General features: G+C 39.3%; 15 protein-coding genes and 3 non-coding genes across 36 annotated transcripts; 6 read left to right on the forward strand and 12 right to left on the reverse strand.

Annotated features, from left to right (window-relative positions):
- Positions 1 to 8,715: 8,715 nt before the first annotated feature.
- On the forward strand, positions 8,716 to 11,828 carry LOC116200580 (receptor-like protein EIX2). Its single transcript, XM_031531413.1, has one exon. It carries the CDS (start codon positions 8,716 to 8,718, stop codon positions 11,692 to 11,694), a length of 2,979 nt encoding a protein of 992 aa, XP_031387273.1. The 3' UTR covers positions 11,695 to 11,828.
- A 129-nt stretch (positions 11,829 to 11,957) lies between these two features.
- Positions 11,958 to 13,808, reverse strand: LOC116200989 (uncharacterized protein At3g27210-like). Its single transcript, XM_031532032.1, has 3 exons — positions 13,226 to 13,808; positions 12,648 to 12,725; positions 11,958 to 12,541 (listed from the first exon to the last, which is right to left on the reverse strand). Exons 1-3 carry the CDS (start codon positions 13,377 to 13,379, stop codon positions 12,129 to 12,131), a joined length of 645 nt encoding a protein of 214 aa, XP_031387892.1. The 5' UTR covers positions 13,380 to 13,808; the 3' UTR covers positions 11,958 to 12,128.
- Positions 13,809 to 17,188: 3,380 nt separating this feature from the next.
- On the reverse strand, positions 17,189 to 19,416 carry LOC116198657 (protein kish-like). 3 transcript variants are annotated; one of them, XM_031528857.1, is made up of 5 exons: positions 19,047 to 19,408; positions 18,836 to 18,942; positions 18,649 to 18,683; positions 18,406 to 18,481; positions 17,189 to 17,811 (listed from the first exon to the last, which is right to left on the reverse strand). In XM_031528857.1, exons 1-4 carry the CDS (start codon positions 19,047 to 19,049, stop codon positions 18,414 to 18,416), a joined length of 213 nt encoding a protein of 70 aa, XP_031384717.1. In that variant the 5' UTR covers positions 19,050 to 19,408; the 3' UTR covers positions 17,189 to 17,811; positions 18,406 to 18,413. The 3 variants fall into 3 exon arrangements, with proteins under 3 accessions (XP_031384717.1, XP_031384716.1, XP_031384715.1); XM_031528856.1 differs by lacking the exon at positions 17,189 to 17,811 and having other exon boundaries at positions 18,094 to 18,481; positions 19,047 to 19,106; positions 19,258 to 19,416; XM_031528855.1 differs by lacking the exon at positions 17,189 to 17,811 and having other exon boundaries at positions 18,094 to 18,481; positions 19,047 to 19,158; positions 19,258 to 19,416.
- Positions 19,417 to 23,245: 3,829 nt separating this feature from the next.
- LOC116198676 (OVARIAN TUMOR DOMAIN-containing deubiquitinating enzyme 4-like) lies at positions 23,246 to 26,222 on the forward strand. 2 transcript variants are annotated; one of them, XM_031528887.1, is made up of 6 exons: positions 23,246 to 23,380; positions 24,368 to 24,489; positions 24,759 to 24,799; positions 24,883 to 24,981; positions 25,284 to 25,439; positions 25,579 to 26,222. In XM_031528887.1, the coding sequence occupies exons 1-6, from the start codon at positions 23,356 to 23,358 to the stop codon at positions 25,604 to 25,606; spliced, it is 471 nt and encodes a 156-aa protein (XP_031384747.1). In that variant the 5' UTR covers positions 23,246 to 23,355; the 3' UTR covers positions 25,607 to 26,222. The 2 variants fall into 2 exon arrangements, with proteins under 2 accessions (XP_031384747.1, XP_031384749.1); XM_031528889.1 differs by lacking the exon at positions 23,246 to 23,380 and adding an exon at positions 23,418 to 23,765.
- Positions 25,899 to 26,013, reverse strand: LOC116202104. Its single transcript, XR_004155987.1, has one exon. It is a non-coding gene; the product is annotated as a U5 spliceosomal RNA (small nuclear RNA).
- A 1,454-nt stretch (positions 26,223 to 27,676) lies between the features above and the next one.
- On the reverse strand, positions 27,677 to 27,792 carry LOC116202103. The gene has a single exon (XR_004155986.1). It is a non-coding gene; the product is annotated as a U5 spliceosomal RNA (small nuclear RNA).
- A 1,129-nt stretch (positions 27,793 to 28,921) lies between these two features.
- Positions 28,922 to 29,039, reverse strand: LOC116202102. The gene has a single exon (XR_004155985.1). It is a non-coding gene; the product is annotated as a U5 spliceosomal RNA (small nuclear RNA).
- A 57-nt stretch (positions 29,040 to 29,096) lies between these two features.
- On the forward strand, positions 29,097 to 35,747 carry LOC116200730 (urease). Of its 7 annotated transcripts, none has more exons than XM_031531588.1 (20): positions 29,097 to 29,385; positions 29,717 to 30,041; positions 30,170 to 30,310; positions 30,429 to 30,502; positions 30,689 to 30,734; positions 30,855 to 30,960; positions 31,119 to 31,261; positions 31,640 to 31,750; positions 31,952 to 32,115; positions 32,200 to 32,584; positions 32,701 to 32,809; positions 33,152 to 33,291; positions 33,401 to 33,538; positions 33,629 to 33,720; positions 33,957 to 34,086; positions 34,169 to 34,327; positions 34,468 to 34,635; positions 34,776 to 34,910; positions 35,209 to 35,280; positions 35,367 to 35,747. In XM_031531588.1, exons 3-20 carry the CDS (start codon positions 30,185 to 30,187, stop codon positions 35,586 to 35,588), a joined length of 2,520 nt encoding a protein of 839 aa, XP_031387448.1. In that variant the 5' UTR covers positions 29,097 to 29,385; positions 29,717 to 30,041; positions 30,170 to 30,184; the 3' UTR covers positions 35,589 to 35,747. The 7 variants fall into 7 exon arrangements, with proteins under 7 accessions (XP_031387448.1, XP_031387452.1, XP_031387447.1 ...); XM_031531592.1 differs by having other exon boundaries at positions 29,738 to 30,041; positions 30,151 to 30,310; XM_031531587.1 differs by having other exon boundaries at positions 29,738 to 30,041.
- A 1,266-nt stretch (positions 35,748 to 37,013) lies between these two features.
- Positions 37,014 to 39,854, reverse strand: LOC116198866 (4-coumarate--CoA ligase-like 9). Its single transcript, XM_031529119.1, has 6 exons — positions 38,747 to 39,854; positions 38,179 to 38,368; positions 37,816 to 37,961; positions 37,614 to 37,681; positions 37,405 to 37,507; positions 37,014 to 37,313 (listed from the first exon to the last, which is right to left on the reverse strand). The coding sequence occupies exons 1-6, from the start codon at positions 39,770 to 39,772 to the stop codon at positions 37,188 to 37,190; spliced, it is 1,659 nt and encodes a 552-aa protein (XP_031384979.1). The 5' UTR covers positions 39,773 to 39,854; the 3' UTR covers positions 37,014 to 37,187.
- A 9,026-nt stretch (positions 39,855 to 48,880) lies between these two features.
- On the reverse strand, positions 48,881 to 50,574 carry LOC116198857 (aspartic proteinase CDR1-like). Its single transcript, XM_031529110.1, has one exon. The coding sequence runs from the start codon at positions 50,516 to 50,518 to the stop codon at positions 49,190 to 49,192; it is 1,329 nt and encodes a 442-aa protein (XP_031384970.1). The 5' UTR covers positions 50,519 to 50,574; the 3' UTR covers positions 48,881 to 49,189.
- Positions 50,575 to 61,637: 11,063 nt separating this feature from the next.
- LOC116198455 lies at positions 61,638 to 65,097 on the forward strand. The gene is made up of 4 exons (XM_031528602.1): positions 61,638 to 62,353; positions 62,724 to 63,155; positions 63,669 to 63,981; positions 64,340 to 65,097. The coding sequence occupies exons 1-4, from the start codon at positions 61,871 to 61,873 to the stop codon at positions 64,480 to 64,482; spliced, it is 1,371 nt and encodes a 456-aa protein (XP_031384462.1). The 5' UTR covers positions 61,638 to 61,870; the 3' UTR covers positions 64,483 to 65,097.
- A 6,641-nt stretch (positions 65,098 to 71,738) lies between these two features.
- On the forward strand, positions 71,739 to 74,900 carry LOC116201569. Its single transcript, XM_031532841.1, has 4 exons — positions 71,739 to 72,475; positions 72,829 to 73,260; positions 73,762 to 74,074; positions 74,439 to 74,900. The coding sequence occupies exons 1-4, from the start codon at positions 71,972 to 71,974 to the stop codon at positions 74,576 to 74,578; spliced, it is 1,389 nt and encodes a 462-aa protein (XP_031388701.1). The 5' UTR covers positions 71,739 to 71,971; the 3' UTR covers positions 74,579 to 74,900.
- A 1,079-nt stretch (positions 74,901 to 75,979) lies between these two features.
- Positions 75,980 to 83,686, reverse strand: LOC116201432 (cyclin-dependent kinase G-2). 6 transcript variants are annotated; one of them, XR_004155875.1, is made up of 10 exons: positions 81,160 to 83,680; positions 80,587 to 80,722; positions 80,391 to 80,479; positions 80,085 to 80,196; positions 79,889 to 79,995; positions 79,626 to 79,782; positions 79,424 to 79,555; positions 79,157 to 79,230; positions 76,960 to 78,361; positions 75,980 to 76,884 (listed from the first exon to the last, which is right to left on the reverse strand). XR_004155875.1 is itself a non-coding variant. In XM_031532672.1 (6 exons), exons 1-6 carry the CDS (start codon positions 82,917 to 82,919, stop codon positions 79,686 to 79,688), a joined length of 2,301 nt encoding a protein of 766 aa, XP_031388532.1. In that variant the 5' UTR covers positions 82,920 to 83,680; the 3' UTR covers positions 79,262 to 79,685. The 6 variants fall into 6 exon arrangements, 1 of the variants encoding a protein (XP_031388532.1); XR_004155873.1 differs by having other exon boundaries at positions 76,960 to 77,904; positions 78,277 to 78,361; positions 79,424 to 79,782; XR_004155874.1 differs by having other exon boundaries at positions 79,424 to 79,552; positions 81,160 to 83,679.
- A 3,257-nt stretch (positions 83,687 to 86,943) lies between these two features.
- Positions 86,944 to 90,072, reverse strand: LOC116201261 (remorin 1.4). 5 transcript variants are annotated; one of them, XM_031532425.1, is made up of 4 exons: positions 89,846 to 90,072; positions 88,494 to 89,298; positions 87,904 to 87,985; positions 86,944 to 87,345 (listed from the first exon to the last, which is right to left on the reverse strand). In XM_031532425.1, the coding sequence occupies exons 2-4, from the start codon at positions 89,249 to 89,251 to the stop codon at positions 87,136 to 87,138; spliced, it is 1,050 nt and encodes a 349-aa protein (XP_031388285.1). In that variant the 5' UTR covers positions 89,252 to 89,298; positions 89,846 to 90,072; the 3' UTR covers positions 86,944 to 87,135. The 5 variants fall into 5 exon arrangements, with proteins under 5 accessions (XP_031388285.1, XP_031388284.1, XP_031388282.1 ...); XM_031532424.1 differs by having other exon boundaries at positions 86,976 to 87,345; positions 88,494 to 89,280; positions 89,846 to 90,057; XM_031532422.1 differs by lacking the exon at positions 89,846 to 90,072 and adding an exon at positions 89,515 to 89,724 and having other exon boundaries at positions 86,976 to 87,345.
- A 3,213-nt stretch (positions 90,073 to 93,285) lies between these two features.
- LOC116198770 (uncharacterized membrane protein YuiD) lies at positions 93,286 to 95,630 on the reverse strand. Its single transcript, XM_031529001.1, is given in 5 exon segments — positions 93,286 to 93,777; positions 94,074 to 94,165; positions 94,378 to 94,415; positions 94,418 to 94,584; positions 95,364 to 95,630. Coding segments are annotated over 5 exon segments (471 nt in total). The 5' UTR covers positions 95,486 to 95,630; the 3' UTR covers positions 93,286 to 93,725.
- Positions 95,631 to 95,790: 160 nt separating this feature from the next.
- On the reverse strand, positions 95,791 to 103,206 carry LOC116198616 (ATP-dependent DNA helicase Q-like 5). Its single transcript, XM_031528807.1, has 19 exons — positions 101,943 to 103,206; positions 101,820 to 101,873; positions 101,491 to 101,603; positions 101,185 to 101,397; positions 101,008 to 101,086; positions 100,852 to 100,905; positions 100,679 to 100,753; positions 100,482 to 100,535; positions 99,926 to 99,970; positions 99,754 to 99,848; positions 99,516 to 99,639; positions 98,979 to 99,077; positions 98,537 to 98,592; positions 98,342 to 98,444; positions 97,540 to 97,668; positions 97,001 to 97,170; positions 96,878 to 96,902; positions 96,674 to 96,789; positions 95,791 to 96,394 (listed from the first exon to the last, which is right to left on the reverse strand). The coding sequence occupies exons 1-19, from the start codon at positions 103,059 to 103,061 to the stop codon at positions 96,307 to 96,309; spliced, it is 2,811 nt and encodes a 936-aa protein (XP_031384667.1). The 5' UTR covers positions 103,062 to 103,206; the 3' UTR covers positions 95,791 to 96,306.
- Positions 103,207 to 103,475: 269 nt separating this feature from the next.
- Positions 103,476 to 109,904, reverse strand: LOC116199973. The gene is made up of 6 exons (XM_031530591.1): positions 108,797 to 109,904; positions 108,582 to 108,690; positions 108,158 to 108,278; positions 107,286 to 108,029; positions 104,798 to 106,613; positions 103,476 to 104,245 (listed from the first exon to the last, which is right to left on the reverse strand). Exons 1-6 carry the CDS (start codon positions 108,990 to 108,992, stop codon positions 103,791 to 103,793), a joined length of 3,441 nt encoding a protein of 1,146 aa, XP_031386451.1. The 5' UTR covers positions 108,993 to 109,904; the 3' UTR covers positions 103,476 to 103,790.
- Positions 109,905 to 118,852: 8,948 nt separating this feature from the next.
- LOC116201991 (protein Iojap-related, mitochondrial) lies at positions 118,853 to 121,354 on the forward strand. The gene is made up of 4 exons (XM_031533490.1): positions 118,853 to 119,228; positions 119,748 to 119,835; positions 120,115 to 120,212; positions 120,930 to 121,354. The coding sequence occupies exons 1-4, from the start codon at positions 118,929 to 118,931 to the stop codon at positions 120,999 to 121,001; spliced, it is 558 nt and encodes a 185-aa protein (XP_031389350.1). The 5' UTR covers positions 118,853 to 118,928; the 3' UTR covers positions 121,002 to 121,354.
- Positions 121,355 to 122,862: the final 1,508 nt, after the last annotated feature.

Raw genomic sequence — 122,862 nt, forward strand, 5'->3', positions numbered from 1 at the left:
GAGCATGGCTTATATCGGCAGGTTATTAACCTTATTTCCTTCACATATGGAATCAGGGATATTCGAAATTGCTACTTCAAATCAGTACTGAAACCAAATTTCTAAAGAATAATTTCGTTTAAAATCATTACCGAACCAAATATGCCCTAGAAAAGTGGGTTCGTTTGGTTATGGAGTATGATTTTACTCGACCCATGTAGGACAAAAAGATAATAGTAGAGGGAGGAATTTATTATTAAAAAATTAATTATAATAATAATTGAAAAAATAAATATAAGAATTTCTTATTAAATGAGAAAAAAGTATATATATATAGTAAAAGTAGATAGAGAAATTATTATTAAAAAATTGGTTATAATAATGGTTAGAAAAGAGTGTGTGTGAAAATTTATTATTAAATGATAGAAAAAAATGATTATGTTGTCGAATTGAGAAAAGAATAAAGTGAAGTGAAGTAGTGGGGAAGGTTTATAGTGCAATCACTTTAAAGTAGTTGCACCGTACAATTGAAGTGAATTACTTTACAACCGAAGTAAATTATTTAGGTGTTTAGTAACTTACTAACAAATAGAGTAATTTACACTTGTTTCAAAGTAAATTACGTAAATTTCAAAATAAGTTACACAAATTTCAAAGCCATTTACATCATTTTCAAAGAGTTTTACTTTAACTTTTTAATAAAGTATCTACTTTTTATTTAATTTTTTTAGTAATTTTCTCAATCGTATGGTTTAATCATTTTGATTGATTGCACCTTAGAATCCCGAACTAGTATATATATTTTGAAACTAAAGGCAAACCAGATTTTGCCTCGACAGGGTGTCATCACCAACCTAGTTGTAGGGTTTGGCTGATTGTTTCAAGATGAGCACATGGTTGATAATACAAAAGAAAGTGCAAGGAAGTTTGCAGGTCTAATTTTACATTTGTTGACGTGACCTAGACATGACAATGTAGAAAATAAAATTAGTTTTCAAACAGTAATTCATGGGAATTAGGCCAGGATAATTTAGGAATAAACTATCCAATTTTTTAATTTTACGGGACAACTAAGTGAATTGCAACTGCTTATTCATTGTTTTGGGTCTGATTTATCAGACATAATATGTAGCAAGGATCTTAATTGATGATAGCAAGCCAGATATATATTGTCTCGAACATTTATGAATCACTTCTGGTGTCTTTGGCGTAAAATATTAATGAATGCACATAATATAACGCACCAAGATTAAACCTGTATAGACTAACACGAATTCGAGCTAAGAATGCATGGAAACGTGAGTTCTTGTGTACATAATATGAGATATCCACAACATCATATATATATGGGAGCTCCTACCACCTCGGAGCCAGACAGTCTAGCAGGCTGTCTCAAGAACCCGGAGTAGACCTAGGGGCAGTTGTTTCTCGTAAAATTATGACGTTTTAAAGAAATTTATGTATCGATCTTGCATCTGTCCTCGTTGAGGACCGCTTAGGGCCCCCGGATAGCCAAAGGTTGTTCCTCCATTCAATGATCACGGTCGCGGGTTCTCGTGAATGGCGTATGTGCATGGATATGCAACATGACTGAAGACAGTGGTTGAGCTTCCATGAAACTTCGCTTTTAGCAAATTCCAATAGGACAGCGACTGAGTGGAATCAAATTAAATCACCGTACTACGCGTCATCACCACTACAAATCAAAATCATCGTACGATGGGTCATCGCCACTACGAGTCTAAGGATGTGATCAAATAACCATCTATCTATCTATCTATCTATCTATCTAAAGAAGCTTTAACTCTTGTCTGAGTTGCTTTAACCATAGAAGGACACATGTTCTTTTTCTTTTCTTTTTCATTCGAGACTTTTTCTCCTTCTTTTTTAATTTTACCCATAAATTTTAATTTTTTTTTTGTTTTTGTCTCTTTGATTTCTCCTTACATCCTCAAAATAATTTTAAAATTAAGATAACTTCACTATCTATATAGTAATTAATTAAATTAGGTCACACCCTACAAAAGTGGAGTAGAATATCATTTATAAAATAACGACATGAATATATAAATATTATATTCAATATAAGAATATAAATATTATACTTAATCTAAACAAGTATATTTACGACTAGAAAAATTATAAATTATAATAGCATTACTATATGATAAGGCGCCACCCGGATACATATTTATACTTATAAACATGCATCTTATACTTTATTTTCCTTTTAAATTAGCAATTATATTTTCCTTTCAGTCCATATTATTTAATTTTATTTATAGACTTTCACTTTTTGTATTGTGTTCTATTTTTGTTAATTATACTTATAGGCTTACCTTTTGTATTACGAGTAATACTTTTTCTCCTTTTACCCATATATATACATATAAAGACTCAATCATTAAAAGTGATTTCATATTGTTTTATTTTTACAAATTTATAAAATGAAAATATTTTTATTTTCTTAAAATACATTATAATATTATTTGTCGATTTTAAAATCATTTGATGCAATTTTTAGGTGGCGAAGTGCGGGCTAAATGTCCAATTTGAATAAGGGGAATAGATTGAAAAATCAATTACTTTCATGAAATTCCTCCATATATCAATTTTTTAAATTTTGGCATGAAAAATCACAACATTTACTTTCGTTTCCCTGATCTAGTAATCTATCAATTAGGCCGTCAAAATTTCTGATGTGTCCATTAGCGGTGCTGATGTGACAGACTGTTGCTCACGCGGATAACTTGTCACAAACTTTTTTACCTAAAAAATCACATAGACAACTAAGTGAACTGCAACTGCTTATTCATTGTTTGGGATCTGATTTATCAACCATAGTATGTAGCAAGGATCTTAATTGATGATAGCAAGCTAGATATATATTATCGAGTCGAGCATTTATGAATCACTTCTGGTATCTTTGGCGTAAAAGATTAATGAATGCACATGATATAACGCATCAAGATTAAACCTACATATAGACTAACACGAATTCGAGCTAAGAATGCATGGAAACATGAGTTATTGTGTAAGTAATGTGAGATATCCTCGAGATCATATATATATGTGTGTGTGTGGGAGTTCCTACCACTTCGGAGCCAGACAGTTTAAGAGGTCGTCTCAGGGACAGGAAATAGACCTAGATGAGTAGTTGTCTCACCTAAAATTACGACATTGTAAAGAAATTTACATATTGATCTTGCATTTGTCCTCGTCAGTTAGCCAAAAGGTTGTTCCTCCATCCAATGATCCCGGTCATGGGTTCTCGTGAATGGCGTATGTGCATGTATATGCAACATGACCGAAGAAAGCGGTTGAACTTCCATGAAACTTTGATTTTAGCAAATTCCAATAGGACAATGACCGAGTGGAATCAAATTAAATCATCGTACTACGCGTCATCGCCACTACGAGTCAAAATCATCGTACTATGGGTCATCGCCACTACGAGTTAAAGGACGCGTCTAAGTTTCTGTAACCATGGAAGGACACATGTTCTTTTTCTTTTCTTCTTCATTTGAGACTTTTTCTCCTTTTTAAATTTTACCCATAATTTTTTTTATCTCTTTGATTTCTCCTTATATCCTCAAAATAATTTTAAAATTAAGATAACTTCACTATCTATATATTAATTAATTAAATTAGGTCACACCCTACAAAAAGGGGAGTAGAATATCATTTATAAAATAACGACATGAATATATAAATATTATGTTCAATATTAGAATATAAATATTATACTTAATCTAAATAAGTATATTGACGACTAGAAAAATTATAAATTATAATAGCACTACTATATGATAAGGCGCCACCCGGATACATATTTATACTTATAAACATGCATCTTATACTTTATTTTCCTTTTAAATTAGCAATTATATTTTCCTTTCAGTCCGTATTATTTAATTTTATTTATAGACTTTCACTTTCTGTATTGTGTTCTATTTTTGTTAATTATACTTATAGGCTTACCTTTTGTATTGCGAGTAATACTTTTTCTCCTTTTACTCATATATATATATATGTATATATATATATAAAGACTCAATCATTAAAATTGATTTCATATTGTTTTATTTTTACAAATTTATAAAATGAAAATATTTTTATTTTCTTAAAATACATTATAATATTATTTGTTGATTTTAAAATCATTTGATGCAATTTTTAGGCCCGTGGCGAAGTGCGGGCTAAATGTCCAATTTGAATAAGGGGAATAAACTGAAAAATCAATTACTTTCATGAAATTTCTCCATCTATCAATTTTTTAAATTTTGGCCTGAAAAATCACAACATTTACCTTCGTTTCCCTGATCTAGTAATCTATCAATTAGGCCGTTAAAATTTCTGATGTGTCCATTAGCGGTGCTGATGTGGCAGACTATTGCTCACGCGGATAACTTGCCACAAACTTTTTGATCTAAAAAATCACATAGACAACTAAGTGAACTGCAACTGCTTATTCATTGTTTGGGATTTGATTTATCAACCATAATATGTAGCAAGGATCTTAATTGATGATAGCAAGCTAGATATATATCGTCAAGTCGAGCATTTATGAATCACTTCTGGTGTCTTTGGCGTAAAAGATTAATGAATGCACATGATATAACGCACCGAGATTAAACCTACATATAGACTAACACGAATTCGAGCTAAGAATGCATGGAAACATGAGTTCTTGTGTAAGTAACGTGAGATATCCTCGAGATCATATATGTGTGTGTGTGGGGGGGAGTTCCTACCACTTTGGAGCCAGACAGTTTAGGAGGTCGTCTCAAGGACAGGAAATAGACCTAGATGAGCAGTTGTCTCACCTAAAATTACGACATTGTAAAGAAATTTACGTATTGATCTTGCGTTTGTCCTCGTCAGTTAGCCAAAAGGTTGTTCCTCCATCCAATAATCCTGGTCACGGGTTCTCGTGAATGGCGTATGTGCATGTATATGCAACATGACTGAAGAAAGCGGTTGAGCTTTCATGAAACTTTGCTTTTAGTAAATTCCAATAGGACAGCGACTGAGTGGAATCAAATTAAATCATCGTACTACGCGTCATCGCCACTACGAGTCAAAATCATCGTACTATGGGTCATCGCCACTACGAGTCAAAATCATCGTACTATGGGTCATCGTCATTACGAGTTAAAGGACACGTCTATGTTGCTTTAACCATAGAAGGACACATGTTCTTTTTCTTTTCTTCTTCGTTTGAGACTTTTTCTCCTTTTTAAATTTTACCCATAATTTTTTTTATCTCTTTGATTTCTCCTTACATCCTCAAAATAATTTTAAAATTAAGATAACTTCACTATCTATATATTAATTAATTAAATTAGATCACACCCTACAAAAGTGGAGTAGAATATCATTTATAAAATAACGACATGAATATATAAATATTATATTCAATATCAGAATATAAATATTATACTTAATCTAAACAAGTATATTTACTACTAGAAAAATTATAAATTATAATAACACTACTATATGATAAGGCGCCACCCGGATACATATTTATACTTATAAACATGCATCTTATACTTTATTTTCCTTTTAAATTAGCAATTATATTTTCCTTTCAGTCCATATTATTTAATTTTATTTATAGACTTTCAAGGGCCGTTTGGATTCATAATTAAAGTTACTTTGATTTTGATTTTAATTTTGATTATGGAAAAGGATAAATGAGATGTGATTATAAATTTGACTTAGGAAACGTGTGTTTTTGTTTTATAGTGTGTTGAGTTTAAGTTAAAGTTAAAATTTTTGAATTGGGAAATGTATATTTTTGTTGTGTAGTGTGTTGAGTTAAAGTTAAAGTTAAAATTAATTAACTTTGAATCCAAACGGGGTATCACTTTCTGTATTGTGTCCTATTTTTATTAATTATACTTATAAGCTTACCTTTTGTATTAAAAGTAATACTTTTTTTCCCTGAATTAAAAATAAAAAATTCGTTTTTAATTTTAATTAAAATAAAATAAAATATAATAACTTTTATCTCTCCTCTCTGTCTCTCTCTCTCTCTCTCCCATCTCTCACCCTCTCTCTCTCTCTCTCTCTCTCCCCTTCCCTCTCTCTCTCCTTCTTCCATCTTTCTCTCTATCGTCTCTCTCCGATCTTCAACTGGATCGATTGAGAAGCCTCCGTTCCGGGCAGTTCCGCTTATTGACTTGCAGCAACAGGCGAAGGTTGGGCTGGGGTTGGGAGTTCGAAGGAGGGGGCTTCGTCGTCGTCAGGGTCGCGGTTAGGGTCATAGAGGTTCATGGCGGTGCAGGCCCTATCGAGGAGTGGATTGAAGGCCATCTCGATGGCCAGCCACTCGAAGGCTGAGGCTCTGAAGACCATCACCGCCTGCTTCCTCTTCCCAATTTCTCTCCTATCTTCTTCTTCGCTGCTCTTCTCTCTATCATTTTCGACTCTGATGAAGGTGTCCTCGGAGATGAGGGGAGGAAGAAGAAGATAAGATGGAACAGGAGGAAGGGATGGGCTACAAGTCCGTGAGCGGATGCTATTGCACCTTCTATTGTGTGAATTGATTGTGGGTATGTTGAATTTTATGAAATGGGAATGTAAGTAATAGAACTGGATGCGTTCATCCATGGCTGTGGAGAGAGAAGAGAGAGAGAGACGGAGAGAGGGGATAGAGACAAAGTGAGGAGAGAGGGGGGAGAGAAAGAAAGTTTTTTTTTTAATTATTTTTTTGATTTTATTTGTTTTATTATTTATTTTTATTAAAATTAGAAACGATTTTTTTATTTTTAATTCATCATCACGTCGAATGCATTTGAAATGTCATTAGCCACGTCAATGGAAGCTAACGACGTCAAAGGATTAGCTAATGGAGTGCATTTGATTACAACAAATTCGAACATTTTATATCAAATTCTAACAAAAAAAATTCATTTTGTATCAAAGTGTTACATTTATCAAATCTTTTGTACTCCTGGTGTAATTAAATTAAAAAATTATGTACTAATTCTTCATAATTTAACCTTCATCATTCTTTGTAACCTTCCATCCAAAAAAAAGGTTTTCATAACGAAATTAAAGAAAGAACGAGATTCATGTTACAATAAATAGAAATGATGGCTTCATATAATTAAGTAAATTACTAAAAATTTAAATAAAAATCAAGTACTATTCTAAAAGCTTAAATGAAATTGTTTGAAATTTTTTGTAGGATTTTCATTGGAATTATAAACAGATAGACCCATGTCAAATCCAAAAATTTGAGTTGATAACACCCTCTCTTACTAGCTAATCACAAGCCTTGCTCTCTTTTTTCCATGCTTGGGCGACAAAAGACTAATATGTGATGCACATTGATTGCAATCAACATTAAGTTTGACGCGGTGTGACTCCACATGAGTGTTTTATCTCTTATGTGCTCGGGTGAGGAGAGAATAGAGACTAGTATGAGGCACACTTTGACTACAATCCTTGGGCTTGGCGTAGTTTGACACCACATGGGTGTGTAACTTGTTTTGATGTCATCTTAAATTTCCAATACGCATATGTGGGTTTGGCTCATTTCCAACAAAAAAAGTTCAAACTAATAGGTGGTGAAATCCAAACCTCCTACAAATCCTAGGAATTTGTCATAAGAGGCTAGTGTGAGATTAAATTCCCTCACAAGTCTCTTAACAAATTTTACTAAAATTCCAAGAAATAATTTACTTTGATTGTATGATACAATTATTCTAAAGTGTTTGCACCATAACAATTTACAAAAAATTATTAACTTTAATTGTACAGTGCAATTATTTTAAAGTGGTTATATCATAAACCTTCCCCTTACACTAAAGAATTAAACGGAGAAAATATCAAATAATACCTTAGCACAAGTGAGCCCATGGACGGATTTAGGAATTTTGTTAAGGGGGTCTCGAGAATTCTACTCCCACAAGGCTCGTATATATATATTATTAGCCTTCCAGCCTATTATTATTATTGTTGTTGTTGTTATTCTTACTATTATTTTGACCACCTTATTATTCGCTCTAAGCATGACGATTCTCACCACCAGAACGGTGGTTTAGTGATTAAGCATCAAATACTCCACTTGAACATCACAAGTTCGAACCTCACTGAGGACGTAGAGCTTGTTACTATATGGGTGTATTATGGGATGGCGGTTGCTGACCCATAATGCTTGATCTGGTGGGCCTTAAACTTAATTCACTAGTGTGTTGGTGGGGTTGCGATGACCAAGTTAGGTTAAATTCTCAGCGAGTTATGGCGAAGGGAATATTTCGTGGCGGTTAGGTTTCCTTAGGTGGTGCAGCTACAGCGGGCTAATAACCCGACCTAACCTTTTATTCAACGAAAAAAAAAAGCATGACGATTCTCTTGCCTACCTTTTCCACAAGGTAATACCTTGAAAAATAAACTAAGCCATAAATAAGAATAAAAAAATTTAGGCTATGAACAACTTATTAAAAATCATTTTTTTTTAAAATTAAATAACATGTATTTTTAAATTATCGAGTGAAACTAATTTTATAGCTTTGCTACGAGTTGCTTTCGGTTTAAATGGATTTCGAATTCTTATAAATATATCAACTGAAAGCTCAGTTTGTTGTTAAATCATATCCTTATAATTTATGAGAAATAGTATTTGATGCACTTTTTATTTTTATTTTTTTAAGTCTTTAATCTCATTTATGATCCCTCTGTATATAAACACCAAAACTAAAACCACCTATTATGGGATTCCAAATGGCTTCAGCTTCTAAAAAAGCAACCTTTCTCCTAACTCCAGTCCTTTTCCTCTCACTGATTCTATGCCCTGAAGCCACTGGCAACTTTCCCAGCAGCAACATCACCACCTGCTATCCAAAGGAAAGGGAAGCCCTATTGAGATTCAAAAATGGCCTGATAGACTCCTCCCGTTGGCTTTCTTCCTGGAGGGGCCTGGACTGCTGCGAGTGGCCCGGGGTGGCCTGCGACGGCTCCACTGGCCATGTCAGGAGGCTCGATCTTAAAAGTCCCGATTTCTGCACCGACTACATGGTCAGGGAAGACGGTGATCCAGAGTCTTATATGCTGCAGTGCCTGAGCGGGGAGTTGAGTCCCGCTCTGCTCGATTTGAAGTACCTGAGGTACTTGGACTTGAGCAGCAATAATTTCCAGGGAATCCCGATTCCTGATTTTATTGGCTCGATGAAGAGCCTGAGGCATCTCGACCTCTCCCTTGCTTCCTTTGGAGGGTTGGTACCTTCTAGCCTTGGAAACCTTTCGAAGTTGCAGTACCTTGATCTGACAGTTGACTTTTATTCGAGTTGGGGCCTCTGGGTGTCTGACCTCGGTTGGCTGTCTGGTCTCTCATCCTTGAACAACCTCAGACTTGTTGGGGTGAACCTAAGCGCAGCATCGGATCACTGGTTGAAGAACGTTGCCGAGCTCTCTTCGCTCGTAGAGCTGAGCTTGGTAGGATGTGGGCTATCTATCTTCCCTACCCATTCTGTACCATGGAACTTCACCTCCCTCTCGACTCTTGATCTATCTGATAACAACTTCAATTCCTCGATTCCTAAATGGATTTTCGAAATTGGCTCTCTTGTCGAGCTTCGAATGAGCACCACTTACCTCGTGGGCGCTCTTCCAGCAATGGAAGAAGCCAGTCTATGCAACTTGCAGAAGCTCGACTTGTCGTTCAATAACTTAACCGGCGATGTAAAAGGCCTTGCTTTGGGCTTGTCTGGATGCTCGAATAGCAGCTTGGAGAAGCTAGATTTGATGGAAAACAAGTTCCATGGAGATTTGCCTGATTCCCTAGGATCCCACGGATACCTGAGAGTTCTCCTACTGAATCAGAACTCATTTTCTGGATCAATTCCAAGCTCCCTAGGAAACTTGTCCCGCTTGGAAGAGCTCAACCTTTCCGAAAATGAGTTGAACGGAACCATCCCTGAGAACATCGGCGGTCTCTCGGAGTTGACTATATTGGGCCTCCTCTCCAATTCCTGGGAGGGAACCGTGTCCGAAGATCACTTCTGGAACCTGACAAAGCTGACAGATCTTTCTTTATCATCTGCGAAGTTGGGAAGGATGAGGTTCAGGGTAAGACGGGATTGGGTTCCGGTTTTCGATCTCAAGTCCATCTGGATCAGTAACTGTCCAATGGGTCCAGGATTCCCAGAATGGCTCAAATCTCAGAAGAAACTATCCACCATAGTCCTTTCCAATGCTGAGATTTCGGACACGGTACCTCATTGGTTGTGGGGAATATCTCAACAGATTGGGCAGCTCGATCTGTCAAGAAATCATATACTGGGTACGCTTCCCTCGAGTTTGTCCTTCGACTTCCCTGCTACCGTGAATTTAGCCTCAAACCATTTCGAGGGCCCATTCCCACTTTGGTTGGGGATCAACAAGCTCTCCCTTAGGTATAATCTCATCTCAGGAGAAATTCCTTCCCATATTGATCTCTACATGTCGAGATTGAAGTACCTAGACGTGGCCAACAACTCACTTATGGGTAAGATACCTGCTTCCATAAGCAAAGTGAAAAATCTGGCATATCTCGATTTATCCCAAAATTTTCTATCCGGGCATATATTCTCCGGGTGGACTGAAATGCCAAACCTGAAGATCTTAGATCTTTCCTGGAACAATCTCTCCGGCGCCATCCCAAGGAAAATGTGCTCACTGTTCCCTTTGCTCGAGTGGTTAAAATTAAGCACCAATAATATCTCCGGGAAACTCTTTTCATCCTCGCTCAACTGCTCTCGCCTATTCACGCTCGATCTTGGGGAAAATAGACTCCACGGTCCCATACCTAATTGGACCCTCACAAGTCTGAATTCAGTATCAGAGTTGATCCTCCGGGCCAACAATTTCACAGGAAACTTTCCGGAACAACTCTGCTGTTCCCCCATTCTCCATGTTCTAGACCTCGCAAATAATGGACTCTCAGGATCAATTCCTCGATGTCTTGCAGATATGGATGGGATGAAATCTTACCAGCCATACTATCAGTTACCCCCTGAGTTCCATTCATTTTACTCCGGAAATATCGAGCTGAATATGAAGGACAGGCCAATGAAGTACTATGAATTGATCCCGCTAGTGAATTTGATTGACCTCTCGAGAAACAATCTCTCTGGAGAGATCCCAGAAGAGATAACGAGCCTCTCCTTCTTGGGTGCTTTGCGTTTATCAGAAAACCATTTGACTGGCAAAATTCCACAGAATATTTCTCTCCTGACAAAGTTGGAGACCCTCGACCTCTCGTCGAACCATATTTCAGGGGCAATTCCTGCTAGCATGTCTTCCATGACCTTACTGGTTCATCTCAACTTATCTTTCAACAACTTGTCAGGCCCTATTCCATTTGAGAACCAGTTTCAAACTTTCGATGTGCCTCTGTTCGAGGGAAACCCAGGTCTCTGTGGCCCACCACTGACGACCAGCTGCTCAACCCCTGCTGATCAGGATCGAAAACATGGGGATAATGGAGGGGAGGGAGGTGACAAAGGTGATCTCGAAGATTTGTGGTTATACATTTGGACAGGGTCGGGATTTCTACTGGGGTTTTGGTCTGTTTGTGGCTCGTTGGCCATAAAGAAATCATGGAGGCATGCTTACTTCCAGTTTGTAGGTAGGGTCATGGACAGGCTATATGTGTTTGTTGTAGTACACATAGCTCGTTTGCGCAGGAAGCTGACGGAAAGAAGAGGTCAATCCGAAAATTAGAACTTGTCTTTTCATTGTTCGCTTCATAGTCATCTCCTAAGATACCAGCTAGGAATTAGAACTCGAATAATCTGTAGACTATTGTAGCGCAAGCAAACATTACAAGATATTATATATGACTCGTTTTCCTACTAGGGAAGATAAGGAATTTCCATTTCTGTGTTCAACTGACTAGATATCAAAAACTCGACCACGTAGACAACAAGGTTTCTTTGTTCCCATCTCATCGGGCAAAAATTATGAGGACATGAAAGTCTATCCGCTGAGTGAAAACATAGTGTTAGACATCATATATAACACATCATATACAGAGGTCACGAATCTGCTTGGCAATCGATCCAAACTCAGGAACAAAAGGGATATGAAGTTTCGGCTTTTTACGGTTATTCTGACTTACAGAAAAATTGCTTGCTTAGTATATTGCGCAAGTAAAGCTAAGCCTTACCTTCCATTACACTAGACTGAACTACAGTACCATTTGCGGGCTTCATCCTCTTCTTCCTCTCTCCGAAGCTGAGGCTTCGGACCAGACTCGGGATGCAGCACTGAGGCGATTGGGCAGACTTTGCTTTCTTCACGGAACCGGGAGCTTGATCTGAGATCACAATAGGGCTGTATGGGCTGTTACTTGGCGAATTTGGAGGTAACTCAATATCACCGAGCTTGTTTTCAACTTGGTTGGCTCGAAAACTCTCCTGGAATAGCTCATGGAGTTGCTTCTTTAATTCGGTCACGGGGGGCTCGGTTACGGAATCGACAGCAGCTTCCGTAGAGAGAGACTTTACTGGAAGCGGCTGTTCTCTCAACTTCTTTGGGTGGACTGGAGAATTGCCGTAGGACGGAGTCTCTGGGTGAACCCAAAAAAAAAACAGCTTCACTAGTACACGTTTATATCGACTGAAAATCTGAGGAGACTTTGCAGGAAAAATTATGTCGAACTAAGATGATCTTACCATCACAGACACTGAAATAGTCCTCACAATCCGATTCGAGCCATGGCTGGGAATCAAAGAACATTTCCTCCTTGCTGTCTGCATATTGAAAAATTAATTTCACTAAATGCAGAGAAACAATAGGTTTCCATACAAAAAATTGCAGATGCCGAAAATCCAAGGATCCTGAAACCGTGTCAGCCCCATTTCCATGTCGTGTTGAGCACGAGCATCTAATCTAAGGCCCCTTTGAGTAGGAAAGTAATGGAAACACTCGGAATGTAATCAGTAATCACTGCCTAAAGCAAAACAAAATTACATGACGAATGCATAGTTTTCCCTTCCCGGCCAGGAAGCACAGCGTGAACAGTGTTCGGGAATATCAGTTAACTGACTGTTTCAACATATTTCTCATTCAGCATCCTCCTAGGACAAAAGAGCTCAAGTCCAAGTCCTTGTCCAACCATCCAAACCAAAACACTGAAAACTGCGAATTCTTCGGTGAAAAGGCATACGGAGCCCAATTTTGATGCAAGAAGATCAAAGCATTAACGAAATCAATCTACTAACAACTCTTGAAGTTCCAGGAGGAATCATACTCAGCTCAAACCCCGAACTCCGAATGCCGCCCTCGCTTCCCTTGACGGGCAACTCGACCAACACGGGAGCCTGATCACCGGCCTTGGGATCATCCGACCAATCGATCTTCAGGCCCGAGTCATGCCGTCTCGAGGCAGCAACGCAATTGCCCATCAACGACCAATAACAGATAGACCTTATGCGGCTCCCGCCGTGTCCCCCGGATCACAAATCACTACCCATTTGCAGAGAAGAGGAAAGTGAGCTTGAAGAGACAGAGAGAGGGGGAGGAATGATTTGGCTTTTGGACTACTGATGGAAGGAATGCTTGGAGGGGATAAAAGGAGGTGAATGCCCACTTGCACTTACTTCTTCCCTCTCAACTACAAGTCGGGGCAGAGGAGTTGATCGGTCTAGAAAGCGAAATAAATGGCGTCTGACAGGGGTGGGCCCACTTGGCTTCGCCATCAAAATCCCCCAAATTGTTGGCTTATCATCATCATCTTCAGATTCAGCCCTCGCTCTGGTTTGGAGATCCCGAACTTCTTTAGCCATTACAGGCAACTGTCGTTGGGAACAACAAAGGTCTCTCTCTCTCTCTCTCTCTCTCTCTGTCTCTGTTTTTCTTAAATTTTCGATAGCTTCCATGGTTTTGTCTCCAACCGAAGAGGAAAATATCCTGATTTGGCTTTATTCTTGCCGGATAAAATGAATCCCGTCATTTCCAATTTTCGGCATCCACGTATATAGGAAAATCCTAAGTCGCAACCCCGGACCGTCTTGGGGCCCTCGATTTTATTAGATAGAGTGATAATTTCCAATGTTAAGTAGGCTACTAGCGTAGTGACACAGACTCTCTTTGACGTGCCAATGTGTATCTTTATTAATTATTAAAATTTCTAAAATATTATACTAAATTCACGTATACCAAAAAAAAAAAAAGAATGGCTCCTCCTCCAAAGGTATTGAAACCTTCTAGACGGTCCAAACCATAGGGGCTCCCTTAAAGATGCGGTTTACTACTTGTTAGGGACATTCTACACGGCTTTGCTTAAAAATGATAATAACTTTATTACTACTACTATGGAAAGGTGGAAGTACTGAATGCCCTATATATAAGAAAAGTTTGTAATATCAAAAGATTTTATCTCGTTCAATTCCGTAGCCCAAGAAGAAGTGGATTTAGTCGAGATGCTATCAAACTGATCTTAACTTCATTGGATAGCCAAACCAAAACCAAAGAGTAAAAGAACGACCAGGACTCTATATGTTCTTTTTCTATAAGGTGATAAGCGTAAAATTCACGTGAATAACAATTTGATTGAAAATGTGGTGTGTTTGATTTTAGAGTTGAGTTGAGTTGAGTTTTGATTTTAATTGGTTTGTAATGATTGTTTTATTGAATTATGAGAAAAAATGTGAAAAAGTAATCAATAGTTGAGAGAATTTAATATTAAAAATTGAATTGAATATAATTGAGGTGTATGTGAATTTATGTATGGGCCTCATCTTTTTTACTTTAAAGAGTTGATTTTTTTTGTAGTGAGTAAAGTTAGAATTAATGTTAAAATTTTAAAATTCGATTGCGAAATCAAACGGATTAAATCACATAAGTATAATGCGTAAAACACATCTTGGTTAATATTGATACACGTCGCGTATTAATATATATACAAAAATCGCGAAATTAACGCCAAGGATTCCGTTAAATTGGTCCAATCCCACCTGTATTCGTATTAAATTCCCACCAATGAGCATCCAAATGGACGATCGAATTCTCGTAATTTCATTATCAGTCTACAGAGCATCGTCTGCTCCCTTTGACTTGTAAATATCACACGTGTCACGCCTTTTGTGGTTTCCTTTGGATGGAAAAAAAATTGATGAAAGCAGTGTTTGCGCTGAATATGTAGTTGATTTAATATGTTCGTGATTAAAGATAAGAGTCCATATATTACGTAGCGACGAGGAGCAACATCGCCATAACGCTATCTACCATTTTATTCATAAAAAAAAGTGATTAGCAATCAATTGCTGTCTAAAACAGTAAAAACTGTTTCCTGGTTTGATTATCAGTTCCATGCTTCCCTTTCTAATAATGCGTGTTAAGGGCTTTGCTTTCAAGATTGCTGGATTTTTTTTAATGATGTTTAAGTGATAACAAGTAATGACGAACTACTATGATTGATTTAAACGATTTGATACTTATTTCTTTAAAAAAGATTTGGAGATTGACTTTTGTGATGAACAAAAATCACGATTGTGAAAATTTTACTCCTTAATATGTTAACTCAGCTCGAATTAAATTAGTTAAATTTCGTTGAATTTTCGAATATCATGATACATACAGAAAAAGAAAACGAGTAACAGCGAGTTTATATTGTCAACAACTGCATCAACTATACAACAGACTCAATTGCTAATCATTTGGGGAATTTGAGCTTTATCTTCAATTCTGTTTCCCATTCAGCCAGCCCAGCAAAATACGACAGCCGTTCACTGGATTAGATACTTGACTCCAAAAAAGTCCCTTTTTGCTAACAAACAGGTAAGCAATAATTTGAAGATAGACTAATCATACCATTACCAGCTAATGCCGTGATTATGATCTGACTTATCAGAAGGATTTCGAGTGAAAGCCGGGAGCATGCAACCTTCACATCCATTAAATACTCGAGCAAAGTATCTATATTCGATGAGGATTAGACCAGACTGGATTTAATTGAGTTTCAGTGTTACTGAAACATACCGAACCCGTCCTCCAGTATAATGTCGTACGAGAGCTAACCAATGAATCCCGATTCAGGTTACCGTCTCCAATCACATCCTATAGCGTTCAAGAGAGTCTCCAGGAATCAAACCAATTTGAAATCATCCATGTGCATAGTGAGTCGGAAGAGGTTTAAGTGCGTACATACATGAATATCCAATCATCATCGTAACTTCGTAAGGCAGATTGAAGATGGTGTCTAAGTATGTCACTTCACTGATAAAATTTTAAATGATCATAAGATGATTTCAATTGAGAAGACTTATCACAATTAATCGAGTGATTAACACTTATTATTTAATTTATTACAATTTAATTGGTTATCTCTCATGTCACATGACGAAATAAGATTATCGAATAATTTCTCCGCATCACTAGCTTGCTTAGTAATTAACGAGACATGGTCGTTTTTGTAATTAGCGGTTGCAACTTGGAACCACCTTTGTTTTGTTTGATTTTTCTAAGCAACTCGATTGGGTTACTTGTCAAATCAAATTATCTGACACAGTATTCAAAATGAATACGACGTCGTCTAACTTCAGCATCATCGTTTTCAACGTACCTTGCCCTGTGGGTTGGGGCTCTTCCTTATTTCCCCAGGCGGAAAAATAAATAAACCATTGAAGCGACCAATGCAACAAAAGGAACGGCAAGCTACTTACGTTGTTTTGTCCTTTATCCTCGTATAATATTAAAGGTCTCTTCACGAATCAGCAAACGAGAAAGAATGCTGCAACGTATCTTCTCTAGGGGAGCTTCTGCCGATACCTGATGCCCCGTAACCGTATAGTAAAAATTATCCCTTCTTTAGAGATTAGAAAGTTTAGCTCCATTATGAAGAAGCAACTCGCCCGAAACTTGGAGTAAGAGCTCCTTTTTTCTCGATGAAAATGAAAGCCGTAATGTTTGATAAAATCAATCAAGATACAGACATCAGGCATGTGCAGCACTTGAGAAGTAGACATTAATTTGCCCTTAAAAGGGCATTCACGATTCACATACCGAAAAAATAACAAGTCAAAAAACAAGGAGAAGACACCTAGCAAGTACTTAGAATCACGGTAGCAGTTCAGAACATAACGTTAAAACGAACAGTTCCAAACAAAAGGCCATAATGAACTGCAAGTCCAATCCAAAAAAATCGAAACAAAAAGGTAAAATGAACTGCAAGTCCAATCCAAAAACATTGAATTTAGTGAACCACTTAACGGAATGAGCAAGAGAACATGGTAACCTTAGGATTGACATAACCAACAAGAAGAATTATTAAGTTATTAACAAATCAAAGCACGTCCTTGCAGAACACTCAAGCCAAACACAAGATTTAGACATCCTTTTCATATCGAACAGATCATCACTCTTCTTTCATTTTCTAAGTCCCTAAGCTCCCTTTCTTTTAAAAAATAAATCCTGCCTCTATCACTCTATCATCCACTTCCCCCCCATATAACACTCGAGAAAGGTGGGCAAAATTAAGCAGTGATTGCAATGGGCATGGAGCCAAGTGAACTGAAAACGAGGAGTTTCCGCTATGAAGACTATAACAACAGAAGGACTTTCTTAAGGAGCTATCCCCTTCACTGGGACGGAGAAGAAGATGAAGAAGAGAGCGAAGAAGATGCAGAGAAGGCAGAAGAGGAGAGCAAGGAGAAGAGACCGATCAAGAGGATAATCTTATCTGTTATTACTTGGGGCGAAGAAAAGGTTCTGGTGCTGAGGAGAGTGAAGATCAAGCTCACAGTATATGTCATTGCCTGTGTCCCTGTTGGGTCTAAGCCATCCACTGCACTCATTTCGGCTTAATCATACTCCTCACCGGTTGCATCAGGTAATATTCTACATGTCATATCCATAGAGAGTCAGCAAATATGTCACGTAAGAGCACACAATATCCTGTCCTGTAAATACCCAATGTTCCACAGGAATGAGTAATGACCGGAATGTTTTGTAATTTCATAACGAGAGGTCTTGCTGTCTGACACATGCCCCCATAGCATTACATACTGCATATAAGAACTTTCACAGGAAAAAGAAGATTGAAGGCAACATCCAGTTTGAGTAATGAGATGCCGTTGTTGCCTCAAAAAGCAGAACTTTGGTTGCAGAGAGACACAAAGACAACAAAAGGGCACCAAGAATTCAGTATTACCGTAATAAGTTATATCATCATCTCCGAGAATTCAACCAACAATTTTTAACACGTTGAAAATTGTGAATCTGACGCTCATATACAAAGACTAGACATGCCTTGTCCATGGGGAATATTTCCAATAAATAAACTACTAGTTTTAAAATTATGCTTACACCTGATTATACTAGAGGTCCCAAAATGCATCTGAGGATGTTATATCAGCGGCTCAACTATTGCAAATCTGGTCTGCAAATAGCCAAATACAACCTATCTTGCTCAGAAGAAGATCATCGACGTACAGAATTTGTCAGAAGAAGATCACTGACACGCCCATCGAAAAGCATCCTACTGCAATCCATGGGCTGAGGCGCTCACCTTCATGATAAACCAAAGAAAGAAGGAGTCAGACCTCGTAAATCAATCAATTGTACAGAAGGAGAGTCTCGTACAGGACGCAGAAGTTTAAAATGCGTCTATGAAGTCGCCCATAATCACAAGTCTTGAATGCCAAGCATGTTACAGTAAAGATGAAACCAACTTACCTATCCTAGCTGCCTTCCAAAAGAAACCACGAAACCTGAAATTTACGAGACAAATTAAGGAGCGAACCGAAATGCTATAAGCTATCTTTGGCTGATGATCTTACTCTGACATAGAACAATCAACAATTCCAAATTGCTCAATGTTCATCAATTGCAAGATCAAATTCGATATATGAAGAGAATATACCCCGTTCTTTGCGCAAGAATAGACGGAAATTGCATCTTCACGTAGGCACATGTACAGATTCCGAGGAACACCACGGTTAAAAACGAATGGAAGTTGAAGAGAGCCGACTGGAACTCACATTAACAACCAACACAGAAATTATCAGCTCTTGACTGATGATTAGGCAGTGAGAACAAACCGACATGTTCATAGAAGAGAGAAATCCGCTTACCATGTCAGAAGCTCCAAAGCTCGGTTATGCACTTTCTACCTTCCTCCTTCCACCTGACCCCTAACTCAGACACACAATAATGGCGTAAACACAGAGCTTCCAAGCCCAATTGCTGGCAGCAGAATGAATGTCACCCAATTATTAGCTGTGGTTGGATCACAACTTTCAGCAGAAATCTTGGGATAAGCATTCTGAGAGATCGCAGAGGTACCCTTTTGACGGAAAAGCGACGCGCTCGCCGGAGATGAATCGATCGAGGAAAGCAGCAATCAGCGCAAGGAAGAGCAAGTGCAAATCAAACAATTCTACCACCGAGGAGGATGCAACTGGGAACAGGAAAACCATTCTGATCTGAGTTGGGCCGCATGGCTTTTGGCCGCAAGATTGGGGAAATTTATTTTCACACCCCAAAGTTTGACATTTGGAGCATACGCAACCATGAGTTTTGCTTTTGTCCCACTTTTGTTGTTAGAAAGGAGGTTGAAAGGCCTATTAAAAAAAAAAAGAAATGAGCACAGGTAGTTTCAACGATGCAAACCTAATATAGAAGTTTAGAACCTCTTGGTTGTTAGTTTAAGACATGTTTCAATGTGAATTCAGGCCATATCTATGGAAATTTGTGTACTAACTTAAAAGTTACGATTGATATGTTACCTGAAAAAGAAAGTTACGATTGATACCAACATGAGTTGGTTCAAATGGTTCGGCGCTCGTTCCGTTTAAATAAAGTCTTGGATTCGAGTCATTGTGAATGCAAAAAATCCACGTTAAGAGAGCATTACCCTTTAGTGGGCCGACCAGGTTCGACTAGGTAATAAATTTCACACCGAAAAAGTTATGATTGATGAAAGATGACATTGAACAAATCATCCAGCCAACGAACATTATCAATCAAATTTGTAGCGGTAATGGGACTAAAAATTGAACTTCATGGTGCATTTCTGACACTCTGTAAACTTCAGTGTTAGATTAAATTCATAGGCCATCCGGCCACATACCGGTTCATCCATGGCCTTTGGCAGCCAAATCCTGGTTCGAGCGCTAGAAAGGGAACACAAATAGTTTGCACACGGTTTGGATATCGAACTTCGATGCTTTTTTTTTCTTTCCCGGATCACATATATAGGACTAATCTATAAGGCTGCTGTTGGAACTTCCAAGTCCAATGTATTATTTTCCAATACAACGAGGACATGAACAATGGAATTGTCGGTTAAAGCAACTGATGACTGAATCCAAGGGGAAAGACAAGTTTATTTCGATACGCATCATTACATGTTCGGCAACTCAAGATATCACACGAGGACTCGCTACTTCAAGCAGAGGCCCGAGCTGTACTCCTTGCACTCTCAATAGCTACAGAAAGAGGATTCACGAAGATCTGGCTTCGTTGTGATGCACTAATGCTTGTAAATGCCATTTTGCACCCACACTCCTCCCCGTGAGAAATTAGGAGCTTAGTATCGGATATCATTTTTATTCTGAACTCCCTTTTAGACTGGAAATGTTCATAGATTCCAAGGTCGGATAACACCCTAGCCCATGATCTGGGCCATTTCGACTCATAGTCAAACTATAACGCTCTTTATATTTTCTAGGGATATCCGAACCTTGGTAACTATGTAACTTCTTCTTCGTTTTGATTTATGAAACTATGCATTATTCAGCGAAAAAAAAACTCCACCCTACTGGGATCTCTTTCAGTAGTCCTTTTCTTCTCGGCTTCCTCCTCGAAATCTTCTCCATCTCCTTCGACTTCCAGTTTCTGCACCTCGATCTCAATCCCATCTAGAAGATTACAATAAAGATTATATTACAAAGTGTATCCCGAGATATTCTCTAGTTATCTAGAAGATTCAATGCATCTCGGATGTATCTCTCAATACTCCCCCTTAAGTTGGAGCATGAGACTATCGAATGCCCAATTTGTCGAGGAGAAATGCAAATCGATCTCAACCCAATGCCTTTGTGAATACATCCGCATGCTGCAACCTGGTGGAAACATGTGCAGTAGCAATGATTCGAGACTGAATGTGATCACGAACAAAGTGACATTTATCTCTACATGTTTGGTCTGATTGTCACAGAATAAGCATGTAGGATGAGGAGTTCAAACTCCAAGAGAACTCAATAACCTACGTAGCCAAAGTGTCTCTCTCATAGTGGCCACTGTAGCCCTACACTCAGCCTCTACAGATGAACGAGACTAGTCTGCTTCTTGGTCTTCCAAGAGACTGATGATCCTCCAAGTGTGATGAAATATCCTGTAACTGATCGTTTGGTCATAGGGCAGCTAGCCCAATCTGAATAACAATAAGCCACAAGATCTTGAGAATCATTCTATACAAAAATTCTTTGCCTTGGAGATTGCTTTAGAGAGCGCACAACCCTCATGGCCGCATCCCAATGAGGTTGACGTGGATTCTGCATAAATTGTGTCAATATGTGCACCGAATAACTCAAATCCGGTCTGGTAATAGTCAAATAAATTAATCCCGGTAATGGTCAGATAAATTAATCCTGCGGACGCTGAGGCGGATGGATCTGATTTTGGATTTGTCCCTTTAGAGGGGCTTGGAATTTGGTTTCGCCGTCTGAGTCTCCGTGCAAACGAATTCCCATGTAAGTGTGATGCCCTCGTAAATATTGACTATCTTGTCCCATTTATCGACGGTGATTGTGATGCTCTTCTCTTCTGATAGTTTTGAGACATTAAGCTGCTGAATCGATAGACTAATCCTCGTGCCTAGATAAGCTTCAGAAGTCTGGCAAATCTCATCGATGGACAGCCCCTTGTACTCATCAAAGATCAGGGTCATATGAGCCGAACGATTCCCGAACATGCCATCGAGTCCGGACAAGACTCTATCCCGGAGCTTCTGGGGTATGAATTGTCTACTGATGTTATGGACTTCGTTGAGCATGGTCCTCATCAGCATCGCTGATGCAGCAAAGGTAGTATAAGTGGACAACACTGAGGTTGTTGAAGGCATGTTTTTAAGCATTGCCATGGTTTTTCGGCTGTGGTAGATGACAAATCACAGGAAAATCAGTGGGAGTGGCTTCTTTTCTTGTAAGGTAAGGGAGTTCCCGTGGTGGATGTAGGATCAAGGTTGGGTTACAAGGTTCTCATATCAGGGCATCGGTTCGGGTTGTCAGGCATTTGTCAAAACTTTGGCTAGAAGCTATTTGATGTCATGCAAAGAGCTACGTTTGGTTGGTTAGTATGGAAACACAGAAGCTTCCCACGAAATTCTAAACCCAAGTCACGCTCAGCTAGCAGATGACCCTTTTGGGACATTCGGGCTTGCAATTTGCAAACCATTAGGACACTTGGGTCAAAATTGAGAATCTCATCGAGCAAATTTTCTACATAGTAACAGAATATTCGGGATGGATTCGGTCTAAAAATTTTGATATATTCTCCCAAATATTATTGTAAAACTCTTCATTTATATCCTCTAAACTCAATAATTCAATTGTAATCTTCGTTGCATTCTGGATTTTGCCGTCCTTTTAGTCCTTATACGCGTCTCTTGTAACAGGTAAACTAAATTGGAAAGAAAAAAAAAATGTTCACTATTGAAGTGTGACTTGTTGATACGAGACCGTTGTCCTCTGGGTGGCCCAAAGGCTAGAATCTTCAAAGAACCCGAAGGGGTCCTGGGGCTGACGGTAGCATGGCCACTTAAATGGCCAAAGACAGAGCTAAAGGACCCCTTGCTCCTGTGACAATGGTCCCTTGGCCACTTGCTAGGCAGGGGACGATATCCCGAAGTCAGTCCTAGGAAGGACCAGGGGAAGCAACCCCGACGGGTGTACCAGGTACTGCAGGAAACCAAGAACCATATACCTCGATAATAAGCGGAGTAGAAGAATGCTGAAACGTCAATTATAAATAAGAACTTCATCACAAGAAGCAGAAGTTCAAAGATCCCATGATCGAATAACCCGACCGTTCAATCAGTCTGTGATACGTTGAACTTTGTTTGTGAAACAATGACGGAAATGAAAAGAAAGAAGAAGAAGCAAAGATCCAGAGTTTGAAAGTGCTGAGTTACGTGCCTCCACTCTCTCTCTCCCTCTCTCTGTGTCCTGTGGAGCATAGAATTGGATTCCCTGATAGTCACCACAACTCAACCCAGAAAAAAGCAGACATAAAGGTTCTCATCTCACAGCTGTTCTCTCGTCATGTCCACTTCCCCAGCTCGAAGACAAAAAGCTCTCCGACATTCCCATATCTGTCAATAGTTTGAATTTAAATGCTCGTACCTTGTGGCCCGGATCATGAGGTCCGAGGCCCTTTAATATGCCTAAACCCGAAAACTTGCTTGGTAACGATCTGGCACAGTTTCAAACCATTCGTATGTTTTGTGTTTTTCTGCGCCCCTATCCTCCTCTACTTCGTTGCCCTATGGGCATGGGAAAGGAACTGATGCCTGCCCGGTTTAGTTGTCATGACTTACATGTCGTTCTTTGTTTCCTTAATGTGGAAAAGGAACTGATGCCTGCCCAGTTTAGTTGCCCTATGGGCATGGAAAAGGAAGAATTTGATACTTTGCTTTGGTGATTTGTCGAAAGTTTTCTTATTGCTTTGTTTAAGCTGTGATAGCTCTTCTATCTCTATATGATCTATTAATTTGTTGAGCAGACACATTTGTCTTGCCTCTCCTCTTTCCCGATCTAAACTCTTGATCTGTTCTATGGATGACGGGCATGGTCTCTCTCTGTCTCTCTCGATCTGGCTGTGCTTCTTGCTTGTGTCTTTGTATATAAATCTTGAGTTCTCTTTTGGAATTCCGAGGATATATATATATATATGACTCACTCTAAGATTATGCCAAAGCATAGGGTTTTATTGCCCGAATTCTTTATCGGGTTAGTGGAAATCTATCATGAGCTGGCTCTACCTTATGCGACATCACCCTGTTGGATCCATGTCAATGATTTCCATGCGTTTGTTATTTCGCTTGGCGCTTGTCTAAGGACAGAGTCCAACAGGGTCGAAAAAGCTCAGGCAGAGCTTTCCATTGACTCAACCGTCTTTGTTCTTACATAATCTGCGACATTGCAAGATATTTAGGCCTCTATTCATATACGGCACACATTGAATTGTATCTAGGAAGTATGAGGACTTCATCTTCATCTTACTTGTGCTGTAAATAGAACGGTAGATGAGAATCATAAGACATAATTTCTTTTTCTTTTTCTTTTTTATCGGTAAAAGGGTAATAACTTCTATTCAAAAGATACAAAATTTACGTGAACTATATTGAATTTTCGAAGCTAAAGAACATGCTGTGTTTTCTGTTTGGGTTCAGGAATTCCAGGAGATGGAAGATGTTTGTTCCGTTCGGTGGCTCATGGGGTATATATTAGAGCCGGGAAGCAGTCTCCATCTGAAAGCCTACAAAAGGAACTGGCAGATGAGCTCAGAGCTAAAGTACGAACAGAGTTCTTTATAGTTTATCCGACCCATAATGATGTTCGCGCTTTCGACTTCCTTGTGTCTGGATTAGTTATATTGTGCATGAACTCTGAGCTCATAGAAGTTAATAAACGTCGAAAAGACATAGCCTAAAGCTCCTAATTATATCGACTGTCGGGTGAAATGATCTGTAATGTCTGATCAGTTTTGCTTTATCTACGTCCATTTTCGGGCACGGGCCTGTTCATCTTCAAACCTATTGAAATCTTCAATGGGTTTGACAGGTGGCCGATGAATTTATCAAGAGGAGGTCGGAAACTGAATGGTATGTACCGATCCCTTCAGATTTCGGCATGAAAACCTGGCTGTTCCAGAACCTGAGCTGACCAAACACTCTTTCATTGTCAGGTTTCTCGAAGAAGATTTTGACACATACGTAGGACAAATGCGACAGCCTCACATCTGGGGAGGAGAACCCGAACTTCTTATGTGCTCCCACGTCCTACAGTAAGTCCTTTGAACTTAATTCAGCATTACGCTCATCTATGTCCAAGTTCTATTCAATCTGATCCTAAGTAATATAATTGTATCGTGCACATTGTGAATGCGATTTTCCAGACTTTTTCTGATCCATGATCTACTCATGTATCTTCTTCTCCATGCTGAACCTGTATAACAGCTCTTTGGCAAAACCTTCCGAAAAGTGCACCCACTTCTTTTTATCCGATATTGAGCGTATTTGAAATAAATGATGTTATCTATATGTATATGTGTTCGTGTTCAATCTTTTCAGTACTTTCTGTTCCTAGAATGCCTATCACAGTCTACATGAAGGAGAGAAATGCCGGTACCCTCAAGGTTATTGCTGAATACGGTCAAGAATACAGTGCAGAAAACCCAATACGAGTCCTCTACCATGGATACGGACATTACGATGCATTGCTCAATCCGACTGGTGGCGAACTGTAAGTAATTCCGCTTCTCGTGATTCCTTTATGGAGATGCTCCACCTTCTTAATATTGGCTCTGAATCTTATCCTAGAAACTGTACTGTGGAAATACCACGATTTGTAAAATAGCATTCTCTTTATTTTCGATTGACAGAGGCACGAAGAGATGCATAGTGGCCTAATCTCTCATATACAGACAGGTTCACATCCACGCCCACGTAGAACATCTAACAGTCGGGTTCCCATCCGTGCCCATGAAGAACACATATCGAAATTGACTTCCCTATAATGATCGTACAACACCAATGCATTCTTCCGTTCAATCGTAATGGATCCATCGTTAACCCTGTCGTAACTTGATATTTGGTTGTACATTGTACTTTCCACTGCTAGACATTCTGCTATTATGTAATAGAATAAGTTAACATTATTGATATAGAGGCCTAAATGCTTTGGACTAGGGCTTGTTCGGGCCTCCGCTAGAAGCAGGGGATCCTCCAAAAATAGGCTTATGCCACTTAATGCAACGAGCACTGTATTCTTTAGTAAAAGGCGAAAGAATAGTTCGCTTGTAGCTTACTGCGTGGCTGCGTGATTTGGAACAGCTTGACGGGCTTCCCGTTTTATGATGGCTTTGAGGAGCTCTGCTTTCTTAAACTAATCGATCGATGTGGGAGAAAGAGGGGCTCCCAATTGCACGTGGAAGTCACGTGCCATCTGGACCAACAACAAGAGAAGAACATTCCTTCCTTTTGATTTTGGCTTTCATACACGAGCACTCATTCCTTGTTCATTTCATATCCTTTCTGGTTTCGAACTTTTCCTTCCAACTTTGGTGGTAATTGACGGGACGATACTTCCCGAAATATTCTCACGTTAGGACCTAATTGATCAGGTGCATGAAATTCGATTCAGTCTCACGCGCCATGAAAATGGCTATACTTCATCATGACTCGTCGAACTCAGTCTCGTTATTGATGATACGGTAAAAGGATTAGCATCGCTGATCACAATTTGTATATTTTGAAGTTAAAACTGGCACAATTTATTTGCGAGTCTTCATATATACTTCCGAGCCTTCGATACACTAAACATTTCATATTATAGTTCACCGATCTGGCTCAATATGGTAGTCCATCGATTTTCATGCAACGTCGATGCACAGTTCACTAAACTTCTATGAATACTCATCAATGATGTATCAAATATTGTTAGGATTGCGATTCTACCTAGGATCGGAAGGGACTCGTGGGATTGAGGATCGTAGAATCGAACCAAGGATCGCAAGATTCTATCTATAATTTTAAAAATATATACAAATAAAATGTATGTTTTTATGTCCATCACAACTCCTATTTACCATCACACGACTCTTATTTACCATAAAAAATTTATGTTTATATGATATCAAATTCTGAAAAGACCAATCACTAACAATAAGTCATTAGAAAAACACAAGGCATCATTCACAAGTTACCAAAAAATAAAATGACATTATCGAATAGAAGTAACAAGCAACAACAAAGAAAGAAAAGCATATCACACGTCATCGAAGTCATAATGAAAATCATCGCCATTAACACCGAACTCATCATCATCATTAGGATCAAATTTATCTTCTTGGGGAGCTACAAGTCATCAACTATAGCATTTGGGGCTTGACATATGAGCTTAACATGCATTGGCTTGGGAAAATTTATTAAAAATTACGTATAGTGTAAGATTACTAGAAGTCAGATAGAGATCTCACTAAGATCCTAGAATTTAGATCGTCGGAATAAGATCGGGATCGGAAGCTTGCCCATAGATCGTAAGATCCTAGGAGTCGACTCGAGATCTTGATAACCTTGGTCTCTTCTATTCGATAAGATTTTACATTAGATGGAGCATTATACTATAAATGATCAAGAGCATACGGTCAATCGCAAAATGTTAAAAAATCAGAATTGCAAATTTCTTTTATAGAATTAATGAAAAAAATGAAGGGTTTGGCGAGGTGGGCAGTCACACCCCCTAAAACTCCAGCGATGTTGGCAAATCCAGCAAGCAACCCTCAAGGCTTACTTGAAGCTCCCTCCCACGGGCCAATCAGCCTCAACAAACATTTCTGGCAATATACGAGACTTTTGCCTTCGAAGGACCACTACTACACGTAATTAAATAATGCGTTCAATGGACTCCACCTTAGATTAGGTCCAAACATTGGGCAATGACGCATTATTGCATTACAAATCTTGAACTTGGTCTTGTTTGGGCCTCCTACAAAGAAGGCCCTCCAAAAATTGGCGTATACCATTATATACGGCGAGCACACGGTATTCTTTAGTAAAAGGCGAAAGAATAGTTCGCTCTGTGTCACCGCATGGCTGCGTGAATAAAATAGGGTGATGGCCTTCGCTTTTATAGTCATGTCGACGAGCTCCACCTTCTCAACAGAGCGGTGTGGGATGAAAGGAAAATGATGAAACAATTTCCTTGCTTCTTTCTCCCACCTCACAAAAGTTCCTTCTTTATTGTCTCCTGCACCATTTTCTTCTTCGCGTCAGCATGTTATTAGCAAAAATTCCACTTTTTGGCCTCAATTTTCGATCTTCACCACCGGACCTGCCTGGCGAGATGAATAAAGTTCGTACATAGGCTCGTACATTACACCTATCGCAGCTGGATTCTAACTTATATGCACACACTTTTTTTAGATCAATGTCAGTATTGTACTGTCAACATTGTTGACAGTGTGCATATATGATCAAGACATTGTAGAACTGTTATGTTAATCGAAGGTAACGTTCTGTAAACAATAGTTTATGATCATAAAACATGCAATTTCTTCCTACATCAACTTTAAAAAATTTTACATTATAACAAGAAATATATTGTGAAATCACATAAATTGAGAAATATGTCATGACACGAACCGTGACTCAGTGCTAATTGTAAAATGGAACCCTTCTTCAACCGTAAGTAACAGACCGTAGTATCGATCGTTAACTAGTCCCTAGCTGGCGAGCCGATTCCAACATTGTACCACATGCTCCCACGCATATTACCTCTAAAATTTCTCAGGAAGAAACCTCAGCTAAGATCAACATTGCTAGATAGAGCATTCACGACTGAGCTAATAATACCATCCGATACAAGATCGACCAGCAAAATCTCAAAAATTCCATGCCCTACGAACCAATTTTGCAGCTTTCATGCAATTGCCTGGATTATTTACTTTTATTGTAGCCCATCTTTACTCGACGATAGAGACGGATGCCGAACAATGAAACTCCCCACAGTAATAAACACGCAGTTAATCCATCTTTTTCTGTATGGAGTAACATCATCGCACTTAAAATTCGGAATCCAGGACCAATCCCATTTCTACTTCAGACTCATTAAATAGAATTTATCCACAGCTAGGGCCCCCGTCAAATGGGCCGCCGAATATCATAAAAATGAAAAATGAAATGAGCCCAAATCCGGAAAAATATTTTCTACTGAGGTTTGTTGGGACTCTGCTAAGAGCAGAGGGCCCTCCAAAAATTGGCGTATGCCACTATATGCGGCGAGCACACGGTATTCTTTAGTAAAAGGCGAAAGAATAGTTCGCTCTGTGCTCACCGCGTGACTGCGTGGTTTGAAAAGAATGATGGGCCTCCCTTTTATAGGCTTTTGTCCGAGCTCTACCTCTTCAGCTGGCCGATGTGGGACAAATGGAAAACTCGCATTCTCTCTAACCTACCCCCCCGGGGCGGCACGCGGAAGTTACGTGCTTCTTGGCCCCCAATCAGTCCACGAACTTCTCCGTAGCTCACTGTCGGATTGATTCGCCTTTTCTTCCTCCTCCTCCCTCGAGCTGCCGTCTGCCGTCAATGCACTGCTTAGCAACGGTATTTCTCCATCAGTCTTCTCGAGCATTTCGGGGCTGTGTCGTGTCTTACTGAGATGAACTGGAGCTCGTACTCGAAGCATCGTCGTACGTCCTCATCCGGAATTCCCCAGCTGATTGTTCATTGTTTTGCTTTTTCACATTTTTCATTGAGTCTATGATCCAGTAAGATTCTTTGGATGGAGTGGGGGAGGTGTTGAGTGGGAGGACGCATGTTCTCGAATATTATGGGGCCGGACCATTTCGATTCCCCAGTCGCTGACTAATTTTAAGCATTAAACTATTCGGGGAAAATCTTGAATGTTGAGCTCGATAATCTAAAAATATTCGCTGATGACGTACTTGATAGTTCATACATTGTATGTATAATTCTCGTATTCTGGTCATTGACGTTTTGTGCGGCTGGTTACTGTCTCAGTGCTACTTGTCATGTATACAGCGGAACTGCTTGCGTGATGGGCAGGCCTGTCTGGCTCTAATCAATTCATGCCGTCTGCAAAGTTTTGATTTTTCTGATGCTATTTGCCGGTTTGCGTGGAGGAACGATAGTGTGAAAGATGCAATAGGAATTCCCTTTTGCGTAGATAATCACGAGAGGCGGAGGGGTGCTACTGCTGCTTGTGCTATCCTTTGAGATGCTGACGATTCACAGTCACTGATCACCTGGAAGGTTCACCAGTTCCAACTCTGTGTGTTTCATCATCATCTTGGAAACATCTCTAAGGCACAGTTCCAATTTCAGGGTACTGATTTGTACTGCTTGCGGAATTGATACTGAGGCTGTTTAATTTCCTTTCAAGAACTCGTATCCACTCCCTTTCTGTGTTCTTGGTTTGGGTGGCTATCAACCAGGGTTGACTTGACTTTGCAGAGAGGAGCCTGAAGGATGAAGCTCACACCAAGGGAGATTGACAAATTGGGCTTGCACAACGCTGGGTTCCTTGCACAGAAGCGGCTCGCCCGGGGCCTCAGGCTGAACTACACTGAAGCTGTAGCATTAATTGCTGCCCAGGTTTGTGGTCATTTGATAACCTTACTGATTACGGTTGCTGAAAGTAGATGAAAGGGTTGTTTGATTTTCTTCAGTGAATTCATGTGGTCTTGCTGATTTAGTCTGTTTTCTCTTATAGATATTGGAATTTGTTCGTGATGGTGAGAAAACTGTGGCGGAGCTGATGGATATAGGGAAACAACTTCTAGGAAGGTAGGACACATTCTATAATACCGGTGTTCTCATGTATGCAACTTTCAGGAGGGTATTGTCCATCGCTCTTGAGTATAATCATCATAATCAAGCTATGGTTGTCCATTCTGCTTCACATTGAATAAATGATGAATGCAACAGCACTGTTGAAAAGGTTGCTAATTTCTACTGTATTAATTTTAACAGGAGACAGGTTCTTCCAGCTGTTCCACATCTTTTGCATACAGTACAGGTGTTATTACCTCCATTTGTAAACTGTAACTTCTTAATTTTACGCTATTCTTGAAATTGTGTGGACAAATTCTTAAATTTTATTTTGCCAGTGGTCTTAGTTCTGATACTCTTGGTACAGATAGAAGGGACATTTCGTGACGGTACTAAGTTGATTACCGTTCATGATCCGATTGCCATGGAAGATGGAAATCTTGAGTTTGCTTTACATGGTTCTTTTCTTCCTGGTATGAATAAACATTTTCAGATATCACTGACTTTAAGTTTTCAACATGAGGTTTTAGCATATGAAATCTACTCAATTAACCTACCGACTTTGACTTAGTCCTTTTAACTTCCAGCATGGTTTTGGCCATGTACTGATGTTGTGAAGTTTCCTTTGCAGTTCCCTCAGTAGACAAATTTCCTCCAATAGAGGACAATAAAATACCGGGTGAAATCATCTTTGGCAGTGGAAATATTGCAATTAACCAAGGACGAAAGGCAATAATTCTCAAAGTCACAAACACAGGGGACAGGCCAATTCAGGTGTTTAATCCAGTTTCTTTTTTAGCTTTTGAACTCATGAACAGTGTGGTAACCTACAATTATTCCTCTCCTGTTTCATGTGATCAATTTCAGGACTGAATTGATCTTGCAAAATTTTTTTCCCTAAAAAAAAAAAAGCTGATGCCTATGATGAACAGATTGTCAATGCTTGTATCAGATCTGCAAACCTAATTCTTTTAAGGGTTTAAATTTTTCCCCCTTTCTTTGAGTGAATGACATTTTATATCGAGAAGGTTCAGGATTACCTCACAGAAAAAGTTAACAATGCTTTTTAGATGTGAAATTTATTATCTAATAGTTCCACTATTTGCACTTCTTTCTCTTAGTGAAGTTGCGGTGATTTTATTTATTTTTCAGGTGGGCAGCCACTATCAATTCATTGAGGTGAACCCCTTCTTGGTTTTTGATAGGAGAAAGGCGTATGGTATGCGCTTGAATATTCCAGCCGGAACAGCTACAAGATTCGAGGTTGATTTTTCTTTTCAACTTCTAATTGGTGCATTCAGTGTGTATTTCATGACATTTACCTTTCCCTGTCTATGAATTTAACTTAAGACTGGAACTTTGTATAAATATGATGTGATAATGTAGCATCTCATATTAAACTGCTAAGTTTTGAGAAAAAGGTTCTTTTGAACACTTGAAATGAAACTTGTTTTACTTTTGCAGCCGGGAGAAACTAAAAGTGTCATACTTGTAAGCATTGGTGGCAAAAGGGTGATCAGAGGAGGACATGGCATCGTTGATGGTCCTGTTCATGTTTCTAAATGCCCGGGAATAATGGATACTTTAACTCATAGAGGAATCAGGAGTCCAGAAGAAGCGAGTGCAAGGTTTTTAAATTCTGTCCCAGCGCGTTTATAGTGTTCAACTTCATTGATGAAAACAACTTAACATTTCTCAAAATGATTTTGCAGTGAAGGTTTCACTGAAGTATCCTCTACTTTCACCAAATTTATATCTCGTGAGGCATATGCTAACATGTATGGCCCGACTACTGGTGACAAAGTATTACTTAGTGATACGAATTTATATGCCGAAATTGAAAAGGATTGTGCTGCTTATGGGGATGAATGTGTGTTTGGAGGTGGAAAAGTTATAAGAGATGGAATGGGACAACACCAGTGTTGTGGGCACCAAGCAGCTGATGCTCTTGATACGGTCATAACCAATGCTGTAATCATCGACTACACTGGAATATTCAAGTCAGACATTGGAATTAAAGGCGGTCGTATTACTGCCCTTGGGAAGGCAGGAAACCCAGATATCATGGATGGCATCTCTCCTAATATGACTGTTGGGGTAAGATCATGAATGAGCAGACAAGCATGTCTAGCAAGACTGCTACTACTCTTTCAACCTGTTTGTCTTTAGTATGAGGCCGACACTGAATTTTCTTTTGCCCATATATGATTAAGGCTAACACCGAGGTTATTGCTGGAGAAGGGATGATTGTAACTGCAGGAGGGATAGACTGTCACGTACATTTCATATGCCCTCAACTGGCATATGAGGCAATTTCAAGTGGTGAGATTTCTTAGCAAAAAGTAATAAAGTTTCTTCAGTTAGCCATCCTTTGGCTGGAAAATTATTCATTTCCAATGCATGTAGAGTGAAATAATGTTAGTAGCAGGGCATGCTATTTATGAATCTTTGGAGCTAATGATTGTAAACTTCCACAAGCGATGGTCATTACATTTAGTTACACTTCCTGGGCAATTGATGATTGTCAATTTCTGGAAGTTGCGGTCATCGAAATTTACATAATATTTCTGGGCTCATCTACCTTGACATATTAGTTTGGGTAATAGAGAATGAAACAGAACAATGTCTATAAATTGATTCTCTCGGAGTTTGTAATGCCTTCAGGCATCACAACGCTAATTGGAGGTGGAACTGGACCGGCTGATGGGACTCGTGCAACAACCTGTACACCTGCACCATCACAAATGAAATTGATGTTGCAATCAACAGATGACTTGCCCCTGAATTTTGGTTTCACAGGCAAGGTACGCCGAGGTTTTCCTCTGCATATAACCTGATGTTTCAAATTAAGCAAGCGATTCTGTATGTGGGTAAGCATGTTTGCCTAGTTATTGGTACTGGTTTATATTTCAGGGTAATACTTCCAAACACGAGGAACTGGATGAAATAATCAGGGCTGGGGCAATGGGACTGAAGCTCCATGAGGACTGGGGAACTACTCCAGCAGCCATAGACAATTGTTTGACTGTTGCAGATAGGTATGATATACAGGTGAGTATCACTTTGTGTTACGCTTTTATGCTTCTCAGATCTTCATCGAGCATTTCTTTAGTAATTTTTACTTGTATCTGGATACGACAGGTTAATATCCACACTGACACATTGAATGAATCTGGATTTGTGGAACATACCATTGCCGCATTTAAAGGAAGAACTATCCATACTTATCATAGGTGGGTTGCATTATACATTAGGGACTCGGAGGACAGAATCTTATTATGCTGTGCTCATTTAGTGCTTGTTTGGGATTGCGGGAAATTATGGATGGGTGGGTTATGGAGGGTTATGCCCATTTCTATACAAATTTGTATAGAAATTCTCGTAACCCCACCTAACCCTCAATCCAAACAACCACTTAATAGACATTGGGAGGATAAGACTTATCTGACCCATTCAAACTCCTTTGCAGTGAAGGTGCAGGAGGGGGTCATGCCCCGGATATCATCAAAGTATGCGGTGTTAAGAATGTCCTGCCCTCATCTACGAATCCCACAAGGCCATATACTTCCAACACGATTGATGAGCACCTTGATATGCTGGTAATGTGTAGGAAATATGCTTGAGTGTTTTATTTCATGAATAATTAATTACCTTTTAAAGCCATCGATGTGGTATGTATAGATGGTTTGCCATCATCTTGATAAGGACATTCCTGAAGATGTAGCTTTTGCTGAATCAAGAATAAGGGCTGAAACAATTGCTGCTGAAGACATTTTGCATGATATGGGAGCAATCAGCATAATATCCTCGGACTCACAGGCTATGGGTCGTATTGGAGAGGTCGGTTGCGCTCTCTTCTCACTGGCTCGACCAAGTAACAATATCAACTTTTCATCAAGTGACTATTTTTGAGACGTAAGCTAAAGAAATACTAATAAATTTGTTGGCACTAACCTTAGCCTGTTGACTTCGTTGACTAGGTCATTAGCCGCACTTGGCAAACTGCTCATAAGATGAAATCGCAGAGGGGATCAATTGAGCCAAGTGGATCAGAAAACGATAACCTGCGCATCAAACGATACATTGCCAAGTACACGATAAATCCAGCAATAGCTAATGGCATCTCTCATTTGGTTGGTTCTGTTGAGGTAATGCTTGTTCTGCTGGAAGATGGTTCTGAAGCATGGAGTAATGGTTTGGAAAAACATATTTTCTTTTTCGCTCGTGAAGTCGGCATCTATGAGAATTTGAATGTAAAACTTTTGTCACTGTATTTCTGTCATTGCAGGCGGGGAAGTTGGCGGATTTGGTTTTATGGAAGCCTTCTTTCTTTGGGGCGAAACCGGAAATGGTGATCAAAGGTGGCACCATCGCATGGGCAAATATGGGTGACCCAAATGCAAGCATCCCCACGCCCGAACCGGTAATCAAAGTTTATTTGTTGTGGACTTACTTGCTTTTCACATGTCAGCCCAACCCATATTTGATTTCTCGTATCCATAGATTGATTCAAGGTGGACTTATAGTCATAACAATTGGAAGTTATACGATCACTGGAATAAGTTACACAGGACTAGCAGTTGAAGAGATTAATTGATAAAGGTCCAGGATAGACTAGCTGAACTAGATTTTCTCTAGCCTAGTAGAGGACCAAGCACAGATCGGAGAGGCAAGTGCTTTGGTGTTCTTGTTTGTTTGATAAAACGAATCTCTCGTCTCAGGTGTTAATGAGGCCCATGTTTGGAGCCTTTGGCAAGGCTGGAAGTGCCAACTCAATTGCTTTCGTGAGCAAGGCAAGTCCATCATCCTCATTTTTAATTTGTTTTTCGTGTTTACGATTCATGAAACATCTATATCATTCTTCTCTATCTGCGAGCAGGCAGCTGCCCGTGCTGATGTGAAAGCCCAGTATAGATTGAATAAGTGTGTGGAAGCTGTACAGAATGTTCGAGGGCTCACGAAACTGGACATGAAGCTGAACGATGCGCTACCGAGCATCACAGTTGACCCCGAGACCTACATGGTCACTGCAGATGGAGAGGTTCTGAGCTGTGGCCCGGCAGACTCAGTTCCCCTGTCCAGAAATTATTTTCTCTTCTAGCTTGCCTCGCCTTATAATAATCTCATGACAGCTCCTGCACTGCCGTTCCAAGCCTGAGCGAACATTGCATGCCGTGTGTATTTTTCATTATCATACGTTAGCTTATGGTTACATCATTATCTCCTGGTGGGCCTGGAAGGCAAGGCAATTTAACCCCCCCATACTGGCGAAAATTACTCGAAAATCATTCATAGTGCCCAACCCGAATTTGGATCCTACATATCGGGTCCAATAGCAGTGGATACTATTAAAGGTCTACATTCAATCTTTATTACCCGATCACAAGCATAGCTTTGTCCGACGTAAACATCCGGTTTTTTAATCTGAGGGGGAGGGGAGAAAATGAACCTGAAACGAACCTGACGCAGTTCAAGTTAAATACGAAGACTCCTAAAAAACTCACCTGGAATGGTGCCTTCCTGCAATCAGATGGAAAGTGAACTTACCATTGGGAGCTAGTAGGGTGATTGGTTTCGGGTACTCTGTATTTTTCATAATATTCGGACCCTACCCTGTAAGGGATATGTTTCAAGATTTTGAAGCCGGACCCTAACCTGTTGAATCATGGAACCGGAACTTATCCGGAACTTGTATTATACCACAGGTTTTGGATATCCTATTGGAATCTGTAAATTTTTTTTCTCGCTAAATAAAATCGAAAATGTCACATACATAATCAGTAATTACGCCAAATAGAATATCGACAAAATTTAAATTAATCCACAACAATAAAATAATAATATGTCTCATCAATCCATCGACAAAATTGAACATCCATAATACGATCTCACACAATAAAGTGTCTTTGTTCTGATTCATTAGAGGATATAGTAACTTTACTCTTTCCTCTTCTTTTTTTTTTAATAAATAACCGGTTCCGGGTACCTTGTAAGTAGGAATCGGAACCGGAACCGATTTTCACAGGTTCCTAATTTTAGTATCCGAAATTTACCATATTTTCAATACGAGCTACCCGGACCCTACCCATTAGGGTAGGTTCCAACCGATTTCGGGTATACCCGGTACCCGTGCACACCCCTAGAGCCTACTAATGCACGGAATACCATGGAACGCTCTTGGACCTGATAGGCTTAGCCAGGCTAAACGCACTCTTTCTCCAATGTTCAGTAGGCAGATTTACATCGAATCTGTACAGTCCCGCCAATCCAGATCTGCTATATCCCAAGTAATCCCCGATACGTTGACACAGAAGCACCTATGCATTCGATTTAGATACTCTACTGCAGGGTGCTAAGGCTTGATGCGAAATGGAATAGCTCCCCATGATCTTGAAGACCGTAAGGCATAACATGGGCCTTTCTTCACTAACATCCGGTTCTACCAGTAGCACGTTTATTCGGTAAATCAGTTGGTTTTTTTTTAAAAATATATATTTCTACCTCTAAATGAATGGATAATACATCGTTTCAGAAGCCTATATTGAATCCATCAAGCCTCTTATTGAACCCATAGATCAATACATGTACCAGTTCGATATCCCCTGTGCTTATCAGATCTCCTATCACAATAAAATGGAATTCTATTTTCGAACTTACACTATGCCAACTCTGCACTCTGCCGATGAGTGAATTTGGTATGTCACAACTTAGAAGTGGTAGTCAACAATGCAAGCTTGGTCAGCTCCATTCTCAACACCTTGCCTTGGGCATTCTTAGGCAATGTCTCCAGGAACAATACTCGCTTTATCTTCTTGTATGGAGCAACCTAAGTTTCACCAGCTTGTTCCAGATCAATGCAGGAACACAGAAACAAGAGAAGATCAAAAAGTAGATTGGACAGTGGACCAGAGGCGTACCTTTTCCGTGACAAAATCTTTGATTCGTGATGCATCGATGTTGCTTCCGGGTCGTTTCACCACGAAAGCCATGGGAAATTCACCGGCTTCATCATCAGGATACCTGCCCATATAATGTTCTCGATAATGAGAGTTGGGCCTGATAACTGAGATTCAGCATTTGTATAATTTAAGCAAACATATATAATTCTGACTTTCAAGAATCATACGCAGCAATGGCCACTTCTGCAATGTCGGGATGGGAGTAAAGAACGTGCTCCAGTTCTGCCGGGGCCACCTAGAATGTAGATAAACACACGAATTAATAGCTTAGCTTGGACTTTCGTGACGATGAACATATATTGCCGACAAGCGTACGACGCGTATATTTTGATCTATTCTAGGTTTAAGTAGCACATGCACAATGAATACCTGGTACCCTTTATATTTGATGATCTCCTTTATTCTGTCCACAAAAAAGAGGAACCCCTCACAATCTATGTAACAGAGATCTCCAGTTCTTAACCATCCCTCCGAATCCAATATGGCCCTCGTAGCTTCTTCATCGCCCACATAACCTACACCACAAATTGCAGAGGTGGGGAAAAGAAAAACGACTTAAAAACCACGAAACCTTTCACGTAATAAAAGTCAACCGGTGACTATTAGATTGAGTCTAGCATACTGTCAGTACTTCCTAATACGAAAAAACGATTATATCCTCTTACATAGTTCTCCTAGACTCACAGACTCAAGATGATATTATATAGGGAGATTTATGCACTGCTTGTTTACCCTTCATGATGGAGGGTCCTCTGACCCAAAGCTCCCCTGATTGTAACGGAGGCAAGGCAGCGCTGGTCGTGGGGTCGACAACCTTTGCTTCACAATTGGGACATAGCCGCCCCGTTGCCCCCAGCACTTTGGATTCAAGGGGACCCACCGTCGAAAAGACTCTTCCTGTTGTCTCAGTAAGTCCATACGCCTTCATATAAAATATCGAACTACAGGTTACATCAACTGCGTCACACCATTGTACAAGATACTGACCAACCTCGAACATCTTTCTAATTATCGGTGTTTCAATCGGCAATAGTTGGCAACTACTCACAAACTATGATTTTTGTCCCAAAAGATCTCGTCTTTTTAGTTACGATCAGCTCTTGTCCGTAAAATTCGAAGTCGTCAATAACATGACCGGATCAAATCCAAGCAGAATTGTAGGCAATGGATGAACTAGCGCTAAGGGACTGAAGAACAAGATTCGGGTCAACGACCGTCAACCTGTCGTAGAGTCCAAAAGTCCACTCTTTTCCCCTATTCTTTGACCCATTGACCAGAAAAGCGTAATAGCCCCACTCACCTGTGCCAGGTGCACGTGCGAAAACCGATCCCTGAAGCCGTTCACGACGGACCTCCGCAGCGGAGCGCCACCGCACCTCACCACCTCGAGGGAGCTCAGATCATAGCCGTCCATCATGCTCCCGCCGGCCTTCACCATCGCCACCACTGCTGGCGGCGCCAATGCCGCTTGGCAAACCTTAAACTCCTCGATCGCTCTCCCCATAGCCCCCAAATCAAACCTCCCCATGTGCACCAGCGTCTCTCCCATGCCCAATCCTCTCGCGCATAGCGCGAAACCGTACACGTGGAAGTACGGAACGGCACACAGCGTCACCGCCGGGGACTTCCTCGCCAGACGGAGGGCGTTAACTCCGGCCACAGTGGTGATCAAGTTCCGGTGAGTCAGCTCCACGCCTTTGACTCTCCCCGTCGTCCCCGACGAGTAGAGGATCGCAGCCGTGTCAGACTGCGACACCTCGACTCGGTCCAGCTCGCCGAGTTCACTCGTCATCAGAGACTCGAACTCAGCCGAGTCAAGTATGACCATACCGAGCGAGAGAGGAGGGACATTGAGCGCAGTTCCTGAGGTCGCGAAGGCGACCACAGGCTTCGACAGCTGGATGTGGTGGAGAATCTCCGACTTAGTGCTGGCCGGATTGATCGGAGACACAACGACGCCGATGGAGAAGAGAGCGAAGTAGAGAATCGGGACGTGGAGCGAGTTCGGCGAGATGATGAGAGCGCGGTCCCCTCTGGAGAGGCGGAGGCGGGAGGGGAGGGAGGATGCCAGGGACCTGACACGGCGGATGAGCTCGGGGTAGAGAATGCGACGGGAGGTGGAGGCGTCGATGAGTGCGACGGTGGCTGGGGATGGCGGAGTGGCGGCGAGGAGGGAGAAGGCGTAGTCGGCGATGGAGATGTTGGAGGATAGGGGAGGGAGTGGAACGGGAGGACGGAGACTGTGGTAGACAAGGGTTTTGGAGCAGAAGCCGCTGCTAGGATCGATAGAGGAAGTGGCGGTGGAGGTAGGGTTTTCTCCCGCCATGGGAGGCGGCTGTTTGAAGTTTTGGACTTCCAGAGACGTTGAATGGCTGCAGGGGAGAAGGAATCTAAAGCGGAAGCCTTTTCGGTTACGAAATCAGTTGGAATTAATTTTAGAGATGCGTATACAATTAAATTTTAATTTTAATTAATTTATAATGATTATATTATTAAATTATAAAAAAATATGTAAAAGAATAATAAATAATTGAGAGAAAATAATAATTGTATTGTTGAATTGTAAAAAAAAATAACGAATAGTTGAGAAATTTATTATTAAAAATTGAATTAAATTATAAAAAAATATAATAATTATATTATTGAATTGAAAATAAATGGAGTAAAGTAAAATAAAATTAAAATTGAATTGTAAAATCGAAGCATTGAAATTTGGCCCGGCTGGCCATCTTCCACCTGCATGGCAGTTTTTCAGAAACAAAAAGTTTAGGAAAAACAAAAAATAAAAAAGAGAGAGAGAGCGAACCCAGCCCCTTGTTAGGCTGCATGGTTGTCGAGGATGGGGCCTCAAAGGTGGCCCCCACCCCAGGAAAGAGGTCGTCCGCTAACAAGTATAAAAGAGACAGAGGTCGGGAGGGAGCGGTGAGTCCGCAATCTTGATGCCCATCGATATTGGATGACTGGGTAGAGACCGCCCACGAGGCCCCAAAAACAGCATCAAGGTTTTTGTGGTTTTCGATTTCGCTTGGGGGTGGGGGATAAGTAAGTAAGAAATTACCTAATCAATGGCATAAATATAAAGATAGGGTTTAAAATGTTTATATAAATTGTGATTGCTGTACCAAAAATTAAAAACAATTGAATTGATTATTCTGCATAATTAACATAACAAGTGAAGGTATATATCTTTTAATTGTACACATATATCTACTTATAAAATAAAATTATGAAAATCGCAGTACAAAATACTATATATTTGTTGGATTTTTTAAGAAGCAGCTAATTGAAACAAATGAGGAAAAATTTTCAATTCTAATCTTCACATATTTTAATTAATATTTTGGGAAATATATTTTGGACATTTAATGAAACGATAGCTTGTAGTATTTGTAGTTGATATTTGATAAATTACAGTTATGAATTGAATATAAATGATGAAAAGCATCGAGCATATAACATGTAAAAACATTTACATTCTTTTATTTTAAATAAAATATCTATAGTATATTTTCTTTTTTTCTATTTTAACACTATTAGCAGGGACATGATAATATTATAGTCCTTTTACCGAAATAATGGATAACCTGAGATATTAGAATATATCCAAACTACTGGAGGGAGATCTCTTACGAAAGAGCCCATGTTACACGAGAATTATTGTTAGTCTATGTTTTATTAATAATGATGGACAATTATGTAAAGTATTGAGAATATATTTAAAGTTAGTATAATACATTAATACTTATATAATACTTTTATATACTAAAAATTATATATAATTCTTTTACATAATAATATTTTTAGATAACTAAAAAGTATCGGGCCTTTGGCCCACCAAGTATATGTCCATGGCCCATTGTCTCATTCCACTGTTCCAACGTTCCGCACGAAATCTCGCGTTCTCAGAGCTCTACTACCTGAATTAAATGGAAAATAATAACAAATAATTAAATTAATCATTTTTATACGATTTTTTAAACTAAAGTTATAGATATTTCTCCGCTCAAAATGCTAGGGATTTGGGGTATGCGATCGCCAACGAACGACATCATCGCTTGTCTCTCTGTGATCACCTTCATCTTCTCTTGCCGCTAAAAATCTCTCCCTCTCAGAGTTTTGCTACCTGAGATAAATGGAAAATAATAACTAACATTATAAATAAAATTTTTATTTTTACTAAAAATTATAGATACTTCTCAGCTCAAAATGATAGGAATTCGGGTATGTCTTTTACGGACGACCGTCGCTGGCGAGGTGAACAAATGAATTGAATGTGGAAAATTGTTTTGATCAAACAAAGATTTAATACCTCTTAGAGATTACACTAAAAGATATCAGGGTGGAAGAGTTTGGGGAAAGCTTGAGGCTCTAGCACCGGTGAGCAGGTTGCATGTTAAACCACCTCCGTCGAGTCCATTTCCACTACCGATGACCTCAAGTCCATGAGCTCCTCCACCTCATCATTTCCGTCATTGTAGCCACCTTAGATCGCCAAGCAATTACCACCGCCGTTCTCCTCAGCTATACCACCCGTTTTTCTTCAAAAACCCCGTGCATGTTGCCTCTACCCGTGACCACTATCACTCCTCTAACCTCTCAACTCTCTCCGAGTGATCAGGATGGCTAATATACCTAGGAAGAAGAAAACAAGAAGGCATTGTAGTGCAAACTCACGCTGACTCTTTATTAAAAGAACGATTTACTTTTTTTTAGTGTGCACCCTGGTATTTGGAAGCCCAATAGGTTTCGATTAATTCAGTCGAGCCGGGTCGATCCACTAAAGGGTAAAGCCCTCTGTCAACACCCCGTTTTGGTCCACCGACTCCAGAGGGCAAAATCATCATTTCCGTCATCCATTGAGGGGAAGTATTTTTGGCGCATTACTCGAGCATTCACAACCTTTGAAAATGAGGCATTTCCTAATTTAACGTCAAATTTTCATTTTTCAAAAAAAAACTCTACGGGATGTTTTCGGATTTCAAGCTCGTCAACTTCAATTTTCAAAATCCGGAACAAAACTCGAGGCCGAAAAATATTTTTCTGCACAATATTGATCCATGATTTTTTCTGAACGCAATGGTGGTCCGGATCATTTTTCTGATACTCAATTGAAAAGGAAAGAATTTCGGGTCTTATGCGCATTAATTTCGATTTTTCAGTATTGAAAAATATTTTTCTACATAATATTGATCCCTGAATTTTTCTGAACATAATGGTGACCCCGAATCATTTTTTGGGGATCCGATTGGAAAAATGAGAATTTTAGGCCATACGTGCATTAATTTTAATTTTTCAAAATTCGGGGTGATGCTCGGGACTGAAAAATATTGTGCCCCATAATATTGATCGTTGAATTTTTCTAAACACAACGGCGTTTTCAGAATATTTTTTGGATATCTGATTTTAAAGATGGAATTTCGAAATTAATCAAGCAATTACGATTGATACGAGTCAAGGGCTCGATATCAATTTTTATCGAGATTCAATCTCCGCCGATGCAAATTGGAATTCTCATAAGGCCGACTATTTCTCAAATTTCTGAACTTCGAAGTTTTCATTCCGGAAATGTGGACGGATCTCGGAAAATTGAATTTCGCTTGATATACGCCGTACGAGTAAATTTGAAAAAAAAGAAGAAGAAAGAAATGATATGTGGCAGGAGGATCGGCCACAAGGACCCAAGTGGCCGACCCCCATGTCTAATACGTTATCACAGAAGCGCATGATCGATGCATTCGATTTAAATGCTCTATTACAGAGTGCTAAGGCTCGATGCGAAATGAAATAGCTCCCAATGATTTTGAAGACTGTAAGACATAACATGGGCCTTTCTTCACTATCATCCGGTTCTACCAGTGGCACGTTTATTCCGTAAATCAGTTGTTTTTTTTAAAAAAAATTATTTCGACCTCTAAATGAATCGATAATACATCGTTTCAGAAGCGTCTATGGAATCCACCAAGCCTTTTATCGAACTCATAAACATGTACCAGTTCGATATCCCGTGTGCTTATCGGATCTCCTATCACAATAAAATGGAATTATATTTTCGAACTTACACCATGACCAACTCTGCACCCTGCCGATGACTCAATGCAAGCTTGGTCAGCTCCTTTCTCAACAACTTGCCTTGGGCATTCTTAGGCAATGTCTCCAGGAACAATACTCGCCTTATCTTCTTGTATGGAGCAACCTAAGTCTCACCAGCTTGTTCCATATCAATGCAGGAACACAGAAACAAGGGAAGATCGAAAAGTGCATGGATTTTGGTATCAGTGACTTTCTCGGGCCCACGGAGGTCCAAGAGCATATCGGCCATCATTGACAAGCGTTCTTGGCTCTCGGGGACCCTCCTTGGTCTTCGTATCACAAATCACTTCATAAACCCGCAATATTCAAGGCATAGGGCAATAATCAATTAAAGAATTTCACATACAGGGAAATGGACGCGTAATTTGGCAAAGTAAATTACTCGGTTTTAAGTAAAAATGTATAAATTGGCAAAAAATAGGTAACTGCATCGATAGGTTAAGAACGGATGATCTTGCCTTTTTCAAACTCAAATTTCGTAAATTATTGAGGTGCGTGGTCCGATGTAGCATAAACGTCTAAAAAAGACTCGTGTACCTCGACTCGGATATTCGCCTGATTTCAGGCGGCTTAGGTTGGGGCGCGGGAGTCTTTTTCAGATCACTTCCGAGTAGATCGACCGGTTCTTTGGTTCCCTTGGAGTTCCCACATAACCCTGGAGGATCTAGGGAATTGGTCGATATAGGCTATAGGCTGAGGTGGCTCGCATCGCTTGGTCTCACCTTTCTCAAAGTCAATTTTCAACACAAAGGCAATATCATATGTTTTTAAATTATCGACAACTCTAGGGTTAGGATAATCAAAACACCTTGGGCCATGGGTGGAGAAGAGCAGCCTGTGCAGGTGCAGGTTCATCTGCATTGTCTGCTTTACTCGACTGAAGTGTTTCTGTTATCCTAGCATAGCACCGGGCACTTAGAACGGCTTTATCGGTCAATAAAACACGAAATTAGACTAATCATACATTTGGCATAATCAAATATGGGCAATTAGGCAAAAAGGGATGGATTTTTGGTTTTTAAGTGAAAACATGTTTCTGTCATAATCTGTTAAACCCATATTATCACCATGACAGAACAATTTAAAATAAACCTACGCATCTTTAGCCGAATTAGCACCGCACACAAGCATTATCTCTAGTCTGTTTAGGTTAGAAAATTGTGTGCCAAACAACCCAAGTTCATAATCGGTTAATCATGTAAACACGACGCCTGATACATAACTTGTCTATTTTTATCTGTTATTATCTATTTTTATATGTTTTTGTCTGCTTTATCGCGGTTCAAGCCTGAGCCCATAGGATATGTATTGCACGGGATTCAACGCCCCTAAACCATCGATCACGGGGTCCAACGCCCCAATATACCAAACGCGTGCGACTCGAGTGCGATATGAGGTCTCGCCTTGAGTTACTGTCTCGACTCGTTTAGTATCCATGCGGAGGATGACTTGGGTTAGGACATGTGAAATGAGGTTAGACCATCACCTGAAAGCTCGACCAGTCTCACGGCTATCTCGAGGACCATACCATCCTCTTGAAATCCGTTGGGTCGGTTGGACTCGATCTCCGGCTCTCACGAGCCCACGTCACTTTAATTTCGGTTTCGGTCATTCAAACCCCACGATGAGCATGAGCGAAATATTGACCGAACGTGAGTCGACCGAGATCCATTTGTTGTAATTTGTATCTATTATTTGAGAGTATATTATGAGGTATATATTTGTACATTTATTCATGTAACAATCCCAATTGACAAGCGTGAAGTCCGAGAGTCAGAATCGATCGAGTCGGTTTACGAGTCCCCTAGACGAGTAGGACCACACGAGTCACAGGCTCAGTCCACACGGCGAACCAGCCATCACGACTCGGTTAGTCGAGATGCGAGGACGGTGGCCCAATCCCCTGACTTGGGGATCCGCCTTTCACGGCCCCTTAAACCGAACCGATCGCTTCTACAAATTTAAGGTGTCAAAACGAGCAGGACGAGCGAAACTTAAATTAAGTGGTAAATGAATAAAAATGGCAAACCCTAGACAGACTAGAGTACCGATAGGGCGTGCTGGATATAGGCCCGCATGTAACAGAACCTCCGAATCCGAAACTTCGGGTTCCGCAAGACCATACGCCTTAGCAAACTAGGTGTAACCCTTACCCCCTAGACCCGGGCAACTCGCCGGCCCTTGACCCTTGGGTCGTAAATAGGTAGTGGCGACTCCTTCTCACGCGTGTCCTCACGCGTCCCCATGAAAAGGTGGAAACTCTCAAACCATGCGATCGGCTCGCACGCATGCGAGCCCCAACGAGACGAAATTCGGGTCTGCATATCCTCCCATGTGGATTTTTTTTTTCTAATTAACAAGATTCGAACCCGAAACCTTATTTAAGGGGAACAAGAGCCTAACCGCTTCAACCAACCTACGATTTATTTAATCTTACTAAGAAACAAAATGTTGTACAATGATTTGGAAAACATTCCAAAATAATGAATTTTCTAATATTAGTAAATTACCTTCTGCACTTTTCGTAAGGAGATTTGGCACATGTTTGCTCTAGCCGAGATAATTCATGGCATAAATACATCATCAGTGCTCTTTCATGTTTTTATGAAAGAAGATAATTGTTCCACATGTATTTAAGGAGTATGAAGCTAATCGAAACGTAATTGACAAGGTGGAATTGAAGTGGTAAGAAACTTATTTCTCCCAAATATGACTAGAACATATTAAAAGTTAAAACAAACCAAGGTAATCACTAGCATTTTGACCATACAAAACAACTTTTGAATTCCTCATGGACTAAATTTCCACGAAACTGAAAGAATGCATCCGGATAAGCACGACCACATATTACAAGAGATCGATCGAGCAATTGAAAGAGTGTATACTTATACCTCCTACAAACACATAACTATAGGTTCATGAAAGAGATTTAAACCTATCGAACTAATTACTTCTAACTAGTGCAAATCCAATTATGAATATTAGTTAATGTTGTAATAGAATTAAACCTCAATGAGTACCTAAAAAAAATTGATGCTAAATTTATGAGGTGCAGTGTGTCATAATGGTCTTGGGCAACATATTGTCCCCTTATGACAATTTGTTCCCACTGGTATTCGAGAATCATAATAGAATGGGAAACATCTTGTCTCCTTATAAGACAACACGTTGTCACCTAAGATCGACATGGGTCGATGTTTAAAGCATCGGCTTAAGGCTAATAGGGCCAACGTTTCTTGAAACATCCGCTAAAAATATTTAAACAGACATTGTATAAACGTATTTCTTTTATTTAAAAAGGATTTAAAGCCCTTGTAATTTTTAGCCCCTTCCCTCCCTCCTTCTTGAAATTTGACGTTTAAATTTCATCCCTATATATTAAATTTCTCTCCATCCCATTTCACCCCCTCCATTGCCCATCTCCCAACCTTTTCCTCTCCACCCTTCTTTATCTCGACTTTATCGTCTAAATCGTGAGAGAAGAAGAGCTGCATCATCATCATCTTCTTCTTCTTCCCATCCTCTTCCATAAGCCATCATCACCTCAAGAGGAAGATAGACACACCAGCTCCCTTTTCCTTTGATCTTCTCATCTCCATCACAACCCCGGCCGAGACCTTTAACCTAAGTCGCTACCACTTCTTCCTTCCCCCTTTCCATTGCAGTTGCTGTTGCTCCTTCTTTTGCAATTATAACCAGCTCTCCCTTTAAGCTCAGCTCCTACTACAACATCATCAACCCTTAGTACCGTAGCTCCTCTTAAGATCCTCCTCGATCCCATTCCGTTTTTGTTGCAGCTCTTCCTCCATTCCTGATGCTACTACTACTGGTGGTGGTTCTTCTTCGACCTCCCGAAGTTGTTGTTGCTAGTGGACGCCCCTCATCGATTTCCAGAAGTTGGCTGCTACTTGCTCGAGTTGTTGCCCTCATCATTGGAGTGAAAGTTACTGCCCCCATTCTCGATATCCCAAAGTTTGTTAGCTGCTTCTTGCTTAAATTGTACCTCTATATACATGTTATATTTGATCGTGAAAGTTGTGTTTGGAGTCAATCATGCGTTTTCTTGTCTTGATGTTATTTTACTTGTGTTTGATTGAGATTTTTAGGGCTTGCCAAAAGATTATCAACAAATTGACAATCTGTTGTTTGACAATAGGTTGTCAGTTTGTTGACAAGCAGTTGTCTTTTTTTTTTAATTAAATTGGCCTGTGTCAGCGCTTTAAGCACTATCTCGGGTTCTTTTTTTTTTAATTAGAAAAGGCTTTGGCCGACTTTTCTGCATCATCCTAGGCACGGTTTTTGCCAACACGAAAGGGCGGCTTAGGCACGGTTTTAGCCGGCACAATAAATGTTGGCTTAGGCATGGTTTTGCCCGATGCACTAAAAGTCAGCATAGGCTTGATTTTTGCCGACATCTAAAACGTCAATACAAACTTGGTTTTTAGCCAACATTTCTGAAACGTTAGCCTAGGATGGTTCATTCGACGTTTTTTTTTTTTTTTAAGCGTCGGGAATCATCGCCCAATAGGGTCAACAGCGATGTTTTTGAAAACATCAGGAGGATTTTAGCCAACGTTTTTGGCATTGGGAAAAGACCAAAAAAAAAAAAGATCTGCGAAAACCCCTTCTTCTATAGTGATAAATGATCAATACGGGCAAAAGCCAATGAATTTGATCAAACTTTTTCTTTTGTTTAGATAAAAATCCAAGAATACTCTTTCCTTATCCATTTTGGTTAGTGTTTCATTCCTTGTCGAGGGAAAAAGTTGTCCATCTTGACAATTGGAAACCGTATTGGAAATTTTGAACAACGAAAAAACAACTTAGAAAAATACATAAAGTCATAATTTCTAACATAAGTTATTTAATTCAATCAAAATGAATCCATAGGTTGGGTTCGGGTATCATCTTTTTTTTCCACGATACCCGAACCCTATCTTCTAAGGAACGAATTTCAAGATTTTGAAACCGGACCCTACCCTGTTGAGTCATGGAACCAGAATCTATTCGGATCATGTATTATACCACATGTTTCGGGTACTCTGTTAGAACCTGCAAATTTTTTTTATCGCTAAATAAAATCGAAAATGTCTCATCCATAATTAGTAATCACGCAAAACATAATGTTAACATATATTTAAATTAATCCACAATACATCCACAACAAAGAGTAATATGTCTCATCAGTCTATCCACAAAACTAAACATCTGTAATACGATCAAGTCTCATCGACAACACACCGAGGTCATCGAACTAAAGCTACCGACGATAAGGAATGCGAGGCTTCCACCGAGAGAGAGAGAGAGAGAGAGAGAGAGAGAGAGAGAGAGAGAGAGTGGAAGAGAGTAAAAGGGAGAAATATATCTGAATATAATTAGGAAAAATTATTATCGAGTCTTGATGCCGGTTCCGATTCCAATTCTGATTCTAGGTACCCTATATGCAGGAATCGAAATCGGAACCTGTTATCACCGGTTCCTTATTTTAATACTCGGATCCTACCATATTTTTAATACGAGCTACCCGGACCCTACCCTAACGGGTAGATTTCGACCGGCTCTGGATATACCCGATATTCATGCACACCCTTACATAGAGCCACATTCTAATATACGATGCAGTTGCATATACTATGATCATAATCTGATCTTATTAGAACTTTGTACAATCAATAGGCTTGAATGATACGGCTTTCTTCTCGATGTCATACCCGACTAAAAAGTTGTGCTGCGCAATGTTTCCGTAGATGGCCTCCACTCCAACTGAAGTCGGAGTTGGAGCGAAAGCAAAGCACAGATTATTTTCGTCAAGCCTAATAAAAGTGTTCAAGGGACCAAGCATCACATCTGCGCCCGTGAAGTGAGCAATAAGGACAGGAGCATTGATATCGTCGGTCGTAGTACGGTAGCAAAGCGGCAGATCAGGCACAGGTGGGTTATCCACTGGCTGTAACTCGATTTGGTTGGTAAGTGCCGATTCTATTTGGCTGTAGAAGTCCTCAGGCAGACGCGTGACGGTTGTGCCTGAATCGATGATAATATTGCCCTCGGAGGCTGAACCTGCTGAACCTCCAAACTCGATTCTACTGCTCCCGACGCTGATCGCCTCGAGAGTTAGAAAGTAGAAGGTGTCGGGGGATTTTGGTACCAATGGGGTCGAAACAGTCCCGGAGCCAGTTACTTCTGCTCTACTCCCAAAGCTCAACTGGCTTGACTTCTCACCTTTGGCTTCAGCGGTTAATGGAACTAAGCAGTATGCAAACTTGCTGCCTGTGGCTTGGCCCATTTGGGAAATAAGGGAGATTGAACTACCTCCAAGGCCGATGATCCCCGAGGTTTTGTCATTAAAAGTTCCTCCATTATCATGCCCGCACCCAATTATGGTTCGGGGGAATGCAACTGGTCGACCCGAGGTTGAGCTTAGGGTAACCGTTTCCACGGCAACATCACCTCTTGTGTAAGATTTGTCCCCATATGAGCGAAAGTATTGGCACGTGTTCCCACCACAACTGGTACTGCCAAGCGAGCTGCAAGTGCTCGAGGTGCAAGAAACGTCTCGATAAGTTGACGACTTCTGCGGGTCAAACAGCGGGTCAACCTGCTGGAAACAATTAGTACAAGGCTCGCACTGGGTCCATATCAGATCGCTGCCCGTGTCCGCAGTCCCCAGAATCTGGAACGGTGGGGTCCCAATCGAGATGTTCATGAGGTACTCCCCGCCGTTGGAGGTTACAGTTGAGAAAGGCGCAGATCCGGTGGCAGCGGCTGCCTGGCGGAGGCTATTAGCCCGTGCGATGTTGCGGGCCAGAGACTTTCGCAATCGTTGGGTTGGGGTCTCGGCCGGGTTGTAAAGCGGGGACCTTGGTGAGTCGCGGTGAATCAGCTCAATGCTGAAACCGCCATCGGAAGCCTCCAAAGAGCACAAGCAGAACGTGAAAACTACGGAAAATGTGATGGCAATTTTAGCGGGAGATACAGCCATAATTGCTTTAGTGATGCATTAGTTCCTGTGCAAACTCACTGTTGGAAATCGTTCTTATAATATTATGGAGAATGAATGTGGACATTCTTGATTAAGGATGGATAGGGAAAGAATTTCTGCAAATATATAGTGGTCCCGAACGTGGGTTGTGGCCTAAACTTCAATAAAGCCTAAAAGGATGTCATGAACATATCTAAGGTAACCTGGCTAAGTTAGGAATGCATTGGTGGAATTAATGATCTCAATCGATCGATCCCTAACTTAAGCATCAAATATTTTTCATCCAAATTAGCAACGCATTGGAATAATAAAATCATGACGCTTTTTATCTTTGGTGAAAAAACCAAGACCTATTTTATTATTGTAATTTTAAAAGAAAACATAGCATTACATATTGTTTACGAGAAAACTTATAATACATAAATGTGTGATACCATCATAGTTTTATTAAATGTAAGGTGAACTCCACTTTTCTTTTCTTTTCTTTTCTTTTTCATGAGCATGAATATAAGGTGAACTTAAACATAAGGTGGATGCCACTTATGTAGAAATAAAACCCTTTTCGTAAATATTACAATTATCAAGAGTATGAATTAAGGAAGAAATTTATCATGTCAGATATATTTATGGAAAATTATCAAGTCTCTTAAAGTAGTGAGGTCAGAAGCCTAGAAGGTACTCAAAAAAAGAAAAGGAAAACACAATGGCTGAGATGGAAGTCCCAATAGATTCGCTTACAAGGTCTCGAATAGAAGCAACCGAAGTTGAAATCGGTGGAGCTATTGCCTCATGTCCTAAGGCTAAACGACGGTGACCTCCGAATCAACTTTTACGATAAATGGATCAATGCCCGAGGGCACACGCAAGTTCAAGACCTGATTTTGATCCGCCAGAGCTCATCGATCACAACTGTGGCTATTCCCAAGATCTAGGCAAATCCTCCAAACCATCGTTGGTCGTCATTCCTTAGTAATCCACCAGGGCCCGCCAACCCGGGATTCTATCTTGATGCCCCATCAGTATTAAGTTCCACCCATCTTCTTGAACCTCTTGGTGGCCTTCTCCAACGAATCCACCTCCACTTTCTAGGAGATTTCTAATTTCTAATTTTAGTATACTAAAAAAAATTCCTACTTTAATTTTTAAGAAAAAATTAACTTTTATGGTGATTTCTTAATCTCTGGAGGCCGTTCGATTAACATGGAGTGACATGTTGATTTAGAGTTTATAATAAGATTTTATTTTCCATTTTAAATTGGAATATGTCTAAATCCTAAACTTATGATAGGTACGTACTAGGTTCTGATCCTATCAACTATCAACTAGTATGATTGGTACCTACTAGCTCCAATCCTATCGTATGCGTCCTTATTAAATGTTTTTTCATCTCATTGTAAGCAATAAGTCATTAATTACAACTAGCGGTGGGCTCGAGATTCTCTCAATATTCTCCGAGCAATATTTGAGCGCTTCTCTTAAGCAATTCTATTTGGGACTTGCTAGGAAAAATCTACAGGATTATTTCGAACTCGAATCCATCTGCAATTCAAAAATTTAAGCTAATAGATTGTTAGACCATCGTCTCTTATAAACTTATGGATTTTCTCTCAATTTTTCCATGTGAGATTATCTCCAACACCCACCCTCATCATTCTCCATATAAGAGAGAAATCGTCCCAACAATTCTCCCCCTTCTCAACTATATGGAGGACTTCATCGTAATCCCCGTGATACGACGGCAAGCAACACACTAGACAAAACTAACTTCGAGGCGGGCTTCCACTTTCAGACTCCGATACCAATTGTTATGACTTTCACTAGTCACGAGTTCCACATCCGGGCCTAGTGTGGTGTGGGTTTCCACGCATAACGTGTGCGTTTCTCTAAGATCGTTATCTTGGACTCTGATGCCACTTGTTAGGAAAAATTCACAGGATTACTTCGGATCCGAATTCATCTGCAACTCAAAAGCTTAAATCAATAGATTGTTAGACCATTGTCTCTTATAAACTTATGAATTTCCTCTCAATTTTTTTATATGAGATTACCTTTAATATCCACCCTCACCATTCTCCATATACGAGAGAAACCGTCCCAACGAAACTTCCATCCCAGCCATTTGGTTTTTCTTTTTTTTGGGGTACCTTCCAGGCTTCTGGCCTCCCTACTTCTGGGGAGAAAAAAGACATCTACTTAGGAGACTTGATAATTTTCCATTAATGTATCTGACATGACAAATTTCTTCCTTAATTCATGCTCTTGATAATTCTAATATATGCGATAAGGTTTTTATTTCTACATAAGTGGAATCCACCTCATGTTTAAGTTCACCTTATATTCATGCTCATTAAAAAAAAAAAAAGTGGAGTTCACCTTGTATTTAATAAAACTATCGTGGTATCACACATTTATATATTATAAGTCTCTTCGTAAACGATATGTAATGCTATATTTTCTTTTTAATATTACAATAATTAAATACGCGTCATGATTTTTTACCAAAGAAGAAAAAAAATCATCATGATTTTGTCATTCCAACGTGTCGCTAATTTGGATGAAAATTATTTGATGCTAAAGTTAGGGATCGATTGATTGAGATCGTTAAAGCGGACTTCCACTTCTTTGGGTAACTGTTTTTTTTTTCTTTTTCCTCTTCTGAAACTTTATTTATCTAATCAAAATTTCTTTCTTTCTTAATTTTTTTTTAAGAAACAGAGTTAATGCTAAACCCAATACAAAACTAAATTAAAGAACAGAAAAAAATGAAACTACAAGCGACCTAGGGAACTCCGAGCAAGCAAATTTGTTTAAAAATTGCCTTCACGAAATGTATGGATAAAATGTAACTCCCCTCCTTGTCTATAAAGTCTCGAATAGAAGCGACCGAAGTTGAAATCGGTGGAGCTAGCCTCCTGTCCTAAGGCTAAACGACGGTGACCTCCGAATCAACTTTTACGATAAATCGATCGATGCCCGAGGGCACGCGCAAGTTCAAGACCTGATTTTGATCCGCCAGAGCTCATCGACCACAACTGTGGCTATTCCCCAGTTCTAGGCAAATCCTCCAAACCATCGTTGGTCATCATCCCTTAGTAATCCACCAGGGCCCGCTAACCCGAGATTCTCTCTTGATGCCCCATCAGTATTAAGTTTCACCCATCTTCTTGAACCTCTTGGTGGCCTTCTCCAACGAATCCACCTCCACTTTCTAGGAGATTTCTAATTTATAATTCTAGTATACTAAAAAAAATTCCTACTTTAATTTTTAAGAAAAAATTAATTTTTATGGTGATTTTTTAACCTCTGGAGGCCGTTCGATTAACATGGAGTAACTTGTTAATTTAGAGCTCATAATAAGGTTTTATTTTCCCATTTTAAATTGGAATATATCTAAATCCTAAGTCCTAACCTTATGATAGGTACATACTAGGTTCCGATCCTATAACCTAGTTCCGATCCTATCAATTATCAACTAGTATGATAGGTACCTACTAGCTCCGATCCTATCGTATGCATCCTTATTGAATGTTTTTTTCATCTCATCGTAGGCAATAAGTCATTAATTACAACTAAAGGTGGGCTCGAGATTCTCTCAATATTCTCCGAGCAATATCCGAGCGTCTCTCTTAAGCGATTCTACTGGGACTTCCATCTCAGCCATTTTGTTTTCTTTTTCTTTTCTTTTCTTTTCTTTTTTTGGGTACCTTTCTAGGCTTCTGGCCTCGCTACTTTAAGAGACATGATAATTTTCCATTAATATATCTGACATGATAAATTTCTTCCTTAATTCATACTCTTGATAATTCTAATATTTACGATAAGGTTCTTATTTCTACATAAGTGGCATCCACCTTATGTTTAAGTTCACCTTATATTCATGCTCATTAAAAAAAAAGTGGAGTTCACCTTATATTTAATAAACTATAATGGAATCACACATTTATGTATAGTAAGTCTCCTCGTAAGCGATGTGTAATGCTATGTTTCCTTTTTAATATTACAATAATGAAATACCTCATGATTTTTTCACCAAAGAAAAAAAAATCATCATGGTTTTGTTAATCCGATGCGTCACTAATTTGGATGAAAATTATTTGATGCTTAAGTTAGGGATCGATTGATTGAGATCATTAATTCCACCAATGCGTTCCTAACTTAGCCAGGTTACCCTAGATATGTTCATGACATCCTTTTAGGCTTTATTGAAGTTTAGGCCACACCCCCATGTTCGGGAGCACCAATTCAATACCTCCAACACCTAGCCAAATCATTCAAGTCTTTGAAGTGACGTGATAACGTGTTATGTATTATACATGTGTTCCGGAGTAATTGAAGTTGTCGATTTTATCTTCTGAGGTAGAGTCCGTAATAAAGTTTTATTTTCCCATTTTAAATTGAAATATGTCTAAATCCTAACCTTATGATAGGTACCTACTAGGTGACAATCCTATCAGCTATCAACTATCAACTAGTATGATAGGTACGTACTAGGTCCGATCCTATTGTATTCATCCCTACTGAATGTTTTTTCTTCTCATCGTAAGCAATATATCATTAACGTCTCCAAAAGTTCTGATATCCTTGGTTAATTATTTCCATGAATGATCCGATTCTTTTACCGATTAATCAACGCCGTCGATCACCATAAAACCAAAGAGAAGTAGGTTAGGTAAATCTAATTGCAAGCTTCCAACGTCTTGATTTCGAGCAAATGGAAGTTTGGTACATTCCGAACGGGCCTTCTTAATAGTTAAAGGGATTTTTATCGAATCAGACCTGAATGTGGCATTACGCTGAGAAAGATCAATTGACTCGCATTTTAATCATATGCCACATCTTCAAAAATATTGATAGATTGTTCTAGGAGCCTAATTTATTTTTATTTTTATTTTTTTTGGGCCCGAAATAGTTAGTACGGATAGTAAGGGACGACACCAGGGAAATGCAAGGAACTACTTACTCCTGGCCCAACCAAATTGGGTGTAGTTGGCAAGGCCGGAACGAAAGGGCAATAACAAATTAAAGCTTTTCTTTTTTCTTTTTTTTTGAAAGTTCTGTTTATACTCATTTTCTGCACTTCGCGGTAAATACGAGATTAGGCGTATAAGACCCACGAGATCGGCCTATGCGAGGAGAATAGCCCACAATTAAAATACAAGCCCAATCCAAATAAGCGACAATACCCGACCCGAACCACCGTGAAATGGGTGGGTGGCTCAAGGATGGAAATTATGGGATTGCATACAAGTAAAGGCGAGGACGAATATGGCCGTTCTTCAATTCGGCAACAATTCTGGAAATGTTAAGAAGATTTCTCCAACTTGGAAAATTTCTTTTATTTTCCATGTAGAGGATACCCCCAGCCAAGGAAAAGAGGGTTGACTTTCGCGGAGATTACGGTTTTCATGCAATAAAGATATACATGGCAATATATATGGAAGATTGCATTGATGGAGAAGATTTGGACGTATTGCCCATGTCCCCATTTTGTTTGCCTTACTTATTTCATGTCTTATAGGAGATTATGCTCCAATTTATACGTTATTTCTTTCTCTAGTTAGTAAGTGGATAATATTTCTCACGTAGTCCTAGGATTTCTTTTAATTAGCTAATTACTTAGTTTGCTAGGTTATTTCCTATTTTCCTAGTCTCGGGCAACACTCACGTGTTATTCTATTTAAGTCGCGCCTGTCTATTATTATAAACTCTCTCGACATCAATCACAAAACGGCTCTACGTTTCGCACTTTTGTCTTTATCTTTACTTTATCGCACCGCACTTCAATATTTTATCTTTTCATGCACCTTTTCAATATCATACAATAGCCTTCCGAGGCAATACCGCGGATCCGTCGGCATATCCTTCTACCCGACATGGTTCTCGATCAAGGAAATTTCCATGAGCTAAGATTTTGGTCTCAACTCATCCTTTTCGAGTAATCTAGCCAGACTCAGCGCTTCATTCTACTTCCGGCTAATTCCGCCGCGAAGCCACACAACTCTCCCACGAACTAATCCCGGCCGTGAGCTGCTAGATTCAAGATCGGCTTCTAGCCGTCTCTCGACGTCATCCTATTGTTAGCACTCACTCGTATTTGGGGAGAACCTTAGCGGCCAAATCATCGGCCCACAAAATCGTATGACCATCATCATCAACCACTCCAGCAATATCTCTCCTAAAACCAATTGCCGACTAGATCTACGAACTTCCGAACCGTGGAGCTACGCTCTAGCACAGTGAGGTCAGTTAGTGGTTTTGCTGCCAATCCTTGGGACTGCGCCCTGGCACGCCTGGCAATCCTGATCTCGTAAGAGATTCACCAAGCGCGTGTGCCGAAAGTTGGATTGCATGATTCTACGCAAAACAAGTTCTATATAAATTACAGGAAAAAATATTTGTATAAAACCAACGCTGTCAAATTCGAGTTTATAAGTAAAAACAGTGGAGAGTCCACAAAAACGATATGTTAAATTGAATAGTAGAATCGTAAGTTTCTATGGATAATGAATATAGGGTTTGAAAATACTTCTATACATATTTTCATTAACTATAACCTTGTTTGAGGTAAAATTGAGTATAATTTTACGTTCCTTCTAATATCCTACGAACCAAATTAAATATTTTATTCTTGTTATAATTTCTGAACGTCAATTTCGAACAAAAAGTGAAAGTACAAGAAATTATAAATTAATTCTCCATTTCTCTAAGTGGTAAGAGCTAAAAGGTCAATCAATCCCCTTAAATTGGAGCGAAAGTAACAATAAATAAGTTTAATATTTGACTCACTAGAATCGAATTTCTACTGATTTTATTGAAACAATTCGTATTTATGACAAGTTTCCACTGAAAATAAAAACGTAAAATCCTAAAATCCTAAAAATTACAATATTAATCGAGTTTTTCACAGCATTATATAGAATACTATAATTCAGCTGATTGGGAACATATGGTTTGCAAAGTAATAGCAAGAGTGTGCGTGAGAGCTTCCCTTCATACAGCTCGAATCATTCTTAGATGCCCCGAGGGGCATCCTTTCCTTGATCGTTGGGTTGGTTCTGCTTCGATTGATGAATAGCAGCAGAATCATTGCCTGTAATATTATGATTTGTCATATAACTTGTCGTCTAGTGTATTATCCAAATAAAAAAGGTACAATCTAGTATTTCTTTTCGGTTATATATAATCTAGTATTTCAAACAAGGGAAAGAGTTTGAATTTATTAAGGTAACGTTTTTAGCCTTAATTATGAGCAATTGACTATGAAATTGCCCAAGTTGACGACATTTTTATGAGATCAATCGCATGCAACAGAACTATCATGAAATGAGCATATGATTTTATCTTAAAATTCATCCGCTAAAAGAAAAGGAAAAAGAAAATGGGCCATGGTCCTTACTATTCGAATTTATGAGGTAATCAGTTCGCAACGCACGCTTTGAAATTATGAAATTCCGGATCCAACTTTTATCAGTAGAACTTTTCTTTAATTTTTCAGGCCTTCTCCCTCAATCTCTTACTCGATTATGACTCGAGATAACTATTTTAACTGTACCGAGAGGATATATCCTTTAATTTATCATTGGCCGAACTTATGAACCTTCCATCATAGTCCGAGAAAGCTACGGAAGAAATACCAAGAGAGGACACAATTTTCCAATAGATTAAGTTGCCATTTTCTCGAATGCGACATGTGAAGACTGAGAAAACAACACACGCAGAAAGGGCAAGGCAAACTTTTGCCAAAATCCAATCCAAGAAGACGCACCCAACCTAGTGGATGATGGGGGAAGGAAGTATTATTAAAGCACATGAATTATGGCGGCTGATGGCCTATTGAGTGTTGCCTTTGTGTTTACGTGATTGGGTTTGGGAGTGAGTGGTCGAAGGTGTAATCACTTGTTGCTTGTGAATTAACCAATTATCTTGACCTTTTTTGTGTCATGGGAAATCGACTTATTTGGTAATACTTTACGCACACGATAATGAGTAATAAATAATTACATTACGTCGTGTTCAATAAAGTATACTCTTTACATTTAACCATCGTGCCATTTCAAAATACAAATTATATCAAAGCACAAATTTAATATATGCCCTGTACGGGTTTGCTTTTCCTTTGATTAATTCCATGTTATGAGCCTTTTGAAACTAATTCCCCCGCGTGAGAGGGGACGGTTGAATTAGATGGTTGTATCTCACATATAAGTGGACATTTACTCTTGGGCTTGTACTTGAGAACGAATTACTACTCGCGTGGTTATGATATCTCAAAACCTCACACATATGGGCATTTGCTCTTTATCTTGTACTTCGATAATAAATTATGACCGCGTATTAATTCAACAAAAATATACTTTAGATCGATAATTCAAACATAAAATATGGGCCGGAGTCCCACCGGGTACTTATTTTATCGTCCACTTTATTTATTGCGTAAGTATTAATTGTTGAATTGATTGGTTGTGCATGTCCTTTTTATTCGTTGTGCACCTAATGTCCAAAAATTATATAGCCTTGATTAGTCCAGTTTGAGATGGATCGATTCATTAAGGAGATAAAATTCTTCCAATTATGAATTTTCTCCATTCGCAATACTGAAGCCGAATACTTATCTTTTTAACTTAGAGTTTTTAGGTGAGAATTCATTGACTTGAATTAAAGAGAGAACACGAGAAAAATAAGGGCCCTTATCACAAAACCATAGGCCACAAATGGAGAAAAGGATATATGATGTAAAATCCATTTGTCATGATCGAAACAAACCAGAAAATATAGTCGCGCTTTGTGTGGCTATCAATGAGCAAGTCTATGTAAGAATTTATGAAGTCAATATATTAGGATCAGCCTTGGACGGAAACGTGCAATATTTTCATATACTAATTTGTTTTGAATCATAAAATTAGTAAGCACATTTATGGTAATTATGTTAACCAAGTGAGAGATGGACATTAAATATACGTGTGGCGGTTCCGACTACACCGATGACCACGCTGTTGTCATGTAGATGCCCGACTTGCCACTTCCATAGAATCTAGATAGGGCCTTTTTTGCTTCCTATCTATCCATATAATCTATGTTTATATTTATATATACCTAAAGCAGTAATAAAGTTGGAGGAGGACATGTCCCCTTTGCTTCCATCATGGGTAATGGATATGCCTAAACATCACACCACATTACAACATAATATTTGGGACAGTCGAGAATTATATTTGATAAATCTATCAAACTGTCCCCTGTGGTCGGAATTGGAACTTGAAAGTTGGACCACTGATGTGATGTCTTTTTTTTTTCCTGACCAGGAGCGTCCGACCTTCGCCTAACTAATCTCTGAAGTTCTGTGAACCTTCGGAGGCACACGGAGTGAGTAATTACGCCAAAGGCGCTCCAGTGGTCCCAGGGGAATTCGAACTCGGATCTCAGTGCAAATTTGGGTGTACATTAATCACTAGGTCGAGCTCCACCGTTGATGTGATGTCAAAAGGCCATATAAGGGGGAATCTATTTTATCACATCACAATTTTAAAAGATGGGAAAGGAAACCATGGCCATCCTCCACGTCTCAGATTTTTCTTGTAAATTATACCCACAAATGAATTAACAAAAAAGAAATAAAAATACATATGGCCCTTTTTTAAAAATTCTTTGATTTTTTTTAGTCAATTATCTAAAAAAATATCAATATTAACACGCGCTAACTTTTTTTTATATAATTTAAATGGGAATTTCTAGTCATCACCCCCAACCGGGGTAGTTGGCGACCTTATAGGGGCCATTATGGCCTCTAATGAGGCTTTCACACCCGAATTTTTTTATAAAAAAGTAAATTTGAAAAAATAATGAAAGAGGGGGTCGGCGATGGGAGTCTCATCTACAGCCTCTAGCTCCCAATTGGGGTCACCGGCGAACTCCATCATCATAGAAGACTCCAATTGGGGGGTGGGCGGCCGCAATTTGAGGCCCTAACAATAAAAAAAAGTTGACATCATGCTGACATTAATATCAAAATGATAGCTCGTATCTTTAACTTAAAGAGTAAATTATCAATTTGGTACATGAAGTTATATGTTGCCGTCACTTTGGTATAAAAAATAATTTTGCTCACAATATGGTACGTGAAGTTCAATATGAGTCCAAAGGTCTGACGTTAGATATGACTAACATAAATGCTATGTAGCGGCCTACGTGACTTAGCGTTGACAGAAAAATTAGTAAAAAAAATCCATTAGACCCAAAAAGATATAGTGTTAGAGTTTATTATCTTTTTTAAATAATTATACTTTTAAAAAGAAAAAGACAACCATAGGGGAGCTCTGGTGGTACTCTCTGGCGACCTCACCTTGGGAGGAGGTTGCGGTAGAGGAGCCCCACCCAAGCTGCTCCTCGTTTCCTTTTTTTGAAGCCTCAGATCAAGGAAATGGGGGGAACTCGAGTGGGGCTTCCCCGCCTGCGACCTCCGCCCATACGAAGTTGCTACAGGGTTCAGTACCTCCGTCGACTTTAATATTAATAATCTCATCCTTTCCTTCTCTTATTTCCTATCATTTCTTGACGTCCAAGCATGGCCTCGTAGTATTACGCTATCTGTCTGCCTTCTCAATATTATCCGATCGTAGAACCAAACCGCCATGTATAATGATTCTCCACGTACACTATCCATTTATTCGCATTGAGTGTCTCTAGAAGGCACAAATCCGTGACCGATCCGAGTTCAAAAACAAGTCATTTACTCCTTAATTTTTTGAAAGGGTAATGAACTGTCAATAAATTCGACCATACCAAAAGCTTTAGCATCAGCACAGCATGTGCAGCAATTTGTCTCTCTCATCCTTTCCTTTTGTTAATTACCAAATCCACCATGCAAAGAAGCAGACGAGAGAGAGTTCACGAGGAAATTAAAAGATTAAAAAAAAACAAAACTCATTAACATGATCCCTATAATCATGATCCTTGTTTCATCAATCATTAACAATGGCGGATGCTTGCAATTTCAACAATGGCGATGGCCATGCCATTCTCGACAACTTCCTCGTATATTATTATATTATTAAAGAGAGATAAAGCAAGAGTGGGTTTTTTTTTTTTTGGTTATTGCGGCGTCTTTCTTTGCCGAACCGATTGATTGCCGATTACTCTGCAGAAAGTTGCAGAAGGAGGACGAGACAGGCGCTGGACCAGCCAGGACCCACCAACGTGTCAAAAGATCAACCAAAGTTCAAGAACACGCAACGAGAAATTCCTGGACAAGTCATTGAAGGAAGAAACCCGACAGAAATCTCACCTGGGTCTCTTTCATAATTTGACTTCACGCCCAATAATAAGCTAGAATCGGAGCTCGGACCCCCTTCATTAATGGCGGACCACAACCCAGCGCCGCCGCCGTCCTTAGAGTCTCCCTTCCTCGTCCCTCCCTCGGGCCCCCAGAACAACCTCAACCACGACTACCAACAGCAGCGGCAGGGAGTAGACCGAAGCTGGGAAGAGGGAGACTGCCAGCTAGACCAGACCCTACAGAAGCTCGAGACCTTCCTGTCGTTCCTCGGCTTCAACCAATCGACGGTGCTCGGGTTCGTGCTCAGCTGGACAGCCTTTCTGCTCGTCGGGGTCGTGCTGCCGGTCATCGTCGTCGAGCTGTCGGATTGCTCCGACTGCCAGGAGTACCAGGTCAAGAAGTTCGAGCTCGACATTGTGGCGTCGCAGGCCAGCCTTGCGGCGGTCTCTCTGCTCTGCCTGTCGCATAATCTGAGGAAGTTTGGGCTTAGGAAGTTCCTCTTCGTTGATCGGTACAGCGGGCAGATGTCCCGGTTCCGCGACCAGTACATTACGCAGATCAAGGTCAGTAATTTTCCCGTGTTCTTCCATTGATTCGAAAGTAGCGATCTGGCCGGTTTCTATGGCGAACTCGAACCTGACGTTCATTCAGGGCGATACCGAATCTGCTGTTTGGTAAATAGAAAGTTAGTCAACCCAGTAAGAGCACAGAAGCTGCAGCTTCTAGGGCTCTGGCTCTAAGCTTTATTTGGATGTCATCGGTTTATTCGCCATTTAGTTCGTAGAATTGAAGCTTTAGATGCATTAGTTTATGTGAATTCATTTTCTCTGTTTGCCTTTAGGAATCTTATGCCATGTATAGTTAATGCATTAAAAGGGCAAGAAAAAGTGATGAGTCCTGAATCAATCTATTGTGTATCTGAAATTGGGCCAGGGCTCTGTGCGCTTGCTGGTTATCTGGGCGCTGCCGTGTGTCCTCCTCAAGACTGCGCGCGAGATAGTGCGGATCGTGTACACATATCAAGAGTCATGGTGGCTGTCTGTTTACATATTGCTCGCCATGATAATCTCGTGGGCTTATGTCAGCACGATCTTTCTCTCGGCTAGCATTCTGTTCCACTTGGTGTGCAACCTCCAAGTTATACATTTAGACGACTATGGGAAGCTCTTGGAGAGGGAGAGCGATGTCTTGCTTCTCATTGAAGAACACATCCGTCTTCGCTATTACCTGTCTAAGATAAGCCATAGATTCAGGATCTTCCTCCTCCTCCAGTTTTTCATTGTGACTGCCAGTCAGTTTGTTACTCTGTTGCAAACAACGGCTTGCAGTGGACTCATCACACTCATAAATTCTGGCGACTTCGCGGTGAGTCTGTTGCATAGTTTGTCGATGTCATATGTGTGTGGATGATTTGTAAGTAGCCATATACCATAGATTGACCTCTCCTGTTCTCTAATTCTCTAAGCTGTATGTTTTTCCTTTTTGGAGATGAGTTTATAGTTTCTAGCATGAAAAATGCATCTTGGTTCATCAGCTTCTTTCAAGCTCTTCGGAAAACAAACGCAAGTTTCCATGCTTTTGAATCGAAAGTAATCTTCCAAAAAGTGCAGTTTCAGCTCTCAGTACGTTATTTTCTGGGTTCTTGAAGAGCAGGAAAACAGAACAGAATGAGAGTGCTTTCCAAATGAAGAGTGTTTCAGTTTTATGAGAAGAATACATAAGGCACAATATGCGACGAGTCATTTTACGGAATGGGATCAGGGAAAATCTCTTTGTTTTCCAGAACTGAACAGGCCTTGGAATCACTGGTGCTTTTACGTTTGCAAGATCTGTTTGTTGAAGTCTCATTTTCAACATTTACTTTTCCAACCCTTTCAGGTCTCTGCCATCGTACAAGTAGTCGGAATTATACTATGCTTGCATGCAGCCACAAAGATATCAAGCAGGGCACAGGGCATCGCCGTACTTGCAAGCAGATGGCACGCATTAATGACATGCGGGTCCTCATCGACAGACGGATCAGCACCAAGACCTCAGAGCAACGTTGGCAACTCCGAGCCTCCATGTCCCTTAAGCTCACTGCATATAGATTACTCAGAAAGTGACCTGGAATCGTTGGAATACATCTCAATCCCCACCAGCTCACAACTCGCTTCTTACATGTCCACGTATCACAAGCGGCAAGCTTTCGGTATGAAATTGAACTCCCTCAAGTTCTATAATATGTAATCATGCTATTGATTTGTTTTCGAATGCCTATCCCTGAATTATTTCAATGGCTAAATACATACTGCTCTTCATAAATTGGTCTACAACTTGTAAGGGGGTCAGGGTTGATCCAATCCTTGGTAGATCAACTTAAGGGGCTTTCATCAGCCCCCTCAATACTCTTTAATATTTTCACCGGTCTATAGCTTTGATTGGTCCTAATAAAATTGTCTTTGTTAATGATAATCATGTAAGAAACCGATTAAAAACTATACTAAACCGAACTGTTTCTTACTATTATGCTGACACAGCACTCGGTTTCTTTGTTCTTGGCCTTGCAGTGTGTTATTTACAGACAAATCCAGGGGGGATCACGATATTCGGTTGGATGGTGGACAGGGCCCTCCTCACCACTATCTTCTTCATCGAACTCTCCTTGGTCACTTTTGTGCTCGGGAAGACTATTGTTTTCTCCTCATCGTGAACACTAAAGACTCGCACAGTCGATTACAGTTCACTACAGCATTCTTCCATCAACCAGAGACATACCACTGCTGGGTGCTTGAGTCTTCACCGAATGTAAATATGGGCTTGTTGAGCTCTCGCCTGGGCTTAGTTCCCTGACACCCGCAGCAGCCAAAAGATTCACTAGACGATGCTAAATTTGCAACATGAACAGACTCTCCCTGATTCCTGGACGCTCCACAGCACAAGCTAGAATATGCATTTCATGAACAAGCTAGGGAGAATTTTTTTGTCGCTGTATCACTGCCTCTCGCAAGTTGGATCTGAAGTGGCGATCTGTTTTATCATCTCACTTTCCCTTCCAGTTCCAGATGTAGCAAGGTACGGTATCTGTTTTATCATCTTGCTTTCCCTTCCGGATGTAGCCTGGAGTTCAAGTCTGGAAGTTGTGAATTGAAATCATTGAAATAGAAAAATGATTTAGTGAAGTCCTTTTCGGGCAACTATTATTCAATTTGTTGGAGGAGCTTTACGCACTTCTGTAAAAAGTCGAATTCCAATTGAATTACAGCCAAGTTGTGGCATGTCTTAGAAGTTTCAATGGATCAGCCAGTTAGAAGCGGGTTCTCATTCATTACTCCACACTAATTTCCTGGATTTGATTTGTTACATGGACCCATGGACATAACATCAAATTCCGGTAATTATCAATGCTCGGCAAACAGCCGAATTTAGAGTTTGGTACTCTAAATCTTGTAAACTTTGGCGGCAAAAGGGTGATTCGAGGAGGAAATGGCATTGTTGATGGTCCTGCTCATGTTTCTAAATGCCAAGCAATTATGGATGCTTTAACCCATAGAGGAATCAGGAGTCCAGAAGAAGCAAGTGCAAGGTTTTGAAATTCTAACCCGGCACATTCGTATTTTTCAGCTTTATTGTTGAAATTAACTAAACATTTCTCTAAGGCCATGATGGTCAAGATATAGAGTATCCCAGATAGGAGTGGGTTAAGGGTGGATTGTGATAGTATTTTGCTCGAAAAGATGAAAATACCTCTACCTCTATTTCAAATTTTCCAAAACTGCCATTTTCTTTTTGGGTTGAAGCCAGAGAGGGGCGGTGGGGGCTCAAACGCTAGCCACCACCGCCCCCGGTAAAGTCGCCGGTGGACCCAAAAGTCGCCTGCGACCTCACTTGGGAGAGTGGTGGCTGGCGTCGAGCTCAACTGTCCCAAAAATCGTGCCTCCCCTCTTCTCTCGAAGAGAGACGGGAGGCAGATCGGGACCCCCACCACCCCTCTACTTAAAAATAAAGTATAATAATAAAGAATTACATGGGTCGAATTAGTTTGCACACGAGAGTTAGTTCAAACAAATATTGTAATTAATTACAATTTTTTATACATGATAGTTCAATCCGTATTTAGAAAGAGGACTATATTTCACACCCATATTTGATTAAATAAATTTTTAAGATGGTTCACGCCATGAACTAAAGAAAAATGGTCATTTTAAAGAAAATTTATATGTTAGAATTATGTCATTACTGGGCCTACTACTTTGGAAGCATATTGTTAACATTGCAATCGCTGTAAGAGTGATAAGATCACTCTAGAACCTTCTCCATAATAATAGGTTTTAATTAGTTGTATAATTTGCTCGAACCAACTTCTTGAGTGGAAAATAATTTGACCTATTGTATTCGTTATTATTTTGCTTTATTTGTTCTAAGAAATATAAAATGATAACATTATTATCCCGGAAAATTATGTCACTTTATACATGATATAGTTATTCAAATAAATAGAACTGATTAAGGTCACTATATTATCGTGACTTTGTGTCTATTAGACATTTTTTCACAATAATTTATGGCTCATACTATATCTTGAGTAGTCCGCGCTATTATGATCATTACAAGATAAACCTTCACTTTAAAAATTGGTTCTACTTGAAATTGTAATTTGCTTAAAATAATATGTTCTATAAAAATGATATATGCCGGTTATATATTAGTGCCACCGAGCTATAATTTTTGCTTCAACTATTTTTTTTAATATGGTTGTACTTCAGCTCGTGAGCATTTATTATTTCATATGATTGATTTTGTTGATTAAATAACTTGTAATTGGAATAAATATTTGAAATAAAGTTCAGATAAAATAATTGTAAATAAGATTGAAAATAAAAAAAAATTTAAATTATAATTTTTTTTTGAAAAGTTAGATGTTTTATAAAATAAAATAAAATATCTAAAACAATGTTTCTTTTCTAACATAAAAATAAAATAAAATTATAAAGTTGATCTTCTTATAATATAGGGTAAATTGTATTGGTGGTCCAAAATATTTTACAAATGTTTTATTATGATCCAAAAAGTTTTTTTCGCTACATGATGGTACAAAATATTTCAAAGTTGTTTAATGATGGTACAAACCGTCAACTCAAGCTTGACGCCATCAAGCCGACGCTGACGTGGCCGAAAAATTTAAAATAATTATAAAAATTTTATAATTTTAAACTTTTAATTTAAAATTTAAAATAATTTTTATTATTTAAATTTAAAATAATTTTAATATTAAATTTAAAATAATTTTAATTTTAAATTTTTTTATAAAATTTAAAATTATTTTTAAAAATTTTAAAAAAAATTAAAAAAAATTTTAATTATTTTAAAATAATTTTTATTTTTTTCTATATTTTTACTCCTTTTTTGTATTTTTTATTATTTTTTGTATTTTTTAAAAAAAATTAAAAAATTAATTTTTTTAAAAAATAATTTTAAAATTTTCAATATTTTAAAATATTTTTTTTATTTTTTTCAAAACTTTACTCTTTTTTGTATTTTTTAATTATTTTTTTGAACTTTTTAAAATTTTATTTTCTCTTAAATGACGTGGCGCACTATGATTGGTTCCACGTAACAAAAGTGACACATAAGACGCGTCACGTCAACAAAATGTTAACTGCATTAGGGCAAATTGACGGTTTGTACCATCATAAAATAATTTTGAAATATTTTGTATTATCATGTAGCGAAAAAATCTTTTTGAACCATAATGAAATATTTGTAAAACATTTTGAACCACCAGTGCAATTTACCCTATAATATAAAATACAAAATAATAGTAATATAAATATAAAAGTAATTGAAAAATAAATTAATTAATATCATAATATATTGTAAAAAAAATTAAATGATGTGAAAGAAATATTTAAATATTGTAAAATATATTTGTTAACTAAAAAATAGTTGTTTATTTTGTAAGGAAAATGTAGTAAAGATAAACATTTAATTTTAAAAATGTTATTTTAAGTAAATATTTACTGTGAAATAAATATTCATCATTGTAAATAAATAATTGTAAAGTTGAAATAAAATAAAATATTGAAGTATAAATTAAGTTGAAAGTCAAATAATTGATAAATAAAGTAAAAAAATTTAAATTATACAAAGAAGGGGAAAAAAATAAAAGAAAAGAAGCAGACCTGTGTTTACTTCGAAGAACCTAAAGAGGCCGTGGGGGACCTCGACATTCCCCCACTCTTTCTCTTTGGGCGGCCTTTGATGGTGCTGGCGACCTCGTTCAAAGGGGTGTTTGAATTTGACTGTGTACTTTAAAGAAAAAAATTGCAGGCTGGTTCAATTAGCTGGACCAGTCAATTAAATAGGTCGAGTTTTTAAGACACGTGGCAACTCCTCTTAAGTATATATCATCGATTAACTGAATACTTTAACGACACATTAGCAACTCTTTAAATTTGTTGAATCTCGGATGCGATCCGATAAATTCCTGATGCGATTGAAAAAATATGTTCGTAGTAATATCATGTTGTCTTCTCGTAATTACTTGAACTTAATATCAAATCATGACGTATAGTGATTATCCACTCACATTATTCATTTACTTGTATTGAGTGTCTCGAGAGAGTACTATCCCATAATTGATCCGAGTTTCTGAACGAGTCATTTGCATCATAATTTTGTGGAAGAAACTAATGAACCCGATCGGTTTTTTGGATTTTGAAATCCACCGATACAAAAAGCTTTTGCATCATCAGCATGGGCAACAATTTTTGTTTCTATCTCATGCTTTCCGTTTGTCAATTACCAAATCCACCATGAAAAGCTGGGGAGAGAGACAAAAAAGAAAATTATCATTGTCATCCTCTTATCTTTTTCAAGTCATCACTTTAGTCCTTTTACTTATTTTATCACCAATTCGTTCCAAAAATTGGAGTTATATCCGCCAATTTGGTCTTCGCCGTCAATCCCCCTAATGGAAGTTTGATGTGACTACAAACGACGTCAATTTTTTTAAAAATTCATACTAGCCAAAATTATTAGGCTATTATTTGATTTTTTTAAAATTTTAACAATAAAACGAGCAAACCGGCTGGGGGTTCCCTGATCGATCACCACGCATTCTGTTGAGTTCGCCGGAGGCAAGACAAATCTCTGGCGACCTCGCGCCAAGGGGTGATGACCGGTCGAGGAGCCCCTAGTCGATCTGCCCCCTTCCCTCTCCCTTTGTTTTCAAGAACGTGAAAACATAGGGAGGGGGAAGGGGGCAGAAAGGTTAAAGGCACCTCGGCTAGCCAACGACCCTCGGGCGAGGTTGCTAAAGGCAAGAGGAGCCTCCGACGACCTCGCCCAAGGGGCAGCGCCCGGACAAGGAGACCCTAGCCGGTCTGCACCCTTTCTTCCCCTTTTGTTTTCACATTTTTTAAAACAGAAGAGATTGGAAGGAGGGGTAGATCGGCCAAGGGCTCACCGACGTCATCCCTACCCTCTCGGGAGAGGTTCCCGGAGGCAAAAGGAGCCGAGGAGTCCCCTGCATCTACCCCATTCCCTTTCCTTATGTTTTCATGTTCCCTTCTCGGGTGAGGTCACTAAAGGCTCCTCCTGCCTTTAGTGGCCTTGCCATAGGGGTTGGTGGTCGGCTCTCCCAAATGACCTACCCCCTTCCCTTTCTCTCTTGCCTTCATCAGTTAAAATTTAAAAATATATATTTTTCGTAAAAAAAAAATTGCAAAAAACGTCGTCGTTTTGAGGAAGTCTGATTATTTTTTTTTTGACGTTGTTTGTGACACATCAAACTTCCATCTAAGGGATTGACGGCGGGGACCGAATTAGTAAACAAAACTCTAACGTTTGAGTCAAATTAGTGGCAAAATAAGTAGAGGGAAGACTATTTCCAATGGTTCGTTCTTTTTTGTGTCTCTGAATTGGATCCTACGATGCCACATAGGCACCACATAGATGGGAAATACTCCCGAATAAAATGAGAGACTAACTCCAATGGTCAACTCTGGATTGAATCTCTACTGTGGACCCACACTTTTTTTTAACATAATTTAAAAAGCACCACATTTTAAAAAAATAGACAAAAAAAAAAAAGAAATCGAAGTATGGCCCGCTGCATGCCACGTGAGCTAGAGCAGCGGACCTCATAGAAATGGTAATGAGTCGCCACATGGAGGCTCATCACTGGCTACTTGGCATCTATATGCAAAGGAGCCTTGCGCCAAGTGGCGCGCATCTCTCTTGCTCCAGTAGAGAGAGACTCCCGCTGCGTCTCTCTCTTGGTCACGTGGCCAAGAGAGACTGGTGTAGATACTGGTGGCTCTGGAAAAGTAAAAGGATTACGGTGATAGTTTTCTCAATGAGTTGGTTCGGTTTAGTCAGGTCAGATCTAACATAGAGGAAATTTGGAATAACAATGTTGTACAGGAGCACCGTGGTCCCTATAATCAAGGCTGTGCTAAACATCTTGAAAAACAAATCATCTCACAAAACTATTGCGTTTCGAATCGAAAAAAACTGAATTAATCAATTTTGAAAAAAAAAATTCGATTACTTATTTCAAAATGAAAATCAATTACCGTATAGATACCGATTTTCAAAATTAGAAAATCGCAATTAACCGTCCCATCTCGAATTTATATACTTATAATATTATTATATGCATATCATTAATAAAAGGTCAAAAAGTGAGGTAAAGATAATAAAATTTCTAATTCTAATTTTAGATGAACTCTCTTTTAACTTCTTCTCTTTAGATATATGGATGGATGCGGTTTAACTGACTTTTTTTAGTGTTTGTGGTATGTGGATGAATGAAATTTAATAAAATTGTAGTTTTAGATTTTTTTCAAGAGATTTTTTCAATATATTGAACCGTCAAACCAATTAGTTTTCAAGACAGCCTTATTCCTCTAATTCAATTTCGTCTGTGATTCGTAAATTCGTGTCCCAAAAATTCGGAACAATTACGATTCATGTTAAAAACTATACCAAACTGTCCCGCGCCCATCCCTACCTATAATATATATCGAACGATTCATACCGTATCAATAATTGTCTCCGGCGAAGCAAGGGAGTGGAGGTCTCCCCCTCCTAGAATAATCAATCATTAACAATTGCGGATGCTTGTAATTTCAACGATGGCTATCGCCATACTCAATCACTTCCTTATTATAAGATCCATTACGTGTCCAAGGCCTTTTGTTCTTCTTGTCAACAAACAGTACGAGCTGCAAGGTACATTGGTCAAGGGTTCATGATTACCCTATCCCACGCAAACCGTTTACCTGTAACTATTCAATATCCTTATGAAAAATTAATTATATCGGAACGTTTCCGTGGCCGAATCCATTTTGATTATAACTAGTGAATATACCCCATGCGATGCACGACAATTATACAATCGCATCGAAATTATACATTACAATATGAGATTTTATTTGATACAAATTCATGTAATCAATTTATAGAAGTCGATTCTGAATATACAATTAGTTTTTTAACCTAATATTGTATATTAAGGATTAAAAATTGATTAATCATTAATAGGTATACAAAGTATGTCACGGCGACGTCGACCCCATCACTGAGGTCGCATGCATCCACAAAGGACGCCGACGACTATGGAGGTGGGGTCAGGACCATAAATTGGCAGCCCCTGCCCCCAAATTGAAGGCTAGGGCCACCAATTGGCGACCTCAATCCCACCCTCGAGGTTTTCGACGTCTTCTATGAGTGTCGACAACCTCAGTGGTGGGGGGTCGAAGTAGACGACTGGCGGCCCAAGCCCTTCCCTCCTCTTTTTTTTCCATAATTGGGATCAAATTGCAAAAATATTAAAAGTTTGAGTGTAATAATGAAAAAAAAGTCATCAAAAGTGATTAAAAAGTTAATGATAATGATCTCACGAAATAAATGTGTTAGACAAACTATATGAGATTTTTGCACTTTCTTTTTCCATTATTTTTTTCCTATTGCGGGTTTCTTCCCCATCCTTCCGGATAGCTGATTACAGACTAGTTGCAGTGGGAAGACAGGCAGGTGTAGCCCCGGCCAGGACTTACCAGCAGGTCAAAGATCAAACCAGAGTTCAAGAACACGTACGAGGAAGAAACCCGGCAGAAATCTCACCTGGGTCTGCTCCATATTCTCGCTTCACGCCCAAGAACAAGCTGAATCGGAGCTCGGACTCCCCTTCATTAATGGCGGACCCCCACCCAAAACCGCCGGCGCCGGAAGAACAGCCACCCTCCCTACAGTCGCCCCTCCTCGTTCCTCCTCCCACGGCGCCCCAGAACAACCTCAACCACAACTACCAACAGCAGCAGCAGAGGAGAGATCGGAGCCGAGAAGAGGAAGACTGCCAGCTGGACCAGACCCTGCAGAAGCTCGAGACCTTCCTGTCGTTCCTCGGCTTCAACCAGTCAACGGTGCACGGCTTCGTGCTCAGCTGGACCGCCTTCGTGCTCGTCGGGGTTGTGCTGCCAGTCATCATCCTCGAGCTGTTGGACTGCTCCGACTGCAAGGAGTACCGGGTCAAGAAGTTCGAGCTCGACATCGTGGCGTTGCAGGCCAGCCTTGCGACGGTCTCTCTGCTCTGCTTGTCGCATAAGTTGAGGAAGTATGGGATTAGGAAGTTCCTCTTCGTTGATCGGTACAGCGGGCAGATGTCCCGGTTTCGCGACCAGTACATTTCGCAGATCAAGGTCAGTAATTTTCTCACGTTCATTCATTGATTCAAATGGTGAGCTCCAACCAAACATTTGCTCAAGGCTATATCAAATTTGCTGTTTGGTGAATAGAACCCGTAGTCAACCCAGTAAGAGCATAGAAGCTGCAGCTTTGGGGGCTGCAGTACTGAGCATTGTTCGGATTTTATCAGTTTATTCGCCAATTAGTACATAGAATCGAAGCTGTAGATGGATTAGTTTATGTGGATTCATGTTCTTTCTTTTGTCTTTAGGAATCTTATGCCATTTATAGCTAATGCATTAAAAGGGCAAGAAAAAGTGTCTAGTCCTGAATCAATCTATCTACCGTGTATCTGAAATCGGGCCAGGGTTCTATACGCTTGCTGGTTATCTGGACTCTGCCGTGTGTCCTCCTCAAGACTCTGCTCGAGATAGTGCGGACCTTGTACATCCATCAAAAGTCGTGGTGGCTGTCTATCTACATATTGCTGGCGCTGGTAATCTCATGGGCTTATGTCAGCACAATCTTTCTCTCGGCTAGCAGTCTGTTCCACTTAGTGTGCAACCTGCAAGCTATACACTTTGAGGACTATGGGAAGCTCTTGGAAAGGGAGAGCGATGTCTTGTTCCTCATTGAAGAGCACATCCGTCTTCGCTATAACCTGTCCAAGATAAGCCATAGGTTCAGGATCTTCCTCCTCCTGCAGTTTTTCATCGTGACTGCCAGTCAGTTTGTTACTCTGATGGAGATTACGGTTTACCAAGGAGTCATCACACTCATAAACATTGGTGATTTTGCGGTGAGTCTACTGCGTACGTTTTCGTTGTCTTTTTTGGATGATTGTAGGAAGCCATCTATTGCCGTGTCTTGTTCTCCAGTTCTGTAAGCTGTATCTGTTTCCTTTTTGGAAATGAGTTCCCTTTACGTGAAAAGTGCATCTTCGCTCATCGGCTTCTTTCAAGCTCTTCTAAAATCAAGCGGGAGCTTCCACGCCTTTGAATGGAAAGTAATCTTCTGAAAAGTGCGATTTCAGCTCTCACTACATTATTTCCTGAGTTCTTGAAGAGCTGGAAAACAGAAAAGAACGAGACTGCTTTCCAAATAAAGAGTGTTTCAGTTTTATATGAAAAAAAAGAAACACGATAAATGTGCAAGTCGATATACGGAATGTGAATGTGGCAAATCTCTTTGTTTTCTAGAACAGCACAGGCCTAGTAATCACTGGTGCTTTTACGTTTGTGAGATCTGTCTGTTGAAGTTTGAGTCTCCTTTTCAACCTTTGTATTTCCTACCCCTTCAGGTCTCTGCCATCATACAAGTAGTCGGAATTATACTATGCTTGCATGCAGCCACAAGGATCTCAAGCAGGGCACAGGGCATCGTCGCATTTGCAAGCAGGTGTCACGCATTAATGACATGCGGGTCCTTGTCGTCAGACGGATCATCACCAAGACCTCAAAGCAATGTTGGAAACTTGGAGCCTCCAAATCCCTTAAATTCGCTGCGGATGAATTACTCGGAAAGTGACTTGGAGTCGCTGGAATTTATCTCAATCCCAACCAGCTCACAACTCGCTTCTTACATGTCCACATATCACAAGCGGCAAGCTTTTGGTATGAAATTGAACTTCCTCAAGTTCTATAATATGCTATCATGCTATTGTTTGGCTCTTGAATGCCTTTTCCTGAATTATTCCAATGGTTAAATACATACTGCTTTTCATAAATTGGTCTACAGCTTGTAAGGGAGTCAGGGTTGATCCAATCCTTGGTAGATCGACTTAAGGGGCTTCATCACCCTCTTCTCTCTCTTTTTAACATTTTCTCAGGCTCTGATCAGTCCTAACGAAATTTTCTATTTTAACGATAGTCGAGTAAGAAACAGATCGATAACTGTGCTAAGAAGAATGTACTAGACCAAACCGTTTCTTACCACCGTGCTAACAAGTGCTCGGCTTTTTGTTTCTTGGCCTTGCAGTGAGTTATTTACAGGCGAATCCGGGGGGAATCACAATATTCGGTTGGACAGTGGACAGGACCCTCCTCACCACAATCTTCTTCCTCGAACTCTCTTTGGTCACTTTTTTGCTTGGGAACACTATTGTTTTCTCCTCTTAGTGAAACATTTTCACTTCATCTCGGAGTAGACTCGGACACTCGGTGACATTTCACTACAGCATTCATCAATCAACCAAAGACATGCCACTGCTGGGTGCCGAGTCTTCATCAAATGTAAATACAGGCCTGTTGAGCTCTCGCCACGGCTTAGCTCCCCAGCACCCGAAACGGCCAAAAGCTCCAATAGACTATGCTAAATCCGCAATATGAACGGACTCTCCCTGATTCCTGGAAGCTCCATAGGAGGACGTTGAATATGCATTTTATGAACAACCCAGGGAGAATAGGCTGCGTTTGAAAAGTTGAACTGATTTTAGAATTATGATTTTGATTTTAACTCAACACACTACATAACAAAAATATACGTTTTCCAAGTCAAATTTATAATACCATTTCATTTGTCTTTTTCCATAATCAAAATCAAAATCAAAATTAAAATCATGATTTTAAAATCACATTAACAAATCAAACGCTGCCTCTTGGAAGTCGGATCCAAAGTGGTTATCTGCTTTATCATCTCACTTACCCTTCCAAGATGTAGCCAGAAATTCAAGTCTGAAAGTTGTGATTGAGAGAATCGAAAAAGAAAGGAAATAAGAAATTCGCTTTTGATCCTCGATCTCACTTTTTTTTTTCACTTTCACCTTAATCATTTCGGTATGCCATCAATTTTTCCATCAAAAACTTACTTTTCCGTCCACAGCACTTTAAACTATTTTATTTTACTGTAAAATTTGATAATAAAAAAAATAAAAATTAGAAAAACAAAAAAGAAGGGAACAAATAAAATAAAAAGATGCTTGGAATCCAGAGATCTTCGCCCACTGAGATCTCTCGATTCCAAAGGGGAAGGGGCCACCCCAGCAGCTACTTCTCCCCCTCTGAGGTTTGCTAGTGGTTCCAGAGGCCACTGGAGACCTCGCTGGGGCGGTGTTAGCGAGGGCCTCCATTGACCCTTCTCCTTTTTCTTTTCTTTTTCGATCTCTTTTTTTTTTTTTGCAAAATTAAAATAATTTATGGAAATATTTTTGAATGGGGAATTATTTTTTCAATGAAAAAGTAAACAATAAGACTAAAATGAATAAAATGCAAAATGTAAATAATAAAGGCTGAACGAAAAGAAAAATTAAGATGAAAGTGGAGCAGCACAAACTTGAAAACGAAATGCGACTTTCTTTTTTTCCCAAATAGAAATATAATTTGGGCGAGTCCTTTTCGTACGACTATTTGTTCAATATGTTGAAGGAGCTTTACGCACACTGTTAAAAATTCAAATTCCAATCGAAATTACAACCAAGTTGATGTGCGTCACAGAAGTTTCAAAGGATCAGCAAGTTGGTAGCGGTTTCTCATTTATTACTCGACACTAATTTCCCGGATTTGATTTGTTACACGGACACATCGACATAACATTGAATTTCGATGATTATGAATGCCCGGCAAACAGCTCAATTTAGAGTTTGATACTGTGACTGCTATTACAGAGCACATTACATCCCCGTCCCAGTAACCAAAGACAGTAAAAAAGGATAAAAGCAAGAATGGGCAAAGAGCCACCCAATTATCCGAGTATTCTACTCTACCCCGATACAAGATCGTCGACAGGTGAAGATGCAACCGCTATTGGAATACCCATGGAAGCAAAGAGGCTGCCTTTGATATGTCGTTCGACTAGCACCCCAGCAATTGATGCTTGATGTGGACCGATCTATGTACATTATGCTCGCCACATTTCCCCAATAACAAGGAAAATAAACTCAAAGCAAGAGCCTAAACAAACCATCCGATGTGCAAGGAAAAACTTCAACAAACACAGATACAAGCTCAAAAAGGATATCAACAGATTCTTTTACTAGGAAGATGACTCTGGATGTTACTTTTGCGAGAATAGAGAGCCACCTTAATAGGCCAATGGACACCACTTTGAAGCTGGGACTTGAACATACCACAACTCAGAAATCAGACTCCAGCACATGATGCAAGTCAAAATCAGGAGTGCACATATGGGAAAATGACCAGACACCACAGGATATATAGAATTAAGGCAAGAATTCGCTCTAGAACTTTGATTCCCACAGATCAGCATTTTCGATGAACGATACTTTCAATCAAATATTTGATGATTTTTTCATGAATGATACTTTGAACATAGTCTTCATGTGCACTGCAGGTATATACATACAGGATATTCTATGCCTATACGAAAACGACGTTATTTTTTATTTTTTATTTTTGGGGGCGCGGGGGGAGCCATAATCCATTGTCTTCTTTGCTAAATATTAGACGAAGTGCACCATTTCAGAAACCTGCGTCATACACATTCATGTAAGCCAAACCTACAGGCCATAACTGATAATCTAAGACCCAGAAAAAGGACTTACAATCGTTATCCAGCCAAATAGCAGCCTTGCCATCCCCAAGAGTGGATCTTCCCCGATCATTAATAATATATGGATCAAACCAAAAACTCAATACTGACCAATTACTACACAGTTAGCAATAATCTGGCAGTATAGGTGCAATTATGAAGAGATCATCTCAGAGTAAAAATTCTAACGAGTTTTCCAAGGGAGGTGGCCCGCCTCCACATCACAAGAAATGCAAGTCAGTAATGTACAGCTTCAAATAAATCATCCATCCATATTTTCACTTAAAACAACTCCAAACTGACATGCTTCGTTCTTTAGTTCACTGCTCATATTACATTAACAGTCCCTCCTTTCTAAAGACATGGTCACAGCTATCAACAATTCATACGATCATTTCAGCTCTCTCTCACTATATAAATATATATGTATGCACGTATCTTTTTTCCTTTTTTTGCCTGACTCAATATTATGCATTTAACAAAGCAATAAAAAAATGAACGATCATCTATGAAAACCTCAAACTCAACAAAAATAATAAAAAACAAAGAGCCTCCATGATGAGCCACTCAAGGACCAGTGATTTGCAATCTTCATATACCAGTTATTCAAATTACTGTCTTATTTTTTGAAAAGCAATGTCAAATTTAAAGTACATGAGATAGTTCAAAAATTGCTCATGTTTTTCGTACTTCGAGCACCAACAAGTTCCCAGCCAGCGACACTGCTATATATGTGAGTGGGAAATGAACTGATACCCCATACCATCCCATCACCAGGTTAATGTTGATTGCTAAACTTCAAGCACTGATTGGCAATATGAGTGGTAGTTGACATTACTTCAACATAATTAAAGTTAAGCAGTGCCTGAGATATGAAACGTAGCAGCACATGGCTATCTGGGCCATCAGTCAACTTCACAAACCTGTAGTGCCTTTTTCATTTTTGGCTCTTCCATGTCTTACTTGTTTCGATGATGTAAATATTACAGCAAAATTGGGAAGGTACAATGGAAAAAAATTATTAGAAGAATATACTTGCAAAATAAATAGTCAAGCGAGTAAATACAAAACACATTCCTACATATAGATTCTACATGGCAAATAACTGTCATATGCATATGATTTCAGACCTAAGGGTACCCATGTGGTTTAGTCCTATAAAGCCATAGTATAGCAGGACTGAGAAAGAGCCATTGCAAGATTTTTTTTATTTTTATTTTTATTTTTTGAGAACTACCATTACAAGATTCAGTAATATCAGGATTTTATAACTGAAAATAATGCGAAAATTCATTCATCAAAGCATAAGAAACCAAGTTTAACATGGTACCTCTAAGTGAGCCTGAAGGGACAACTAATGGAAGTTTCTATATTGCTGAGTTGCATGTAACCTCCTCAACCTGCTTGCATAGATACTGCAGTGACAGGCGCAGACAAATGTCATAAAAATTTAATTGGAACAGTTAAACGTGAATCTGATCATCTTGGAGAATAACATAACAAGAGCAATCATTTAATTATCGAGACCTCATTTTTAAAATTTCCTGCCTATCAATCAAGAGCAAACTTCACACAGCATACAGTGGATAATGAAACAGATAAATAAATGAACCCGTGAACATTGACAAGAGTACCTTCAATATGAAATATTTTGCACAAAAGAGTTAACAACATCAATGACAAAAGACTTGCTTTACAGACTGCATATTCTGCAGTGCGACCGACCATTGGTTCACTACAACAGGAATGGTCAATTTCAGATATGTTATAGTTTGGGTGAAAACAAAATTTTATCAAACAGAAATAAATAAGTAAATAAATATATAAAAGAGGTTTCTTCTCAAGATGAAGAAGACACCAAAGGCTCGTTGTAATTCCACGGGTAAATTGGATATTTGAGGATATTCTGTCAAGAAAAGAGGAAAACATAAAAGGCATTTGCTCCTTTAGGTTCTTCGCAGACAGTTGCCAGTTTTGAGAGTAAACTGATGAGAAGAGGATAGCCCGGGCATAGACGTTTACTCGTCATGGACCAGTTAATAAGATATGTATATCTTTCATTCTTTAACTTCATGAACAGAATCATTAGGTATTTATCTCTTCAAACCAGACCCTAACTAACATGCTTCACATTGAACAAGGCCATCACATCGACCAAATCATAGACCTCACCCCTGAGAGAATACTCATAAGGGGAATTGGTAAATTACCTTTATTTGTAATGGTACTGTCATTTTCTTCGTCAACGTAAAGACAAGAGCCTGCCTCCACTTCATACCACCAGCTATTGCAAACACAATGTGAACATTAAAAAAGATGAAAATGATGCTAGCAGTAAATTGAAACCTGTCCGGACCAAATTTAAAGGTATAAAGGTCACAGGGTACAATTTAAGAATATGTTACATACACAAATTCCATCTCAAATGGACAATTCCTTCAAAAGTTGAAAAAGAAAAAACAGTCGTCATGCCACACCTTGCAATGCAAGCAGTGCCATAGGTGCATTTCTATATGACCAAGGCTTGTGAACAGATAAACCTGGAACAGGTCTTGTTGATTTGGGGAGCCAAGTATAAACTTCTCCAACCAAATCATCAGCAGTGCCTGCTAAAGAAACAACTGAGATTGATCCTCTGACAAACAATGTCCCAACTTCCGTTCAATGGATATCTCTCACCTCGACCTTGTGCATCTGTAAGTCCCACAGAAGCTGGGTGATCACAGGCGACCAATTATTCTAGCCAAACAGACCCCCACCTCCAAGGTCCCCTTGCAATTCCTTCTTTCTTTGCTCCTCCAAAGGATCCGGACTCTTCATGACTCTCCGCATACGCCTAAGACCAGATGGGAAATGCTCAGTAGGTAAACAACAATAATTTGCCCTTGTCAACAGGCAGAAAACTTCTGAAAACATAATTTTCATCCAGAAGACCAAGGTACCTGTCCTGGGCATGTTGGGCAGGGAATGTCGGCATGAAATCTTTCGACTTGGGAAGAGGAACTTCCCGGAACCATTCATGATTAAGAGCAGCTTCCGCTGTTATCCTCTGCCGATGGAGAGTCACACTCATGAGTCATAAAAACAACAAAATCATGCCGAATGTTCTCATGGATACCCCAAAAGGATTTGCATTACCTTCTCAGGGTCATAAGTTAAAAGTTTGTTCAACAAGTCAAAGCCAGAATCAGAGAGAACGGGAGATCCAGTGAAAGATGTGGGCGGAAATTTTTTGCGCAACAAATTATACCTGAAAATAAAAAATTACTAGTCAAACAAAAATATGAATATTATTCTACGAACTGGAACTGTCACCATGAAGGCCAGAAACCAAGACCAGAATCACCCAAAGCTGGAAGCCTGGGAAAACAGTATCAAAGATAAGAACAAATGAATACCAAGTAAATTTACCCAAATTAGGAAGATGAAAAATTGAATACTCACTGGTGCTTCACAAAGTTGACCTTGACACCAGGAAGTTTAGAAAAACCAGGCCATATAGTCTCATTTGGAGTGCCAAGAGTTCGGAAAATCTGCAACATCAAACCAAATACATTAAAACAAGAAAGCCAACGTAGGAACTAGAAAGCCAGAGTTTGAAGAAAGCAAAAGAAAGAAAGGGGAAAAAAAATCAAAGTACCTTGTCAAGCTGATCGAATTCAGTTTTCCCATTAAAAAGTGGTTCTTTTGATAAAAGCTCAGCCATTATACAGCCAAGAGACCACATGTCAATGGCTGTCGAGTACTGTTTTGCCCCCAACAGAAGCTCAGGAGCCCTGCAGCAATACAGGGGACTATAAGTTATCGTATTCTCACATACAGGTTCATGGAAAATAGGCAAGGCCCAAAAATGAGAAGCTCCAAACTCGAAAAAAGCAAAGAAAGGACAACAACAAATGTCGTATAACAGCCATGGAATCAATGACACTCCAGACAAGAAGAAATATCAGTTGGGGCGACCTTAGGAATGGCCCACTATTAATATAATTACATGCCTTTACATGTAAGGAGTACCCAGCACATATCATGAGTAGCAAGAGGGGAAAAAAGATCTTGAAAATATTTAAGACATAATCCAGTTTCCCAATACCAAAGACTTAAAGCACCCAGAACTGAACATGACAAAAACTAGCAATAGGAGCAGAACATGCAAATGAACAACCAAGAAAAATTAGCCATTTAGAGGAGGTATACAAAGGAAAATGTGGCACACCTGTACCAAAGAGTGACGACCAAGTGAGTATACGGTTTCAGAGGGCTCCCATATTGCCGAGCCAATCCAAAGTCACATATTTTCAACTCCCCGCGATTGTTCATAAGCAAATTGGATGTTTTTAAATCCCGATGAAGCACCCAGTTGTCATGAAGATATTTCACGCCCTCCAACAGCTGTAGCATGAGGCATTTAACTTCACTCTGACTGAATGGCTGCTTCATGTTCTCCATCAGCCCTTTAAGATCATGCTCCATGTATTCCATCACCATGAAAATACTGTCAAGATTGCTCCCCACTACAACTTCCTTTACATCTACAATTGATGGGTGATGGAACGAAAGAAGAATGTTTATTTCTCTCAAAGAAGTCAAAGGGAAGCCTTCCCTTTCCTTTTCCATCTTCACCTTCTTCAGTGCTACCACTTCTCCTGTCTTCTTATCCCTGGCTCTGTACACTACTCCATAAGTGCCTTCATCTATCTTGTTAAGCCTCTCAAACTCATCAACACTTCTACATCCCTGAAGCATATTTACACTTCTTTGGGGTGGGCCAATGGGTTCTGGTGTCCCAGGAGAGTCATCATCACCCTCAGATTCTGTATCAGTCAAGTTTGCACCCATAACCTTGTTCTCCCGATCCTCGTCCAGATCCATGTACTCATTCCTATCTGAATCATGGCCAGAATAGTGATCATCACTAGAAGACCTAACACGGGAAACTCTGTCATCAGATTCAGATGACCTCCCTCCAGCTCCTCGAGAACCGTCTCTCTTGAACTCCCCAAGCTCCGGAGTAACCGACTTCCTGTGCCTCCTCTTGGTCCCCAATGAGTCAGCAAGGGACCCCCGTTTTGCTCTTTTAGGTACTTCCTCATCCTCTATAATCTCCCCTTCATCAACTGGGGAGCCATCGCCAGATGCCCATCTGGAAGATGAAATATTACGAGTCGGCACATAATCTTCATCTTCTAACTGCTCTGCATCCTGACTGTTACCCCAACGATCCTTATCAATAGGTGAGGCAAGCATACTAGACAATCCAGCTGGGGACTCGGACCCTGTTTTGTCACCTAGATCAGCAGGCACACCCTCACTGTCAGGCAATGGAGACTGAGGACCCTGCTCATCTCTAATAGAAGATACCTGTACACCTCCATCATTATTACTAGGCACCTGCTTGTTTTTAGGCAGCGGGGGAGGAGGAGGAAGGGTTGTAACTCTCACCAAAGTCCTCTTTTTAGAAGAGTTTAGCGATCCATCATCATCCCTGTCCCACACTATAGGAGAAAACTTCCTTTTCTTCTCTACAGGGGACTGCATCCCACTCTCTGCCCCAGTTCTAGAAACTTTACTATCTTTGACTTGCGACTCGGACTCAATAGCCTCCTCAGACCCACTTTCACTGGACAACTCACCTGGCTCTTTATCCACTGCCCTAACTGATATCACAGGTTGCCTAGACCTACGATTAGCATCACTTCCATTGCCCCCACTGGTACCCGAGTCACTTCTACTGGAAGACGACCTGTATCCTCCATTTGCCGCTTCCCTCTCCTTGATATCCTTCTGCCTGACCCTAGCCCTATCTCTATCTCTAACATCATGAATTCGACCACGCCCAGCATTGCGATTATCCCTACCCCTAGCCCGCTCATACTCCTCCTTGGAGTAGGCAAGCTCCCGCCTCGATGCGTTCACACTGGATTCACGGTCTCTAAACTCGTTATCACGATAGCCCCCATGTCTTCCAGCCGCCATTAATGAATCTAACAATACAAAACTCAACAAGCCGCTAAAATCCCACCTCAATTCCAATCCAAGAACACGGGGAAGCTCAAAATCCACGGAAAATTTTGCGGATTTTGCCCTCTTTATTGAGAAAAAGAGTTCGCGAAACTTAATTGGGAAAAAATATCGAATTCAAACACCAGCACGAACCTCAATGATTCAAGGGCAAGAATTGAATTCAATCTAGGAATCCTGAAATCGGCTCGAGAAGTTCATCGGAGAAGACCGGGAGCAAAACCCTAGAAATCGAAGCCCGCGGGACGACAGGGCGAACCCTGGAAGCTGAGACGAGTGGCGAGCAATTGTCGATCTCCGGAGGGGAGTGAGAGGTGGGACGGGGGCTCACCGACGACAGAGAGGATAAATCGGGAGGAGAGAGAAAAGGGCGGCGATCGCTGCTTCCGGAGAGAGAGAGAGAGATGGATCCCTCAATCTATCGAGATAGCGAACGCGCGCGCTAGAGAGAGAGAGAGAGAGAGAGAAGGGAAAGAAGCGGAACAATAAATGGGTTGTTTAAGGTTTAATTAGAGCAGGATACAAAAAGTTTACGAAATATAATATTTTGATATAACTAGAATTTTCAATTAAGATTTGATACAGAAAATTCGATTCAATTGCAATTAGGTCCACTCCGTCAACTGCTCTATGACGCCGTTAGCTTCCGCTGAGGTGGATGATGACAATTGCATCTGACATGTTTTTGAATTTAAAATAAAAACTCATTTTAACTTTTAACTAAAATTAAATTACAAAAAAAAAATAAAAGAAGAAAATAAAAATAACTCCCCTTCTCTCTCCTCCTTTTCTCTCCCCCTCTCAACCTCTCTCCCTCCTCTCTTCATCCGTCGCAGCAGCAGCCGCCATGGCCAATGTGATCATGGCCTCCTCTAAGATCGAAATCCCCATCTCCTCTTCCCTCCTCAACCCCAAAATCAAGCCCTCCCCAATCCCCTAAGTTTCGCCCCAAGGGAAAAAAAAAAAAGAGAGAGAATCTAATATACTATAGGTTATGATAATTTCATCAGTTTTTTATATCACTATGAAGTTATTTTCGACGCACCTAAATAGAGTAATATGACAAATTCATACTCATGAGATGATATTTTCGCCTAAAATCATTGTCGACTTTCTTCTTGATACTAGTTTGGTACTTTGGACTGGGAAAAGAGATGAGAAAATCCCCATAAAATGAATGAAACATTTACATGGATATGTCTTAGGAATATTAGCATCCAAGCATGAGAACAACTGACTGGGCTCGGAGAAGGAGAACCAACCTTTTATCGGTACTGCAGTGTCATAAATCAGAACTCGGCAAAACAAAGATCGCATTACCTTCCATATGGGGCTTCTGCAATGCAATCGAAGCAGTTCAGATCTCATGTCTCCCGACGAGCTGATCGATAACAATTATTGAAGTCGTGCAACAAGTCTAGATCCATGCAAAGGCCATCAAAAACATCGTACTAAGACTTTAAACTAGCTGGGATCTCCGATTGGTAGATCGACACTCCGTGTCACTAAATTCATTACCCTGCTCTTTTGTCCACTAGGATGACATGAAAATGATCACCAGTATAAGTGTTAATTCCAGAAAAAAGGGAAGGAAGAACATAATGAAAATGGACATTTTTCCTTATCAATGCACTTGCAAGAGATCGGAGCTTGAGGTTATTGCGCCGTGAATGAAATAATAAGTTGATGATTTCTAGAGAGACAAAACCCCAAAATTAGAATATTTTATAACATTTTTTCAAAATGAAAACTTCACGAATTGGATCGTATTATAAATTGGAAATATGCAAAATGGATATCGCATTACCTTCCAAATGGAGCTTATGCAGAATCGCTTGAAAATTGTCGAGGCCGTGTAAAAAGTCTAGATCCATCCGAACGCCATCAAAAACATCGTATGAAGATTTTAAACTAGCAAAGGTCTCTGATCAGCAGATCAACACACTGTGTTACCTAATCCCTTACCCTGCTCTCTCGTCCATCAAGGTGACATGAAAATTATCGCCAATATAAATGTTAATTTCAGAGAAAAGGTAAGGAAGGACGTAATGAAGATGGGATTTTTCCTTATCAATGCACTTACAGGATATTGGAGGTTGAGGTTGTTGCACCATTAATGAAATGATAAGTGGATGGAGAGAAATTTCTAGAGAGGAAAAACCCCAAGTCTAGCATATTTGCTATCTTTTTTTTTTTCAGAATGAGAATTTCACAAATCGAATTTATATATATAAATCGGAACTTTGCAAAACAGATATCGAATTACCTTTCATGTGGGGCTTGCGCAACATGATCGAAGCAATCAAGACATCGCGTTGCCTTGCCAGTGAGTTGATTATCGCTTAAAAATTATCGATGTCATGTGACGAGTCTCGATCCATGCGAAGGCCATCAAAAACACCGTTTGAAGATTTCAAACTAGCTGGGGTCTCCTATCGGCATATCGATACTCCGTGTCACCTAACCCCTTACCCTGCTCTTTCATCCATCAAGGTGATATGAAAATTATCACGAATGTTAAGTGCTAATTCTAGAAAAGGGAAGGAAGAAAATAATGAAGATGGGATTTTTCCCAATTGATGTATGAGTGTGGGATTGGAGCTCGAGATTGTCACGCCCAACCACCGTGAATGATAAGTTGATGGAGACAAGGATGAACGCAAGATTTAGCTTTGGGGGGCGGCGGTGGCCGAAGATCTTCGAGGGGCAATAAGAACATAAAGTTTTCAATTTAAGGGAACAAATAACGTTAATTTCATTAAAATTTAAAAGACGATATACAAATTTCCTTAAGTCATTGAAATTTTAGGGGATGACCTACTACCCTCCTCAGTTACCCAGTCCATCCCTAGATGGAGAGGAATTTCTAGACATAATAAAAATTCCAGATCTAATATATTGATTGTTATCATTTTATGTTCAATTTAGGGGAACGAATAGCAATGATTTCATTAAAATTTGAAAGACGATATACAAGATTTTTTAAGTCATTCAAATTTTAGATAATGGCCTACTACCTACCTTAGCTCCCCGGTCCATCCCTAGATGGAGAGGAATTTCTAGACAGAATAAAAATCCCAAATATAGTATATTGAATGTCATTATTTTTTTCAAAATGATCTTTGAAAATAATATATATATATATATATATATATGTTTGCGCGCTCGCAGCAAAATAAGATTTAAAAATCATTATCTACGATAATTTTATTTCGCAAAACCTATAAAAAAAATCTTTATTTATTTATATATTCCGTCCCCTGGCACTCTCCTGTCATGTTTTCTTCTTTATTTCTTTTTCTTTTCAATATTCACAATTTTATGTCTTCTAAAATGATTTTTCATTGGTCTCAAATTTTAAAATTAATTTATAAACGAAAAATTAACAAAAGTTAAAATTGGTTAAAAATAGAACTATTCTGAAAGTACGTATTAATTTCTAACAAGTTTCGTTTTTTGGTTATGTGTAATAAAATTGTAATATTAGGATATTTTTAAAATTAATTCTAAATAAATTTTCTAGATAAACTGTAATATATTTTAAATATACTTTAGACAAATATTCTCATGCGAAAAAAAGGACCTTGAATTCACCGCCCTCCCCCTCCCCCCCCCCAAAAAAAATAAAAAAAGGACCTAGAAGTTTTCGTGCCTTCATTATATGGAAAAGATCCAACAGCCTTCCTCCTTAAAATATCAGTACTTTTTTTTCTCTTTGCTCAACATCAACGCTATTGGATTTTCAGAGCAAGACCGAACATCACTTATAGTTGGGTATGAAAAGAGTGTCTATTCCAAAATGAACAAAGTGAAAAACTAGTGAATTGCAGTGGTGTAAGCCCTCGCTTGATAATCAAATAGTTTCAGATACGATATTTAGTGATACTTGTCTCTCTTTATTAGCTATTAATATTTCTATTTTATTGTATTAAGCTCACATGCCTCCTTTGTAACTGAAAGAAAATGAACAAAGTGGACCTTAGTAGAAAAATATTTTTTTGGCCCAAGTCGGAACAGCCATCAGGAGATGGCACAAATACATATTATTAACCATTCCGAACCTGACATGTCTTTCACAAAATAATCAAAAAAACTGAGCGAAAACAAATTACCATTCGTATTTTACATGTTGAAAGGAGAATAGAAGACTGCAATATCACATATGTATTAGCTACCAGCAAAAGGAAGGCAGCTTCAGTGAGAATGAAGAGGGCAAATGACCGGTCCTCCTTATGTAGTCTGCTCTCTCAGAAGTCCTCGCAGCTTTCTCATTCAACTTAGCCTCTGCATTCGCCCGCTTCTCTTCGGCTATTCTTTTAGTCGCTGCGAGCTTGTTTGCCAGTTTCTCCTGTGCCCGAGCTTTCATTCTTTCTGCCTTCACCTGCAAAAATGTAGCAGCCAGAGTAATGGTCAGAAAATTCACTTGAGCCGGTTTTACGTTTATTCAGAGTTACCTAGTAAAATATCTTATCCTATGACAAACTAAGCCATCTCTTATGCTAAGCCATGCTAGGCGAGCCATAACCACAGCTCATCTGCTGTGATCTTATGCCTTCAAAAGGATCACCCAAGAACTTGCTTCCTCTAATATAAAACCCAGGTTTGCCCCGGTAGTGCCAACAAGAACAACGTTTTTCTACCGTAATTTGCATATGGCTCAACAACCCCGAGAGACCAACTGCGTTTTAATGCAAGTGATTCTCGGGATATTTCTGTGATGCGAAAACAGCAAGGGAGAAACTACTATGTTCATTACGATAAGTAGAAGGTCTTTCATACGTAAATGATGCAAAATACGGACAAATAATCGAGGAAGGAAGACCTTTAGTTAAACTTAGGAGAGCTTTTGCAGCAAACTTTTTAAATCATTCCGCTTTTCATTATAACTGCAGAAAATCGGAGTGTACAGAATTGCATCTAAGCAATCAGAAAACATTACCTCCATTTTCTTCATTTGCATCTCAGCTTTCCTCTTCTCATGATTTTCCCATGCTTGTATCTTCACTTCCTCTCTCTTGTACCTGACAACAGAGCAGATCAAACCAAAACTTCAAGACTTAATTTTCCGAGCTGATTAATTTCTTGCCTGCATAAGCTGATTAATTTCTACAACCAGTCTGCTGATGGTAAGTTCTGGATCTAAACTTTGAAAATCAAAGCCCACTTGAACCTGAGGACGTGCTTCAGAAATATATCCTCGATCGGTCAGGTGCTTTATGAGATTGGATTCCTTGCAGTTGGCTGTACAGTATTTTCTTTTAATAGAAGAAAATTAAAGGTTCTTGTCCACGAGCCTTGGCTATTGAGAACAACAAATTAATACCGTATTATTCGGCCAAAAATACAAAGAACAACAAATTAATATGTAGTTTGATGGAGAGAAACGCTCAGTGTATACTGTTTAACTGCACAAATATGCCTAAGCCTACTAAACTGCAGATGATCCTTTTGCCTCAATAACATCCTTCAATGCATCAGTTCGGTTATTTAACCTCGCAATAGTTATTTTAGAAGAATAATTTATCATACCTCGCCATGTACTTGGCACGCTCGGCCTCGTCCCAAGCCATTGCACGGGTCTCAAGAGGATTCAACTTCCTTGCCTGATCCAGGTTGCTGTTCTCACAACCACCTGAACTAGTAGTGACGGACTGTCCTCTACCTTCCACTGGCATTTGATGTTGATGGTTCTCATTACTCCGCACGGGAGTGGAAGATCCCGAATTTATAGGGCTCCGACCCACTGGAGTAGAAGCCCTGATAGGAGTCCCAGTCCTTGATGGCTCTTGGCTCGCGATCGGGGTCATCTCCGTGCCCATGTCCCTCACGCAGATCGACCTCACAACTGAGGATGGCACCGGGCCCTGCAAGTTCGAGGGCTTGTTTATCCTCCATATCGACTCGTCGGCACAGTCCACCTTCTTCGTCTTTACCTGCATATGGGCCCCATATTCTCCATCTTCTTCCTCCTCCTCCCCTCCACTCGAGCATCCCTGCTCCCTCTGAGGAACCGGGGCAATGAGCCTCAGGTCATCGGCGTTTGAGTTCCTCGGCTTGGCCTTGGCTTGGCTGTTGTTCTTCGACTCTCCCGTCCTGGACAGCCCGATGAGCCATTTCTGGGCATCGTCCCACTTCGACGGAGTAGGCTTCCCCAAGGCCATCCGGTGATGGGAAGAGCGGTTATTCCCATTCCCTCGGTGGAACTCGAAACTACTCGCCGCCCCGTTGCCCGGAACCTCTAGGGATGGTCCATTGGCGTAGCAGTTCTTGTCCTCTACAGATCTCATCTTGGCCTCAATTGCTCAAACTGAACTCCCTAATCAAAGAAACAGATCTGAGAACAAAGAAACCCGAACATCGAATCAGTTACAAACAGAGTTCCAGTGGGCAAACTCGACAACATTTCTTCAAAGGGACAGCAGAATGAATGGCCAAACAGCGACTGAACTAACAAAAAAGGCCAAAAAAAAAAATCCTTTTCTTGTTCAGCTCATAAATTTAGCAATAAAAATCAGCAGAGATATTAAATCATCTCACTGGTGAAGTGTACCAAATATCTGAACTGAAGTTCCTATCGATGCAACACAACAGGGGACCCATTCCTCAGATTCATCCACCGAGGAAATATCTCTGTGCCATCCCCAACTGAAATCATCCACACAAAACCAGGAGAAAGAGACCGTTTTTACTGTCTGTTTCTCTCTTTCCACTCACCCCCAGTACCCATCAAACAACCATTAAACAGATCTTCCCCCTCTACCCTTCTCCTCCTCCTCCTCCTACTCCTAAATGCTGAAAAAATCAAGCTTGCAGCAGAAAATGGCAGGTGGGTATTGCGGAGGGGAGGCTCAACAGTGAAACAGTGCAGAGAATAATAATACCTTCTTGGAAAGGATTGAACACCATAGATTCTCTTCCTCTTATTTTTCTTTTTGGGGGTTGCAGAAGAGCAGCAGAGCACAGCCCCCACTGAGCAGAGCTTTGAGTAAGTTGGTTGATTGCTGAAGTTGAGATCCACTAAAATATTAAAAAAATTTATTGGGCAAACAGATTTGCATTGCATGGGTTGATTGGAAAAGCTTTTGACAGAGAACCCAACCAGACATGGCAGTAAATATATATATATATATATATATATATTTATCTTGATTGTCGCGTAGAATAAGATTTTAACGTGGGAAGTAGTAAACTTTTATCACTGCGTCGTGCAGGTAATGTGAAGCCCACTTTGCAGGTTTGGATAGACTATTGCCTGGTCTCCATTGTCAAGACACCGTTTCATATATGGCTCGGCTTAGCTTGTTGGTATTATGGGAAGAGACATTGTTTTCACAGGTCGCCTGACCACTTTCGGCTTCTAACAGCATCAAATTCACGTCGTTTCGCATGATACTGTTAATCATGGACAAATCAGAGCGACTACACCGATTGTAATGTGAAACGTGCAGCAATTAATGATCAAAATGGTTACAACATAGTGAAACCTCTTTGATAGCAGATCAGATTATGACAAAGTTTATGTTCTTTTAAATTCATAGACGCACATCAACATCATGTCTATCTGTAGAGTCCTGTGTATGGAATGAGTAGCTCCTATTCCCGGATATCGAGTCAATCTTAAAATGGAGGAGGAGATTCCACCAGCCGTGTCCACTTTCGCGCAATTAAGAGTCCCGACGTTAAGATGATTTCTTATCCGATACTTGCGAAGAATTCGAATAGTCATTATCAAAAATCTCGATTTCTTGTTTCAAAATGGAATGAGCATAGTTAAGCAAAAAGCAGGGAATCTAGCATGGCTTATGGCCTCGAATCTGAAAGTGTTCTAACCACAAAAAGAGAGAAAAACACTGTTCTGCTCCCGAGGGAGAGAGAGTGCTGATTTTTAACTATGCTCTTATTATCTAATCCGAACGAGGTGGTTGTCATCTGACGGTAAAGCTAATCAACGGTGATGTCGCACTTGCGTGACACGTGGACGGTGGGCGATTGGTGGATGAGCCTTAGAAGAGTCTTCAGAATCTGAACACCATCACGTTCTTGTACCGAGTACCGGCCCAAGGCTCATTTTGCCTGACATTTCTAGCAGTCTTTATATGGATTACGCTATACTCCGCTTCCTAATCTTTAGTCCATATAGAATTTGGTCTCAAAAGATTGGGAACAGACTACAATAATCGGAAGGATTTTTGCAATTATACTTATATTTTTATCCGACTTGCTCGATCACATATATTATCCTTTACAATGATCTAGGAGGATGTGCTCTATTTTTTTTTCTCTATAATGTACTATCTTGGACATTTTTCCTTATACTCGTTTTTTTTTTTATCGATAAACATTCATTGATTATCGAGGAAAAAATAAACTGAACGCCATCACGTGGCCATAATGGGCCAAAGCTGTGGATCTGTCCGTGTTTGGTACAATTTTTGGGTTCTTTCCTTATAATGGGCCAGCGTAGTCCTTTTTAAAAAAAAAATTGCAAAAATCTACAATGATGAGAGTTTTATTTCTTAACGGGTCAATACAGTTTAAATTGGATTATTTGAAGCCCATTGAGATTATGTATATCAAGGTGCACACCAAAAAATAAAAATATAATGGCAAAAATAAGTTTGAAGTTCATGCAAAGTGTATGTATACATACTGGAAGCACTTCCAAACAAGAGATCTCGTCAAGATCAAGTCTCAATTAATAAGCCGATAATACTTTCAAAGTTTAAGTAAATATTACATTTTGTAACATACTATTATACGTTGTAGTTGAAATTCTTTTGCAGGGGGGGAAATTATACAATGGTACCATAAACGGGGTGGGTGTATGATTGGACCCCCTCATTAGCCCGAGGACGGCCATCGCGTTCGGCCTTACCTACGCTTGAAGCACTACAAAATTTTTCGAAGATATATGCAAAACGGTCTACAGATCCAGAAAAAGAGAAGCTTCGATGAAAGTCGAAATAATAAAAATCGAATTCAAGATTTTATATGGTTGAGGCTACAACATTTTGAAATGCGTTAAGAAGTGGATGTAATACAAAACAGTCTAGTAGTTCAGAAAACAATATGCAAAGACAAACATATGCATCATTGAAAGTCGAAATAATAAAAATCGAATCCAGAATTCATACAGTTAAATCTTACATTTCGAAATGCATTCCTTAATTGAGTAATTATTTTTTTTCAGTAAAATTTGGACTAGTTTTTCTTTTTAGTGCGATATCTTCAGCATATGTCTAAAATTGATTCTCATTCAGGCTTTCATTTCTCATAGGTGAGACCATGGGGCTTGGTAATGACTGCTTTCACTGGATTTCAAACTTTGCAGAGTCCAGGAATTTAGTAAATTAAAAACAAAATGCAAAATAAACGGACACAAGATTCGATAAAAATCGAACTTGAAATGTTAGACGGTCGGATTATGCATTACACCTCTTTCTTTTGTGTGCAACCTGATATCATAAAATCTAATATATCTCGATTATCCAACAATTTCAACCAAATCGATCCATTAAAAAAATAAAATTCTTCCAATTAAAATTTTATTCATCACAAAAAAAATCGTGTTATTTGAGATGAATAAGGGCCTGTTTGGTTTCGCAACGAAATTTTAAAATCACAACTTTAACTTAATTCTATCCACAATAAAATAAAATAACTCATATAAAGTCAAAGAGTGGATCCCATTTATACCACTCTTTTTCAACAATAAAACAAAATAATTCATACAAAATCAAATGATGGATCTCATTTATACCACTCTTTTTTAAAATTAAAATTTAATTTTAAAATCATGGAACATTGACGTTGATACACCTCTGTTTCTTCTAGGCCCACGGGGGAAGAAATCATGTGCTGCCACGTTATTCTCTTATGTGTGAAGGGACCCACATTATTGTCCATGTCTTACGCTGTGTCCTTACCCGGAGGAAGATAAAAATCCAAAACTTTCCTCAATATGGCCGGCAGATGTCAATGTGAACGTCAAAAAGGAAATTAAACTTACACAAATCAAGAGGGACATCGTTGGGTGGACTTCATCAAACGAATGGCATCTTCTTCTGGAAATCCTAGCTATTTTTGGCATGATATTGGGGAATCTCATTGCTATGACTCAAACAAGCATGAAACGTATGCTTGCATATTCGTCCATAGGTCAAATCGGCTACACAAATGCAATCCTATGTTTCGAAAGCTCAGAAGGAGTTTTCTATAGATGGTACTCGTAAGTAATCCGATAATTTTCAGACATGAACGAGATGAATTATTTCGCTCCCGTCGTAATCCAATACATGTTAGATATAATTTGTCCAGTTCATTGAAAAGATAAGGTTGTCGTTGTACTATTATATTTCGTCACGACATAAGATGGGAAAACAATGGCTTCAAGAATGCACATATGACCGAAGTACATATTTATCAAGAGAGAGGACAACAAAAACATGTCACTTACTGCAAACTAGAATCTGAGTGCTTTTGCAGATGTCATTTCTTTATCGTGGCATGGATGCCTAAGGTTTCATGATCCCACAAACAAGTTTGGTACGCTCGAGTCTGTCGAATTATGTAAAGCTTATTCACCGAGTCGTTAAAATGGAAGAACATGCGGCACTATGTCGACAAACTAACGTATTCACCATGTGAAACGGAGGTTCAAGCTTGAGATTTTGCATATGATGGTCCGTGAGTTTACTGCTGGAGATAGTATCTGTATTGTCGAGGCTGCTAATCATTCGACTAGCTACTTGGACCTGATGATTAAATAACCGATATGAGCTGTGAGAATTCCGAGCAAGCAACCCACAATGACCTGCAAATCTAAGCAAATACTTCAAAACCAAAAGGTAGATGGGTTTATGCTGGAGAAATCTTCAAAGTTACCGTAGGAAGAAAATCAAATGGCAGATGACATATGAATTGTGGAATACAAATTTTTCGCCTTTTTTTCATTTTATGAAATAAAGCAGTCATCATAAATCGTTATAACATCTCATGACTTGATATTAGCTACTTACTAGTACTGAAACAACAATGTCAGCAAAAGAGGGATTTCCATCGCAAGTAAGTCAAGAATATGCAGGAGTACAAAGGCCTTATGATCATTACCTGAAGAGGGTATGGCCGAGAAGTTTGTGCAGTGGCCTGCTCTCAGCAAGAGGATGTTCAGCCGGCAGTTCGCACGCTATCTGATTCAAAACCTGTCCCAGCACAGATTGAGGCTGATGATTAGGACACCCGAATGAAAGAGAATAGAACCGCAGAAGGGAATCTCGATTCTGCATATAGCGATAACTCTGCTCCTAGAGGGAAAAAAAATCTTTTGCAGCTTCCATAGTAGATTGTCAGAAAGCTGGAAGTCAAAAACGATCAAGAAATGCCAAAAACATGAAATCTAGGGAAAGCACTGGACCTCTGCTTGGCATCCCGCCTGTAATCTTGCTCCAGACCATAGCGAAACCCAACAGCTGCAGCAAGTGCAGCAATGGCGAATTCCGATCCTCCAAGACAGTAGCGAAACCCAACAGCTGCAGCAAGTGCGGCAACAGTTGCAGAATGGGAGGATGGCATGCCACCGGACCCTACAAGACGCTTGAGATCGAGTTGCCTTTCTCTATACCTGCAAATCTAGAGAAGCTTAAGACTTTAAGACATACTGCGACAAATCTAACAGGCGCCACTACGTGTATAAGTAAAGACTCCATATAATAAATAACATCAGCTTCTCAACACGACGGAAGTGTATATTTCCTGGTTGCCGCCTTGCCTGTCAGGGTATAACCACATGGGACTAACTCAAATCACTAGCCATCATCGGTCAAGTTCACCATGTCACTCGCAAATGAGACCATTGACTAATCTTCCAGCTACCGTAGAACCATTAGCACTAATTTACCGAGAAACACGTGTTTTTCCAACCGTAGAACCATTAGCACTAATTCAAATCCTCATCAGCAAGTCCGTTGGTAAGCCAAGTCAGCCGTGAACAATCAGAAAGCTACAACGTTTATGGAAATTCACTCCCGAGAATTGGTGGTCTTAAATATCCACAAACAGCAAGCTTCTGATGCGAAGGACCACCTTTTCCACTTGGAGGAATTCAAGCCTCGTGCCACTGAACCGAATCAACTACCAAGGACAAGTTTCCGATAATCAGACACAGCAAGAGTCGTGCTTAAGCATGTACTACAACTGGATAAAGCACCCAATGGATACCGAAGGAATATTTATGCTTGTATGTCTGTAAACTTAATAGGTCCGCGAGATTTTTCAAGAGCCAGCGGTAGCTGGAGTTCAGCAAAACTCAGCAACTACTCCATAACTTTGATAACATGCCTCAGGATCGACGAGCTGAAAAATAGGAAGTGGAAGGGAGAAAAATTGATCAGGGGAAGGTACCAGGAGGTGAAGAACTTTACGGATTGACTGATAGCAAATGTGATCACAGCTGAAAGGAGAGTGTAATTCGTGAAGATCGATGGCGAACAGAGAGAAGACGAAGAAGAAATCTCCTCCTCCATCTCAAGATTGAACAGTAAGGAAGAGAGCCAATGGAGTTTGATAGCTCTGGAAAATAGAGAGGGCTCTGTGACAGCTCCCTGTGTGTTAATGCAGGAGTTCAAGACATTGGCGGTTGGTACCGACCTTCCATATTGTTCCTTTCTTTCCTTTTTCGGTTCGTCTTTTTCGGAAATTGATCATTTTACCTGTTATTAAGCCACCCACATGATTTACCCATTAGAGGACTGCTAGTTAGACCCTCGGAACTATTGGATCAACACTTAACGATGGGTCCCATTTCGGACAACATCTAACTCACGCCAGCAAAATAAAAAATGAATAAGATTAATAAAAAATAAATTGTATAAACATAACACTCTCTTGCGTGCAACTGCATGAAGCATGCTATCTCTTGATCGGGATCCTCCGTCCCACACCCCTTAAAATCCCATACCTCCGGCCCTTTCGATTTGGATATCCTAATTATATAGCAATCACCGGTAAAATTATTGTTACAGAACTTACAATCAAGAGGTTCCTCTATTATCGCATTTCATGTGGCTGCATTCGACCTGGAGGGCTTAAAGCACTCGTATTGCTGCATCACTTTATGATCGAAGCACGACTCTGTTTGAGAATCGAAGCATCTGTCCGTGCTCCTGAGAAAGACTGGTTGCAATGAAGAGATGTGAAGAACACATAGCACGTAGTGGATTCACCATGTTCTCATATTAGATTGGGCTCAAGCAGACCGTGATTATTCTCTTGCAGGACTAAGTTTTCTTTGCCTCTTCTCAGTCAGTGATTGTATCTGCACCGTATTGCCTCCATTTGAATCAACTTATGGTGCCTCCTTCCCCACAGAGTTCATCAGTTCTGCCTTTGCTGCTTCCATTACTACTTGGAAATCGACCTGTGTATACCTTCCCCTGACATCCGAAAGCACAAATTACCCGTCTCATCAGATTTACCCAATAAACAGTTAATGCACAACTTTCCCGCGTTAACAGCCTCTTAGTATACATAACCTAGTAACGCTGACTAATATATTGAATTGGGAAAATAAATTCGCTTCAAAGTAACAGAATGCCATAATAATTTATGCGGGCCTATATTCCTGCTTTTAGTGTAGAGTTGGTTTCATCTCTCAGATAGTTCAGGCGAAGTGATTGAAATCACAGGGGGTACAGAAAGCACGAGTAAATTACCAGAAATGTGATTTAGCCCAGAATGTGGATGGGTATGCTGGGCTTGAAATTCCATGTAGTATCCTTGCAACAGCTCGAGGTGTGAACTTAGCTTGCGAGTTACCCTGTAGAAAGACCTGCCACACCAAAGAACACTCCACTTAAAAACTCACCAAACAAGAGTTGTGCGAAAGAAGCGTAGTAACACATTAGGAGTACTCTCACCTTTATATCTGCTCTCAAGAAAGGGCTGCAAGTACAAGAAGAAATTCTATCAGCATGATAATATAACTAAGAGGCAATGGCACAGTGTGACAATGGCTCAGTGGCAAATTATAATTTTGTTACCTGTTCTGACTCATCTTGTTTGAGACGTTGCAAGTATTCTCGCTGTTAAAGTAGTCCATGATCTTCTTCTGCAAGCACGCTGTGTGCTGGACGCTGCCACAACCTAGCTCCTTCTTGCATTTATTCAGTGCAAAGACTGCAGCGTCGAACATGGCGTCCAGTTTATGCACCTGATTTCAAAAAAGGATGTCTGAGTTGCACATAAGAAATCTAAAATTTCTTTTCCCCCAAAAAAAAAAAGGAAAAGAAGAAACCTGAAATTTTTAGAATTTATCATATTATGGATCTATGCGTGTCTTATTGTTCTCAACTGCAAATATCCACCTATATATTCTTTTGATGAATCTCCAATAGGTCGAATAAAATTTCCAGAACAGGACACTCTTAATGTCCTTAATGGTTCATACTAACATCAGATCTTCAATGAGATGATTAATCGTGTGGAGGATTATTTAGATAATGTTATTAAGAACATAGAATAACCATTCTCCAATGGAGGGAATGGATTTAACTGGATAGATAGACTGTAGAGGACTCACCTTGCAACTTTCAACCTCTGACAACCATTTTGTGAGATGTGAGGCGAGCAAACAGATATCTTCAGGAACTTTAACAGTTGTATAACAATAGGCCATGTCCTTCATATCATATGTAATTTCCCCCTTGAGCTAGAAACCGCCAAAGAATAATACATTAGATGAGGAACGAGCTCCAAATTGCCTTAAGTTGCCATATGCATCATATTTTTCCAGGAATTCAGTTTGCAATGAGCTTCGTATGTGTTGAGCGTATATATGAATTGTTCTTATTATTTCATCATCTTCAGACATATTGCGGTCCCACTGGATAAGCAGAAAAGCGTGTATGTGTACTCTGCTTTTATGTAAGTCAGCCTCATTTAGACAGAATGAAAATTGAAATCGGCATGATCATTTAAAGACAAAACCATACAGTCCTCAACAAACATAACGTAACATTAGATATTTTTAAAATCAACAGCTAATCAGGCATCACATGACCTGCAATTGATCGGTTTTCCATTTACAAACTGCTCCAATACTAATTAAAAAATAAGTTCCATGAACGATCAACTATAGGAGGATTCAGAGTTATTGTAATTGTGATATATAAAGTTTGAACATGAATAATCTTGAATAAGAGTTGATATATCAAGCTGTGAGTTCCCCAGTAACATTTATGATGTTTTAGAGCAGGACAAATACTGATCTAATCTCTAACAGTGAGAATGCCTCAACACTGATACCTGACATATCTCAGTGTCTCATGACATAATTAAATCATGTCTCAGTAAAAGCCTTTATAAACTAACAAATAACAAACCTTTAGATGCTGCAAATGATTGGACAATTCTGCGGCTGTGATGCCAATGCTATTTGCCACAGTCGGTATGTCAAATATGTACTGCCCTTGCTTAGTTTCAGACCTAAAGCCATCACCAAAACCGGATCTGTCAACCGTTTGAAGGCTAAAAAAATGATCAACTATCCGTTCTGTGAAAATTTGAAGTTTACCCACTTCCTTAGAATCGCTGCAATGACAATATCTTTGTCAGCTAGCAATGCTGGTGAAGTCTGCACAGACAGATAGCATTCCCTCCAAAATGAGGTACAAACATCAAAGATGAATATATAAGAAAAACAGACCCAAATGCGGTATCCTGTATTCTAATTTTCCTGAAAAGCTATGTATGACCCTGCACAATATAAGAATAACTGGTTCTATAAGTGGCAGCCTACAACAGAAGCATCTGACTGCACATCCTTCATCCGCATATACTCGACATAGCAAAAGAATAATTTGACACTTAAGCAGATTAACAGGGCCATTGCAGCTAAAGAACCCCAATGGAACTCAAAATGAGTAGTTAGCACATATCCCCTGAAGCCCCTACAGTAAAACCGAGCTGATAAAATTCTGCAATTAACATACTCATAGATGTATTTGTAAAAAGACAAACCTGATGGAAGTTCAGAGTGCAGGTTATGTTTAATTGTGGAAGCAAACGCAAGTACTGGACTTCACCCAACTCCAGGTAGGTAAGGATTGTGAGGATTGCCTGCCAAAGTGGAAGTAGTGTTAGTGCATTGCTGCATATTTTAAGAGAATAGATACGGTGGGAAAGGATGCTCTACAAGAAGAGTCAACAGATAATTCTAAAATATTTCAAGAAGCAGATTGCATTATGTATAGCAAGTGTTCAACATAATGGCAGGTGTTGACGAGTCATTGACTCAGTTCAAATTTGAAGCATAATGCCATGCTTAAACCATATGGCTCACATTTCTATTTTGATTCATCCACAAATTATGCTCCATTTCCATTAAATATCAACTAAGTCCTACCAAAACAAATAAATTTTTGCATGACAAACAGCAAACTAAATAACTATATCTGAACATAAAAAATCCTCAAAAAGATGGACATCCTGAGAAGTTTTCACCAGATAGCAGATCACCAATAGGCATCACAGATCTATAGCAAAAACACATAGTACCTCCTCCTTCATGTCATACTTGCAAGATGCTGATTCCTTTACTATAGAACAGATTTTTCCATGGGATTCATTGGTGAAAACTTGAGAAAGCAACTTGCCCACAGCATATTCATCTACTCCATCGCTGAGGAAATAATCATTTCAGCCAATTTCAGATTATCGCCAAATTAACCAAAAAAAGGAAAATAGATTTTGTGCCCAAACTGAAGTAAATAAAATAAGATGTACATTGTATCACCTGTGCATGAGACTACGGAGCTTATAGTATGTGTTATCATCATATAAAAGATGGCAATGGGATACTCTCCCGTCTCGTCCAGCCCGGCCAATTTCCTACAAATTACAGAGTTCGCTTCATTTATGAACTATACCAAACAAAGATTTGGAGAAAATAAATACAAGATTATCACCTGAACGTACTCTTCCAAGCTGTTGGGTATGCTGTAATGAATTACCTGAAACAGGAGCAAGATCGTAATGTTAGTGCCAACTATCAACTTTACACAGCCATTGCACAGAAGAAAATGCAGTTCTGATGAATAAGCTGGATATTCCGTGAGGCAACTCAAAAATAAATTAAGTCCCATAGAGTAAATCAGGAAAAGCTCTTTGTCATCTTCATTCGCGTCATATAATAATCCAATAGTTGCATTGGCAGAAAAATTATTTTGATAGTGAAATTTTCTAAGGACAGATTAATCAATTTGAATTCCTTTAAATATACTTTTAAATATTTAACTATTCAAAAACAGTCTTTTTCCTTCCCATGAAGAAAGAATCATCTTGGATTGAGTTCAATGTGTGAATGTGAGCCACAGAAGAAAGAGAGCGATGCCATATGGAACCACAAGTTTATTATATCCGCCTGTCTATTTCATGAAGAGTCCAAACTATGTGCCCATTCAAGTACATTAACTGCATAGAAATTTAAAGTGTATGAGTAGGAAGTTCAGATTTTCTTCTTACAGCACCAACATCACTCTTGTCAAGTCCCATTCCGAATGCTACGGTTGCTACGACCTTCATTACAAAGCAAGTGAATTAGTCTAAACGGTTTGCCCATAGTTGTACAGATCAGAATTGGTTAGAGAATATTAAAAGCAAGGACTCAACAGATAAAGTCAATGGCAAAGATGCATTAGAGAAGAATCTCCTCTCCCTACCACTCTTATCTTGTTGGAACAAAATAAATCCTGTATGCGGCTGCGATCCTTTGCAGGGATGCTGCTGTGGTAGCTCTACATGCATAAACAGCAAAATTACTCACATCAAAAGCTGGATAAAGGGAGGCGAAAAGATTGGGACATTGAGAAATGTAGAGGAAGAAACACTAAACCTTTGCTGAAATATTGTTATCGCATAAATATCTGCTCACAGTATCTGTTTCATACTGCAGGAGTAAAGTGTGTTAGGCCTTATTATAGAGATCTAAAGCTGATGACTGGAATAAGCTGAATACTGCAAAAGGCATTCCAGAAATATTTGTTAGCACCTGAAATTTGCAGTACACAATGATACTCTGGATTTCCTTATAGGGTGAAGACTTCAATAGCGTCAGCAGGTCTTTCATCCTGTTAAGTTTAAATGCTGATCAGTAAATAGGACAAAGTACGGAATCAAGGAAAGAGAAAAGACATGTCGAGAAGCAACAGAAAAGAATAAGAATTACTTGTTTTGACTCAAGGTTACTGATAATTGTAGATTTCCCCTGACTTGGGGCTTGTGGATGAGATTAGATGTAGGGATTTCTAAGGCTGACATGACAGAAGAGAGAGTTGCCCTTGTGGCAGTTGCAGTCATAGCGAGAATACAATTGACTCGAAGCCTTGCACGAAGCAATGAGGCCCTCAGCCTCGTGAATGAAGGCCGAAAATTATGTGACCTGTTACAAGATGTGGGATTAGAATAAAACTATACATTTTACTCCGCCGCCTGGGGGGAACATATTTTAGATATTATCAAGGAAATATCCCACCATTCAGACACACAGTGAGCTTCATCAACAACTACAAGTGAGACACGGAGCTCTCCAGAAAACAGTGAAAGGAAATCCTCATTCAGAAACCTCTCGGGTGAAATGAAAAGCACCTGAATGGCAATTAATAAGTCTAAGTATCTCCGAAGTCCGATCGCAATGTAAGAGGATCAGTGAAAATTGCAATCTGAGGTACATCTTAAAACTACACAATCAAAGGTAGAGTTCAAAACCACAACTTCTGCGCTGGACATGTTCGAATAATCCACTTCGTAAGATATAAATTGCAACCTCAGAATCAGATGGAGCTGAGTTTTCAAAATGATCACCTTTATGATACCTTCTTGCAGCAGTCTCAGTGTCTCGGAAGTCTCCTGCAGGGTCTAAAAGCAATAGAAACAATGTCACTTGATTTCCAACTCTCTATTCCAAAAGAAATGATAATCCCTCACCTGACTGCTACAAAGGAGACCACCACGAATCAGAGGAGGCAGCTGTTTAAGCTGATCGATCATCAAAGCCACCAAAGGACTAACCACCAAAGTAATCCCGGGAAGAATCATTGCGGGTATTTGGTAACACAATGACTTCCCAGCACCGGTTGGCAAAACAAGCATTGTCGATTGCCCACTGACAACTGATCTGATGGCCTCAAACTGCCCATCCCGAAAGGAATCGTACCCATGGACCAACTTCAGCAGGTTTTCCAAATTCTCCCTTGAAGCCTCGTTTCTTGATGCAGAAAGAGCCTCTTTTATTTCAAACTCAGCTCTCTCACTCTTCGGCCGGTTCTGCATCTGTTCGATGATTTCTGGGATCAAACCATCTTCCTCGCAAGTGCCCTCAATCTTGGCCTCACCCGCAGAGTTCGGTTTCCGCTTGGTTCTTCTAGAAAACCTCCGGTATCCTGAAAACTTGTAGCTGCTCTTCCTCTTACCGCCTTTGCTCAGGAACTTCCTCTTGTTCAAATTGAGCCTGACGAAGTTGCCTTCATTTTTCCCGCCCTTCTTCAACTTCACCGGTTCAATCGGAACACTAGCTCTTATCAAATTCACCTGTTTCCTCAAATCCGACACAGAACTACTATCCAGTGAGGAAGAAGCAAGTGAAACTCTCTCGCCGATTTCAGCCTTGGATTCCAAGACCGAGCTGTCAGGATCAACCGAGTCTGTCTCAGCCTCGAATTTGAGTGACGACCGTCGGATTTTCGAGAAAGAGGAGGAGAGCTTAGAGAAGTGGCCTGCTGGGAGGACTGGAGCTGAATCCAGGGACGCGGTCGGTTCGGCATGGTGGGATGGACGGCGGATTTGGAAGGAAGAAGTGGAGAGAGAGGAGATGACGGGCACTGGAGGAGGAGGAGGTGGTGGTTTCAGGGCTTTGGCCGAAGAGGGTGTTCGGGGCTTTAGGGCGGCGGTTTTGGGCCGTGAGGAGGAGGCTCTGACTCTGACTTTGGATCTGGAGGAGGCAAGAAGAGCCGGTCTTGGTGGCGGCGGCGGCGGTTGACGGGGACTGGGGTTCCGCGGAGGAGTGGCGGAGACGTGAGAACCGTCGGAATCGGAGTCGGAATCCATGGCGGACTGGAGGCGCAGGGAGGATGAGAAATGAGAGCTTGATGAACGGAAAAATTGCGGTCGGATTTTCTTTCTCGTTTCCCGCCAAACTGTCGCGGGACAAATTTTTCTTTTTTTCTTTTTTCTTTGGGCTTTTCAATGGCATGGCCCATGAGTTTGTTATTTTATCTATCTAATAATAATATATATGGGAAAAAAAAGAGACGGCCTCCCAATGAATTTCTTTAATGTTGAAGAAATTATTTTGTAGCTAAAATTTATATATATATATATATATGTGAGAATTATAGGACAAAAAACAAGTGATACAAAGTCGACGAATATTGCCGAGCAAGCGTGGAAATCTCGTGAATCAGCAGTAACGGCGATCGACACGAGACAGGATCGGAAAAATCAAAGTGCAGGCGAGAAAAATTCGACAGAGACTGCCATCTACTTTAACCAAATCGAGATATACATATCACAACAAGAATAATGAATCTGAGTGAGTGGATCCTAAAGCTTCTACAGTTCACGCAGGGAACAAGCTTGCCTCCAGCCTACCGATAACAACAAAGCTTTACAATTACACCACGAACACGAATAAATGCGCCAACCACTTCATTACAAATAAATCACCGAGCCAACGGAAAACCAAACAATGATCTAAGGCAACCTTTTCCAATTACATATATATATAAGACAGGCAAAAGTGAGGAGTACAGGTTCTAGGGAACGAAAGACCTTCATTCACATTATTGTGCAATTGCACTTGGACTCGAGCTTTGGGGGCTTCGTGCTGTCAAATTTATGTGGTAGACCGACATTGCGTGTCAAGGACTCATCAATGTTCTCGTCGTTCTCAGGCTTGCTTGAGGGGGACTTCTTATCAGAATCAATCCGCTTCTGCCGGGCTTTCGTATGGGGTTTGAGACCTCGTTTACTGATGATTCTGCCACTTCGAGGATCTTTCTTGTCAGAAGAAGTGGACTTGTCCACAATAGTGACAGTTGGCCGAAAGCCTTCCAATGCTTCCAAGGCCTCTCTCTCTTTCTCCTTCTCTTTCTCCATTGCTACTGTTGCAGCACCGTAGGCAAGATCGTGAACAATTGAGCTGCAGAAGAGGATCGTGTCGGTTGCTTCCTCAAGAGTCAGACTTCTTGTCCTTGTACGACCATGACTCTCCATTGTAACTGTAGATTCCCCTGCAAAAAGAAACTACATCAGAAAATCTAGACAATACTATGCGGAACGAACCAATGATGAAGAAAGATTGCCAACTCCATAGCAGTAGAAAATACGCTATGTCTTGAGGAAAAGGCAGTAAGGAATCCCATTTTGCATTTGTCATTAGTAACTGCAGCATTGTAGACATTAAGAAGGAAAACTACCCCTTTTTTTCCAAATGATAAGATGAATATCATGAATCAAAAAGATAATGATAAATGCTCACCTGGTATATATGCATGGCCATTCATGTGAGATTTCGGAAAGATCAACTGCCCATTGTTACTATTGATGAAGTACATTTCATTTTAATACTTCAGTGTTTAGTATAGATTCTCAATCGAGTCAAGCGACAATTTTCAACTACGACATATGTCTTCTCCCTCCTTTAACCTCATTGTCAAAAGAAATTCGGTGCTGACAGATTAAATATCTTTTGAGTTTTGCTTCATGTGAAAAGACAGGTCGTGGCACAAAGGCCCACAGAAAAGCTAATTGTAGGTCATGACAGAGGAATAAGGAAAACTGACCTAGGATATCAACGACAGGATCGGAGGAAATAGGCTCAGGAGTAGAAGCGCTGGCATCCTTCTTCAGAGGTTCTTGAGATTCATCGATGATACCATTTGATTCGGGAGAAATATCAACAACCTCAGATCTGGATACAACCTGATGACAATCATGAACTTCAATCTCTGATGTTGAAACCAAAGAGCCATTGATGCTCCTCTTCAGAGGAGCAGACATCTCATCCAAGACGCTGACACAGGTATCTGACATGGCATTTTGCATGGCAGTTGACGCTTTTAGATCAGTCTCGTTTCTTGCATTTTCTTGCAAGTCCTCACAGTTCTCCAATTTTGAAGTTTCTCGGAAGTCATCATGACATGCCAACAGATCATCTTCCATCCCAGCATCAGCATTATGACCAGACAACTGCAAGGCAGAAGCATCTACTTTCTCTCCACTTTCACCATGTTCAGAATCATCTTCCTCCAGAAGTGCAAATTGGTTAGACAACGAATTTGCAAGTTCTGCTCCCACAATTTCCAAACCTGATAGGTGCTCTACAGAGGCCACAGCAGTCTCCGCATTGGGATTGTTATTCATATCCCCAACAGAGCTTTCAAAGTTCACTTCAGACGTGGCCATTGCCAACCCCATTGTCTGGTGAGAATGACTCGATATTCCTGTGTGAGAAGATCCAACACTTTGGGATTTGACCTCATATCTGTAATTCTCAATGTCAGATCTCTTGCCACTGAACTGCCGTTGCATCCGAGTCTCCGTCTGTCTAGACGAGCTCGGATCGATGGAGGATGAAGAAGAGAAGCTCCCATGCCCAATGGAGCTTCTGATGCTGGTGGTAGTCTCTCGTGCATAGGACAGATCATCATAAGGAAGAATGGTCACTGCAGTACAAGCCCTTCCTTGGACAACAAGCCCCTTGGTACTGCTTGATCTCTTCAACAGTACAGAAATGCCCGCTCCTTCTGCTGTAGTGATCTTAGTATTAGGATGGTCATAGAAATGTTCCGACTCTTGACTGCCGGTGCCTCCCCCAGGTGGGCTGCGTCCGCCTGTGGGTTCTTCACCTTCACCGTTCGCAACATTCTCCTCTTGCACTTCCACATGGGACACCAAAGGAGAGTCATCCCATGACTGGGTCCTATTACCCTTCAACTCATCCATTTCTGCAACTTGAAGGGATCCAGAAACAACTGCTGCTAAAGAGTCCAGATCTCTACATTCTTCTGGTGTGCTAGTGGACGTAACTGGAGGTTTATCAGCAGCTACTGCTAATGTCTCTGGGGTAATGGCATCAAGAAAATTTCCCTTCAATCTGCATTCTGGGCAAAGTTTTAGTTCCATTTCCGCGAGATCGGTTGCATCAAAACTGCAACTACAAAGAGAGCATAACACCGTACTTCCAAGATCATCAACCTCAGAAATATCATTGTCGACTTGAGAAGGTTCATGAGAGGCACTAACTTCTATATCGTCAGAGTCAACAGGATGACCCTCAGTCAAGTGGCTCCTATCAATGTCACCATATAGTTCACATCCTAACTCTTCTCCATCTTTATCAAATGAAAAAACTTCTTCTTCAATATCATGACACAGCATCTTCCCAGATTCCCCAATTCTATCATCCTGGCTGTAGTAATTTCCTTCTGGATCAGGTAGGAAACCTGTTCCTTGATCAGAACTTGTGTTGCTGCTAGTAGTTGCAGACGAGTTCCGTGACATGATGGAATTAGTACTTGATTTACCAACATAGTAGGTGGTACTTGGTACACTTGACAGTAGCGGCCGAAACATATTTTGAGGAGCCTTCCGATTATCCTGAGCAAAAGATATTGCGTTACGAAAGACAAAATTAATTATCATTACGTCAAAGAAAAATATTATATTCCATGAGTGAGACATAAGTCAGAAGTCCAAAAGATTTGTGAAAGAAAGTAATAATATAATCTGTGCAGCTGAACCATGGAAGAGCACAAATTATGTGAAAAACTCATTGCATTCATAAAACTATTTATGCATAAATTTGACTTATGTGACTATAAGAGATTTCAATGGGCAACATCAGAGAGTAGCTTTAGATATACATATGAAAACATTACAGCAGGCACAAAACCCTTTTCTTGAAAACTTTCTTCGAGCAAAACTCTCTATTTTCATTGTATTAAGCTTAGGCCATCCCAGCCCTCAAATGTAAATTATGTTAAGCACCCTCTGCATTGCAGATGCTTATCAAATCATAATCGCACTTGTGAACTTGTCACCAGAACCTTTATCCATATTGCAAAATATTTAAGAGTATGGAAAACACAGGAGCAACAACTGAAATGATACTTTTTAATGAATCAACCCCCATTTTCCAGAATCCAACTTACATGATGCTTTCCTATATTTGTTGATATGAATGTATGGATTCTGTAGAAAGGATGATGACATGAAAGACAATGAGCTGCAAAGATCTAATCAAATTTAAACAAGAAGTAGGTCAGGTACCATTTGTCGCGTGACTGAATCAAATGATCTCTTCGGAGCAGAAGCTGACATCTTCGGCGATCTTCTGGAGTAGGCCAAAGATCTGTTGTTATTTGAATACATTCCGACTTTTCTTGGAATCAATTGGTCCACACTTCCCACGGTAACCGATTGGAGGGAATCGACGTCGTTATCAGCAGATGACGATATGGACCCTTTGCTGTGAGAGCTGAACCAGTCTCGATCGTGGCTATAAGATGAACTAACACTTCTAGTAGCAGTGGGGGACATTGACTGCCTGTTAACTTTGGAGGAAGAATCCCTACCATTTCTGGAAGCAGGGGAGGAACCCCTCGTGTATGATGCAGATCGATCATCCAAAGAAGTGCGGAGATTGGGAGGTACATCACAAGAGAACCCGGGAATATTGGCTTGCCATGCCTTTATTTTCGGGGAAGCAGATGTCCCCCGTCTAGCCTTTTGAGGAGACATTCCTCTTACTCCTGTCCCTGCTGAAGCACTTGACCCAGTGCTCACCCTCCGAGGAGTTGGACTAGCAGACCTTGGGGCAGGGGTTGAGGGTTTACTTGGTGGAGGAGACACTCTCCTAGTTGGAGTAGCACTTCGTATGCTAGAAATTGGACTGGTATGAGGTGCAGAAGATGGCTTTGCCCGTGATAGGCCCATTCTGCTACCGGACCGAGGAGATGGGCTTGAGCGACTTGGACTAGCACTGCCTCTGCTGCTTCTTTGACTTCTCTCCATCTGCGGATTGATTATCAGTATGCTAAGGGATGTAACATGATGAAATAGCCTGAATTTCTTTCAGGAACTATATACTTTAAGAAAGCGGAAGTCCTTTTACATGATAGAGGATTGACAGGATGACTTACTGTGGATGATCTTGATATAGCAATGGGTTGGCTCCGCGTCCTGCCTCTGGATGGTACGTTAGCTGGTGCAGGTTCATCATCCAATGAGGGAAAGAGTGGGGTGTCCGGAGGAGTCATTAACCTTCGCAATTAATATCAACAGACATTTAATTAGGACTGAGAACAGTGCAGGGTCACCAGTTATCTAACTGACATCATCCAAAGGCAAAGATTAACAGACTTTGCAAAATTGCAAATTTAACTTGTGGCTGAGACTGTGATTTGGAAGGGACAAATTAGGAAACTGTCAGACAAGTGAGTCAAAATTCAGGACACGGGCAGGAAATTTATTATCTGCTCTATCTATTTGGGGCCCAGAAAATTCCATAATTCACATTCCTAGTCGAGAACAAGAGAAAGGGTTATATGGTAAGCTGCGACGCACCACTCGTAGTCATTTTTCTCCCCATCTATGTTGAGAAGATCGCTGCTCTCCCCTCGAGCTGGAATGGATATTCCAATCTTATGATCTGCAAAGTGTCTCAGCTTTGATGCTGTGGAGAAGAATTCAAAGAGCATTCTCAAAAACAGTAACTCATAAAGAAGATAACTGTCTTTGGCACATATGCTAGAGTAAGAAGCAAGATCGGTTATGCTTACAGAAAGCGTCTTCAAAATCATCTGATGATTGAACCAAGAAGTTCTCTCTTTCACGTGCTTGCATTTCATTAAACAGAGCAAGGTCATCGTCCTTCTCCTGGAGGAGCAGTCCACCTTCAAGGCTACGCCCTCGCTTATGATTTTCCACTCTCATCTCCCTGCTGGGAGATCGTCTTGAAGCTGGAGACGGCGGCATTGCTGGAGACGAAATTCAACCACCAGATATTTTACCCCCGCAACCTCCCCAAGCAACTCAATGTGACAGAAATATTATAGCAGCACCCGCATCCCATAGCATAAGTCCGTGCAGAGTCCCAAAACGACTCAAATTAGCCAAGATTCATCGTCAACCACTCAACGGAAATCAACCAAATATCAAATTCACTGCAGAACCGAGCTGATGGTCCGACAGCTTCTCGACTGAGCAGAACTTCAGAATCGAGATACAATGGGCAACCAACAGTAGTCTCTAGAAACAAGTGAAGCACCAAATGTGCAACCTCAACCGCCAACCCACTGATATCCCTAGCTAAACCAGAAACCTCGGACTCGGCAACAATGGGATCACAGCCGGCACTACACCGTCCAATTGAACTCTAATTCGACCAGAACTGCGCCTCAGTACGGCCAAACCGAGCTCACTGACGGAGCAAAAGCCACCGCCGACCACAAACTCGGAACTTTGACTCACCGAACTCCCGAGTCAAGGCCGGTATCCGCACAGAATCAAAGCGCAACTACGATCCCGAATCACGAAGGGATTGAGGCCTCCAGACCGGGGGAGGCTTCAGCGGCGGAAGAATGCAGGAAGGGACGCGTGGATCTGGCGCATTTACTGCACCGCAGATCGGCCAGTGGAGCGACGGATCGGCCTCGGGTCGACGACGGAGCAGACCAGCCCCAGCCCTAAATTCACTCGCATTCCTCTCTCTTCTCCTTCTCCGGGAAAGTGAAAGGGAAATGAAACAGGGGAAGGATTGCTGGCTTTATTTTTTAACTAACCTCACTCGGTGGGACGGTGATGAGTAGTATTATGAGAAGCGTTGGCGTGCTTTGCTGCTGTTTGCTGTTCGCTGTTGCTGTTGCTGTTGCTGTTGTGGCTCATGTTTTAGATTTTGCTTCTTTCCTCCGCAGCAAAAAACTTCCCACTTCTTTTTCTTTTTTTCTTTTTTTCTTTTTTTCTTTTTCAATTTCTTATTCTCTCTCCTCTGCCATTATTTCTTCTTTTTTTTTTCGCTTTTTTTTCTTTGCTAATCCAACTCATTTAGGTCGCATTTCGTGCATTACCATTTAAAATTACTATTAATTTAGATTTATATTCCCTGTTGAGATAGATTACCGAGTAAGTGAAAAAGGGAATTATCTTAGGATATACCAGTAATTTATTTTTGCCAAACATGATGATATAATGGACTCAGAAAATTTAAAATCAGATTCTCAATAATTCACGTGATTACCTCGTACCAAATATTACGAACTGAGGTTGGTTTGATATCGCGCGTGGTGTAGGTGAAAATACTCATGAGAATATGAATGTCGGACATAGTAAACAATATCTTTGTTTTTGGTAGGTTCATAACTAAATTATTTATATTCTATGAAAATGTCATATATTTCGATTTTCCGATTAGTATCATTTCATGTTCATCCGGAGTGCCTATCACGATTGAGGAAAAATCTTTCGCGTAAAAGAAATTATGGGAAGCTCTTCAAAATTTCTAAAGAAATATCCCCTAAGTTGCAATTATGTAACTCATCCTCCAAAGGTTCCGTGCTAGAAAGAATCGTTAGCAAATGACCATAGGAAAATACACGCCAATAGATGTGACGAACGGCCACGAGCTGATTCTGATTGTACTCGAAATTGTTATATATACAATGTCAAAATTTTATCCAAATACTGAAAAATATTTAATTTTTATCTTGTCAAAGTCTTATCCGGTCCGAATATAATCCTTTTTGAAATGTTTTATTCTACATTCTATTTCTGAGGGCAAGGTCACGAAACAACTTATGACTCATTATTTTCTTAAGATGTAATACATCAATTTAATTTAATTAGTACCAATCAAGACAGATGAGTTGTAATTTTTAAAATTAATACTTATTATTAGTTATAGTAATAATGAGTTCTTATCCTATCATTGATGCGAGCTAATAAATAAAATCCAGAGGCTCGTTGATAATGATTGTCTTTATCATCGTGATTAACTAGATTTAAATTTATCCAAATTACCAACATGAGTTAGTTCAAGCGATTTAGCACTTGTTCCGCTTAAGTAATGTCTCGGGTTTGAATCGTGTGATGCAGAAAATCTACACCGTGAAAGTTTTACCCCTTAGTAAACCGACCCGGCTCGACTGGATTAGTCGATACCCAATTGGGTTCTGAATACCTGGGTTTACACCGAAAAATAAAAATCCATTGAAATTGTTAATTTACAATCATCAACCGAATGATTTGTAATCTATGTACTCCTAATGCCAATAATCGGGCAGAGTTGGCATTCTTGTTGAGAAAATAAAATTCGGAGGTTGCACATAATAATCATATAACTATATATATATATATATATTGCACTATTCGTTGGTTATGAGGAAATTCCAAAAATTATTGTATTCTTTTATTGAAGAGATTCGCCATTATGAATGGGCTGTTCTCCAACTTAAATGCAGGACGTTGGAACAAAGACAGGCAAATAAAAACAGTAGCCGTTCTCAGGAAATTAAAATTACTTATATTATGTATAATTAAATTAAACTATTTCCATGAATTAAGTCAATTAATTTTTGGTATTAGTTACTGATTTCGTGCAATACGTAAATGAAGTGCGTCTCGAAATTACATATATTACGGCAACGGAACAGAACCGGGGTTTCATCATGGAGTTTCTTTCTTTTTCTTTTTCTTTTTCTTTTTTCCCTTTCTAAAGAGTGATTGGCCTTGTAATCTTTCGGAATTGGAAGAAGGGGATCATGAATGAACTTAACAATCTTTAAGTATAAATTAACTTATTCAATAGAAAAATCATGAATGAACTTAACAATCTTTATACGATCACCAGTTTATAAATATAGCAAGAATGTCATGTGACGACTCCATGCCGAACTGATGAAGATTTACGCCGAAACTAATTCGATTCCCGGATTCTTTTCCATTATATATATATATATAATTATATAAAGACCTCTATAAATTGGTATTTTGTATTTCGATGGGATTACGGAAACGATTAATGGAAAGACGAGTACTAATCACTTTAGGCATTTTCTTCTTCCCATCCTATTTATTTATGTATTTATTTTGCGTCTAAGGTTATTAACAGTACTATTGTAATGCAGGACAAAATTTTCCGATTATGAAAATGTAGCAAAATTACAAAACAAATATATTGTATTTCCCCTTTTCTTTTCAAAAATAAACATTTTCTTTGCTGAAATAATTAGTATCCATACTTGACCCAAAAAAAAAGATAGTTAGTATCATGCGAAACTAATCCAATCCTCGAGTTCTATACCATTTTACATAAAATATATATATATATATATATATATATAAGACAGAAATAGATTGGTCTTTTTTATTCTGACGGGATTATGGAATCGATGATTGGAAGATAATTACTAACAAGTAGGTATGTTTAGTATTAGAAATTTTTTTAACTTTCCTCCATTTTAACTCAACTTATTTTTAATTCAATAACATAATTATTACTTTTTCCATTTTCTTCAACTTTTTAACTATTCAATTCAATTTTTAATACTAAATTCTCTAAAGTGTTTATTATTTTTTTTCACAATTTAACAACACAATCATTACTTTCTCTCAACTATTCATTACTTTTTTCACACTTTTTCTCATAATTTTAACAACACAACCATTACTTTATTTCAACTATTCATTATTTTTTCACACATTTTCTCATAATTCAACAACACAATCATTACGAATCAATTAAAATCAAAACTCAAGGTATTTTCTTCTTTCCATCCTATTTATTTACTTATTTATTTATTTTTCGTCTATGGTTATTTATGGTACTGTTGTAATGCAGGACAAAACTGTCAGTTATGAAAATGTAGCAAAATTATAAAACGAATATATTCAGAGTTATTTATGAAAAGAAAGAGTATTTTCCCCTTTCTTTTCAAAAATAAACATTTTCTTTACTGAAATAATTAGTATCCATACTTATAAAAAATAGTATCCATAAATAAAATGAGATTAATTCCTAAAAGATGGGACAGTTCATCAATATCTTTCACAACTATCTTTTCTCCTTTTCCTTTTTTTTCCGTGACAACAACTAATATATGTACAAATCTATACAAGATTTCGAGCCTGAAATGGCAACCTAGCTATGAGTCAGCTCTTTCTATTGAAAGGAAAAACATCCTGAAAATTACTAAATAGGATGTTTACATATACAATACAATCACCTTGCAATAATATACCTCTCCCCCATAAATCATAATGTATGCGGGGGACAATTTGTAAGATAGAAAACACGAGTATTGTAGTAATTGAAAATCCTAATTAAACCACTAAATGCTCCAACGGATCACAACAAACATCCTTATCTCAGGTTGATTGAAAAAGTACCCATTATGGCAATATCTAATGGATCTTATTAAGTATTTCCTGCTAAAAATTGCGATAAAACAAGCTCAATCTTCATTAGAAAATGGCTATTATCGGGAGAACTTGATGTTTTAGCCATTCTTGAAAATTTGAAATCTTTAAATGAGCGCATTAAATGAAATAACAATTTCATGCTAATTCTTGTATAATTTCTTCTATTAATTTTTTAGATACTTGTATTTTCGTGAAAAAAGGTGTTCTTCCGTTTCTCCGTTGAGAAAAGATCTTGCTCATAAAGTTCCATGCATGGAAATAAAGTTTGCTCACTAACATTACTTAACCTAGAGTGGGTGGTATATTGCATAAATTATTTTTGTTTTATGGGATATTAAGTTACACTCGCACTACATGCTACTCCAATAAAACAACTTAAGGAACTAATATTGGCTGATTCAAGCAGTTCGGCGCTTGTTTTGCTTAAGCAAAGTCTCGAGTTCAAGTCAACGCTGGAAGAGCTTTACCCTTTAGGGAGCCGACCCAACTCGACTAGATTAATTGGAGAGCAATTGGGCTTCCGGATACTAGAATTCACACCGAAAAAAAATAAAACAACTTAAGGAATTCTACAATATATTTGTAAATTTTATACGTGTATGCTAATATTTAAATTATAAAAATTAACCCTACAACATGATAATTAGGCAATGAGTACTACTTTTTCGAAAATATGTTACTATTTGCATATGAATATATTCATGAGAAAAGATTCCTTAAGTTAGGACCTATTTCAAGTTTATGGATTTGAAAATTTTCTATATGTCAATTCTTGCAAATTACAAAAAATTAAGGAAAAATAATGAAAAGCGATTAAGAGGTGAGAGAGACTTAAGAGTGGAGAGAGAAACTCCAACTCGGAAGAGAGAGACGGGAAAGGGAGAAAGAAGGGGGGAAATGGAGAATTTTAATTAGTTAATTACGTTTTAAACGGATAACTTATTAATTTCATATATTTTCTGTTTTTAAAAGGAAAAACTACACATTTAATCATTTACCTTTACTTACTTTTATATTTTTGTCCCTTTTTCTATTTTATTTTCTATTTCTATCCTATGCCAGTCATTGTTTGTCTTTTTTCATCCTTCCGTTAACTATTCCTTTAAAAATGCTGAGTTGGATCCTCTTGAATGCAAAATAAATGACACATCGACAAATTTTTATTTTCGTGAAAAAAAATCCAAAAACGTGAAAAAATAAAAACAAAATATAGAGAGAATTGAAGAACGAAGAAAAACATGGACAACATCACAATGTTACTTCTTTTTCTTCCTCCCAGAACCAAGTCAAAGTAACGAGCGAATCCAACTTTACTACGTTCGCCTTCGCTCTCTATTGTTTATCGTCTGAGATCTAACATAAAGCATTCGATAATTTAGAGAACTCATATTGGAAAAGGCCTAAATTGATAAATAACAAGGGAGAATATATGATATAAAAGTGAACGTGATGAATATGATAAAGACTAAATAGAGGGTGTAGATTCGAATTTTATAATGGGACAAATATTCTTGGATCTAATTCATCTATGGGATGAATATGCTTTAAAAGCCAATATGCTTCAATGAAACGGCACTAGGCAGCGAAAGGAGAATGCTGAAGCGAAATTGGGGATTTGCACAATTAAATTAGGTTTTTGTTAATTTGATAAGCGTGTAAGTTGATTTTAGTTAGACTTTTCTTGGATTTGGAAAATTGATTTGCTTAAATTCAATGACAAAGATGAAGAGTTGTTGTTTCATACTATTCTTTTTTCTTTGTTCATCAATCTTTGTTCATCTTTTTCTTTTCTTTTCTGACTTTCATTTTTTTTGTATAAACTATATCTACAAAAAAAAAGAGAGCTATATTTGAACCACTTTTCACTCTAATGCTACCAAGTGCTCGATCTGGTTAAAGTGGAGCAAATCGAAGTATCTGATGTATCATTGATGGAGAACCTATGGGAAGCCAACTCAACAAAGTTAACGGAGAAATTAATGGAATGATGATTATAGAAAAGTAATATAAAGTACATGAAGGAAATAGAAAAGAAAATAGGAAAATGACGAAAATAAAAAGTGAGTAAAAGTAAAGGACTAAATGTGTAATTTTTCCATTTAAAATTCAGAAAAAAAAAAGTAGTGTCACTCTCTCTTTGTTATAGTATGATATAAATATAAATAATTTATTAACCATACATTTGCACCATATTTCGTAATTTTTATTTTATTTTTAATCGAAATTGGGAAGAAGAGAGGGCAGAAAAGAAAGTTATCATCATAATTAGGTGCCTCCAATTAACAACTCGAAAGAGACTCTAATGATGTCGTTTTAATTGGTTGGTGATATAGAATAGCTTTAGAGAAGGCTGATTATGATGCTAAATAGGCTTTCTATTCAAGGCAAGTTCATTCCCAACAAATCATGCACAAACAGAGCTTTTGGTTGTGTTAATAATATTATATTTGTGATTGACCAACCAAAGAGTTCATACCTTTTCTCATTAAAATTCGAGTTTTTGTTCAACCAAATAGTAAATACATAAATAAATAATAGTTCGCTTCCGATCTTCAAATAAACAAGACTTTATTGTCAGTCGTGTTCATAATGATATACGTGCGAGATAGATGCGCGAACTATTTTGTGTGCCAAATCAGGGACGTGCCAAGGAGGGTTAAAGGTGACAGTTGCTCCTCTAAAATTTTGACGTTATATGAAAAACTATAAATTTTTTTTCAATTTTTATAGAAATTATTTATATTTACTCTCATAACTCTGGCAAAGTTACTTTCCCTTTTAACCCGTAAGACTTGCTCTCACTCTACCAGAATCCTCAGTCCATTTCTGTGCCAAACACCTTATAAATTAGCACCATTGACTTCAATACTCATACAACACAGGTCAACTTGGAATATCACAACAGTTCAATCTCTCATAATGCTATCAGGGATTGTCTGAATTGAGGACTATGAATGGTTATAGAGGTGGATTATGGAAACTTATTAGGATAATCCATATTTCTCAATCCAAACAAACTATCAATACAAGTTAGATAGGTATCAATACTGGTCTGGATACTCATTTTTTTCTTTTTTAATATGAAGGCAGATGAGCCAAGTAATTGGATCGAAGAGAAAATGACGAGAGCAAGTATTACTGCACTGAGTTGGGTGTTTTGATTCCGTACCAAATTTATTATAGAATGGATGATCAGCTGTCCTATAATTTATTGTCGACCTCACTTGTTTCTATAGGGACCACACTGAAATCCACCATAAAATTCGAAATCATGACTTTTATCTCATACAGGACCATTGGGGCTACCCATCACTAGAGCACAATCATAAGATGTTCAATCCAAAGTGGAACCAATTGGCCCTGTTGGTACTCCGTACTACGCTATCCCTAAATCTTAACAATTAATCTGTCTCTCTTTCTTTTTTGATTTCCATTTTAAAAGCTCCCTAACCTATACAAATTTAAGAATAGAAAAAACACCACGACGAAAGCGAGAACATGAATTATAGATGAAAACAAAAAGAGGAAGAAGAAGAATCTTGGAGGTTAGAGCAGCAAGGATGGACCTAGGGAGATTGAAGAGTGTACTTGTTCCCCTAAAAATTTCACGTACTAAAGAAATTTATATATAATTCTTCAAATTTTGATAAATGTTTTTTTATATTCATCCGCTAATTCAGGAAAGTTATCTTACTATTCGCCTTCTCAAGGATCTCGTCCCCCTTAAGGCAAACCCTACGTTCGTCCCTACAGAAAATGTTATTTTGAGATTTGTATCGGGACGCTGTATATCGAAAGCGTGAAATATATGTGTCAACTACCATGAGATTGATTCAAATAAAAAAAGTAATAAGATTGGGGTATTTTACCAGAAGACTTGTCATAATTCGCGACGTCAGAATCTATCCAATAACTATTATCTGGTTTTGAATAAATGATTTTTTCCTTAAAATTAAGCGACTCTATTAAAAGAGAGAGGTATTTCTTTTTATAAGCTTGTCTAGACCTCCGCTTCTCTTCAATGAGAGTGTGACTATGAGTTCAAGATCCGCAATACGAAGAGTTTGTCCAAAGAGGTATTATCCACATTCGATTAAGCACATTGTTTTGTCCTTAAAAGATGCATCTCCGAAGAAATGGGGATAATTTTTGCTCTTATAAGCTTGACTTGAACCTTCTGTCTCCCGATGTGTGAACCGGGTACCTCATCGAGCTCGATAACCCCGGCATGCTTAAATCGAGCCTTAGATAGGGATTATATGTTCGAGATTACCCGAAAAGACAGGTACGGGACTGCTGTAATCCGGTTCGTGAATATATTGATATTGACACCGATGTTGTAAAGTAGGAGCAAAGTAAAGCTTTGATTCTCAGCACTTTGCTTTTTCAGATAGACACGTGAGGTTCCGTGACTTTACCACACATGACAAGGAACTCATGAAATCGACCCAACGCAAGATCAGATCCATCTATCCAAAAAAAAGAAAAAAAAAAAGAAAGGAAATTAGATACAAAGTCGGAGTCCTCTCCTTTCTTGTCATCCCTCTCTATACATTATTTATTTTCTTAGGAGATGGCATCGGTAGATTGCAATGACAAAATTCGACGTCTAGTCAATTTATCATGACCTTATAAGTTATAACGTTGGTCGACATTAATAGAGTGATAATATAGTTGCAGTTGCTATTTTTTTAGATACTGTGCAAAAGAACTAAAGAAAGAGATTGACAGGTGAATATTCGTAAAATGACCTGCTTTTAACTCATTCGGGGAAGTACATCAATCGAGATGTGCACAATCTGGTTCAGATCTCATTATTTAGCAAAAGGAATTTTGTTCAGATCTTTCTATTCGGGAATTTTAGTTCAGATCTCTAATCGTGTAGGTTGGAAACATTTTCCTAACATGTTGGAACCCAAAACCAAAAGTAACATTTCTTAATTGGGCGTGGGCCGTCAATGTGAGTCCGAAAATTGGGCTAGAATTTAGTCAATAGCCGAGTTTTTGATGGTTCGGCCCGACCCGATACAGTAACTGGAAAACTGAAAAACGTTTTCCAGAAATTTCCGGAAATGCTGTAAATTTGAGCGGGCTACGATCGTCGCACTCCACTTATTTATTACCAATCGTTTTTGCCTCGATATATTTTTGTCACCAATTAATCATAAACATTGACATTCCATCTAATATTTATACTCTTCCGTTAACCTCCGTGACGAAAAATTCATGGACGGCGTTATGTTTTTCGTTACATAAGGGTATAAATATTAGATCGAATGTCAACATTTGAGACTAATTAGTGACGAAAATATATCGGTGTAAAAACGGTTATTAATAGATAAGCGGGGGCGACAGCAATATTCTAGTCAGATTTTTCAGGAATAATGGGAAAAGAAAATAAAATCATAATTCGGGAATTTCGCTTCCAAGTTCTGCCACTTGAAGCGCAGCTGAACACTGAGCATCGCTGGAGTTGGAGAGGTGAGCGGCTATCTCATGTGGGCGGCTCTACGATCACGACTCCTGCAACCGTCTCCTCCATCTCTTCTCAATCAGCAATGGAAGCTAGGGTTTGCAGGGCTGGGGCGCTGCCTCTCCACCTCGGGCGCTGAAAGCGTCGGCGACAGGGGGTTGCTGGACCTGCAGGAGGTGGAGAAGGTGCTGAGCGACGTCAAGGCAGATGACGTGAGGGTGATACCGGCTGGGAAGCACTTCGACTGGGCCGATTACATGGTGGTGGCCACCGGCAGGTCTACATGGCACGTCAAGAACATCGCCCAGGCCCTGATTTATAAGGCAAGACGCGGTTCCTTGATCTTCTTCCATTTCCATTTGCCTCTGAGATCTTAATTGGCCGCCATTTTATGTGAATCCGATTGCTGATAGGGAGGAAAATCGAGCATAGGAAAATCCTAGCTAGCTTGGATTACTATTGCGGTGTAAGTTCAGTGCAGTTGGATGTCGTCAATAACAAAAGTTAATGTTGACAAGAATGCGGTTTTGGTGAGTGCCTTGATCGGACTAGAACTGCAGGGGATCCGCAATCCGTATCGGAAATGGTTTTATGAAGTGTGTTTGGATCTCTTGGTTCACTTAGTTGACCGACTAGTTGCCTTGTTTGAAAATGTAGCGTCATGTAGTCATCTACCTGGTGTCGATCATTACGCAATTAGGTAGCTGGATGACAGAAGAATCGGGAACTTGTTTAGGATTGCCATTGAAGTTGAAGTGAAAAGAAGCTCATTTTTCGAAGCGGAAACAAGAAGTTAACTGATATCAATAATCTCGTCGCTGCGTGTTTGTGGAATTCTGCAGGCCAAGCAAAAGCAGAAAGGAGCTCGGCACATAATACTACCGAGTGTGGAGGGTCAAGACAGTGGCAAGTGGATCGTTGTCGACTCAGGTGTGGTCTCTCTCTCTCTCGCTCTCTCGGTTCACTTTTGTTCGTGACCTTTTTTATTTGATTATGATGTTAATGTTACCGAGAAAGTCTCAGAGTAGGAAATGAAGCTGAAGATACTGATGATGTATTTTGCAATTTAATTTGGTTGATAAGAGTTAAGAGAAACTAGCCAGTGTTACTGTCTTGATGATCGAGTCATTTGCAGGTAGATTAATTTTTTTGTCCTGATCATTATCTTACATGTTTATTTATCTATTTAATTTTTTCCTATCAATTCAGGCAAAGTAATAGTTCATGCCCTTGACGAGAAGGCTAGAGCTTACTATGACTTGGAAAATCTTTGGACAGCCGAGCCCCCACAAAAGGAATCAAAACAGGTAATCTTTGAGGGTACCGGGAATTATAATATTGACTTTATTGAACTTCTTAAGCTTAAAAACTTCTGAATGAATGTCTGGGTTAGTTTTCTAATTTCTGTGCTAAACAGTGTAAAGCATGGAACACAACTCATGTGTAAAAGTATGTTGTTTGGAAGGAAGTACAAGTTCATTTTCCGGTTCTAAGAAGAACAAATTATATTTGACTCGCACACAGCAGCGGTTATATTATTTCAGATGCTTTGTTCTGGCTTATCATTATTGCGATCCAACATTTTCCTTTCCTTCCTGTGTGGAGGAATGGTTTAGGGATAGAATTGTCTTTCTGACTTAAATCTCGACTTATGCTATCTGGGGGACCAATGTAGTTAATGCTGCAGAAGATGCACCTTACTGAAAAATCTTTTCGCATTGTGGTGATTTAATGATTTATTGCCTCGTCATGCATTTTCGGGCTTGACTTGCTTGACACAGTATGCTTCATGTTTTCACTTGTGACATGATAAGTACACCTTTCTCCTTCTCCACAGTTGCCTGAATATTTGGATTTCTGTTGCTTAACCCTTTTGATAATTGAAAATGTGATATATGTCTTCTAATATAGACAATAAATTCTCTTGTCATCTCGGGCACAGATGGTTCCAGTGATCATCACTTCACCCTGTAATGGCAGTGTGGGGAGTCTTTGTCCTAACAGCTGCTTTCATGTTTGGTCAGGATTTGGATAAAGCTTTTGTGAAGATTCGGCCCAAGAACAACTCCAAGAAACCAGCTAAAATCTCCACTTAAGATCTTCTGGTTCTGCCCGTGAAAGAAGTAAACACTGGCTGGCTTGTTCAAGCCTTTGTACAATATGTAACTTGACAAGGTCTTGGCCCGAATTATCATCCTCTGTTTCATTTCTTCCTAAAATCTACGGGTTTTTCAGTTTTTGTTCGTTCCTTAAGGGATCCTAGAGAATGATTTTGTCAATTGTGATTTCCTAAGAATGAATAATCATGAGAAGGTTTTGATGCAATCTTCTCAGTGCTTGGAAAAGTTTCCTGCTATCAACCTTCTCGGGAAATCAATACACTTTTGAATTCTTGATTTACATCATAGAATTTATGTTTCCACTCTGCAATGAATTAATGAATTGCTTAGCTCTACTTCCCGGTTTTCATTGGGGTTCATATAGAGTGTAGTTGCAAGAGGTCGAGAATAGACATACAACAATTAGAATGATTTCTGCAACTGAATTTGTGCTTATTCAATGTGTTGCTCAAATTGTATTTTCCCTTACAGTTATCTCGATGGATCTATTGTATTTTTCATCTTGTAATTTTCTCTCGGTCATTTTATCTTGTATTCATTTTTATTATCAATGGATATTCATTGATTGCCAAGAAAAAAAAATTTGCAGAAGTTGCCAGCGGCAATTAGAGGTGTTAGTAGGTGGGGAAAGAAATTGTTCGGATTTAGGTAATCCGACCCAAAATTGAGGATTAAAATCGACTGGAGAGATTGAAAACCTCAGGGACCATTTCGTTAGTTAAACTGCCTGTTATTGCAAACATTTTTGAGGAAATAACTCCTTACATCCCAACTTTTGAGAGTTGTTTTAAGTTTATTCATTCATTAAAAATAAGTTCAAAAACTTTTCATGTTTGTATTTCGATCAAAATCTATTTCATTGGGACTTTTTCTGTAAAAGATGGAAATGGAGGGGCTGACGCTGCTCAGTTAAGAGGGTTATTCACATAAGCACCATTACCCCCTTAGTTGAGTCACTTCAGCCTCTCTATCTACAAAAGTTGAGTACTTTTAAAGGATAAGATTGAATCGAGAGAATACTAAAAATTGGGACTATCTACAAAAATTGAGTATTTTTAAAGGATAAGATTGGATTGCGAGAATTCTAAAAATTGGGATGTATGGTGTTATTTTCTCAATATTTTTATATGGAAAAGAGATCATTGATCGTGAAAATGGTGATAACAGGGTTGGGGTGTCCTGCGAGTTCAGAAGCATGTGCTCTCAATCTGCTTTCTATTTAGTTGTTTAACAAATGTAAGCATACCAAAACCAGGATCATGGCTTTCTCACTGCTCCGAATCCAATCGGTTGACTACTGCATCGAGTCGATGCGCCATTGGTGTGGCTGAACTGAACTCCTCAGGTGGACAATGACACGAGCAACAATTATAACCTAGTCCACGCAACCACTGCTTCGAATTCCCTATAGATCAAAAGATCAGTTCAATATGGAAGAATCACATCTAAAACAAAGATAGATAGAAAAGCAAACAAAGGTTAGCGGAGCCTGCGATCAGAAATAGGTTGCATTTGGTGGATGGTTGGTAATCATATAACCAGTAATCCGCATTACTATTGGATAGATTTTCACATTTAAAATTACCCGTTATCTTAATAGCTATGTTTGGTATATTTTAATTACATTACTTTTTCAATATTTAATTTTCAATAAATTAGTCATTTGACTCGCGCGTTGCGCGAACGCTTATATTTTAACTTTTTAACTAGTCATCTAGTCCGCGCCAAACATAGCAATTAATGCCAAGCTGCTTCGTTTTTCCCCGGTTTGTAGCCTTTACGGTTGATAGCATAATCTAAAAAGCAACGGATTTACCTCATTTTTCAAAATTTTACC

This window comes from Punica granatum, chromosome 3, assembly GCF_007655135.1.
Source record: "Punica granatum isolate Tunisia-2019 chromosome 3, ASM765513v2, whole genome shotgun sequence".
NCBI lineage: Eukaryota > Viridiplantae > Streptophyta > Magnoliopsida > Myrtales > Lythraceae > Punica > Punica granatum.

Excerpts from the sequence above, each read along its gene's own strand:
- LOC116198657 (XM_031528857.1), bottom strand. Across the intron at positions 18,684-18,835 it reads ATTCTTGCGCAAAGAACGGG|GTTTCGTGGTTTCTTTTGGA; the intron begins GTATATTCTCTT and ends CGTAAATTTCAG. Across the intron at positions 18,482-18,648 it reads TTGGAAGGCAGCTAGGATAG|GTGAGCGCCTCAGCCCATGG; the intron begins GTAAGTTGGTTT and ends TTTATCATGAAG.
- LOC116201991 (XM_031533490.1), top strand. The coding sequence starts at position 118,929 with ATGTGGGCGGCTCTACGATCACGACTCCTGCAACCGTCTCCTCCATCT. Across the intron at positions 119,836-120,114 it reads GTGGATCGTTGTCGACTCAG|GCAAAGTAATAGTTCATGCC; the intron begins GTGTGGTCTCTC and ends CTATCAATTCAG. Across the intron at positions 120,213-120,929 it reads CACAAAAGGAATCAAAACAG|GATTTGGATAAAGCTTTTGT; the intron begins GTAATCTTTGAG and ends ATGTTTGGTCAG.
- LOC116198616 (XM_031528807.1), bottom strand. The coding sequence starts at position 103,061 with ATGGATTCCGACTCCGATTCCGACGGTTCTCACGTCTCCGCCACTCCT. Across the intron at positions 101,874-101,942 it reads GTCTCCTTTGTAGCAGTCAG|ACCCTGCAGGAGACTTCCGA; the intron begins GTGAGGGATTAT and ends TATTGCTTTTAG. Across the intron at positions 96,790-96,877 it reads TCTTGAGAGCAGATATAAAG|GTCTTTCTACAGGGTAACTC; the intron begins GTGAGAGTACTC and ends TTGGTGTGGCAG.
- LOC116200730 (XM_031531588.1), top strand. The coding sequence starts at position 30,185 with ATGAAGCTCACACCAAGGGAGATTGACAAATTGGGCTTGCACAACGCT. Across the intron at positions 32,585-32,700 it reads CTCCTAATATGACTGTTGGG|GCTAACACCGAGGTTATTGC; the intron begins GTAAGATCATGA and ends TATATGATTAAG. Across the intron at positions 34,328-34,467 it reads CTATGGGTCGTATTGGAGAG|GTCATTAGCCGCACTTGGCA; the intron begins GTCGGTTGCGCT and ends TTCGTTGACTAG.
- LOC116198857 (XM_031529110.1), bottom strand. The coding sequence starts at position 50,518 with ATGGCTGTATCTCCCGCTAAAATTGCCATCACATTTTCCGTAGTTTTC.
- LOC116200580 (XM_031531413.1), top strand. The coding sequence starts at position 8,716 with ATGGCTTCAGCTTCTAAAAAAGCAACCTTTCTCCTAACTCCAGTCCTT.
- LOC116198676 (XM_031528887.1), top strand. The coding sequence starts at position 23,356 with ATGCCTAAACCCGAAAACTTGCTTG. Across the intron at positions 24,800-24,882 it reads AGGAGGTCGGAAACTGAATG|GTTTCTCGAAGAAGATTTTG; the intron begins GTATGTACCGAT and ends TTTCATTGTCAG. Across the intron at positions 24,982-25,283 it reads ATGTGCTCCCACGTCCTACA|AATGCCTATCACAGTCTACA; the intron begins GTAAGTCCTTTG and ends TTCTGTTCCTAG.
- LOC116201569 (XM_031532841.1), top strand. The coding sequence starts at position 71,972 with ATGGCGGACCCCCACCCAAAACCGCCGGCGCCGGAAGAACAGCCACCC. Across the intron at positions 72,476-72,828 it reads AGTACATTTCGCAGATCAAG|GGTTCTATACGCTTGCTGGT; the intron begins GTCAGTAATTTT and ends AAATCGGGCCAG. Across the intron at positions 74,075-74,438 it reads TCACAAGCGGCAAGCTTTTG|TGAGTTATTTACAGGCGAAT; the intron begins GTATGAAATTGA and ends TTGGCCTTGCAG.
- LOC116200989 (XM_031532032.1), bottom strand. The coding sequence starts at position 13,379 with ATGGGCAATTGCGTTGCTGCCTCGAGACGGCATGACTCGGGCCTGAAG. Across the intron at positions 12,726-13,225 it reads GAGTTCGGGGTTTGAGCTGA|ACAGCAAGGAGGAAATGTTC; the intron begins GTATGATTCCTC and ends TTCAATATGCAG. Across the intron at positions 12,542-12,647 it reads CTATTTCAGTGTCTGTGATG|AGACTCCGTCCTACGGCAAT; the intron begins GTAAGATCATCT and ends GGGTTCACCCAG.
- LOC116199973 (XM_031530591.1), bottom strand. The coding sequence starts at position 108,992 with ATGCCGCCGTCTCCAGCTTCAAGACGATCTCCCAGCAGGGAGATGAGA. Across the intron at positions 108,691-108,796 it reads TGATTTTGAAGACGCTTTCT|CATCAAAGCTGAGACACTTT; the intron begins GTAAGCATAACC and ends TCTTCTCCACAG. Across the intron at positions 104,246-104,797 it reads TCCTGTCGTTGATATCCTAG|GGGAATCTACAGTTACAATG; the intron begins GTCAGTTTTCCT and ends TTCTTTTTGCAG.
- LOC116198455 (XM_031528602.1), top strand. The coding sequence starts at position 61,871 with ATGGCGGACCACAACCCAGCGCCGCCGCCGTCCTTAGAGTCTCCCTTC. Across the intron at positions 62,354-62,723 it reads AGTACATTACGCAGATCAAG|GGCTCTGTGCGCTTGCTGGT; the intron begins GTCAGTAATTTT and ends AAATTGGGCCAG. Across the intron at positions 63,982-64,339 it reads TCACAAGCGGCAAGCTTTCG|TGTGTTATTTACAGACAAAT; the intron begins GTATGAAATTGA and ends TTGGCCTTGCAG.
- LOC116201261 (XM_031532425.1), bottom strand. The coding sequence starts at position 89,251 with ATGAGATCTGTAGAGGACAAGAACTGCTACGCCAATGGACCATCCCTA. Across the intron at positions 87,986-88,493 it reads CGTGCCAAGTACATGGCGAG|GTACAAGAGAGAGGAAGTGA; the intron begins GTATGATAAATT and ends CTCTGTTGTCAG. Across the intron at positions 87,346-87,903 it reads TGCAAATGAAGAAAATGGAG|GTGAAGGCAGAAAGAATGAA; the intron begins GTAATGTTTTCT and ends ACATTTTTGCAG.
- LOC116201432 (XM_031532672.1), bottom strand. The coding sequence starts at position 82,919 with ATGGCGGCTGGAAGACATGGGGGCTATCGTGATAACGAGTTTAGAGAC. Across the intron at positions 80,480-80,586 it reads AATTCGATCAGCTTGACAAG|ATTTTCCGAACTCTTGGCAC; the intron begins GTACTTTGATTT and ends TTGATGTTGCAG. Across the intron at positions 79,783-79,888 it reads GCCCAACATGCCCAGGACAG|GCGTATGCGGAGAGTCATGA; the intron begins GTACCTTGGTCT and ends ATCTGGTCTTAG.
- LOC116198866 (XM_031529119.1), bottom strand. The coding sequence starts at position 39,772 with ATGGCGGGAGAAAACCCTACCTCCACCGCCACTTCCTCTATCGATCCT. Across the intron at positions 37,962-38,178 it reads AGGACCCTCCATCATGAAGG|GTTATGTGGGCGATGAAGAA; the intron begins GTAAACAAGCAG and ends TTTGTGGTGTAG. Across the intron at positions 37,508-37,613 it reads GCAGAAGTGGCCATTGCTGC|GTATCCTGATGATGAAGCCG; the intron begins GTATGATTCTTG and ends TTATATGGGCAG.